At 39.1% G+C, this 144,179-nt stretch overlaps 3 protein-coding genes across 9 annotated transcripts in view; 1 reads left to right on the forward strand and 2 right to left on the reverse strand.

Annotated features, from left to right (window-relative positions):
* Nucleotides 1-3,648: 3,648 nt before the first annotated feature.
* Nucleotides 3,649-21,175, forward strand: rars1 (arginyl-tRNA synthetase 1). Its single transcript, XM_053478370.1, has 15 exons — nucleotides 3,649-3,806; nucleotides 4,670-4,801; nucleotides 6,837-7,022; nucleotides 7,352-7,460; nucleotides 7,548-7,648; nucleotides 7,771-7,892; nucleotides 9,471-9,591; nucleotides 11,557-11,686; nucleotides 13,204-13,308; nucleotides 15,156-15,334; nucleotides 15,440-15,549; nucleotides 15,663-15,768; nucleotides 17,448-17,620; nucleotides 19,189-19,436; nucleotides 20,980-21,175. The coding sequence occupies exons 1-15, from the start codon at nucleotides 3,762-3,764 to the stop codon at nucleotides 21,087-21,089; spliced, it is 1,977 nt and encodes a 658-aa protein (XP_053334345.1). The 5' UTR covers nucleotides 3,649-3,761; the 3' UTR covers nucleotides 21,090-21,175.
* Nucleotides 21,176-24,744: 3,569 nt separating this feature from the next.
* On the reverse strand, nucleotides 24,745-81,725 carry si:dkeyp-23e4.3 (rho GTPase-activating protein 7). Of its 2 annotated transcripts, none has more exons than XM_053478368.1 (14): nucleotides 81,217-81,725; nucleotides 39,232-39,303; nucleotides 39,045-39,126; nucleotides 38,901-38,964; nucleotides 37,541-38,796; nucleotides 37,282-37,455; nucleotides 32,056-32,215; nucleotides 31,709-31,907; nucleotides 31,394-31,607; nucleotides 29,033-29,147; nucleotides 26,941-27,156; nucleotides 26,637-26,851; nucleotides 26,181-26,354; nucleotides 24,745-25,408 (listed from the first exon to the last, which is right to left on the reverse strand). In XM_053478368.1, exons 1-14 carry the CDS (start codon nucleotides 81,335-81,337, stop codon nucleotides 25,309-25,311), a joined length of 3,162 nt encoding a protein of 1,053 aa, XP_053334343.1. In that variant the 5' UTR covers nucleotides 81,338-81,725; the 3' UTR covers nucleotides 24,745-25,308. The 2 variants fall into 2 exon arrangements, with proteins under 2 accessions (XP_053334343.1, XP_053334344.1); XM_053478369.1 differs by lacking the exon at nucleotides 81,217-81,725 and adding an exon at nucleotides 44,974-45,159.
* Nucleotides 81,726-138,827: 57,102 nt separating this feature from the next.
* sgcd (sarcoglycan, delta (dystrophin-associated glycoprotein)) overlaps nucleotides 138,828-144,179 on the reverse strand; it is a 222,985-nt gene continuing 217,633 nt past the window's right edge. For all 6 annotated transcript variants that reach the window (XM_053478375.1, XM_053478373.1, XM_053478371.1 and 3 more), the window contains exon 8: nucleotides 138,828-144,179. This exon is cut by the window's right edge and continues 77 nt beyond it. In XM_053478375.1, coding sequence (XP_053334350.1) covers nucleotides 144,083-144,179 — 97 coding nt within the window. In that variant the 3' untranslated portion in view covers nucleotides 138,828-144,082.

Below are 144,179 nucleotides of genomic sequence, written 5' to 3' on the forward strand. Positions count from 1 at the left end.
TGTACCTGTCACGCAGGTGTGATATTCGGATGTACCGATCCTGTGCAGGTGTTGTTACACGTGGTCTTCCACCGCGAGGATGATCAGCCGTCCTTCCCGTCTCCCTGTAGCGCCGTCTTAGGCGTCTCACGGTGCGGACATGGCGATTTATCGCCCTAGCCACATCAGCGGTCCTCATGCCTCCCTGCAGCATGCCTAATGCACGTTCACGCAGATGAGCAGGGACCCTGGGCATCTTTCTTTGGGTGTTTTTCACAGTCGGTAGACAAGTCTCTTTAGTGTCCTGCGTTTTTAGAACTGTGACCTTAAATGCCTACTTTCTGTAAGCTGTTAAGGTCTTAACGACCATTCCACAGGTGCATGTTAATTAATTGATTATGGTTAATTGAACATGCATGGCAAACATTGTTTAAACCCTTTACAATGAAGATCTGTAAAGTTCCTTGGATTTTTACAACATTATTGTTGAAATACACAGTCCTGAAAAAGGGACGTTTTTTGCTGAGTATGTATATATTAATTATACGGTATATATGCTGTATATACATAAACATATACATACTGTATACAAATATATACAAACATTGTAATGTACAGTATACCTGTGCAAACATTGTGCAGTGGATAGACATGACAAGAATTTAACATGCTTAAATAACATGATATGCATATAAAAATAAATAATAAAGATATTTTGTCAATACAGTAATGATACAGTATTTACAGAATAAATGTTATTAATAAGATAAGATAAATCATTATTATCTAATTCCAAGGGAAATTGCAGTTCTGCAACAGCTCAGGCAAAAGCACAGACTAAAAACATATACAAGTACTTTAGGGTGGGATGAAACCATAAAACAAATACAATAAAATAATATGTGATGAAAATACACAAAAGTACTATTTATTATATACTATTTAAAGTATATACAAATATACTATATAAACCAGGTACTACAGGATGGGGGGGCTTCCACTGTCGTATACACTGCTCAACAATAATTACACACTAATAAACGTTACTTAGAATCACAATCACAATCACTAAAAACATAGAACAGGGCTACTTATTTTCTCCATGACTTTTTTTCTTGTTGTTTCAGAGATCTAGAATTTAAACTTGATCAGCAAAGCACCATTAAGTTACCATTTTTTATTTCAGGGGCTTTGATAAGCTTACTGACGCCAGGAGAGACACAGTCACACACACAGACACATGTCTGAAAGGTCTGGATTTAATGGCTAAACGCCTGCCATCGACATCTGTTACTACAAAGAACATAAACCATTTTAACACGTTCTGGTGAAATCCTGCAGAACAAGGAGTGGAAGTTGTAGAGATGTCTGTCCGGAGACAAGCCAAGAGGTGTTCGAGAGAGAGAGAGAGAGAGAGAGAGAGAGAGAGAGAGAGAGAGAGAGACTTTTCAATTGAAAAAAAAACTTTATAAAAAACTTTTTAATTTGTTCTGACCATAGATTTCTTTTCTGGAATCTGGAATCAAGGTCTAATAACACCAATCCATCAAAGTGGAGATAAATTTGACTCTAATAAATACTGAGGCATTTGTGTGAACAGTCACCTGGGGTAGATCATGTGCAGTGTAATCAATGCCCGTCTTCCTTACCGAGCACAATGTCCTGAGTAAAAGTCAGATCGGAATTCTACCAAACCGCACAGATTATCACATTTACACCCCACACACCCTCAACCAGAGGAAAGACTCGTGTCTATCTCTCAGTCTATAAACTCTTGCTTTCTACAAGGAAATGTTTAACTGCTTCTCATTCCATTTAGTTAGTTAGATAGTTAGTTTATGTTGTATGTAGCACTTTGGTCCTGGAGGACGTTGTTTCGTTTCATCGTGTACTGAACAATATATGGATGAAATGACAATAAAAGCCTATTTGTGGGAAACACAAACTAAACTGCAGAGTAAGACGCACTGTTACTGTATCTGGCCCTAAGCACACAGTACAGCGTGGCAGACTATCTGAGCACGGTGACAGGCCCAAAGCTAAAAAACACCCTGACGAAGTACAGACTCGGCAAGCTGCATCTGGCCGTAGAGACAGGGCGATACAGACAAACAAACCTGCTGCCCCGAGAGAAGAGACTGTGCCAGCGGTGCACGCTCAGCAAAATAGAAACAAAGCTGCACTTCCTCACTAAATGCCAAAATATCACCACTGAATTCTTCACCAAATTCAATCAAAATCTTCCCTAACTTTAACTGCCTCGCCGACAAACTGCCCCACCTGCTGGGGGAGCACAGGGAGAGAGCACACTAGCAGAACAGTCTGCCACACCACACCACACCATACCATATCACATACACACATACACACACACACACAAACAAATACGCACTGATCACTGTTAATATTATTACTATTATTCTTATTATGCACATCTGTATATATGCTGTTTTTTATGAGTCACTTTGCCCGTGACAAAATGTCTGTACTCTTTTATTTTATATACATTCATTTATTGTTAGTGGCCAGACGGAAGCCACTCCCCAGTAAAAGGCACATGGCAGCCCGTCTGGAGTTTGCCAATAGTCACCTGAAGGAGAAGCAAAACTCTCAGGTCTAATGAGACTCTCGGGCCGCTCTACCATATAGGCCTGATTGGTGAATTTTGCAGAGATGGGTGTCCTTCTGGAAGGTTCTTATCTGTCCACAGAGGACCTCTGGAGCTCTGACAGAGTGACCATCAGGTTCTTGGTCACCTCCCTGACTAAGGCCCTTCTTCCCTGATCACTCAGTTTAGATGGCCGGCCAGCTCTAGTTAAACTTCTTCCACTTACGGATGATGGAGGCCACTGTGCTCATTGGGACCTTCAAAGCAGTAATCAGCATCTTCTCTTGAGGGACTATTGCAATCATCCTGAGCAGCTGCATCACTATCTGGTTTGGGAATTGAATCATCTTGGACCGCAAGACCCTACAGCAGATGGTGAGTTCAGCTGAGAAGATCATCGCAGTCTCTCCCCCCTCTATCGTGAACATCTCCACCACGTGCTGCATCCGCAAAACCACCAGCACTGTGTGACCAGATTCAGATTGTGTAACAGCTTCTTCCCACAAGCCATTAACACCAATGCGTACTCCAATCAGCACATTTGTTGTTTTGCACAATATTTACTGGTCGTGTCGTGTTCGTTACTCTTGCTTGCACATTTCCAAAAGTACACCTTTTGCTGTGTTTTTTTTTTTTTTTTTTTGACTTTTTGTATGGTTCTTAGCTAGTTTTGTTAATTTATGGTGGTAATTTGTTGTCTTAGCTAGCCAGCTAATTAGCTTTTTTTAAAAAAAAATTTTGTTTGGTTTTGTTATTTTGTTTTACACTTCTCTGCAACTTTAAAATAGTTTTTTCTTTTACATATTTTTTTAAAGAGAATTTTAATTCCTTGTATGTATTTTTTATACCTCCTTAGGTGCTCTGTAGGGTTGTTCTCTCAAGACATAAAAAAAGATCTGTGATATTTTTTTAAATTAAAAAACGATATATGGTTTTTATTAGTTATGTACATGTACAGTAAATAATAATACGTTTTTATCATTAAAACTTATCATAGCTGAAATTATTCTTTTATTTATTTATTTTTAATTGACTGAGGACTTTAGACTTGTCGGGTGTTTTCCCACAATCCCCTGCCTGAAGTGAAAGCGGTTTGAGCAAGCTATAGAGAAGCGAGCATTCAACAACTTTTACACTCTGTTCTAGCTTTAGATAAAGAACTGTTTTTTTGGATATGGGTGACCCTGTGGCAGAGTACACTACCCGGCTCCAAAACCAGGTCAGATTTCTTTTAAAGTCTTGCAGCATTTACATATATATATAACAAAAACACCCTGTGTACGGTGTATATGCATGTGTGTAATAGCGTGCAATAGTTTCTGATGTAACGCAGTTCAAATCCTAAACAACTTCCTCCTCCCTTACTGAGTGCACTACTCCTGAAGGAACTAGACGGAAACAGCGCGCGCTCTTCCGCACCATTTCTAGTGCCCTAATCTGTTATTTAAGATCGAGCCCTTTTTTTTAGCAACCAAAGCTAACAAAATCTTGAAACACGGTTCTCGTTAGCCTTAGAGTTCGGAGTATTAAATTGTTTAAAGGCATAAAGCTTTATAAGTTTTTCATCTAATGATGCCGCAATATTAATTATTTTTGTAAAATAGAAGGAAAAGTTGCTCGAGCTGTAAACGCTAATTGGCTGGTTAGCTTCAAAAAGAGTTCCGTACTAGAAAGTACGTAAGATTAGTGCTAAGCTGACGGAGGCTCCCTGTGAATACGTACTGTTTAGTGCGCTAGTAGGTAGTGCTAACGGCCAGCCAGTGTAGGGCTTAGTTAAAGAGGAGTATTTGTCTAAAATAAATGTGACACTGATTAAAACTAGTACTTTTATTATGATAAGTGGTTTATGGTAAAAATGTGTAATTGTAAATATTAGGAAATAAAACATAATTGGACAAAAGAGTCCAAAGTGAGTATACACACACACACACACACTGATTATCTGGGAATGAACTGAAAAAAAAAAAAAAATCAGTGTGTATTATTAAAAAAAATAAATACGTGAATATATATATATATATATATATATATAAACATTGCAATATATTAAATGTGTGTGTATATTGTTGCTCGTTGTGACAGGAGAAGGAGATCGAGTGTCTCCGGGCCGTGGTGGAGAGTCTGAAGAAAGAGACGGGGTTCACGTCGCCGGCGCTGGAGGAGCTCAGGGAGGAGAACACCAGGCTGAAATATCGTCTCAACATCCTCAAAAGGGTGAGAGCGTCTTAATCTCACATGCAGGCTGACAGAGTGGTGTGTTTCTGTATTATATAATAATACTAGGGCCGTTCAAGTCAAAGCGAGACTTTTGATTGTACAGAATAACAGAACACAGTCCTGAGCTGAGAGTAAAAACTCCCCTTATTTCTCTATTATAATCCCTTGATACACTAATGCACCTATACCAGTGTTTCACTAGAGCTTGGGCACCATTAAGGTAGAAAGTTTTCTCAGTACGCCGGAGTCATGATCGGACTGTCTGTCTGATTCCCATCCGAAATTATATTATTTAATTTAATATAAAATTAATCTATTCTCTCCAAGCACTATGACATCAGCACAGTGATGTCATAGTAACACCAAGACATTGCGAAAGGATTTTTCATATCTTAAATGGTTCAGCCTTAGTTACGCTAAAAACTTATTTTGGTAAGTACCTAATAACTTCCTGTGACATTGTATTGAGTGACATCACATTAAGTGACATCATAGTTAGATTTTTTTTTTTAAGTGTGCCGGCGCACACTTACTCTTCTCCCATAGAAATCATTGCGCAATCCTTTTATTATAACTCTAAAATATTGCAACGTTTCTCATCCCGCAGCTTTGAGAAAACCCTCACGTATGTTACATGTTATGGTGTGCTATCACTTTTGGCTGGGTGGCCTTTGGACGCTGCTCCCAAAACCCCCCAAAAAGTCCTATAGACTTAACATTGGGACCGGCCTCTGCTGTGACATCACGGCCGTGACTGTGATGCAACGGAAGGCTCCACCACGCACTGGATGGTGTCCAAGCACATCAGCAGTGACCCAGCCGTCATATACCCGTCGCATAGGCACGTCACTCTCTAGTTTTTTTTATTCTTCCCAGCATCCGGGGATTTTTGGAGGCCTTAACATAAAATTCCTCCTGTTCTATTACATCCTAATGGCATTGGTACTGTATGTTCCCTTTAAATCGTGAGCCCAGAGTGTCCACTGTCTTTCTGGTGATGGCACAGGTGATTGGGCCCGATCATCATTGATAGTGATGACAGTTTGCAAATATCTATCTCTCCATCCATCTATTAAAGTGTGTGTGTGTGTATATTTTTGCAGTTAGTCTAATTATTTTTTTTAACTTGCCATTAAATAATAAGCATAACATGTAATGTTTAATTTTAAAATTTTATTAAAATGTTTTCTCTTTTTACAAATAAAGATTATCTCACATAAAAAAATAAGATTGTCAGAAGTGAAGCCCCCCCCCCCCCCCCCCCCGCAAAAAAGACCATAAAATAAAATCGTGACATTTTACTGTAGAAATCGCAACTGCATTTCTCTTACAAAGGCTCATGTATCTTTCACTTATTTTAACATTAAATCTATATAGGAAGCAGCTTTTAAAAACTTTAAGTCTATTTCACTTGAATAAGTCTATAAATGCAAAAACGGCGCTAACGCGCTGGGAAGCAACATTGAAATACTATCTGTTAGCAGAATGGGGGTAATCTTGTCTCCCAGGCACTGACACACTCCAACACTAATCTTACTCTATGTTCACTGTGCACGCGTGTGTGTGTGTGTGTGGGTGTGTGTGCGCGCGTGCGCACTGTCGTAAGCCATTTCACTCCGATACAGCCCCATTTTATTAGGTGTTTCTTTAAGGAGTGACCACGTCTGGCGATCGGGTTCAGACATCTTTAGATAAAATCTCACGTTCCACCATGAGCTGGTAAAACTGGGGATAAAAGACTTTCACACTCCATGGAAGTCAATGTATTTACATAATCGATTACGTCGACGTGTCTGTGCAGCCCTAATCAGGTTCAGTCCTGATTCTTGAGCCATGAGAATATTGCTAAATAATTAAATACTGAATCCCATACCAACTAAAAATGTATCATATCCAGTGGGAGTGTAAGATTCACCTCCTCATTCTGCATTAGTGCATTTTATTCCTAAAAAAATGGCTATAAGTGATGCGACAGAACATGAACCCGTCCCCTTACGTATATCAATCAATTTGCTGTTCTATGCTTTTCCAGAGTATACAAGAGAACGGCTGCAGCAGCAAGAGCATGACCAACATCAACCAGAGACTTCAGGAGATCTTTGGGCGTGCCATCAGCGTGGCGTACCCCGACCTGGAGGACCCGCCGCTCTCCGTCGCGCCCAACCAGCAGCCCAAGTTTGGAGATTACCAGTGCAATAGTGCCATGGCCATGTCTCAGGTGAGTCAGTTGGCCAGAACCAGGTCCGAAACACTTGAGTCCAGGACCAGCAGGGGTGTAATACAGCTCGACAGCAATGTCACCGCAATCCAGAACTGCATATCTGTCCCTTAACAACACTGAAATGTAATATTCCTAATCAGCCTGTGCTACACAGATACGTGATTGATTAATTGGATAAGTCCATGAGCGAGTTCGTGTTCCCAACAAAGTGACCACACATACTGTATAGTGATAAGAGATTTATTTTTTTAAATAATTTTATTCTTGTATATCTTTCCACATAATAAGCGTGTCTGGTGTTCACTTGTTCCTCTTTCTTTTCCCAGATGATGAAGGGAAGAGGTTTGAAGGTCAGCCCCAGGGAGATCGCCGAGAAGATTACGCAAAACATTCCAGACAACGAACTCATCGAGAGAACGGAAATCGCCGGACCAGGTGGAGCCGGAACACCAGATACGGACCTTCTTAATTGCTCAAAGATAATAATGTCAGAGTTTTTAAAATGATGTTCTGGTGTCGCAGGTTTCATTAACATTCATCTCAAGAAGTCGTTCGTGTCCAAGCTGCTCACCAACCTGCTTCTGAGCGGCGTGCAGCCTCCGGCGCTCAACAAGAAAAAGAGGGTTAGAGAAAGATCTTCACTAAGCACTGATTTATAAGAATAAGTATTCACAACAAAAAAAAAACATTAAAGTGGCCCTGTTCCTTTATTATTTAAATAATTTTATCCATGTTTTGTTTTTAGGTAATTATCGACTTCTCTTCTCCAAACATCGCAAAGGAGATGCACGTCGGTCACTTGCGCTCCACCATCATCGGGGACAGCATGTGTCGTCTCTTCGAGTATTTAGGCCATGATGTCTTAAGGTCAGTCGGAGGTCAGCCACACCCCTTAGTCTCAGGGTTCAGGAGCTCGGAGGCAGACACGAGAGAGATCAAAAGAAAATCGGAGGATTAAATAGAAAAGTAGAGAGAGAGCTTCAGAGCTGAAAAGGTTCATTTTATGAAGCTTCATTCGTGGGCTCATTGTACTGCCATCTAGTGGACAAATTATGTGTAGCAGCTAGATCGAAGCATAATTAATGTGGATGTGCAGCTGCAGGTACTGTAACGTTGCATTCATCCCTGACAGTCGTGTGTGTGTGTGTGTGTGTGTGTGTGTGGTTTGAAAATCCACAGTTGAAGGAAATGTTTATGTACATAATCACCAACTCTGAATCTTTGAAAATTAACTGAAGATCTAGAATAGAATTTGAATACTTTTTTTTTCTTTATTATTTGATATTTTAACAGAATATATAAATCATCCAGTTAGTGTTGAGGAATACACAGTATTATATATATATATATATATATATATATATATATATATATATTTCAGTTATACGGAATACACAAATAAATAAATAAAACACAATGAAGAAAATTTATAGAGAAGGAAAAGAAAATAGAAAAAAAAAACTAGATTTAATAACACTAGAATTTATGAGAAAAGATGAGGTCAGGAATATAAACCAAAAGATTTTGTGTGCATTTTTTTCTTTAGCCTATATACACCGTCCTTCACAATTATTGGCACCCCTGTGTTCAAAATGTGTTCTTAGGCTTTTAATTATTTATTTTGCAAAAGCACAATCTTGTAGAAAAATCTAAAGGTGAGTTTAAAAAAAAATCCATAACAATTTTTTTAAAAATAAAATCACCTTTTGCACAATTATTGGCACTCCTAACAATTCTAATAAAAGAAATGAAACTAAAGCTTAAAAAAAATTGTTGTAGTTTTAAAAGATGATCAGAGTATCTAAAAACTTCTAATTAATAATTCATGACTTCCTGTTTCTCTGTGGTATAAATAAGATGTGACTCTACAGAGGCCTAGTTCTCTTATAATTGTGGCACGCTTGATTTTATGTAAAAAAATAAGAATAAAAATGTAAGATTTGTGGTTCTATTTGGTTTTAATAAAAAAATTATTTATTACAAGCCTAAGAACACATCTTAACCAGAAGTAACAATAATTTTGGTTACATTTACCTCTGTATTATATAAATCTGAATCCTAAATCTTGATTTATGAATTTAAAACCAAAAATCTCCAATGTAATGATTTAGTCACGTGATTCCGGCAAACGTGAGGCATTATCAATGGTCAGCGAGGTTTTATTTGGACACGCCCCCTACTGCTCGATACAAGCTTCTGTACCATCATTATAGAAAAGAAGAAAAACTTGGATTGAAAAAAAATTGATGTAAATTACGTCAAATGTAAAAGTCGACGCTTTTAAAGTCTTAGCATTCATACATGAAAAGAAAAGACCTTGTAATAATAGTAGTGCTGGTAATAATAATAATTATAATAATTATACAAGGGGCGTCCAGGTCAAAGCAGTTTTGAATTCTTGTCCTAAATTATGAGATTTTTATTTTAATTCTTTTTTAAACGCAGGTTAAACCATGTGGGCGATTGGGGCACGCAGTTCGGGATGCTCATCGCTCACTTACAGGACAAGTTCCCGAATTACCTGAGTGTTTCCCCGCCCATCGGAGACCTTCAGGCTTTTTACAAAGTAAGCCACGTTTATTTCAGTTGCCCTTACATTAACCTCTTTACACCTTTCTTGCACTCGACTGTGATTTTTATAAAAGCCGAATATGAAAAAGTCCAAATGTTTTCCACAAAGAGACGAGTTGTTAGATTTGACATTTCAGATGCGTCAGTTGATGTAAGGCTCTCTGCAGGCGTTCAGGGTGTTGATTGTCCTCATAAATTACCAGCAACATTCAGTCAGACACGTCTGAGAAGCGGTGATTTACAGCTTTAGCGAAGCAGTTAAGAAATAAAGTGCCTGGTATTATTGTTTTCTCTGGGAAATAAAATGTCAGCGGTGCGCTGCCCTGGAGAGGCCTTCAAATGAAATCACATGAAAATTAAAAAACAATCATTTAATTGGGGTTAATTAATCTCTGTAAGAGCTGCCATGGAGACATCAGGATATTTCATTATTTCCCCCCCAAACGGATCTCAGTAATAAAACCTAGAATTGAAAGCAGTTTAATTAACCAATATCACACTTGAGGTTGTGCAGTTTTACTGAATATCAGCACGCGAATACTGACGTTATCACAGCACGACCTTGAGTGTGATATCGCTTTTATACAACAGTTCCACAAACACCATTTATTATTAACAGATTATGAATTGTTTTTGTTTTATTTAAATATTTATTTTGCTCCGCCCACACATATCCTGGCGTGCCGGATGGAGCTAACTAACCCTGACTAGAGAAGCTGGCGATTGACGGTTAGCGAGTGAATTAGCAAATTAAATTAAAAGAAAAGCTAGTGCACTATAGTATCCTTGCTCCACATGCCAGTTAGTGCCCTTGATCAGGGGATAATAAGGGATTTATTTTTTGTGATTCAGCCTTTTGTTGGACGACCTTGGTTAGCTTTGTTGCTCGTGTTAGCCGCGAACAGAACAAGCATTAAGCAATCTTAATGATACTGGACCTGTAGAACCATGTTTCTGTATCAGCTTTGATGGAAGATTCAAGAACAACAGTGATGAAATGCAACGGCGCCAAACTCCAGACTGAATAAAAAACAAACAAACAAAAAAACCATCACAAATAGGAAAAAAAAACATAAGTATGTACAATGTATTGCATGTCTAGCTCTAGATACCCCCCCCCTCTTTTTTTTTTAAAGTAGCGTTCAAGTCTAGATGAAAATGTCTTTAATCACGTGACTTCTAAAGCTCCTGGATACACCAAAATTTTTAATTATAGGGATTTGATGCACCAGGGTGAATACCAGTCATGCTTACTGGTTTTATACTCATACTCAAGTTTTAGACGGGGGGAAAAAAACACGATTCTTTTGAGTAGCAATTTCTGTAGCACCACAGTGACCTCAAAATCTTTTTTTTTTTTTTCCATCTAGATAAGTTTTATATTTGAGGTGGTAAGGCATTGTTATTGTTATTTCTCTATAATAGATTAATCATAAATGGGTAGGCAGCACAGAATATTGTGCGGTACGAGTAATTAATGTTAGAATGAACAATTACGACAAAAGACACGACGTACTCGTAATTCTTTGCTCTGTAAAAATGTAACTTTTTTTAACGTAATTTAATTTAATTTAAAATTAATTTTATACTTTTTATATCTTTTAAGTTATTTTTTCATTGTTTAAATGCATAAAACTTATAGGTATAAAGCTTTAGTGTTATTTTTTTAAATTAAATTTATTTATTTTATTTTTTTAAATAACTTTTGTAATACAAATGGAATTGCCACACTGTGGGTATTGTGATAATATTGTATTGATCTGTCTCGTATCGGTACTATTTGTAAAAGTATTTAGAGTTATTGCTGAATGTCAACTCACAAGTCTATCGTATTATCCTGAATCCTGTTTCATATATTTTTTTAAGAAAATTGTTAGTGTTGCTGTAAATTATTATTTTTAAATTTTTTTTTTTTAAATGAACCATGCTAATGTAAATTCTCAAATCTTTTTACTCCCAGGAGTCTAAGAAGCGCTTCGATGAAGACGAGGAGTTTAAGAAGAGAGCGTATCAGTGCGTCGTCAGGCTGCAGAGCAAAGAGCCGGACTTCATCAAGGCTTGGAATCTGATCTGTGACGTGTCTCGGAAAGGTGTGTCCTCCAAAATAAAACACAAAAACAAAAAAACAAAAAACCTTCTCCTCAAAAATCATCCTTACTCCCCGAGATCTACGCTTGGCCACCAGGGGGCAGCGCTGCATCAGAGCTGAGCTGGTATCTGAACAGGCTTGATCTAAGAAGCCTGACTCTTGTTGTTGTTGTTGTTTCTTTTTTTCCTCTCTTTTCCCTGATTTAATGTCTGAGCAGTGTTTATCTAAACGGATGTTTGACCTAATACCGCGAGACATCTAATAGCCCCGTGGTGAGATTTATCATCTGCTCCGTCCACTGTGATGGATTACACCGCAGACCGCGAGCATATTGAAAGATGTTGCGTTTATTCATCTGTAGCAGGGAATGTAAACAGTGAATAATTTCGTTTCGTCGTTAGCACTACTCAGAAATCGAGCGCTACGACAAGCCATTAGTTGTTTTTTTTGTTTTTTTCTTTCTTTTTTCTCCGCTTTTAAGGAGAGAAAGCCAGTTTTCAAGTCCATTTCACACAAAGCTTCAGGGCATCAGGGTTGAAACTAATTACATGGAGGGATGAAAAATGGCTGCTCGGAGGCACAATGAACTCAGCACTTGTAGGTCTCTTTATTTTACTCAAGGTGCCACTAAAAGCTTATTGGCCCAGCTGGCTCGGCTTTATCCTCAACGAGTCCACATGCTCAAGTCTTGCAGGTGTGTTGCGTGCATTCGCAGGGAGACAGATATCCCAGAAATCCTTATGTTCATATTTTATAAGGTTATAAAGATAGTGGAGTTTTTTTTGTAGATGGAATAGATTTACAGGGATTTACAGCAAGATAAATTGACTTTATGGTAATGATGTGAAGGTGATATACAAGCTAAGCTCCTCATTGAATAAATTGATCTGGTTAAATAAAAAAAAAAAAAGAAAGACATGTAATGTGAGTCTGACTCGTACACATGTATGTAGTTCTGAGACTAAATGAATGGTTTGACCAGATGAATGGAAGTTCATATCGTATGTCTCCTTTTTTTTTTTTTTTTTTTTTAAAGAACTCCCTCAATTAATTTTCTTCAGTTTCTGCATTTCTACTCGATATACATATTTCCAAAGAGGGCGAAAAGAAAAAAACAGAAAGAGTCCATCCGGATCTGGATTATAGTTTCTGAGCTCTGAAGGGCAGAGCAGACCAAAGGCGTAATTCTATTTCTTGATTAAATCCTTGAAGATCTGGGATTTTGAGACAAACTCCGGTCTGTTAATGCTTTAATCAGACCGTGCACGCAAATCAAGACTTAAAAAAAAATAAAATAAATTTAAACGCCGTGAAGGTCAGCGGGTCCGTGTTTGCGCTCGTGTGCGCGCTGGTCCCTGGTGACGGTCTCAGATCCGGGCTGTAAATCTTGCTTTAGATTTCCCTAAAGTGCAGCTTGTGTAATTATAAGCGATACTCTGCCTTGCTTTGGGTTTGTTTTATATTTTTTTGTCTCTTTTTTGTTCTTCTTTCTCCTCATGTTTTCTGCGAATGAGACAGAGTTCCAGAGGGTCTACGACTGCCTGGGCATCCGTATTTTGGAGCGCGGGGAGTCGTACTACCAGGATATGATGACGGAAGTGGTGAAGGAGTTTGAGGATGAAGGTGAGTTGAGGGGGACTGCGTTACAGGTGACAATTATCAGATTTCACCTTTTTAATCTTCAGACATTCAGGCCTGTTTTATGACAAAGAAACTGCAGTCTTATCGGGGTGTGTGTTTTTTGGTTTCATATTATTAACATTAATATGTACTGAAAGCTTATTTCACCTGCTAGGTGTAAGAATAGGTGTAAATGTTTACCAACAAATGTAACATTTTAAACTTTTAAACAGATCTTAATTTATCGAAACTCTAATTTACTTTTTTTTTGTTCTTCCCTGTAAAAGAATTCTAAACAAACTTGTGATATAATTGTAGCCACCTGGGGGCGCTCTCTCACCTGTTAATCTGGAGTCTGAATCCGAACAGCATTTAGATTTGCTATTTCGATTTAGTTTTGTTTCACAACACATGCATGTCTTGTCTGAAAAGCATGCATGTCGAGAGGCATATGATGATGTACACACCTAAAACTGATATGGCTAAGCTATACCAAGCGGGGCGTAGAAATCCCCCAAAATGAGCCGCACAGGGGCAACACCAAGCCAGCAGTGCACAAGTTGACTTATCCAGAATGCATGGATGCAGTGCTATAGCTCGGACCTTTGGTTCACAAAGAAACGAAAACAAGAATATCTCACTCGCTGTTCTCCAGCGATATCCACTGTTGTTGTACTAATGAGAAAACCGATGCAGAAGCTGTTGGAGCAAGCAGTGGACTCACTAACTTACACTATTGAGTCACATGGAGTCCTTGGAGTCGTCCTTACTTACCCTCAAACACCCCTCCCTGCCAGCAGCAGAGCCTGGCAGCCGATGTCCTGGATGACGTCCCTCACCCGAATGCAATTGCTGTTTCGCGAGAAAGAAAAAACACCAAAGTTTAAAGGGTGTGATTTCAGACGGAGTAAACCCTGCTTAGGTGGAAATAAAACCCTTAAGCCCTTTCCAGATGAGATTAAACGTACATGGGGTAGTTTCCTGGGGTAGGTCCAGGAGCTCGTGTCTGACTTTGTTCCCATCGTCCTTTGAGAAAATTACAGGAGTCATTTTTTAAAATTTTTTATGCATTTATTTTAAACCTGGTCCGAATTGCACATGCCTGTGATTTTTCTCTGCAGTCGTTGCCTTACGTGTGTGTGTGTGTTTGTGTGTGTATCAGTGTGTCTCTCTCTCTCTCTGAGATATTAAACACTTCCTGAATCTTGTAACAGATACCGGATGCTTTAGAACAAAGCCTCAGGCTTACACTCTGTCCACACACACACACGCACAGACACACACAAATGCACATGCTTTTTGTAGTATGAAGAAGTAGAATAAAAAATAACATCAAAGTTGTCATTCTAATTAGTATTAATAATAAATAACGACTAATCACTTGGGAGTTCCTTTATACAGCTAATAACCACATGACTTAATTCCCTGAGTTTATAGAAAATCCCGCTGTCTAGAAACTCGCTCCTGCTCTGGATCTCGGTTTATTGCCGTCCAGATGCCAGAGTTTTATTGGCGAAACCTCGCAGACGTCCCGCTGACAAAAGGAATCGTTCCTATTAGGCCTTAAGTTGCCATAACGACAGCGGGAGTATCTCTCGCCTTTAACAGCATTGTAAAGGTAATAATGGAAGATCACATCTTAGTACTGAACGTGTTTACTTGGTGCTTGCGGATAGAATGGCCGTCTGGACAGCAGTAGCACGGGCTAACCGACTGCGAGTGTTAAAACCCGGCTCCGCCCAGTGCATTAGAGGAACCTTCTGAAGAGTCTGAAGTGCCGTAAATGTAGGCGTTAGTATGTCCATTAGGGGGCAGCGTTGTTTTAAGATCTCTCTGTGTGTCCCTTTCAGGCCTGGTGCAGATGGACGAGGGCAGGAAGATCGTATTCCCCCCTGATCAGACCATCCCTTTGACGGTGGTGAAGTCGGACGGCGGGTACACGTACGACACGTCGGACCTCGCCGCGATACGTCAGCGCCTCTTCGACGAGAAGGCTGACATCATCATATACGTCACAGACAGCGGACAGGTGCGTTAGAATTATGGCGCAGCAGGAAGGACACATGCTTGAATAAGTCTCGTCTTTGAATATGCACATTGTATACAATGTGTGTGTGTGATTGTGTGTTGACAGGCCATGCACTTCCAAGTGGTGTTTTCTGCGGCGAGACTGATCGGCTGGTACGACCCCAACGTCACGCGAGTGGAGCACGCAGGCTTTGGGGTGGTCCTGGGAGAGGACAAGTATGCACGCACGCACGCCTCCTGCCCATGTCCTGTCCGTTTTCAGAAGCTAGACATCTTATTGCTTTGCGTTGTGTTTCGTGTTTCTCTAACGCACCCGTCCTGTGGCGCAGGAAGAAATTTAAAACCCGCTCGGGAGACACGGTCAGGCTAATGGACTTGCTGGAAGAGGGTTTGAAGCGATCCATGGACAAGCTTAAAGAGAAAGAGAGAGATAAGGTGAGCACTTCAGGCACAAAGCAGAGGTGGAGAAAAACACAAGCACGCATGCACGCACCCACACACACACACACACACGCACAGGCTTATTCGTTCATCCTCTTTTCTGCTCCTTTCTATCCAGACTAAATTCCTCTCAGAGCGGCCGCACTTCACTGCTTAACCTTTTTTCCAGTGGTTTGGTCCAAACAATATCAAGGGGCAGCAAATGAGAGCGAAATGTCGACTTGCTGTGGAGCAATCGACTCCTGGAGACCTGCAGCGATTGCTCTAATAACCCCGTGAAACCTCTGGAAAGAAGTGATGATTTGAGGTGAAATCGCTCGTGTCGAGACGACGTATTCTGACAGGCTATTTAATGCTCAGATAATCTTATACATTCTCCTTTTGCCTCATTAGCTGCATCCTTTTTTTCTGCTTAATTACATTTGGCTTATATATAATTTATTTATTTTTTTGCTATACATTGCCCAGGCCCAATCTTGTCTGCGATGTCACAGATGTCACACATATCCCATTTAACACCCTGGAGTGAGAGCTAGCAGGTGTGTAATCGCACCATTCCCTCAAGCACAAGCAGTTAGAAGTGTGCGCGATGTGGCGGAAGCTAATTCCGGTCCTAATGCCTAATCACGGCATGTCACGTGCGCCGAACGTGCCCTCATCGAAGCTCCGCCTTCTCGTTCAGTCACCATCAGATCATGACAGAGTGATGATGTTAAAGTTACGAGACAGATCACACCATGCAGGAACTACACACGTCTGTATTAATAAAATAAACCAGAAAACTAGATTATCATGCTTTAAAGTTTTTTTTTTTTTTTGGCCTCCTTGACAAAAGTTCTTGCGTCTTCGTTCAGAGGAGACCTCTTTATTTTTTGTCTTGTCTTAAAAAGAAGCTTTTATACAGGGAGCACCTAGATGTATTTATTTAGTTACTGTAGTACTGACCCACCTTAGAGTTTAAAGGTCGGAGTATGTGGAACAAGGGGGGGATGAGGGCATGGCAGATTTTATGTGCGTTCTTGTATTAATTACGACAATGTTGTGTGCGTTCACACCTTAATTACATCTTTAAAGAAGTTGTAGTGGTGTTTGTGTGTGTTTAAATCGTAATTACAACATTGTTGTGGTGTTTGTGTGCGTACACATTTTATTTACAAAAATGTTGTGGTATTTGTGTGTTCACAATTACGACATTGTTGTGGTGTTTGTGCGCATTCACATCGTAATTACGACATTGTTGTGGTGTTTGTGTGCATTTACGTCGTAATTACGACATTGTTGTGGTGTTTTTGTGCGTACACATTGTATTTACAAAATTGTAAATGTGTCTTAATTGCGACATGGTTGTGGTGTTTGCTCGTTTATTTGTAGGTATGATTCTCGCGAGAGGACTCCCATTTCCCAGGATCTTGTACAGAGATCTGTGTGTCAGTGTTGAAATTTTTTCTTTGCCTAGTCTCGGTTATAAGTTTGTGAATGTTTATATATATATATTTTTTTCCTGTGTCCTTGAATCAAAAGTGAATTGTCTGCGAGATTCTTCACGATCTGAAGCGAGAGAGGAAACGCTTCCTCACATGACTGAGTACAAAAAAGTTATATTTTTTCATTCGGTGTTATTTTAGGAGCCGTGTGTTACCGTGCTGTAATGTGTTGTTTTGTGCACGTTGCAGGTTTTGACGCCGGAGGAGCTGATCAAGGCCCAGCGCGCCGTCGCCTTCGGCTGCATCAAGTACGCCGACTTGTCGCACAACCGCATCAATGACTACGTCTTCTCCTTCGACAAGATGCTCGACGACAGGGGCAACACCGCCGCTTACCTGCTCTACGCCTTCACACGCATCAGGTGAACATCTCTCTCTCTCTCTGTTACGCTCTCTCTCTCTCTCTCTCTCTCTCTCTCTCTCATTCTCAGGATGGAGGTTGCGCCGTAGACCAGTTTCAGATCAATACCTTTCACAAGGAAGAAGTGTGTGTGTGTTTGTGCTGAAGTGCGGCTGAATGTTGATACTGTGTAGATTGAACAGATACAGCTTTCACTTCTAAAACATCGAAAAAAATTAGTATTGGCACCCTCAATATGTTCCCATAGTATTAATACATTAGTGTATGAATGCAGTTATGCTAATTCATCGTTTCTAAAGATCCTCAAACCCTACGCCGCACCTTTTTGATCTTCTACTTAGTATCTAGTTCAAATATGTCCATTAAAATGTGTGCAGCTTTTATCTAGAGTGTAATGCGCAAGTGAGTGAAGATACAACTGTGTGCATATGTATTTTGTGCTCTTGGGTTTTTAATATTTGAGTGAGGACCAGATGATGGTATTTCCTTTTGGAAACATGGGAAACATTTCCTTGATCTTAAAAACACACATACACGTAGGAATATATATATATATATATATATATATATATATATATAAAAAAAGACATTTTAGTTGCTGAGGTTAGGACGTGCAGGAGGAATAACACTTTAGATAGAGCTGTTCATAATTCAAGAAACACACCTCACACAGTGTGTGTGTGTGTGTGTGTGTGCGCGCCTCTGATGAGCAGTTGGCCTCATGGCAGGAGTTCAGAGCTTTGAGTCTTCTCACCCTCCGAGTCCCAGCTCTCATCCCGCTCTGTTATTTTACTTTAGTTTGATCTACTCGGGTTTTGAACCCGTTCATTATCAGAGATTTAAAATATTAAAGAGAATAATAAAAATTATGAAAAACCTTAAATGCTTAAATGCTCTAATAAGTAATAGTAATTTTTTTTCATTACATTAGTTTAAGAAAGCGTTTAAACCTGAATGATTTCCCAACAGTTTAATTTCTCTTGGGAATATTCTAGAATGTGTAGTCTTGTGATTACGGCATTATAGTGTTAGTGGGTTCAGCTCGTAATTACGACATTGCTGTGACGTCAGTGTACGTTTAACTTGCAGTTGTGTTGTTTGTGCATACACTTCGTAAATATGTCACTGTTGTCGTTCATGTGCGTCCACTTCGTAATTGCGACTTTGTTACGATTTTCATGCGCATCCATCTTGTAAATATGACATTGTTGCGACGTTAGTTTGCATTCATCCGGTAATTACAACATTGTTTAACTCGGAATTGACACGTGTTTGTTTACCTCATAATTATGACATTTGTCATGTAAAAGATGTTTTTTCCCCTTCGCAGCTGTAACAAAGCTCGGACGTTAAGGCATTGGACCACGGTTCGGAAGGTCCCAGGTTCAAATCCCACAATCACCAAGTTGTTAATGCTCAGATGTATATAAAAAAGATAAATAAAATGTAATAATGACAGTGAAAAATATTTAGCGAAATAGCCCACACCTCTAATCGCCGTCTCTGTCCCGTCACGTCCCGCCACAGTGTCGCTCCACCTGTTTAGATCTCGGTTCTTCTCACCCGCAGGTCCATAGCCAGGCTGGCCAACATCGAAGAAGCGGCCCTGCGCAAAGCGGCCGAGACGTGTGAAATCGTCCTGGAGCACGAGAAGGAATGGAAACTGGGCAAGTGCATCCTGAGATTTCCCGAGATCCTGCAGAAGATCCTGGACGACCTGCTGCTTCACACGCTGTGCGACTACCTGTACGAGCTGGCCACCACCTTCACCGAGTTCTACGACAGCTGCTACTGCGTGGAGAAGGACCGACAGACGGGTGAGGCTCGCAGCACGGCCGTGCAAAAAACAAAAAAAACGCCAGGGTTAGGTGCTAAATACAGAGCAGATGGACTTGATAGGAGGTTTGGGCTTTAGAGCACTGACGTGGGGTTGCGTGTGATGAGGAACTTTACTCTGCACAGATGGAGGATTTTTTTTTTTTACTTATTAATACAGCAATGTTAAAAAAAAAAAAATAAAAAAAAAATATATATATAAACAATTTGGACCTGGTGTTACACTGCCCTCTGGTGTTTCCTTTGGTATTGCACCATGTGGACGCATAACAAGGACTAGCTATACATCAAAACGAGTGCATTTGTTTTAAGACATAAAAGCAAGTGTAACCCAGGCTATAGCTCCCAGAGTACTAGCTAAGGCACAAATTTGGAAGGATGTTGGCTAACTAGCTAGTGATCTTCAAGAAGAAACTGTACGTCTGCTAATGTCATTTTGCAAAAAGTCATTTTGAAACTTCAGTATATTATTAAACTAAGTGACACTGCCATTTAGGGTCGAACTCCATCTTTATCAGATCCGACAAACTATTTAGCGAGGTTGTTTTTCCTATTCGCTTCCGTAAAGTGCTCTACCGCTGAAGCAGCCTTATTACATGTAGTAAGTGATGTACGTTATGTTGCGTGGCGTTTATGGACATTTAGTTAGCGCAGTAGTGCGCAGATTTCTGTTGAACCTTTAGGAATTCTGAAAGTATCTATGTACAATGGCGCAGATGTATAGATAATATTAACTTTATAATCCTTTTACAATAATAAAGTTAGTGTGTAGTAGTAATAATAATAATAATATACTGCTTAAGAATCCAATTTGTAAAGCAAATCTTAAAAATGTTTTAAAAATAAACAGTCAGTTTTTTCATATTCACACAAACCATTACAATCAAAATACGATTTATAAATTAACTTTATTGTGATATATAATATATTTTTTTATTTATACGCCAGACTTTCAGTTCCATCTTCCTGAACTCCTCTAATTAGATTCTCATTAAGAGACATTGATGAAACTAGCTCCTTCTTGTTTTCGATAGCTCTTTTAATCCAGACGAATTTCGTAAAAAGAGATTAGAAGCACCAGCGAGCTGTGACTTGTAATGACTGGAGGGGAAAAAAAAGTTGCTTTGAAACTACACTGATTAGATCTTCTTTGTGAACTTCTTTGCGAAGATGTTAATTAATGTCGGAGTAAAGATTCAATGTTAATCTACTCCTCATATCGGTGTAGAGATTCCTGTTCAGAACATGGTGTAGCGGTCAGATTGTTGTCTCGCGCAGGTACGAGGATAACGATGAAATCATTCGCTGTAGTTACCAGTGCTGTACAGTAGATGGCAGTTGAGAGCTAGAATGCAACCCCTGCCTGCCTGGATCTGATCTATAAATCATCTTGTGTGTGTATATTTATTTATTCCTCGATTTGTTGAGCAGGTTAGAGAGTAATTATTTAGAAGCCTATGTAATGACGTTTCTGTGAGAATGTGGACGTGATGTGTTTTTCTTCCCCCTGTTCTGTCTCCCTAGGAGAGGTGGTGAAAGTGAACATGTGGAGGATGCTCCTGTGCGAGGCTACGGCTGCCGTCATGGCCAAAAGCTTCGACATCCTGGGCCTTACCCCGGTCCAGAGGATGTGAAGGACACCTCGAGCACACAACCTTTAATTAACCTCTCATTGAGTTTGTACCATAAACCAAATAAAATCCAAAAGGCTTTAACCTGGTTTGGTTTCACTGCTCATTTTTCTTGATATCGGTGTCGGAGTAAATATCCAGAGAGTGAGCGATGGACCTGTCGGAGCTGCCGTTCGGATCAGGTACAGGCACAGATCTTCTCGATCATCTCACGTGTTCCCGCGAAACACAGACACGACTCTGTCAGTAGCGGTGAAGATGCAGCGCTTGGTCTATGGGTCAAACAGTGCGTTAGATTATACAATGAACCCGACAGTCTTCGGTTTAAAACACTGATTTGCATTCGTGCCTAGAAAAATGCCAAATAATAAAGCAGGGTCCGATCAACATGCAAAACTGGAAGGATTTGTTAAGGTGTGTCGTTACATTACATCTTCTCTGCAACTCCGCCCCCCTTTTCTCTCCATGTCATATGATGCACCTTCACTCCCTCCAACATGTTTCAAGATTATTAATATGAATTCAAATAACTATTTTCTGCTTAGCTCATATCTGGGGGGAAAAGTTGATTGGTTTTGCTTTCTCTTTGTTACGTAAAAAAATACACCAATGTAAAAAAACTGATAATTGAATAAAAAAATCTAATTCATCTTGACCATATGCTAATTTTATTATGTGGGCTGTTTTTGTTTAGAGTAAGTGGGGTTTTAGCCCTGTCTAGGCAGGATTTTCAGTGTGATCTGGCAACCCAGCCAAATACAGAACATGTATTTCACACTGATGGTTTAACTACAACAAAGTGTCAAACATTTTACGGATAATGTTAACTGTGATGATGATAATGATGGTATCTTTTTCGCTCTCCCCAAATCTGTGATAAGGTGATCAGCAATGATTTAGGCCACTTCTGTACGTGCTCATAAATCACAAACAAGTCTGATGTTTTGCATTGCGACCTCATCTGGTTTTGATGCGACAAATCTGACTCGACGTAATTTTGTGCTAGGAAAGATGGCGGATAAGTAGCGGAAAAAGAGTGGGGTAACCAATCTCATTAATGTTTGGGGTGATGTTGCTGTATAAGAAAAAGTAGAGGGTGCAAATCTCAACTGTCTCAATCTCAGAGAAATTCTTTTAGAAAGAAACCGCCGGACTGAATACAACCACAGGAGTGCAGTATTAAAGGAACGCTGAAACTTTAGAAGCAAAATTAAAAGAAAATAAGATAGCAACCCGTATGAACAACCTAAAAAAAATAAAACTGATTATGACCATAAAAATTGGACGTGAGCTACTTCAGACGACTGAATTGTAAAACAGTTTTATGTCCCAGGTTCTGCAGGGAAGAAGCTCCTCACTTCACTTCCTTGTGGAAATGCTTCTTTTCTTGTCCTCTTTTTTTTTTTTTCCAAATTCTGGCTTTAAAAAATAACTTTAATCAAGATCAATTTAAAACGGTAAATTCAGAGCAGTCAAGACTCACTATTACGCAGAGCCATGAGATTTGAATCAGAACCACCCCAAACACAAGATGATTTCTGGTGACACACAGGACAATAATAGCGATGTGTATTTACACTCGGCTCTCTCTTTACTGTCTGCGTCTCGCCAAACATTCTTTCCTCATAATTCACTCCCCAATTACAAAATGCGCAGATGCAACCATCGAGCACGGCCGTGCTTATTTTTTCAGGAGAAAACGAGATCTACTGGTGCTTCACCTGGGAAAAAGTTCAGTTTTACAGCCCTACACTGTGCGTAGTAATAAACTGTACGAATAATGTAATATTAATGTAATATACTGTATACTGTATGAATAGAAATCATTTTTCATTCCTAATCAAGGACACTTTTTATTTTGTTTAGTGTACTAATGATCTTTGAATTAAATCTGAACAAATTGCGGATGATTAATGCCAAGTCTTGGCCTCATAATCAGCATGAAGATTAATTAGCCATATTTAATTTATTCCTAGAGCTTTTTTCATTATTCCTTAGACACCACCAGCACACTCGCTGATGCACGTGCGATCGAAATTATAGATATGAAAATTACACTAATAACGTTAATGGAGCTAAAGGTAAATACCTCGGGTCGGTCTGCCTTATCTTTATTATTAACTCCTTTGTCTTATTTAACATTTAACCAATAGTGTTTCTAAAGAGGTTTTTATTTATTTAACGTTTAACTTCGCATTTTAACATTGCTGATTGTTTTCAGACAGAACGATCGGTCGTCGTTTATCTCCTCTCCGCAAATGAGTCAATCGATCCATGACTGAATACGTAACTGAATCAATTTTATCCCCACCTCTGAACGTTCATGCTAACTATAAAGTGATTAAAATTCAGTGCAGACAATACAAATAATTATTTTTATTACATATAACAATTTTTATTGATTTACAAAAAAAATCAACATTTGATAGTGTGCATTTTGATCATACACACTACACTCTGTATGAAAATAACATCTTTCATACCACATTTTAATCCATGCATATATTCCAATCCAAAGAAAGAAAAACATTGAATGCACTTCAGTAGAGCTGATTAGCTTAAGAGCAGGTTAGCATCCTGTAACATAAAGAAAAAAGCAACAACAAAAAAAGCAGCTCAGTCGGTCCAAGTCGTCTTTGATGTGTTAGATATGTTTAAATAATCTCTTCTCTAATTTTAATACATTGTTTATATTAAATTATATTAAATCATCATAAAGATTTATTGCTTCAATAAAATAAATCGCACATCTTTAAATATGTACCAATACATAATCATATTGCAGCGCAAACCTGGCATGTAGTGAACATAAAGTAAAGTCCACTAGAACATCCCAGATCACATTCATGTCCTCTGTGCTGGAGGAGCAAGGCGTTGTCAGGAAAGCTCTCGGAAAGGCTTTAGAATAAATCCGCGAAGGTTAGTTACAGTTACTGACATGAATCAGGCTTATGCTTGCTCATGTACAGACGGAAATTAATTTCTAGATCTTTAGTGATCGTGGTGTAGCGTGCCCACCGCCTCAATTAACTCTACCGCGCTAGTATTCTTGCTTTGACCTAGTGGTCAAAATGGGAACTGCAGCTAGCATTAATAAATAGAGGTGCACTGGGGCAGGAATGATGCTGTTCCACGATCACTTTATTAACATTTATAAACATGTTTTAGTACAGGAGGAGCAGCGGATAATTGCAGGGTTGCCAGGATGTTAAAAATACACCAAGATCCTGTTTTATATCCAATATATATTTTTTAAAGTTCATTTGTGATGAATCCGTCCATTTGTGATAAAGAAGTGTATATAGTACGTTGTTCACAAAAACGTCCAAATCACATAGCGATCTATTTCACAGGATGTTGTGTACGTTACGCATGAGCGTAATCTGAATAAAATCAAATAAACTCCTTGCAAAGAATGGAGAAGTGTAAGTGCAGACAGTGTGACAGTGATGTAAAGCTGGGAAGGGAAAAGAGGAATCAGGAGCGATAATGTCTGTACATCAGAATGCAAAAAAAGAAAAGAAAAGAAAAACACTGCAGGAAAAAAAATGGTTTCTCTTTTTTCAATCCTAAAATTTGTTCGGGATTGTTGAAAGGTTTTGTTGTGCTTTTTGAGATGTTGCTAAAACCTGGCAACCCTTGTGAATAGAAAAGAGAGATAAAAAGAAAGGTAGGTCTAAAACCAGGTCTCTTCTCACTAAACCTTAAATATATTTCAAATCTCTTTATTCTGTTTCGTTGTGCTGTCTTGTGAAAAATAAACCCCTCTGTTGGAGGTAACACACACCCCGCGGTGTCTCCGCATCGAACGGCGTCGAGGCCGACTCCCGAGAGAAGTAGATTCTCACATTGTCACCCAGTCGTCCTTTTAATGCGTTTAAAAGCTGCAGGCGTCTGAGAAAACCTCTGCAGTCTGTTAGCTCGTGAAGCGGTCCTTCAAATAGGATGAGACATTTCATTACTCTGACACTCTTCCTTGTCAGTCTTGATAAGCCGAGCAGACCGACTGTCCTGGAACATCTCATTATCCGGTTGCTCTTCTTCGTCGACCGGAAGCGCTTCAGCATCGCGGATGCTCTGTGTGCGTCTCGTGCCGCCTGTGAAACACCTCCTGGAATCCTGTGCTGCGCTCATCATACAACTACATCTGTGTAATAAATATATTTGTCCTTTTTTTTTTTTAACTTTGTGCTGTAACTCCAAATCTCTCCTCTGTGTCCTTTCACAGCTTCGTCCTGGGTTTAAAAGAGTCTCTAATTGCCACCAGGGTGGATGAAATCAGGTGCCCGCCAACTCTATTGTGCCACTCCAGAGATCGGCCCCTGATAAAGAAGAAGAAGTAGAAGAAGAAGACAGTTATTTTCCAGAGCTCTTGTGAGATTTATGGGCCGTGAGAGCCTCGCACAAAGACTAGTTTACTTTCAATTTCCTCCTTAGCTAATGAGATCGGCCCCATTAGACTGGCAGACAACGTTAAGCAGACTTTAAAGGAACAAATAAACACGAGAAGCTGCCACTGGTCTAAATTAATGTCAACAAATCTTCTACTTACAACGTTTCCTATTGCTTTTTTTTTTACTTTCTTTTTTTTAAAGTAAGAGTGAGGAAAATGACAAGCCGAGCTGAATTCATCGAGACCGGAGATGAAGTTAATTAACGTGCAGCACGGGACCAGGCACTTTGCTTTGGCAGCAAACTGTAATATAGACTGCAATATAGAGGTAACTCTACTGTACAGTATGTAAAGTCTCTCCGCTCTTCCCTTACGCTTCCAAACCTGTCAGCTCGTAGGTACACGCCAGTCAAAACACCTAGCGCAATATTTTCAAATGATTGCATTACATGTTTTTTTTTATTCCATCTATCGTGACAGCACACCCCTGGAGCGCACCTCAATTTTCTCAACAACGTCTTTACATATTAAGTCCTTATGTTTCCCGGAGTGAACCTGCTGCTGGAGCTCGCGCTTCAAATGAGTTACGCAGGGAACAAATTAATCTCCCAAGAAAATGCACTCGAACATCCACCGGGATTTGTTCTCATCTTTGCCTGTCCTTAAAGTATTTTCTCCCCGTGTAGATCAGCGAAACTCACCTGGTGTCGGTGCGACAAAAGTGTGTGAGTCGAGACTTCCTCGGGCCCATCGCCTCCACCAGGAACATGCAGCACAGCACTCGGGCCGTGACCCCTCTGCTCGGGACGTCTGCGTGCTCGACTGAAGTGGCCGCTACGTACAGAGGCCCTGACGAAGGATCGGACTGCCACGCCCTGCGGGGACAAGATCGAATGAAATAGACATACAGTATGGTGTTAAGTTCCAGAATTAAACACTTTTTTTTCTCCCGTGTCAAATTGTGAGCAGGACAGTCGTCACAATCACTGGAATATCTTTACCAATTTTTGCCATATAAGCAAAGATACATTAACTTTTAAAAGACTATCAGGTCTTTTATCTCACTTGCTTATCATTTTTTGCGGTGTAATCTCAGACTAAAGCCATAACAGTCTTGACTGAGTCCCAGCAGTGAACCCCTGTCGCTGGCTCAGTACCTCAAAAGCAGATGTTGCAGTGGTGGTCGTGTGCCAACTGCCTGCAGGGTGAACTGGTAGATCTCAGAGTCCTTGTCCAGGGTCTCCACCTCTCTGTGCTGGAGCTCGCTCTGCCACTGACCGTGCTCTCTCAGGACACGTCGAAAAACATCGCTCTGAGGAGCGTCCACCTCCACGGTCCCCCTCCACAACGGCAACGGGTAACCGTCCTCCACCTGCAACGAGCGCACCCTGGTTACCATTCACCCTGTTCAGGCTGGATCACGACTTCACTTCACGTCTACCACACGTGGGCGGCGCTCACCTTTTTAAATGCCACGTCCACATGATCGGAGGTGGAGCAGCTGACCCAGCTTTTGTTTTTCTCCTTCGCCTCTTTCAAGAGCTGCTGGACGGAGATGTCTAGCCGGGCACGGTCTGATAGATCAGTCTCGTTTGTATTTAAAGCAGAGCCTCTGTCCGTGTTCAGGGCGTCTTCGTTAAAGGTGCTGGGATTCTTCTCGTTCCAGTAATGTGGCATCTGAATTAAAATGAGATTTAGTCTGATCAGTGAGGGATAACAAAAGTCTGTAGAAATATATATATATATATGCATGGCATTTATAAGACACTGGAGCCAGTAACTGATTATCTAATTTTCTAATTATCATCTCATTTACATTTAGAGCGTTTAGCAGTTGCTCACATGTAACGTCACTTCTACAAAAAGAATAAAGGACCAACAGAAAAACAACAAAAAGACTATTTATATTATTTATTATATGCATGTATATATACAGTAGTATACAGTATTACAGTTTTGGAACAGTAGAGTATTTACTAGTAAACGAATCGATCTGTTCGAAGGACAAGACGAAGGATTTTTTTTATCCTATAATACCTACCTTAACAAACAAGCGGATTTAAAGTTGAAACAAAAAAAAAAAAAACGAAATCCAGGAGCTTAACTAAATGTTTCAGTTGGGGCATATAACTATATATTAGTATAACTAATATCAAGCGATAAACACTTTGGGGAAGTTTTGAGTTAGCTTTAAACTTGAAAGTTACCCGTGTTAACTTAAAAAAAAAAAAAACATACAGTATGGGACCTTTAAAAAGTGTTGTTTTAGGTTGTTCTTGACTGGTAAAAATAATAAAACATTTGCCCTATTGGTATAGTTAGATTAGATTAGATTAGATGAGATGTGACTTCTTTGTGCAAACCAAATGTAAAAAGCCAAAGAAATTCACTTAGCATACAAACAGAAGTGCATAAATAAGAACTGAATATTTACAATAAATTAATTAGTGAGTTTGAATCCTAAGAACTGCATTCAGAGAGAGTACTTGTCGGAGTACAGCGTGCTCAGGGTGTAAGGGATTTGACTTTAGCCAACCATGTGCATCCATGAGGTCGTGCATTCAGAAGAGGGCGGATAGCGCTTTCCTCTGATGCACCGACTGGATTCATGTGTCTTCCCGGGTTGCATGACATCACCATCACCACCATCATCATCAAAGTGTGTGTAGTAAACACAGCTAACTTTTCCTTTTCTTACCGTATTCACCACATGGGTGCCAATAATTCCGAAGTTGCCTATTACAAACATTCTTTAATCAATAAACCACCAGAAAATATTTGCTCGTCTTGGATCTGCTCAGTTGAACACTGTATGCTTAATGTACACAGGCGTCAGCAGAACCACATTCCTGAAGCCCTAAATGTTATTAATGTACGTTTTACAGACGAATGAACGTAATATCAGTTTTTAATCTAAACTCCTTCCTAATAGAGCAGGGAAAAGTGAAGTGCTGGGGCTTAACGTTTTATCTGCATGATCAAGCCTTCATTATATTCATGCTTTATTAGCAAAATGCTAAATCTCTCATGCAAAATTAGAGATGCTGCGAATTCCTGGAACCTCCATTCTTTTATTTATTTATTTATTTATTATTATTATTATTATTTTTATGTTTATCTGGTTCACTTGGGATTGACTTGAGGATGTGATGGATTAGATCAAATTACTTCAATGGGGTGGTGGTTCATGTTGAGAAATCTATTTTAAAAAATAAATAAGCAACAACAACAACAAAAAAACAATAGAATGTAGCGCCCCCTATCTGTGTGCACGTAACATAACATAACATTTGTTGCAAGAAAAGTGACATCAAACAAAATGTTGCTTTAAATCTGAATCTGGTTCCACTTAAGGTTGTTACAATGTAGAGACTCATGTAGTCTCGGGGAGTTTTTCCTTGCTACCATTAAGGCTAAACTGATAAAACTGTTAGAGATCACAAAGAATCAATGCAATAATATGCGATATATACCCATCTGCAACTTGTAGAAACATGTCCTCTGTGTGAAAGATTAAAACTCAAACTAATTCGCTGGGAAAAGGGTGCAGTACCTGAAACAGTCGAGTGCATTCCGTCACCATATGTGCCAAGCCCTGAGTAGCAGCCAGGTTCTCACTCAGGTCCCTCTGGTCTGGTCTTCCCAAGCTGTGCTTCCTTTGGCCCGCCCTGCGTTCAGGAAGACGGGAAGTATTAAAACGATATCCCACAGATCATTCCCTGACCGCGCTTTGTGTAAATGCTATACATTTCCCGTTCTAGCTGCAATTGGTGTTTAGTTACAGAATTCTTCACTCTGACAAATTTCTTGAGCTCCACCCAAAACTCAGCAGGAAGACGGAGCTGGAATAGAGATCACACACTCGAACCTCCTGGATGTGTTTACTCTACAGAGCTCGGGCGTGACATCACGACAATCTCGTTTTCCTCTCTCAGCTCTTATCGCGGTCCGTCATCTCCAAACAGAGGATGTCACGGAGGAAGTGCGGACATGGAGAGTGTAATGTACAGTGCAGACGACTCCAGAATTATTGGCACCATTCGCATCCGGATTTTTAGATGGTCAATAATTAGATGCAGGATTGAAATAAATGGAATGAAAACAGGAAGTCGGGAAGGATTGTGTAGGAAATCTAAATATAGGAAAATTTAAACTTTTGCAATTTTTGGGACATTTTAAGCATTTAAGCTTTTTTTTATTTTATAAAAAAAAAATGCCAAATTATCTGCATTATAAAACCAGATTACAAATTAATAAAAATAAGAAAATGTAAAACTTATAAATAGGAAATTCGGTCTAAATATATTGTAAGGTGTAGTGTATCCTCATAATAAGAAACAGAAGAGTAAGTTTGAATAAATTCAAGATATTTTAACTTGCTAATGTTATTGTCCCCAAACATGTTAAATGCTACAGTAACATTTAGTGCCTAAGGTTTTCTATTTTTCTAAAGCGTTTAACAAACAAATTTAAAATCACAATTTTCGTGGAATTAAACTAATTAACCAGAAAGACATTTTTCATTTCTCTTGACGGTGCATGCTTGTGGATGCAAAAACATGACATCATAGCAAGTGAAATAGGTTTCTAACCCTATCTATAATTAGATATTATTTGGTTTGTTGTGAGTTTATTTCAACAAAAAAGTTTGGCTAAATTCAATAATATTTTACTTGCTAAGATGCTAACAATCATCTGCAGTGCAACAGTCGAACCGAGTCAAGTCAAGTCTAGTAGGCCTTTTTTATCACCGGGACATAACTACATACAAACAACATAAATGTAACTAAATAAATTAACAAAACTAACTAAAGACTAAAAACACCTAATTAGCTGTATCGTTACCACACGGTTTATTTGCCCTGATACGACCACAACCTCGGACTGAGTAATACTGAGAACCCAGCAAGTTTACAGGAGTGTTACCATGAAAACGTTTTGCTTAAACAGTTAATAGCTTTAGCTTAGCAGTTAGCTAGTTCCTTTGTAATGAGTTTAGCTAGCTGGCGTTGCACTGTGAGGTGGTTATCTTGGCACATTTTACACATTAAACTATCCATAACATACCAACTTCATTCATTCGACCATGAAAACTTAACTTAAGAGACAAGTTCCTGTTGGACATTTTTACTAGTTGCACTCTTTCTGTTGTTTTGAGTTAATTTTAAGTTTGTTTCCTCATGAATTTGCTCATAAAAACATTCATTTAAAAAATAATAATAATAATTTTATTTCTTGTAAATTTTCTTCTTTTTTGTTTGTATTGTAAAATAAAAATTAATTTTAACTCTTGAATTTTTAAAAAAATATTTTCGAGTTTTCCCCCCATAAAATTATGAGTTTACGTGTTTTAAACTTGTTTTTAAAAATTTCATGATTTTTCTTTTAAATTTTCTATTTTTTTTCCATAAAGTTTTAACCCAAAAAAGTATTTAAAAAAAAAATTTCTAGCAGATTTTTAAGTTATTTTTCTTGTAAATTTAGCAACTTAATCATGTTAATTCCCCATCCCACCTTGTGGCTAAAAATTTTTTTTTCTTACTTACAATGGCCTACTAATACACAGTCATACTGTTTGTGACTGAATCTGACAAAATCTATTTGGAAATGTCCAGGAAATAAATGAACTTCAAAAATCATTATTTCTTTAATTTATACTGTTTACACTTTTAAATATTCAGAGTCAAACTGTACACTAAATGTTTCACAAATACGATATAACGTCTTGTCGTGTTGCCCATGAGTCACTAACTGCCTTGTGTTACAGTTTGACTTGATCACAGACTTGATTGAGAAATTGATTTATTTAAATGGTTTTATTGTTACTGTGAAACTCAGGTAAGAGGTGATTACTTCCTAAAAACTTTTAAATTCAAAAAGTTTAAATATATAAATAAAAGGAAACATCACAGACCTGCTGCTGGTGCTCTCTCTCTTGAGGACGTTGAGGTGGAACAGAGACGGGGCCAAGCAAACAGCAATATTCGTCGGGGTCATCTGGTTTTCCTCCACGCAGGCCACCACTTGATGGAGGAAGAAGAGGAGGCACTGAAGAGCTTCTCGGTTCTCATCAGGCAGGAGGAAGATGGCAGCCTGGACCGCTGCAAACTGTTGATCCTTTGGGAAATCTGTGGTGGATGAAGGGATGACTCGGTGAAAGAAATTAGATTAAATATCTATAAGTATACTTTAGATAGATTATGGCAGGAGGTCCGAGGGGAATGCCTACACTGGTAGATGTGCAGGAAACTCTCGCACAGCTTGCCGGAGAAAACGGGTTCAGGTAGGTCTCTGAAGTATTGCTTTATCATGTCGGCCACGTCGAAGGCAGACTGGTCCTCGAAGGAGAAGCCGTCAGGGTCGGCCTCGATCATGTCCCTAAGATACTGAATCCGAGATTTGACCCCAGACTTCCGGAAAAGGCCAACCTGTTGAACATACACGATCAAACATGTATTAGTCTAATGATGATGAAGCTTCAATCATGACCCTAAAATATCCCGGTGCTCTTTTCTACTGAAATGTTTCTTCTTCTAGCATGGCCTTGATCTCTGGAGGAGGTGCTGAGGATCTCACCTGATCCAGACATTCAGTCTTAAGGTACTCCATTGCTCTGAGGATGCTTGGGGGCAGAGGTTTCCCTGACCGCTGAACACTCTGAAGCAAAGGTACACCAAACACCTTCCTGTTCTTCTGCTCCGAAGCTTTCATCTTCCTGTAGACTTTCGGGACTGTCCTGCCGTGGAAAACACATGAGGTTCAGCTGTTGCATATTGAACACGACTGTGGGCTAAAAAGAAATCTATCTGAATGTCAAGTGTTTTAGGATTGTATAGATAATGTCTTTGAAATGATATCGAGACGAAGTGCTTATGGGCCGCTTCTAAAGCTGCTGAGTGTTTTCCTTTGACGTTTCATTTGTCTGCTGGAGTGTGCTCTTCTCTACTTCTCCTCCTACTAGAGCATTTAAAGACGTGAGCAAACTGTTAGTAAAGAAAAGTGTTAAAGGTCCCGTATTTTCACAGTGCTTTGACAAGTTAACAGTCTCAGTGTGTGTGTGTCTGTGTGTGTAATAGGTAATGCTAGAGCTGAAATACGTCTCAGATAATGCATTATTTTATCTTTCAACTCCATCTGTTTTACTCCTCCTCCTAATGCACAGTTACAGTGTTTATGTAAATGAGCCACTGCTGAGCCACGCCCCTCCAGAGAACAGCCGAGCTGAACAACGAGCCAACAAGATGAGGTCACAATGGTGGATGGAACATGAAAATTGTGTACACACACACACACACATATACACACACACAGTGAAGACCTGCCTGAACATCGAAACATTGCTAAAACATAAATGGTGCATAATATGAGCCCTTTAAATAAATATAGATATGAATCCATGATGCACTTTTAAGTTAAGAATAATTGTCTGCAGCAAGGGAATACGAATTTATGCAGGGTATTAACTTTTAGATTCAAGGTCGTGTTGAAGGTACAAATAAAATCTGCATTGATTAACATGAACCCGAGTCTCTGAAAGCCACATTTACATTAAAGCTGTTTTTATTTTGGCGTAACTACTGGATCAGGGTCATGGAACTTTCAATTAGCCCACTAGTTTGGATATATTTCAGGAAATGAAAAATAAGTACCTAATGAAAAAAAAAATCAATAAAAAATAAATACAGAATATTTGGAGCACAAAATATGTGCAGATTGTGTCACTGAATAACAACCTAAATGGACTAGTGGTGCATCCATCCATCCATCCATCCATCCATACATCCATCCATCTATCCATGCATTACCCATACCCCATATCCTGGGTGTGGTCAGGGGGCCTGGAGCCTATCCCATGTATCTTAGGGCACAAGGCAGGTGATACCCTAATTTGGGTGCCAAACAATCCCATGGCACAAGTACACACACCCTCACACACCCATTCATACCCTACTCAAAGGTCAGTAACAGCCTACATCTCAACTGAAGCAGGCAGAACAATCATGGCTCTGGAAAAACTTTCTACCTCGATGGTGTCCAAGCTCTAGTGTCTAGAACCACTTGGATGAGTGCATTAGTGCAGCAGGCGATTATATAAAGAAATAAAGGGAGTTTTTACTCTCAGGACTGTGTCCTGTTATTCTGCACAATCAAAAGTCCCGCAATGACTTGAACGCTCCTTGTATATGAAACATCAGAACGGTTTAGTTGCCATGTCAAGTACTAAAAGCAATTTTTTTTTTTACGTGCCCAGCTTATTCACGTCAATCTGACTCCAAGGAGCACGTGAAGCTCCTCCTCCTGGAGGAAACCAGATCACCAGGAGGAAACCCACCAAGCACGGGGGAAACATGCTAACTCCATTACAACAAAACCGGATAAAATATTCGCACCCTAAAATGTGATGAAACATCTCAGTCCTTCATAGATGGACATTTTTAAAAAGATTCAATCAAATAAACCTCTAAAGCAGAAGAGCTCCTTCTAATACTGTCTGTCGGGATGAAACGTCAGGGCCATGTCTCCGAACCCAGAAACTAGCCAACCTCTTCCAACAGCGAGTTTAGCCATTCTCATCTAATGTGGTTTCCTTTGATATCAGAGCTAGCAAAGCTTTTCATTAGGCATTCATTTCCATTTCAGCCGAACGCTGTTTAGCATCAAACAAGGCATTTGAATTCAATTAAAAAGACGATATCAGTATCCTCCTTGTTCCATTAGCCCAGTGATGTTCCGCTACCGGGCGAAACACGTCACATACATCCCTCGACTTCCTGTGGCTTTGTAAACCGCAGCTGATATCGTTCTTTAGGAATGAAAAAAGGGGAAGAAGTCAGTGGACTGCAGCGGACAAGACTTATCTGAAATCAAGCATCATACACAAAATTGACCGTGCTGAATACGGAATACTGTGTGTGTGTGTGTGTGTGTGTGTGTGTGTTGGGTATGGGCTGGGGATTTAACAAGGTTATTTCTTTTGTACTTAGCCCGACGGTTGTTAAAACTAATAGACCATTACTTTCCCCTCAAAAAGTCAATTACACTGTCCTTTTTGCCTTAAGCTCTCAGTAGTACTCCAGTTTCCGCTCAGGAACTTATAATGTCGAATGTTTTATTATTCCCTCATTGTATTTCCATCCTTCTTAAATGCTCATGTTTACTTATCAAGCGCAAAAATGCTCAAGGTTACTGATGGATCGTGCTGAAACCTCATGCTGACTGAAAAGCGCCTGGTGTGCATTTAGACAGCCTGCATGGCCTTCACACTCTGCTTACACAAAGAACTACAACGGCAAGCTCTCTCTCTCTCTCTCTCTCTCTACAGAAAAGTGAAATCATAAAAGGAAAATGTTAAGCAGTAGATTTTTGATGTTGTAGAATGACACTGTTAACCATATACGTACTGTAGCTTCAAACAAGTTGTACAGTAAGGTTATCACACTCGTGTCACGATACCAAAATGTTCGTTTTGATACCAATACTATGGTCGCGGGGGGCCTGGAGCCTATCCCAGGAGACCTGGGGCATTGGGTAGGGTACACCCTGGACAGGGTATCAATCCATCGCAGGGCACACACACATTCAGAAGCTCATTCACACACTACAGGCAATTTGTGAACACAATTAGCCTAAACTGCATGTTTTTGGACTGTTAGGGGAAACCGGATTACCCGGAGGAAACCCATCAAACACAGGGAGAACATCACTCCATCGCGGTGGTTAGATTAAATGTCCGATGTACAGGATATCCGGGAAAAGGCATAAAGGCAAATGCGATGAATCTGGTACTGCTAAGAAACGCCAAGCAATGAAGATGAAGACGAAAGTGAAAATAATGGAGAGAATGGAGAGAATAATTCAGACGTTTTTTAACAACCATCGGCACCATTCTAACGAATGAAAGTTTTATACTGTGTATAGCCAAGTGTGTTAGTATTCTACTGCCTAGACAATGTTTGTTGGACATACGAACAAATTAGACTTACGAACAGGTTCTCTAAACGGAACTTGTTCGAATGTTGGGGACTTGCTGTATAAAAATATTATATTCTCCTGTATATTATGAAATGTAAATAAATCCTGCTTCCATACTGCTTTTGAATGCTTTAATGTGTTAGATATCCTGCACAGTACAAGACTTTAAAGAAGTAAAGACTCAACGAATTTTACACAGTTGTCCAGGTCATGCAATTTTTATAAAGCTTTGATGTTCAGCGTTTCGGAGAGATCGGCTTTAGCGGGTTTTAAAGGGAGAAACTATATTCAGTTGTATTTGATTCTCTGTAAGACTGAAAATTAAGTCCTTTAGTCCTTTTTTTGTGTTTATTTTCAAAGAAATCTCAAATGTGCAGTGAATGTCCCAATAAAAACCCAACTGCACCGAGCTATGCTCATCTTTTTTAATGGAAATATCTCCATATTTCAGGTGGGGTCGCCTCATTACTGTGACCATCTTTTCAAGGCTAGTCACTGATTAAAACGAAAATAGTGCTCCGCTCGCTCTACTGTTGCTTGTGATATATTAAAAAGATTCCCGCAGCTCTTATTACAAACACAGTCAGGGTTTATTTCCCGCTTAGCTCTACTATCTAGCGAAACTGTAAACTAACTCATCTGGTGTAAAGATTTGTAGAGCTAGCAGCGACCATGGGGCAGATGCAAAGCCGTTAGCAGAAACGCTCCACGCGTCAGGGGGTACGGAAATCCTGGACGTGAAAGAAAAATTAAAAAAAAAAAAAAAATCTGCATATGAACAACCTTATATACTGTGTACTTGTCAGCGTACAGTAGAAGAATATAATTCACCCTGAGTAAAGAGGAAGTGGTAGTGATATTTAAGTCTCAATAAATAATGGTGTTTGCAGGATTTATGAGTGATGTCTTTTATTGTCTGGTGTTATTAACTCTGATAATGTCTCCGACACACAATCTCTGCTAGCTCTGAAGGAAAATGCTCTGGCTGTCTTGAAAAGTAAAAGGAAGTGGAATTGTAGGTTGTGTGTGGAACCCGAAGCTTCACGTGCTACTTGGAGACAGGTTGACGTGAATGCGCTGAGCACTGTTAAAAAAAAAAGGTTGCTTTTAGTACTTGACATGGCAATACAACCGTTTTAATGGCACCTGCTCTGGTGATGTTTCCATATACCGTACAAGGGGCGTTCAAGTCAAAGCAGGACTTTTGACTGAGCAGAATAACAGGACGCACATCCTGAGAGTAAAGACTCCATTTATTTCTTTATATGATCCCCAGTAACACTAATGCACTCAGTGTTTCACTAGTGCTTGGACACCATCAAGGGGAAAAAGTTTTCTCAGTACACCGGACACATGATTGTTCTGCCTGCTTCAGGTTTGAAACGCTGGCCTCCCAGGAACTCCTTTAATGGCCCAAACATGTAGAAATGGCTCAGGACAGTATGGGGGACGTGGCAATAACAGCCAGGTTCCTGTAATGTGCAAATGGTGCTGGTGATGCGTCTCTTCTGCAAGTTGGCGACGTCAATTTTCAAAAATCAATTATGAGGCCAGGATTACCGTTCGCATGTTTTACTGCGGCTAAGTGTCTCATCACCGTACTATGCTTGAAGTCTTCTGTAAATGTCAATCGATTTTATGCCTTAATTCACCAGAAATTATCACAAGTCCCAGTTTGACATAAACGCTCATTGTTTATTAATTAATTAGCCTTTGAGAGTATAAATTAACCCCTCTTTACTTAATAAATTAACCTTTTGTAACATTAGTACATTTGTTTCTTAGCAGTTCCTTCACTCTTTTTCTTAGATATTACTCAAAACATCTTACCAGTTCCATCCTTGCTTGCTGAAAGGCGAGTACTTGTCCATCAGAACAGTCAATCTGAGCAGACTCAGTCTCTGCAGCATCGAAACGCAGGGAGCAAGCTGGGACTCGATGGCTTGGCTGTTGGGGTTAGGTGTTGAGAAGATCTGATCACTGCACCAGTAAAGTTTCTGAGCACTGAAACATATGAAAGCACTTTTGTTAACTACTGCAATGTAGAAGATCTGATCGCTTTTCAAAACATGCTGTTATTGTCTCTTACCAAACGGGCTGAAGTGTATGAGAACAAGCCTGTGAGAGCTCGTCGTAATTTGGCTTTTGGTCATTTTGATCTGTTTCACTCTGCTCTTTGATCTCAAGGTGGATGTCAGTCAGAGAAGAAGGGGAGGAAGAGTTGGAGTGGGAGAAGTCTGAGTCTCCGTCGTCAGGAAGTTTGTCTGTCCATGAAGTGACCAGTTGTTGTAGATCTGTAATACGTTCCATTATACTATCCAAAGCTGAAAAGACATCGTCATCTATAATTTGCATGTGATCTGGGACGTTGTCGTAAACGCTAACCCGATGGTCGTGCGCCGCCAGAGGACTGCATGGTGGTTCTTGATCGCTGGAGATACTGCTTTGAAATCTACGGCGATGGCATCCATGAAAACTTCCGGTCCTCCAGTTGACGGAGGTGTTGTCAAGGGGTGACAGCACAGTGTTGTGCAAAATGGTGGGAAAAGTGCCTGGCTTGTGACCGTGTGGAATCTCAAACACAGTGTTGCTGTTAGGGCTGCGTGGCACGGGATGCTCCTGGTCACTAATACAGGTTTGTTCTTGTGCCTGCGATTGACCGTTCTGTCTTTTGCAGTTACTGCGAACCTTGGTGACCGGACTGGGTGTACTGACTGCACTGCTGTTCTCTGAGGGACTGCTGCTTGAGGCATAAGGTGGTGCACAGGACACTGGGCTGCATGACTTGTCCAGGATGTTCATATGGTGGATCTCCCCAAGCTTGTCCTCCTGGAGTATAGGACTGCTTATGACTAACCGTGATTTTCCACTCTGAGCATGCGGCCATAGCGTTGACCCTCTAGGTCTCATCTTGTCCATTTTGCGAAGAAGGCTCTGCCTCTTCTTTAGAGGAGGCTTCTCTGGAAAGCGCTCTTCACTGCAGAGGTTATGAGGCTCCCCTGGAGATGGGGGTCCACTGAAGGAGGTGTCTGGGGACAGGTGTTTGTAGGTGGACGAGCATCTTGAGGAGCTTCGACTCGTCTCGGGATCTTCAGAAGTTTTGAGGGTGGCGGCACAGCCTTCGCTGTCTGCGCTGCTGGAGCTGTGCATGGAAAGGATCTCATGGTGCTCACTGCTGTCTGAGAGAGACGCCTCACAGCTTTCAGACCTCCTCAGACTGGAGACAGGGCTGTCCACAGACGGAAGAAAGTCCATACCGTCTGTACGTGTCCACAGCCTACTCTTTTGGTTGTAGGACCACTTAGGACTGATGGCGCAGGGTTCCACATCATCATCGACTTCACCCTAGGTTACAAGTGCACGTATGTTAGCGAGTCCAGGTTTAGGATATAGAAAACAGAGATGGTTTCATGGATTGTTCTTAACTAAAATTTTCTCCATAAACTCACTCGTCGTTTGAATCTGCTCAGCTCCAGCTTCATCTCCGCACACTTGTTTAAGGTATTCAGTCTCCTGGTTGTAAAAGAAGGGATGAATGTCTGGGAAACGGGTACTACACCATCGACCCACAATCGCATGAAAAACACACTCACCTGCAAAGAGAGTCTAATGTGTCACTGTCTAGGAATTCATGATCGCTCTTCGCCCAGTCTGTGTCAATAGGAATGTGGCAATCTGGAAAGTCAAACAGAATTACACGTAAAACATTGTTTGCTGTTAAAAGCGGGTGAGTGTTGTCACAATTAATTACAACGAACAATTTAGGAAATAAATGTTTACTTTTAAAAAGCTGCGCGTACTGAGGGAAGCCGGCTGCTCGGAGCCAATCGCAAGCCTCCTTCGCTTCAATTTCTGAAAAGAGAAACAAATAAAGTAAGTCTTGTTTTTTTTCTTTTGAGTGCTTTGTTTTCACCAAGCAAATTGGATTTGAACAAAAAAGAAATACGTCGAAAATGGAAAAACTGCAAACCAGAAAGTGTTAGTGTCAAGTAACCCAACAAACCGAACCTTTAATCACGTCTCTGATCAACACCAGACGAAAATAAATGAAAAATCTCACGTTATTTATAATCCCATGTCTTTGTTTTATTCGTTCTAGTTATTTTATAAATGTAAACAAAAATTAGCAAAAAATGTTTTATGGAAATTTTTTTATCTAATTACAAACCTGAAAATTAAAACCTTCTCATTTATTGTATTGAGTATACAAAAAGAGTTTGTAGTAATATTTAAAAAGCTAAAGCTAAAAATAAGCTGATCAGCATCTGACGCATACAGTAACATCTCATAACTTCCCTTTTACTTAACATTTTTATTTAATTCGTGGTGAAAGGTTTCAGTTTTCAAAGTGTACGTCCCACTTATTTGGAATATTTTGAGTTTCACATACTTTGTCTTAACACAGTAAACTGTCGCTTTGATTGGCTCTGTTGACTGACACATATGGCCACGCCCACCTCGAGGTACTGACATTTTGATTTTATTTATGGTGCAGATTTAACTTTAACCTGCAGTAACCTTATGGCTCAAACTTTGGGAAAGAGTGGGTCAGATAATAATAATAATAATAATACTAATAATAAAATACAGGGTAGATTTGTGTCAGAAGTACAAACAACTGGGAAGCGAAACTGGAAAAAAAAGGCAATTACTTTAATTTACTGTCTGTTTATTTCTATTTATTCAAATCTTTTTTTTTTACTTATATAAACAAATCTTATTCTCTAAACTCCTGTATCACCTGGCCGATGGTGATACGTGCTCTCAAGCTGCACGTTAGTCACACAAAACAAATAAACAACTCATTAACATCCATCAGCCCGGATTAAACAGACACGCCCACAGACGTCGGCGAGAGGTGACTCAATCTTAAAGGCATCTCATGACCTCATTGGTTCGCAGCCCCGATAAAAAAAAAAAAAACTATGTGACTGATGTCACTTGAAGCTCTTTCGATGGGATGAAAAAATAGGCAAAATAAAGATGCACATTTTTGTTGTTGTTTTGTTTTATTTGTCCGATTTGGATTTGGTTTGAGATTACTTGACGATGTTCGAGAAAGATGAAATTCTTCCGCTGAGCTAAAATGTGGATGAAATTAGATTTACAAAAGTTCTGGCTCATGAAATGTGAATTCTAGAATTTAAACAAACTAATAAAAGTCAGAGACAATAAAACATGTATGCGTCTCCAGTATACAGGGTCGAGGGGGGCTGGAGAGCCTATCCAGGGAGGCGGGGTACACCCTAATACATAACAGGACACACACACACACACACACACTACGAGCAATTTGGGAACGCCAATTAGCCTAATCTGCATGTTGTTGAACTTTGGGAGGAAACCGGAGGAAACCCATCAAGCATGGGAAAAACATGCAAACTCCATGCACACAGACCCCGAGGTGGGAATCGAACCCGGACTCTGGAGGTGCGAGGCCACAGTGCTGACCGCCTGTCAGCCATCATGCCGCCTGATTCTATAAGCATTATAGACTATTTTAGATATATTAGAACACACACACACACACACACACACACACACAGAAAAATCCACCTCGTGTTTCTTTTGAATCTCCCTTAGATTATTACTGTCGAGGCGACTCAGAACTATTTCCTCGATTCGTATTCCTCCCGCAGATTTTCGTGATGGACGTAGGAATGGCGAGGCAGCCCGATTCCTTGCCACATTACTCTCTTCATCTGTCAGCCGTTTCCTTTCACCTTTTCTGATTCTTTCCTAACAGAGCACAGCCAGGAACAGATGGTGGAAACAAATCCTTTCTCCACACTGGCTGGTGAGCCATAAAACCTCAGTGCCTGGGGCCGTTTCTGTCTTTCCCATAGGCGACTGGAGGGTCAAGGGAAGACAGCTGGACCAGGAGCTACACAGAGCAGATGGCTCTGAGATGTAAACAGTTTTTTTGGGGTTGTTTTTTTTTTTTTGCTTAGCTCTCGGTGTAGATCCAGGCTGGATGTGGTTGTTGTAGTGTCATCGAGCGGTCTTGTTTTTCTTCAACTGATCTGAGCAGCCTTTGAATGAAATGATGCGGTAAGTAAAGCATAGGGATGAAGTGCATGGGGGTGGGAAGCTATGAGGACACTGAAGTCATCACCAGTCATCGTCTGGATCATGGTGGAACCTCCTCTGGTGCCTCTCACGCTTTCAAGTGTGTTTTGAAATATTTATTATAAGAAGGGCGCTGTAGGTTTGACCGTAGATGTAACGGCTCCAGACTGGAAATTCTTCTTCAGATATACAGTATGTATCGCTCCTCTGTTGGTGGTTTATAAAAACAAACAAACTGTCCATCATGTTTTGAGTCAGAACTTTGTATACTAGCTGCAATGACATTTCTCGATGTACACTGGATTAGCTTCAGGCTACCGTGCATTTTTAATGTATGTTTTTTTTCAATAACCACTGAGTAAAAATGTGGCTGTTATCGTCTCTTTTCGGCAGAGTTAAAGATGTGTCGGTGGTCTCTCTCTCTCTCTCTCTCTCTCTCTCTCTCGCTTTGCTTTTTTCCCTGCAGATACACACAAAATGTCCGTATCCTGTTTAAGAGGTCAGCATGACAACCACACACGAATTATCCAACATTGCAGATAGAACATTTCCGAGGTTTGGAAGCCCAGCAGGTCAAAAATAAAGAGTGATGCTGACTCATCGCCCGGGAGGATGCTGTTGTAATTTAAAAAGTGGTTACATGTAAAACACAATGTACTGTATGATCCATGAGTCTTTATAAAGCTTTGTTTTAATCTCGTCTTTAATGAAGAAGTCTTGTTTTTGTCTTGAAACAACAAGGCGTATGGACACTTATGAAGACTCACAAAGACGTGTTGTTAGAAGATAAAGACTTATGCAGACCGTAGAAACATAAATGGATGTGGTCACTCTATCCAGGATCAGCGGGATGAAAAGTGAGTGACATTTTCAGAAGTCCTCATTTGGAAAGGAACATTTAAAGGAGTTCCTGGGAGGCCGGGGTTTCAGATGTGAATGAAAAATGCGGTTCAATCATGGCACCTGTGTTCTGTTATTCTGCACAATCAAAAGTCCTGCATTGACTTGAACAAAGAGGATGAATGTAAACTAAAATATTTCTCGATAATTATTGATAATGAATCAAACAGTGTAAGTGGAGCCAGACCGGTTAGTGTAAGAATAGAAGTTCAACAAAAAATTTTTAAATCGATGATGCAAACGTTTAGCATCATGTACGTGACATTTTAAACTTCTGATCTGCTCTCGAAACTTTTGCAATAAGACTAGAAACAAAAACTACAACTTCAGCCCTTGTCCCTGGAGAAAGACGTCCTCTGGCTGGTTCCTTTTGCGTGCAAACCGTAGGCGTGATGCTATCACACGACTCTTTTATACAGCCGCTTCCTTTTCTAAATACTCTGGGCGTCCCTACAGGATGTCATGCTTTTTTCGCTTTGTGGAAGCTGATAACAGATGTAGCATGCAATTGTACGCCTCCCAGTCGAGATTCCTTTAGCGTTTTAGAACGTTTACCAGTTTCTCAGTGGCCTGGGAGGGTCCTGGCTGACGGTGATACTGTACGTGCTCCCGAGCTGCACGCCCGCCACACAAAACAAATAAACAACTCATTAACATCCATCAGCCCGGGTGCAGCGGACACACCCACAGACAGAGGCGAGAGGTCACTTGATCTTGTAGGAATCTTATAGAAGTGGTGGTTCACAGCCCCGGAAAAAACAATTGTTTTTTGGTCAATTGATGAGATGAGAGAATACGCAAAATAAAGATGCAAGTTTTTTTTTTTTGTTTGGTGGTTTTTATATTCGATTGCTTTTTCAACTTGGATTTGGGTTGAGGTTATTGATGTTTGAGAGAGATTCTTGCAAGCTGAAATGTGGATGAAATGAAATTTACAAAAGTTCTGGCTCATGTATTGTAAATTCTGGAATTTAATCTAATTAATAAAAGCCACAGCAATAAAAAAAAAAAAAATCGGGAAATAACCAACAATCAGCCGCGAGTTTCCAGCAGCCGCTCCACATAAAGTTACAGAAACCTCAATATAATGCTTCGACTCCACAATAACAAAAGGTTGACCCCTTGTAAACTGATCATTGATCATTTATTTTTGTTTAAGACCCCTTCATGTATTTTTCAAATCATTACTAAGTTTATTGAAATTGTTAAAACTGGTCCTGAATGACATCTTGGAATTGAACACTACAGAGATTCCTGCAGAATTTTCCATTTGTCGTAAAATAAAGATGCAGATGTGTTTTTTTTTTTCTGGGCTTGTCCGATTTGCAACTTGAAATCATTTTTATTCTGAAATGAAGTTTTTAAGAATTCTGGCTTGTGAATTCTGGAATTAAATCAAATTAATAAAAGCCACAGCAATAAAAAAAAACAAAAAAAACAAACAGAAAATGACCAACCATCAGCGCACGTGTTTCCATTAGCTGCTTCAAAGTCACATAAACTTCAATGTAATGCTTAGACACCACAATAATGTAGGGTTAACCCCTAGTAACCCCTGATCGTCAGCTCACTAAATGTATTGCATTGGTCCTGATTGACGTCATAGAATCGAGCATTACAGAGATTCCTACAAAATTTCCCATTTATCAAGAGTCGCTACGTCTGTCACAATATATATCAAGAAGAACGCTCCGTGTGACGTCATAAAGATAAACAGCTTAGTTATAGCAGCAGCTCATCAGGTCCTTAATGGTGCGACGAATCCCCCTGACATGTCGCAGAGGGCTTCTGAGCTGTATAAATATCTACAGAACTTTCCAGCTGTTCTTTCTCTTCCCACGTCATGTACGATTTCGTCAGTGCCGAGACCGATCCGGGTGCAAACCAGGCGCCTTTAGCTCTCGCCAGCTCCGGTAGGTTGAGGAGCATTAGGTCATAGGTGTAATTGCTTGCATGCCCTGTTGATATGTCGTTGCTAACAACACTCAGTTGAACGAGCGCCAGTGGATGCGGGAGCTCCGGGGGCTCTCGTAGCCCTGAGAAAACAGCCTCACTGAGCTTGGAATGCTAATTTACAAAGAATATAATATGATAGAATCACAGCAGGAGGTCTGTGTTTACATCGTCTGGATTTGGATTATACACAGGGATTATTGTAGGTTCAGGTAACACAGTGGTGGATGAATTAACTGATGTCTGTTCCCCTAAATCCACTCATTTACTGTATGCATGATCATTCAACATGTTCGGAAGAAAAAAAAAAAAATTTTTAAGATGCCCACATTTTTAAAAATCTTATACATCATTTCATTATTTAAAGAACATTTACACTTATACCGTATACTCAGTGATATATATATAAGCTCAGATTTGACACATCACAACAATTCTTATGTGTCAATGCAATCCTTATTAAACTAATAATCTGTCTGCAATCTGTTCTGAAATATTTTCCAAGCATTTTTTAAAAACAGTATGCAAATATATATATATATATATATTAAATATCTATCAAAGTAAATGAAATGCTAATGTTAGTAATGTTTCACTTACTTGTAATCAACATAGCTGTAGAGTTTCCTCCAAAGTAAAGCCTTAGAAGTTAGGAATGAGTTACAGAAGTGGAATAAATTACATATAAATAATCAAGCATTACAAAAACAATTAAATTTAAAAAAAGAAAAAAGAAAACAGGATTTCCAGTTCACATGAAGGAGCTAGCTAGTTCTCCTTTCCAGAGCGATGATATCACTGGGACAGCATTTCCCTTTCAGCGGAATGAGCGCGAGTGACCGAGAGGGTGGTTCCCATGGTGCATCAAAGGCGAGGGTTAGAGTTAGAGTTGTGTTCAAGCTGAACCCAAACACATTTCGGGCATCCTGTGTTGCGTAGCTGACGTGCTGCAGTTCAGTGTACAGTACTGTATGTCTGGCTGGCAGGACTGGAATGCATCTGGACTATGTGTCACTTTAAGATATTTCATCATATAACTCTAGCTGTTCGGACAAGAGCGATGGCGTGTGTAGTGTGAAGGAAATGATTTGTATTAAGTTCTAACATGATGTCTTCACATCCAGACAGATCCTTCCTTGCAGTGCCTGTTACACTGTACAACCCACTCACTTATCCTGTACAGGGTCATGGGAGCCCTGCAGCCTTTCCCAGGGGACTCTGGGGACTACATGGGGTGCCAGTCCATCTCAGGACACACACACACTCACACTCACACTCACGAATGTCAATCTTCAAGTGTTTGGACTGTTAAAGGAAATCAACCAAACATGAGGTCCAACACATACAGGTGGGAATCGAACCCTCGACCCTGGTGGTGCGAGGACACAGTGCACCGACTGTACAACCCTTCTGTGCAAAAAACAACACTGTAACTCAGAATATCCCATATGTTACTAGTGCGTTCCCCTATATGGTGCTAGTTAGTATTTGTACAATGCTTACATTTATTTTAATGGATTTAGTACCAGTTTTATTATATGTGTAACACTTACTGTATATTTATATAATATCATACTACTGTATGAACTTGTACCACTAAACATATCAGTTTAACTGTTTTTAATTAAGTATAATTTCTGGCTTAAATATAAATATGTTAATACATATTTTTTCCCCCAGTGTATTAGTTCACAACTAAGATGGAAATATTGATGTGGTAATTATTATTATAATTAATCGCATGATTACATTTACAGTAAGACCCATAATTTTCAGTTAATGCCTATTTATTGCAAGATATTAAAATAAAAATTATATAAATGTCAGTTTAGTTATTTATTTATTTTTTAACATACAACAATATATCGTCACGCATGTTGTGCATCGTGGTATAATATTGTTGCCATATCGCCCGGCCCGTAGCCCGTGGTGGAGCTGCAGTAAGTAATTTTCCTGTCCTTCCCACACTGGGAAACGTTTCTCAGGCAGACGTCATTTTGAAGTTAACAACCTATTATTTCCAGATTGACAGATTTCATATGCCATCAGACATCCGCCAGACGCTCTAAGTGCCAAGTTGGCAGTTTGTACTAAAGTTTAAAATCAATCTCTGGTCTGCGCAGGGAGACGACAGGTCAACTTAAGCGACAAATATATCAAATATTGCTTAAGAAACCTTTTTAGAGGTTTATAAATGGATTGATAGAAGTCCTTTGTGCTTTTCTTCACTTCTCCTCGTGCCAAACTCCAGGCTTTTGATGTAATCAAACACCCTAGAGAGCCATTATAGCTAATGGGATATCAGGGACTGGATCCTAATGAAGCCCTGGAGTCGAAGACTATTAGCCGGGATGGGATTTGTCGATATCGATGTAGCGCCAGGGCATTTTCGCCCGTTCACCTCGTCAGCCCGTGAGGTGTTCACATGTGTGTGGGAAGTGTGCAGGACACACATCAATTCAAGTGGAATCGTCAGCGCGTGCATTCGTGTTAAAGCAAGTTCATAAACAGGATCTAGGGGTGCCATGGAGGTGACACACTTTCTTAGTCATGCCTCTTAGTCATGGAGTTCAAAACACACTAACACGAGTAAAAGCCCTGCTCTGGTAGTAATAATAACTCCTTTACAAGTAGAAGCAGTGAGCAAGAAAATGACTCGGATAAGAATAAGTCGTCTAATAATAGTTGTCATGACTGGTGGAAGGAATATTTTCAAAAACGCTCATATCAAAGATAACGCTAGCTGGCTAGATATCTTAGCCATTGCTATTGAGGTTTTAGTAGTTGCGATTTTTTTTCCTTTAGATAGCTAGCAAAGATTTAGAGCTACCTTATATATTATTCTGAGAGTTGTCTATTATTCTGAGAGTTGTCTGTAGCAGATTTGTGCTGCATTTGTATTACGGATTTTGTAATTTGTTCTTTATTGCCTTCAGAATTGGATTGGACAGGCTGGCCTTTGGTTCCCGCCGGTGTGGGTGAGTAAACTGCACTATAGCGCTTCTATTGGATTAGACTACGCTGGTCAGCTTTCACTCCCAATGGGCATCAGTAAGCCTTGGCCACCAATGACGCTGTTGCCAGTTCACTAGTTTTCCTTCCTTAGATCACTTTTGGTTGGTCCTGACCACTGGAGACCAGGAGCATCCCACAAGACCTGCAGTTTTGGAGTCGCTCTGACCCATCAGAATTTAGCCCTTCTCTCAGTCACTCAAATCCTTACACTTGCCCATTGTTTCTGCTTCCCACACATCAACTTCAGGAAAAAAGGTTCATTTGCTGCCTAATATATCCCACCCACTTCCAGACGCCATTGTAATGAGATATTGAAAATGCAGCTACTGTGAGAAGGGCCAGATTGTGATGGCTAGACTACTGAGTCAGAGCAACTCCAAAACTGCAGCTCTTGTGGGATGTTACCCACAGGACAGGACATACCAAAAGTTATCTAACGAAGCAAAACAATTGAACTGGCGACAGGGTCATAGGTGGCCAAAAATCACTGATGCACATGGGGAGTGAAGGCTGGCTCGTGTATTGCCGATCCGATTAAAGCAATGGTGTAGATCAAATTAAGGAAAAGGTTAATGCTGGTTCCAAGAGAAAGATGCATCACTGTTTTGGTGGCAAAGAGGGGGGGGGGGGGGGGGCCTACTCAATATTTGGCATGTAGTCATAATGTTAATGCTGATCAAGTGATTTTTCTCATATTAATAATATATAATTCAATCAAATTGACCAGAGATTAAGTTTGTTTCTGCTTAAATAGGATAAACGTAATGACACACAGAACAAATTCTGCAAGAATAATCTTGTGCGCTATTTTAGACCTGACAGTGTCTAGAAGAAAGAGGCAGGACAAACTCGACAGCGCAGAGCGAGCGGAAAACATGACAAGAGCACTGGCTCCATCATGTCCACCAGCGAGTCCCACCCCTACTGGGTGTAAAGTCATTTGGCTTGCAGGATGCATAGCATTCCTCCTACTAATGCTTCCTTTTTAACTCGAGTTTTGGCTTTGCAGCAGAAAGGAAAAACATATGAGATATGAGTTGGCCTAATTAGCGACCATTTTCAGTACATTATGACCTGATTATTCGTTTGTCAATTACGTAAATTTACAAACTGTGTGGCCAAGTGTTTCCGAAGGGTCAAATTAATGGTGTGGATCAAACAAAGAGAAGGAGATTGAGCTGAAAGGACTGGAATTGGGTTAAGAGTTATTCAAGACATTATTAAACCCTGGAAGGACAGAACTGAACCTATAACTTTACAGAGAAGATTTGATTAGAAAAATGAGCGTGATGGAAGATCACTTAAATACTTTGAGACGTTGCATGATAAAAAAAAAAAAAACTTTAGAAGAAATCAGAATAGTGAGAGTAAGAGGATTTCCGTAGACACACACAAAGTGATGAGAACTCACAGGATTGGGACTAAACAGCTGTGTGTCCATAAGAAAACCACTTGTTAGTGAGACTTAACAGCTTTAGTTTAAAGGCTAGGGAGCATAAAGGCCGGACTTTGGAGTGATGGAAAAAGGTCATGTGACCTGATGAGTCCAGACTGATCCTATACCAGAGTGATGGGCGTGTCAGGGTAAGAAGGGAAGGACTTGAAGCGATGCTCCCATCATGCATAGTGTCCACTGTACAAGCCTCTGGAGACAGTGTTATGATCTGGGGTTGATCAGTTACTCAGGTCTAGACTCAGTAACGTTATGGGGCAATAAAATGAAGTCAGCTGACCACCTGAATGTACTGAACCACCAGAGGATCACATCTATGGAGGGTTTCTTCTTCCCTGGTGTTATGGACAGAGTGTGAGAGAGCGTCCCTGGGAGCATGAGGAATCATTTACACACATGAACTGGACACCACAGTGTGTGCTGTAACCAAAGCTAAAGGCACTGGACCCAACCGCGCACACATACACACAAAGACTTAATCACATACTGTAAATGATGACTTAATCACGCAGCGATAATCAGTAATCTTGTTTAAAGCCAAATTGTTTTAAACGGTTTGAAAGCAATTTGAAACAGAAAAAAACCGTTCAAGTACAGGATGAACATTTTGTATCAGTGTATCTTTAGTCATTCTATTTTTGTGTCAAAAACAGAAACTTGAAAATTAAACATAAATTCTTATCTGATTGTTGCTTCAAAAATCCGGCCAGGAGAAATAAAAGCAAAAAAAAAAAAAAAAGTCATTTTTATTGTCAGAACTTGCTGATACACAAACCTGAAAATAGATTTGTGTATGTGTGTGTATGTGTTTGTTTTTGTTTCTTTGTAAATAAAAAGAAATCGAAATAGAGCGAATAACGGATTAAAAGCTTATTTATCTGGAACCTGTCGCCTCTTACTACAGAAACGATAACGCATTTATAGAAGTCCAGAAAGGCCACAAATTATTCTTTTTTTTTTAATCTCAAGATAAAAAAAAAAAGTTGTTTTCTCAACTTTCTGATACCACGAAGCGGTAGCATTCCGGCATGACATCGCCATCCTGTTATGTTCTGACCATTCATCAATAATTTCCTCCTATTTTTATGATTTTGATCACGGTTTGTCTCATGAGCTGCAAAGCATTTATGTGGATGGCATCTCTCAAACATCATGTGGTAACCATGGAGACGTCCGCGTCCCGCAGATTGGCTGAAAATGAAGCTTTGCAGATTCCTGAGTCACCGTCTCAAGTGACAGACGCTTATTTGAAAATCTTCTCACGCTGACAAAAATAAGGTCAAGTAGATAGAAGTACTTTATTGACCCTGAATTTTGGGCAAAATGAAGTCAAACTCAGTAAATAAGATGCAGAACTGAGATTTTTTATTATGTATGTCTAATCATGCGCTTTGTCATCATGAGAAAATAACATTGATTACTTTATTTATTCATTCTCTATACTGCAGTGCCACAGGAGGACTGGAGCTTATCCCAGGGTGTTTGGGGTATAAGGACGGGGTACACCATGGACCGTGGGGAATGCGAAGTAGCTTAATCTACATGTGTTTAGACCGTGGGAGGAAACCGGAGATCATGAAGGAAACCCACCAAGCACGGGAAGAACATGCAAACCCCTCACACACACGCAGGAATCGAACCCTCGACCCTGGAGGTATGAGGCCACAGTAATGCCTTAGAATTTAAACATATATTTTTTAAATAGCTCAGAAGAATCCACTGAGTAATATTTTAGGCAGCTGTATTTTCCCTTGTCGAGTGTAGAGATCTAAAAGACTTCCAGGCTGCAAACAGTGTAGCCCAGAGCTGTATGATTTAAAATGAGAAGAATCAATATTTCTCATTATTACTTACTTATTATTTTTTTTATATAGTTTTTGATTTCGGCATATCTTTCTGTAACAGAGTCAGAACTCGCCCTTTCAACGACATCTTCACATTTTATGCATTGTAGGACCAGAAACCAGTCTCAGAATATTGTCTGTCTGTCTGTCTGTCTGGCTGTAGGTCCGTCCAGACAGATTTTGTCACAACATCATGAAAAAATGCCTAGACAAAATCGAATATAACTTTGCCAGTCCTTGCTTTTTCTCTGAATCAGGATTTGCAAATAATCCAAAAACAAGATGAATCTAAAATACATATGCATAAAGATAATTGCAACTTGCAGTGGTGGGTAAAGTATACAAATCCTGAGTGAACGTAGAAATATCTCAAAAAAATATAGCAGACGACTCTGATCCAGATCCAGATTAGATCTGATTTGCCTCCAGCAGATCCCCATTACATCCACCGCGAATCTGGATCTCCGCGAGGCTCCTGCTATCTGGGACTCAAGTAAAAATTCTAAGTACTTTGTTTTCATTTCTATTTACAGTATGAGATAAGAGAAAAACATCAGACAAATATAGAAATATAAAATAGAAATTTTCTCTCTCCTTCCAGATTGTTAATGTTACTGCCTGAAACCACCTTCGCTTCTGATTTACAACACCTGCTACATGATTGGACTTTTCACGGAGGGAAGGCAAATCACACAATTACGTCTAGCAGTCAGCAGGTGGCGATATTACTTACTTCTTCAAATGCTACACACCACTCTGGGTATGTAACAAAGCCATGCAGAAATGTAGTGAAGTAGAAAGTACAGATATTTACTGTATTGTAGGATGTTGTAAAGTACAAGTAAAAAGTAGCCTCTAATAAAACCACTCAAGAAGTACAGATATGAGAAACAGAACTTAAGTACAGTGATAAAATTAATCTACTTAGATACCTTCTAGCTCCGGCCATCCCAGTTTTTTTTCTTTTAAAGATCATTTGAGGGGGTCATTTGGTTGTTTGTTTGGTCTGTTAACTCACTCACTATGAATCTCTCTCTCTCTCTCTCTCTCTCTCTCTCTCTCTCCCCTTTTCATGGACGAAAGCAATGCTTCACTGAGCGAACGCGGGACATTAAATAATGCACACAGTTAAAGCAGAGACAGATGTGGGCACCTGAAACGAATCCTGCTTCACCCACGTAATTGTATAAGCAGGACAGGAAGTAAAGCACCCTGCACTCTTCCGATTAAATCATCTGCCTCAGAGTTAAAAGATGTGAAGATGAAAATTCCAGAAACGTGTCGGTGTAGGTTTAGCGTTTCCGCCCCCCCACTGTACATTTGAGCTCCGTACGCATAAGGTTTTTTTTTTTATTCATAACATTACAGGGAGAAAGAAACGCTTAAAAAAGATTATTCTAATTTAATACTTATTCCAGATTTATTCCATCTTCCTGTTATAATGCTCTCCAATCTTCTGTGAAGGATTTCCACTAGATGTTGGAGCGTGTGGGTTGCGGGGATTTGAGTTCTTTCACACACTCTGCAAGAGCATTAAGTGAGCTCAGGCGCTCATGTTCCCATGTCGAGGAAGTTTCTGTTCATCCAGTCCATCCTATAGTTGACACTCGAGTTCTTCCACTCCAACACACTCCTAACACACCATGTCATCATGGAGCTAGCTTTGTGGATCTCACTGGATAAGGTTCGGTACAATAAAGGGAAAGTGTAATGCTACAGCACACAGGGACATTTATACGTCTGGGTGCTTCAAAGTTTGTGAGAAGAACCATGTGGTCAGGGGTGTACATACTTTTGACCAAGTATTGTACATATGAACATAGTCAAATTTGTCTAGAATTTAGACCAACAAATTTATGTTTAGACAATACAAGCTGGAAATGTTCCTATTCTATCGCCAAGTCATTTTTTCTTTTTAGAAATGATTGTTTAAAAGTTTGAATATGACTTAAACACATTAATTATATAAATAAAAGAGAGGTTTTGCCTGTACATTGGTCAGAACTCGCTCTTTTAGATGATATCTTTACATTTCATACATCAGAAACAGAATTTACTGAATCTCCTGCAGTCCTTAGATCTCTGCCTGAAATTTTTGTGTGACGACGAAAGAAAGACAACTTAGTGTAAACAAGGCGTGAGATCCTCAACCTTACTGAATGTGATTTCTTTGTATTAGGCCTTGTTCACACGGGCGTTAAGTTTTTGGATAAACGAATGCGCTCTGAACGTCCTAGATGTTTATGTTGTGTTTTGAAGTGGCGCTCGATTGACTTCTACACCGGCATTCGTTTGTCTCTGTCTAACGTCAGCCTGCAGCCCAAATTGTAGTTTGTGTGAAAGCCTGCCGCTACTGGGTTTACTCTCTGACTGCACAACGTCGGATTAAAGGAAGTTTTTTGTAGTTTATGAAGAAATGCCAAAATTTCCGCGTACGTTTTTCAACAAATAATTATTTTTATTTTGCCCTTTTCCGCATTTCCCTATGTATAGCATGTAGGATCATGGGATATATCCGGTCCTCCGAAGCGTAAAATGAACGCGAAGAAAATGCACTAGAAGCGGTTTCCTTGCGTTCGTTGGGTTTTGAACGCCAAGAAAAAGCTGCATGTAACGTTTTTTTTTAGGCCGTATAAACGTGGGAAAACACTCGCTGTTTGATCTGAGTTCATCGGACGCTCAAAACGCAAGAAAAACGCTCGATTTTACCGCCCGTGTGAACAAGGCCTTAATAAGTTAGACAGAGAGTTCTGCTGTACAGAAAGACACACAGACATGTACGTGGGCTTCAACATCAAATAATAATAATAATAATAATGATAATAATATCACTGATTAAAGATTAGCAGATTATTATTAGCTTTAATCATCTACAGTATAAAACAGAAATTATGTTAGCAAGATACTTTCACTTGCTAACATCATTTCTTTTGCACTGCACCGTTTGTGCCAACTTTTCCTCTGCGATATTGTGATCATATGGATTGTATTTAAGTTGTTTCACTTTGCAGTCATTCTGACGCCTGAAGTTGCACACATTGTACAAGTGTTGTAAACTGTGAAGACCTCTGCACTTGGCCCTGTGCTCTCCATTGTTTGCTTGAAGTTTTCAGCTCGACTGTTTATTTTATATAAAAAGCCGCCGGCGGGCCGTCTAGCCTGACCCTTTCCTCTGAGACAAAGCGAAGACGCCAGGTCAGGACGTCATCGGAGGTTAGTCTATGACAGCAGGATGAGAATCTGCCCAAGGGTGTGTTTTCCTGATGGAGTTATATTTGCCTGGTGTATTTTTTGCACTTCACTGGGTGAAAGTGAAAGAGTTTGTTCAAGCTTTCCTGTTGCTTAGGAGTCCTAACACAGCTTGCTGCATGAAAACACACACGTTCCAAGAACCACCATCCTCGCTTCCTTCCTCGTTTCCTTCCTTCCATCGCGCTGCTGCAACCCCAAACTACAGCGAAGTGGAGCTGATAACGTTAATGACGTTCCAGCTTTTTGCTCTCGTCCTTTGCAGAGGCCAGAAGAGAGGGGAAATTAAGAGTGGGAGACATATTAAACCGAACGCTATCGATATCAAGATAATCCTGATTGCTTGGGGGGCCCCGCCACCCTTTTGTTACTCTGCAGTGATGTGTAAGAGTTGTTCAGACCAAGACCTGCTAGCTCGTAGTAAGAAAGCAGAACGGAGAGCAGGGAGCTTCAAGCCTGAAGCCAGGAGGCCCAAATGAGATTTAATTAAGTGTGAACATGAATAGAAATTGCTGTCTGGCTTTTTTTTTTTCTTTTAGATCATTAGTGCCAGTGTGCACTGTCTGTGGCTTTTGCTGAATTTCATAAATTTGATGTTGAAAATAAATTCGTCAATTTTTATTTGTCATATAGCATAGGGGGGCTGAGGTATGAGGGTTCGAGTCTCGTCCCCAATACAGGCAACCTTAGGAGAGCTCCAAAAAGTGCTGTAAGAAAAAACCCACAGGATGGCACACAGTTCTGGGTTCTATTCCCACTTCTGTTTGCATGGAGTTTGCATGTTCTCCCTGTCCTTGGTGGGTTTCCTCCGGGTACTCCGGTTTCCTCCCACAGTGCAAAGACATGCAGATTAGGCTTATTGGCGTTCCCAAATGAATGAGTTTATGTGTGTGTGCCCTGAGATGGTCCAAGGTGTACTCCGCCTGGTGCCCCAAGTCTCCTGGGATAGGCTCCAGGCCCCACATGACCCTAAATACAGGATTAAGCGGGATAGACCATAAGAAAAACACTTATTTGGTCTCCATAGATAGATTTCAGTACGGAGAAGTGAATTTTTATGTAACACACCAGTTACAATTACATTAAGCCATAAATTTTACATAATTGGGGGCGTGGCCAATTTGAGTGACAGCTGAAATTGCTCGCTGGCGGCTCTACATGACTTTAGCTAACTCGCTAACTGGAAGCATTGTAGTTAAAGTGACCAAAAGAAGCGTAGGAGCAGACACGGAAAATTAACCTCAGCCACTTTAGCGTTATAGCTAAGCTAAAGCTAAGCTAGCTAGCTTGTCGTAACTGAGATACTGTACAGTAAGTAGACGTGTGTTGTAATCAACCCCCATGGCTCCACCCATTTGCCCATTTAGGGTATTGTTGGAGTCAATTTCCTGCCAAGATGGCGATGATCAGAGCTCCACAGTTGAGCATTTATTTAAAACGATCTTTAAAAAACCTCTGGGTGACGTCATAGAGGGGTTTGCCCAGCTCTCTATTTGTGGAGTTTGCATGTTCTCTCCATGCTTGATGGGTTTCCCCGTTGTAGCTTTTACACTTTTTTCCACATCTATACAGTAGTAACACATAATTAATTAATGTTAATTGGTATAATTAATTAGCAGACAATTACTTACAGACACCAATGCATGCAAAAATATTTTTTTTTCTGTATTTTCCTGTAAATTTATAAAATCGAGATGGCGTTAAGACACTTTCGGGAGGCATCATTAAGGTATCTAACTCATCCCAGCGATAAAGCCTTTGCAAAGCTGCAGTGTGAAGCATTAAGGCTGTGACGCTCCCACAGGATGGAGTGTTCCTGTTAGAAGATCCTCATTCCCACAATGTGTTCTGATCCTCAAATAAAAAAGAATATCACCTGTAATCCTGGCGTACACTGATGAAAAGGTTATATTGCTATACGATCTTGTCATGTTCTTGTTCTTTCCTTCCTCTCTGCTACAGCAAGTCTTAATAATAAAGCGTACACAAGATCTTCCCGAGCTTTACTGAACAAACACCAGGACATGCAGCCGTAGTCAACATAATGACCTGCTATGCTCTTTCGCTGTTTCTTGATTTTTCTCTGTTTTTTGCTATATATATTTTTTTTTTCTCTTTCCTATATTTATTTATTTATTTATTATTTTTTTTTCTTATTTTTTTCTGGACTTCTTTTCCACCAGAAAAGCTTATTACTGTAGCCGGCCATGTGATGTGGCTTTTCTGCTTTCTTATTTTAGGGTCGAAGAAAACTTCTTGGCCACATCAGTATTTAGAGTGCTGTAGATTTAAGATATATTTTGCAGAGTGTAATGGGCGTTCGAGTCAAAGCGGGACTTTTGATTATACAGAATAGCAGAACACAGTTCTGAGAGCAAAAACTCCATTTATTCCTCTTTATAATCCCCTGATACACTAATGCACTTTCCCGGTGTTTCACTATGCTTGGACACCATCAAGGTAGAACGTCAATACGCTGGAGCCTGTCTGATTCACGTCTAAAACGTTGGCCTCCCAGGAACTCCTTCACACATAAGGGAATGGCTTAAAGTGAGGTCAGGTCTGTACTGGGGGCGTTATATAGTTGTTTATTTTAGACATTTTTGTAGATTCTCTATATGAAGAATCCTGTCCTGACAAACTACTTCAGTTCAGATATTCTTAGACGTCTTGGGTCTGAAATAAAATGAAAAAAGTACAGTTCTATACGTCTCTGCCTATGGATTCAGACTTCTGTGTCACCCTGTAGTATATCGGGATTCTTTAATCCATCATGTCACCCCAAGCGTTTCTGAAGCGTTCTAAGAAGCCGGCCTGACTTGCATTAAAATGGAGCTGGAGTTAGTTTCAGAACTCTCAATATAACGGGTAAGTGTGGACCAAAACTATGGGATTGCATGACGTTTTTATGTAGGAACATCCCTGATAATGTCTCTGAGACAATACGCTTCACACGGACGTAAGAGGAGGGACACTGGCTGTGCTGAAATGCGTCAGGAGGCTGTCTGGAACAGAGGAGAGGAATGCTGGGAGAGGAGGACATCCAAACAATGTAGAAGCAGCTTTAACTGATCTCGCTCTATGTTCCATATACAAGGATCCGCCAGGGAACATCCCACAAGGGCTGCGGTTTTGGAGTTTCTCTGACCCTGTCGTCTAGCCATTATAGTTTATGGGAAAGGGGAGGGATATATTTGCCACGTATTTATTTTAGGGGGGGGGGGGGGGTAATTTGTCTCCAAATTCAGTCGTATCCAATTTCCACCCGTTACTAGGGGGCTCCCACATCACGGTCACTACTACCAATCAGAGTGTGTTTCCTCCAAACGACGTAATGCCAGCCTTGAGTGAGCTCACAGACGCCCATGATTGGCTGTAATACCGTGATTAATACCGTATCACGGCCATACAGCTCTCTCCAGGCCCCCGGCTGCGAGAGGCTACAGCATCACCGGGGAATCGAGGGGGAGGGGGGAGGGGGGTCTACTCAATATTAGGTGGGTGGTCATAATGTTATGGCTAATCGACATTTAGTTGCTTAATAATGTGTTAAATATAAAAAAAAACGTTAAACAGTGTACCTCATAGCACAAATATGATGCTGAGATTTTTCTCTCATCATCACACTGTACTGTATGTGTTGTACATGATTAGTTTAATATTATATATAAACAATTAGGGCTGCATTTCTCAGACTCCGCATTTAATTCAATATACAATAATTCAATTAAATTACACCCTTTATTGGTTGCACTTTCACTCCATCTGTTAACAGAACTGTTCAGAATTCCATAATGCTTCATCAGTAATAATTACATAACCCGGTTCATTAACCTTCGCAATATGAATGTACATATTATTGCACTGTAAGTGTTTAATACTGCAGTAGATAGAAATATTTTCTCCGCTCGTGTGCGTTCAGTTAAGAGATCCAAGTGATGCGTAAAAACCCATGCGTTTGCCCTTGAGCAGATTTCCCCCAACGAATACACCAAAAGTCTTTTTTTAAGTAGAAAAGAAATAATATTTAATACAAGAATAAAACCTTAATCGACGAATAAAACATGGTGGATTTTTTGCTCTTGCAAGTTTGAATCAATAAACACTGTGAGAGGGCAGAAAGGACATGCTAATGATTACATAACATGCTATAGGTGATGGTAATGAAAAAATTAAAGTTTGGCCTGGTTCATGAGGTTATAACAGCCAAACATTGTTTTGCAAATAATGATTTAAATCAGTTAATAATACACTAGCTGTTGTTAATCCTTAAAACACAAGCGACAACACAGCATAGGTCAATAAGGATAAAAATATATATACTGTACATACAGTATGCTTATATATTAGCCTTGCTGGTGCGTGTTAGCGGGGAGGCTCCTGACTTCAAACTGTATATTTGGGTTTTCAGATATGTCAGGTAGAATGAAAGCATAAGTCAGTATTTTTATTTTTTACATGTAAATTTTACCACTACTGGAATATGGGAATGATGTCACCAAAATGTAAAACCTTTGAAAAAATGAGCATATTGTTATAATTTCTCAGTCGTAAAAACAACCGAAAACAAACTTAAAAACATGTGATCTTGTGTATATGCATTATTTCTTTGCCAAAATTTTTTTGTTCGGTCATATTTGTATAGTCGGTTAAAATGAAGTAAAATTAGGTTTATTATGTTGCCTATTTTGTGCTGAAAAGAAAGGATATGTCACGCTATACTGCACAATCCTGAGCCCCGTATATGTTTATTTAAAAACAAATAATGACTAAAGTTCTCTGAGTTTTAAAGGTTCCACATAAATACTTATGTACGATAAACACTGGACAAATTCTGTTTTTTCCACTTTGTGATGAAAAAACGTCTTTAGGGTTTGGAGACAAAAAAAAAAATGTTAAAAGATGTTTTCTGGCACTCTACGTAATGGTTTCCTTAAATTCTGTATATAATCAAGGTGCTTACAAACATCTCATTAGTCCTTTTGATTCTGCGTGTAAGTACTTGGCACGTCCATTCCCTTGGCGTGGATCAGTCATACGAACCCGGGGTCTGGTATGGCGTGTCTTTGATGTTTATAGAGGACACATTCTTTAGGAGAGAAACTAACATGAGAGCTATTCACACAATGGGAGCGTTTAGAGACCTGACACTGGGCTGAGACCGTGCCTCAAATGTATCCTCAATTTTCTCTAAACATAATCGACATAATTGCATCGTCGCAGATCCCGGGACATCTCTTGCTATAATAGGTAGGAGTTAATGGTGGGATGATGATTTGTGAGGGAACGCTGGTGACACGCAGGAAGCGCCAGTCGAACCCTGTGATCTCGTGCAGTGATATTGCCTTTTATAGCCACTCGCCTGCAGAGGAAATCCTCGCCTAATTAACCAAGTCCTGCCCTAAGGCCCCTTAAGTTAGCACTTTCCGGTTCGGTCCCAAGGAGAACGCTAGACGCTGATGAGGAACAGATGGAATGTATGAAGTTAGAGGTCAAAGGATCGAGTGAGTATCCACTGAGAAGGGCATTAGGACACGGAGTGATGTTTGGATTCTTCCTTCTGCCTGTCCTTGTGTCTGACCTTCACACAGGACCTCATGTAAATCACTTTTCATTGTCCTAAATCTCCATGTGACCAGACGAAGCACTCCTCTTATAGACTTAAAATGATGGAAATTCAAGGAAACGTATTGTTGCTGATTGATAATCCTGTTTTGAAACGTTAATGGAGAACCACATTTAAGCTGTCAATGTTTTAATATACACTTTTTCCCCAGATACATTAACTCTTGGCGCAGTTCGTTTCCTCCTTCCTTTCTGGCGAACGTCCAAGTACGAACTTTACCGAAATGCAGCCGGGTCTAAATTCGGCAGATGATGAATGGCATGTTTCCGATATTTAACGCGTCTATAAGAGTTGGAGAGGCAGGATGGGGGCGTGTCTTGTTGCCTCTCGTTGTCACGATATTTGTTCAGATGTGCAGATGATTGTTTTGTCACGATCCCTCCGATGTCTCTGTTGTGTTTCCGCAGAAATTGTTTCTTACTCAAACTAATGTAGTTCACGCGGTAAAGTAAACAGAGAATAACCAGCCAGAATCCGTATATATATTCTTGGTAATTTATAGTTGGGTTTACCTGACATTGTTCCAACTACAACGATGATGTTAATTAGATGTTTTACTAATTAGAATTTAATATTGAATCTTTAGCTTGCTAATAAAGAATTACATAAAGTGGTGTTACAGAAGTCCATGTGCTCACTAGGTGAGGTTTTATTGCTGAGTGTATTGCTCTATTTTGCCCCCTAGTGGAATAAGAGAGACTTTTAAGTTCATTGACGATCCAAAACATGATACCAATTTATTTGATTGATTAGGACTGGATTTGAAGTTTTAGTTTTAGTCCTGTAACTTTTGACACCCTTTGTCTATCAGAAACATGGTGACATGGAAGCAGCTGAAAAACAACGGTTCATGTAAACGTCAACAAACTTGATAGGATCAGGGAACGAAAGCAGTTCCTCAATGTTCCTCAACACACACTGATGATATACTGTATGTTTTATTCCTTTTTTTTCAGTACATTGTGTCACTGTAACGGAACACATCAAGGTCCTTCCCCTTTTTATCTCCATTTTCTTTCGTTCGTTCCCTTTTCATCTTCGTTCTCTTCTTACACATACTAGACCTGATGGATCTGTAGATTGCGAATGAGGAAGACGGTCTAAAGTTGAGCCTTTATTGATAAAAATACGGCAATAAACATCAGAGATTGCAACACGACACCATTTTTCTGTATCCTGTCTCGTTGTTGTTGAATTTCTAACATGAGGCAGATGGATGTTTAGCCGTGCACTGGAGACTTTTGTTGTTGTTGGTTCGGTAGAAAAGAGCGCTGAAATGGTGAGGTGAGTGTTAAGGCATGTACATGAAATGTGATCTCCCTTTAAGCAATAAGCAGACATAAGCAATAAGCCTATTATGTCATAAGCAATATTTTTTGCGAGAGGTGACGAGGGTCCATCTGTGTGCTCTTTAATGTACAGAAGACTTTCTTTGCACGTCAAAAGAAAAACTGTAATTAAACTGTTCATTATTTGTGGTATTAAAATTCTAAGCAGTACAAACAGGCACTTCTGCTGTTTACTATGACAAAAGTATTTAAATCTGACTTTAATTACAACCTGAACATGCACCGTGCCGTACACTCAGAGCGTGACGCTACTGCTGCGACTAAACTGCAATCAAAATGTCTGCTGATGTCGTTTAGACAGACAGATCTGTTATTACTGGTGTCGGACACATTCATCCACATCTGTTACCTGAAAGCTTTTGCACAACCCACATCATCATCATCATCATCATCATCATCGTTATTATTATATCCAGGGTTGTTGTTTTGCACACCGCTGGGTTTGAAAATGCAACCCGAGCTTTGGGAATAAAGGTGATGTAATTGATGTGAAAGATGGAATTTATTATAAGCACGAAATTCTGCCAATCCAGACTATTATTACCGAAAACACGGTTTCTGAAATCTGATCTTTAAAATTTGGATTTCAGTCGCAATGAGCTTTAATGAAGTGAAATCTCTAGACAGTAGGAATCTTAGCCGGGTACATCCTGTACATTTTGGCGTCAGCAGTGGTTCGCTCAAGCAGCCTGACTGAAACACAGTGCCTCACTGAGCTCCTAAATAAAACCAGGTTTCCTCCAGAGCTCTCCAAAAATCTATTTTGTGCATTAATTGTGTGTTTTTCATTATTATTCTCAATAAACTAATCTTTATTATTATTACATTTTTTAAAAACCTTCATGGAAAACAAAGAACACACTGTGATGTAATTAGGCAATATCACACTGGAGGTTGTGCTGTTGTACTGAATATCAGCATGGCATAAGACAATTTACCGTGGTATATGTAAACATAGTGCATGTTGAAACTCTTACTATGTTATAACATGATACAGTTCTGCCTGTACTTTATCATACCAGTAGGATGTACTAACATATTTATTATAGTACAGTATGTACTAACATACCGTATCAGATGCCTGCTGAACTTTGGAAACTTCTGTGGTAGCTAATAAGTACCCTGGTATTCAGTTACACAGTAAAGTGGCACATTTACATCATTATACATCTGAGGGTTAAGGGCCTTGCTCGAGGATCCAACAGTGGGATTCGAACCTGGGACCATCCGAACCATGGACTAACACCTTAATCTCTAAACTACCCCAGCCCAAAGTACCCACCCCACTACTCTATAATGTTCTATAACACCTACCATGGCATATTATGGTATGTACTGTAGTTTACCATAGCAACCTTTTTCATGGGTTGCTATAATTTATATATAAAACATTACTTATTTCGCCCAGCAAGCCTACTTGTTTTTTTCCCCCTCTCCATATGTAAGTCTACACTCCAAACTTTTTTCATTAACTCGCATCAACTGATTGGCCACAATACATTAACGCCAGACACTACAGTCCATTAACTAGCGAAACACTGCGACTGAGGCTAATAAGAGAAGCATTAGCGTTAGCCAGTTGGAGCTGCTAGTGCTAAAGCTTGAGTTTGTCATGATCGAGGAGATGGAACCATTGGAAAAAGACATCATCATTATCATCATCATCATCATCATCATCATCATGTCGGGATGTTCGACTTCGAGTCTGGCTTTGATGAAAATGTCGCGCTGTGTATACAGTATACCGACAGTATGATATATATTCCATGAAACGCAGCAAACAGCAGACAGGTAAGCAAAATCCTGAACGACCCAGTGACTAAAATGTTCTGATGTGGCTTTTCTCAAAAATGTCAGAGTCAGAGGAGTGGCTTAGTCACGCGCTGGAGAGCTGCTGCTGGAAAAGCTGTCCAGTCTGTGATTCATGCTAGTGTTGTTATAATGCCATGTTATTATTATTGTCATCTGAGGATTAACTGAATCAACTAAAGACAGGCTTTCGATTGCACAATGCTTAAGCTAGCTTGTTTGTCATAAATTTCCAGAAAACATTCAGGAACTAATGACATACAGGACGAGAGATCATTTGTGCCATGACACCATTATGAAGTGCACGCAGCAGCCAAAGCACATAAAATCTAACCAGCATGTTATAAATAACATGGTACTAATGTATTAACCCTGATACTTTATACCCTGGTATAAATCAGTTTGCTAATCCTCATTTATACATTTTGCATTTCATTTGAATTTAACTCCATATATTTGTTATGGTATTTGGGCAGCGGTGGCTCAATTGGTCTAAGCTGTAGGGTACTGATTGGAAGGTCGAGGGTTCAAGCACCAGCAAGTTGCTACTGTTGAGCCGTTAACCAAAGCCCCTAACACTATCCGCTCCAGGGACACTGTATCCTGCCTGGCTGACCCTGTGTTGTGGCCCCAGCTTCCAAACTGGGATATGTGAAAAAAAGCATTACACTGTGTTGTAAGGTACATGTGACAAATAATAATCATAATAATTAGTGGCCAAAAATGAGAACTGCAACAAGCGATAATCACTATAAGCCCACTGGGGCAGGTACTTCAATTCTGCTTTTAGACTATCCTCTATATCCACCCAATACCACACGTTCTGTACGTGATCCTGTTCACATTACACTGGAGTGAACGGTACAGTATTAATCACCACCACTATGTAATATGAACTTCTCACTGAGATATAAACATGCAGTGCTGTGATATTACAGTATGTTGCAATTGCTGGTTATAAGACTGTGTAAGTTATTCTCAATTGCATTATTAAAAAAAAGGGCCCAATTAAGTGATATCTGTTTAGAACTTACATATCAGAACTCACATGTGACTGCTTTCCAACATAAACACAGATCCTGCATTTTAGTTTCTGTTTTAAATATTTGAAGTCTTTTTAATCTCATGTGATTTCAAGTGGAATTCTACTTATAATTAAAACTGTTTACTTTATATATCAAATATATGAGATGTTCTATCGTAACATAGGTTGACTTTTAAGAATTCATTGGATTTCCTTTTCAGGTCAGGGATGGAATACGATCGCAGCGCCCTCATATGACGTGTCTTGAAGTTGTTTACGATTTGTTAATTGTAAAAAAAAACTTTTTTTCATTCAGCCAGTAAGTACTGTACGTCCAAGACATAATAAACTGCTTTCAAATAGTCCCACACTGCTCCATGCTCAGAAACAGGAGTAGAAAAATCCAAGGTTTTATTTTATATCAAATAATCCGTTGAAAATATCCAATTGAATACAAAAAAGGCAAAGTGTATATTAAATAAATGTGTGTCTATGATGTGCAAAATATTTTCCATTTCCAGATACTGTATGCTGCTAAGACTGGAAAAGGAAACAATAGAACATACAGTAAAAACTAGCTAGCTCATGCTAAGTAGCGTTTCTCTATCCTACATTATGAGTGCATTAAAATACAGCAATATGGTGGAGCTTTCAGGTATTCTGGGTAATTAAGTTTAGACTTTGAGAACTTGAAAGAGATCAGACTTGTGAAAAAGGTGTTTAATGAAGACTTTGTGTTAGCTCAGACTTGACATTGTGTTGTCGAGGTTAAAGTGCTGGATTTATAAACTGGCTCTTGGTTATTAAAGGCGTATTGTTTTTATGGAAGATTGTTCCTTTCATGGATGTAAAAATTGCTACAGTTTGTGGCAAAAACAAACAAATGTCAAAAGATTTAAATTTTGGTCCCGTTGGTTATAGCTTGAAAATATTTGTACTGACATTTTTAAAAATAATGAAGTTACACGAGTTTTAGTCCTGACAAAACTGATTTATTAGCACCTATTGTTTAGACGGTAACTTAAGCAAAAAGTTGGATCAATTGTACCAAAACACAACTTCCTTGATATACAGTACACAATAACTCAATGAAATTTTCAGGAAGTAAAGGAAATTTAAAGAAAAGCAAAGTAAAATTAAGTAATAAATTTTTCAGAAGAATGAATGAATTTTCTGAAAGTTGACTAACAGTTCAAGACATTTCTACCCCTATATAAAAAGAATCTCCCGGAACATTTATGGTTCTTTATGCAAAGATAAACAGTGAGTTAGTAATTAATTATTTATTTCTCTCAGGTCCCATATCGTGTGCTCTGATGTGAATTCCCAAGATTGTTTTTTTGCAGAAGTATCTAAAACTTTGACATGTAAAACGTGGTTAGGATTTTAAATACATAATTACTTTTCTTTTGCTTCTCTGCAATGAGTCAGATTTGTTTTTCTTAAATAAAATACTACTGACTTTAACTTATTTCATGGAATCTAAAATTTGGAACACTAAACACACAACACGGATGATGGCGTTATCATTACGTCATGTTTATTCTAGAATTATAATTTATTTTTTTTACATAAAACAGCGAAAAACTCGCAGCAGGTTTAAACAACCACCTGGAGACATTGAGCGTGAGCAATTAGTGGGTCACTATCCTGTACCTATATTATATAGATAAAATGTTTCAATTACATTTATTACATATGTTTATTTAGTTATATTAAACCCTAAATAATCATTATGGTTAATGCTAGTCGTATACTGTTCCACCAACCTGATTATACAAAGCTCTGAAAATGAAACTGAATAACCGAAGCAATTACATTTAAAAAATAAAAATGGGGTGATTGTCATAATGTCTTTAGTACATCCAGTGCCTATTCACACACACGAGTCATTTAACAATAAATCCTGATAAGATGCAAAAAAAAAAAAGGAACAAAAGAATTGATTTTCTGACAGTTCTTTCAGGGACGACAGCTGAGACCGAGAGGACAGTTGGATCTGAACATTCGGTTCGAGTCACTGTATATTATTTTGTATAGCAAGAATGCAGAGTATAAATATTTCACTATTTTGGATGAGGTGAGTTCAGTTTGTTTTTTTATTAGATTAAAAAAAAATAATAATCCATACACAAAGAATTGCACCTATCGACTAGAAATGGCAGTAATCGGATACTAGCTAAATAAATACATTAATTTTAATTTTGGGTTAAAAAAAAAGGTGGATTGTACAGTATATTGAGAACAAACGTATTAGATTCTGCAACAAGGGCTTCACCTTCAGAGGCTTGGGCATTGGCTGGAAATTGAACCAATTACTGATCCACAATTAACTGCATTTAAAAAAAAAAATCATGATATGGACGTTTAGTTTTTTAAGCACAGAAGGCTGTGGTTTGTTAGAAGTAATATTCAGTAATTATAGTTGAGAGTTTTTGTAGAGGTTATCAATAATTTGGGTCAGGGATAGCTCTATGGTTTATGGTGCTGATCAGAAGGTGCCAGGGTCGAACCTCAGCATCAGTGTTGGACCCGTGAGCCAGGCTCTTCACCCTTGACTGCTCATATCGAATAAAGCTGGTAAACCAGCCCATGTAAGAAATGACGGCCATACAGTGTTTCCAGAGAGTTGAGTATCGTTGCCTAATGTCACTTAGTCAGTCCTTTTAACATGTTGTTGTTAGTATTTCGGCTGTTTCCGTAGCAACCGTGGACCGTTTGATCTGCACAACAACTTGGCACAGGGTTTAAACTGGATGCCCTTCCTGATGCAACCCTTACATTGGGACCGTGGCTGAGGTTTGGGAACTGAACCCAGGCCTTCTGCATGGAAGGCACAAAACCTACCACTGAGCCACTTATGCTCTGGCCAGTCCCTTTAGCATATTTCTTAAAAACCATGGCGCTCCCTGGTGGTGATGGCTATTACCATTAGCAAGAATCAGCCCTGTTTGCAAGATACAGTATCGCAGAATGGATGTCCTTTTTTCGACAGGAAATCTTGTGCATTCAAGTGAGAGAGAGAGAGTAAACAAATGGCAGAGAAAACCTCCTGGTTGCTTCATTTACTGATTAAACGCTTGCCTCATTGTCTTATTTCAATGGCGTTATTGATGGCCTGGTCAAGCTGTTTTTGGAGATCAGAAGAGCATGTAGAAGTTGAAACATTACCCCCCTCTTAAACTTTGCAGAGTGAGTCAATAGGCAGGTCAAGTGTGTCAGGAAAAGCCAATACCAGACAGAAGTTTGGAAGCATTACAAGGCATAGTCCTTTAAGTTGATTAATAGCAGCTCCTTTGATTTAGTTTTTTATTCCTTGGTATGGGTTGCTTGTGCCAGAAAGGAACGTTTGCTGCAGAAAACAATCCTTCTACCAAATTTTTTTTTTTTTTTTTTGGATTTGTATTTAGGTTCAAAGGAGCACGTTCGTGGCTAGAAACGCAACGAGCTCCCATTCCATGTCTATTCAGAATGCAGCTAAGATCATGTTTTATCCCCTTTTTCTTTTATAAAAAAAAAAAGGTAAATCAATTTGTTCCTTTTGGTCAAAAGAAGGATTAGAGAGTCAGAATACAGCTGAGACAAATAAAGGAAAAATGTCTTGAATGGGTGAATCGGTTATTAAACATTATTGGGCCTCTCATCTCTTATTCAGGCCTGCAGCCACGGTTTGGCAGGAGAGAGCGCTGCCACTGCCACATGATAGATTCGAGGACTAAACAGAGCCGACTGAAGTTTCAAGGTGAGGAGGCTTTTTATGAACTGGAGGATGGGAGCGGCTAACTCCATTGTGTTCGTGGTTTCCATTACAGCTAACACAGCTGCGTGGAAGCCTCATCCGTCACTGTGATGCGGAACAAACGGCCGATGGATGCAGGTAGAAACGCTCTTTTCATGGTGCTGGAAAACGTCGACTAAACCGTCAGGTTTCTGCTCAGCGCTTCCTCCTTTCTCATTTTATACAACTGTACATCCGTTTGTTTAACTTCTTTCGATCTTTTTCCAGGACGATCCGTGTTCCTCTGAGCACCGCTCATATTTCTTGACTTGGCTTTATGCACTCTCACGATGTGAGATGGACCTCACCTAGGCAAATAGAACACCGCTGTTATGAGCTTCTCCAGCTTTCTTTCTTTCTTAGCTCTAGTTCACACTTCATCAGGTTTCACACTGAGAAACTCCATTAGCAGTCTGAAGAAGCATGGCTTCCATCAGAGCCCCAAGACAACAGCTGAAGAATGCTAGCCTCGGGCACCTTTGCCAGGTCACTCCTGTTTGTAAACGCAACATCTTCCAGCTGTGCTGTTCACGGAGGAGTCTGTCTATGGCCTTAAGGTTAATCTACTTCATTATGTCCTGCCAGGATGCAGTCTTTTGTGCTTCTAAAGAGCTGTAGAGCTACCGAGAGGCCAACAATCGGTGGCTTTTGATTTCATTGAACAAAGCGAGAGAGAGAGAAAGTGAAAGAGAGAGAATGAGGAGAATCAGATGAATTACAAAAAGCTCCTCTGCCCTCTTTAGGAGAATGGAGGAGTAGTTAGTGAGCATCATTGCTAAAGCTGGAGCCTCCTGCTGATTTGTGGCAAATAAAAGAAGTTCATTAGCCTGCAGACCCCTACAGTATATTAGACTGTCTTTCCCAGGTGTTGGCCGAGGTCTGTACTGCTTTAATCCTCTCCTCCTGCACAGCATTTTGGGTAACGGGCCACATTAGGTTCATGCCGCGCTCAACTAAAGATCGTAACTCGTACCTCCGACTCGTACTTTTTTTCTTTTTTCTTTTACATGTCGTAGCTTAAGGTTAATTAACATGCAGATTTTTATTAGATGTTACATCTATAACACAGACTGTACTGATGTACTGCATCTGATGGGCTTGAATGCCCAGAGGTTGAAAATGATACAGATTTTTTTCTGAATCTCCTGTTTTAAAGTCGTGCTTTGTCAGGAGGTATCTGTTTAAATCTCTTTTGAATAAACTCGCAAAAGTATGCTCTGTAGTGTTTCAGCCAGGAAATGGAATGAACCTGTGTATCATCTCTACCCTAAGTAGGCCACTTTGAAAAATTCAAGCAGAGGAAGCAATCAGATAGGGGTTCATGTCAATCTGGAATTTCGGATAAAATTTCTGGTAAATGATGGAGTAAAAGTATAAATCCAGAGTATGGAGATAAAACATTCGAACAGTGCAAACATTAAAAAAAAAGGTCCGTATGTCCGTGACAGTCGTTCTTGTGAACATTCAGCGTCTTATCCTTGAAAATCAACAGATAACTTATTGCCACCTTCAATAAAGAAGAGTGTGTGGGAACTGTACACACAATCATCGCCACATCCCCCATAGAAGCCATTTCCACATGTTTGGGCTATTACAGGAGTTCCTGGGAGGCCAGTGTTTCAGACATGAATTCAGATAGATCATGGCGCACTAAGAGAACGTTCTACCTTGATGGTGTCCAAGCACTAAAAATATGTGCATTAAAATAGCAGGGAATTATTTATAGAGAAAAAATATTCAGAACAGTCTCTGTTTGAAGTAAATTATAAGATTTCAAGGATCCGGATTTCACATTTGGTGATCGAATTTAAAGCGACGTTATTGCGCTGAGGATCTTCTCAGCCTGGTCCTAGGAAAACCTGGTCTCTAAATCCTGATGTTCTAATGTAATTCATTTTCTAAACAGGTCTGAGTAGAGAAAAGGCCAAAATGTAAACTAAAAACACCTTTTTAGTTCTTAGTGTCTTAATACAGCCTCATTCGTCTGGCCATGATATCATCAGCTACCTCACATCTTCATGCTTACACAGGAGCTCCATTCATCTTGAACGAACTACACACTGGATCAGATATGTAAGGTGACCGTTTCCTCCCTGTTTACCTACAGCTTACTTTCCCTTCCCTGGACAGATTTACACCCCCTTCAGGCTTTTCATCTGCGTATTACCTTCTAGTCAGCGGTTTTATTTTCCCGCCACCCCTCCTGACCTGCTTACCCAGCACTACTGGGCCCTCGCATGACCCGAAACGGGAACGCTTTCTGGGCCGTCCGCGAATCCATCACCTCGCCGCCCTGAGGCTTTTTTATCTGAGAACGGCAGATACATGCATTTCATAAAGGAGAAGGAGAAAGGGAGATTGAGAAAGATGAGAGGGAACAAGACTACAGGGAGATGAAGAAGCTGAGAATCGATGGAGAACGAGGGAGGGCTGCAATAAGCAGTAGAGCGATAGGGCGAGGGAGGAGAGACAGAGATGGAGGGAGGTACTGTATGATGGTGCAGATAAGGCAGCAGAGAAGAGAGATGGAGGTAATAAATTGGACCGGGCAAAGGGAGTAGCGCAGCGAGTGTGGAGATGCAGAGACGTCAAGAAAATGAAGTGCATTATGGACCAAAGTGCAGGATTTTAATGAGGGTTAAATTGTGGAAGCTTTTAGGTGAGATTATGGAAATGATGCAGGTGTGCAATGTTAATTAAATACGTTTATATGCAAAAACACGTGAACTTGGTGTGTCTGCTGGGAGAACTGTCGCTTTCCGTCTTTAATAAAGTAGCCTAGGACTGGCTATATTTCCGTAAGCTTGCCTGTGTTCTTTGCTAACACTGCGTTAGACTAGCATTGATTCTTGTAGCTAACATTACTCGCTGGTTTACACCAAGTTGTCCTTCTTTGGTGCTCAGACAAATACACTCCCTGTTCGGTAATCGGAGAGTGAATCACAGATGAGAAATGGAAAAAGTAGATCAAAGGATAAAGATGAAGTTTTGTCTTAAAACCACTCCAGCGTGTTAAAATTCACTTATACCACTTCAGCGCTGTTATTTCGGCCAAAGTGAAAATATGAACTAATCCCAGTAAAAATATTAACTTTATCTTTTCTAATTAATATCTATTGGTGCAGGTGTTTGTTTACATTGAGACAGTAGCGCATTAGTAGTGTTGGGGGACGTTAGCTTTTAAAGTAACAAAATTAGTGTCATTAAAAGTAATCAGTTACATTACAGCGTTACTTTCTGATAAAAGTAACTAGTTAGAATACTTTTCCATTGCAGAAAATAAAAACTCCTTTGTAACTTTATAATTATTTTGCCATCATCACTCCACGAGGTTTGGCCCATAATCTGTTAACTACTAACACCCCTATCTTACCAACGCGGTTTCACGTGGCAGCCGTAAGTACGATTCATCATGATTCACCGCGAGTTTTGGCGCCGTGACTACATTTCCATCTTTCCGCGTGTCGGTTCTCGCGGACTTCGTGGAACATCGGGCGATCACTCGCGGCGGCTTACGGTGCCTAACATCGCTTCTCACCGCGAGTCAAACCGCATAGGTGAGATATCAGAGGAGGCGGGTTATTGAGGGCGGGGCTTGTAGGACGATTTTCACACACACACACACACACACAGACACACACACACACACAGTAACAGATTGACTGCTGTCTGGCTCACAGATTACATAAATTGTCCGAATAACAGATTACATTTTTGAAAATATAACTAAATATCTGAGTACTTAAATAGTGGACGTAACGCGTTAGATTACTCATTACATCAAAAAAAGTATTTCAAGTATGTTGTTCGTTGTAACGCGCTACACCCAACACTGCACATTAGTGGTTTATTTTAAAGTAGATTATTAAATCTGGCACGTAACTGTTCATAACATCGCTTTTACTCAAGATTTAGATTTCACTTATGGTGCAGATTAAACTTCAGGCAGAGATCTAAGGACTGCAGGAGATTCAGTAGATTCTGTCCACTGTTTTGTGTGATGATGTGACAAAAAATCTGGTTAGACAGACAGACCGGAAATTTCCTGAGACTCGGTTCTGATCCTCCAATGTATTAAATGTAAAGATATTATTGAAAGAGCGAGTTCTGACCGATGTACAGACAAAACCTTCGATTTAATTATATAGAATTTACTGAATATTTCACGTCTGATTAGCCCATTAGACACTATATAACACTAGCCATGCAGCAGCGGGCCTGTTAACAACACATGATCTCTCCAAGCTGAATAAATGGCGTAGCTACTTTAAAATGCAAGTCAGGTTTACACATACGTTTTCATGTGGAAAAAAAAACGTGACATTTAGTTAATTTCATCTGTTTAAAACATTTGTTTTGCATGCTTTACTACCGGAGTCACGACTTTCCCCCAGAGTACATTTTATGCCTGGATACTTCTATCTTTAATTAAGATTTTAACACATTATCTAAGATCAGAAACTGTTAGAGCACACAACAACTACACACACACACACACACACACACACACACACACACACTGTTCTAGGAAGAATAAAGAGTTATAAAGAACAGTTTGATGGACCTGCTTTTGTATTCTGCTCATTTCCAACTGAACAATAAATCTCAGTCGTTTGTCTCTAAAACCCTGAGAACAATAAGAGCGTATAAATCGACACACAGATGAAGTAGATGAGTTTGTTGTAGAACAGAAAGTTTGCTCTGCTCTGTTTACTATATTGGGGAGAAAAACATGTAATCTTCTGGTCGCTGATGAAGAATGAACTGGCGCCAAGTGTGTAAGTGTGTATCATTTCTTCATATTAAATGAAATGAAATGAAATGATGTAGGTTACATTAAAGAATTAACTGCAGGTTTTACTGCGACAGGCTGCAAAGTGCATAAAGATACAATTTAAAAACTGGTTGTTTATGTAACAGCCTCAGCAGCGACCTCATTTCCCCTCTCGTCTGTTCATCTGTCTGATCATCTGACATCATCTGATCTGATCTTTGTAAGCAAAATATGTAGAAATGGAGGCGAGGGGATATGTGTGGGTATAAACTGTATGTATATGTATATATAGTGTATATGTATGCAGTGTATATAGACAGTTGTGCATAATAGCTCATTTCTGTAAATCAGATCCTCCCGAGTACTTGATTAGGTCTTTGTTTCTGTCCTACTGTAATTACTGTTATACTGTTTACTTCTTTACTGTGTTATTATGTTGTTTAATGCTGCTCCAGAACTGCAATTTCCCTCGGGATTAATAAAGAACTATCTTATCTGATCTGATCTTATTTGATCCTATTTCCTGAGAACTGCACACGTGTCTGTGAAAAAATCTTTAACGCAATAAAAGATGGCGGGAAGCAGAAACTCAGATAGTTTTATGTCTCTTCTGAAAAAGGCAACTAATCATTGCACACAGGGCAAAATAATAATAATACTAATATTAATACTACTACTACTACTACTACTAATAATAATAATATAATAATTGTTAACCAATATTAATTAACTGGAAGTAGCTGCCATAATTTTAAAATGAGGCCAGAACCTTTAAACCCTGTAGGTATAAAATGTATCGTATTTAAATAGTACAATATGTAAGTATATTTTTAACAATTGAAAATGTTTTTAAAATACATAAACCGCTAACTAAATGCTAAATCATTTTTATTTAGCAGTCTCTGTCCACATGCCATGGGGTGATGTATACTCCCCACTCGGCCGTCGTTACAGTGGCCGTTTCTTACGGGCCAGGATTCAAGCTCGACACCTGATGGTATCCGAGCGGTTGGGGTAAAGGACCTTGTTCAAGGGCACAACGGTGGCAGCTTGGCGGTGCTGGGGCTCAAACTGGGGACCTTCTGTTCAGCAGTCCATCACCTTAACCACCGAGCTGCCCCACCCATGTATTATAGTGAATCTTTTTTTTTTTTTTTTACTATTTTTTTTTTTTATTTAACTATGCACCACAAGTTTTGAGATAATGGTGACCAAAAAATTTATAAAATTAAATTAAAAAATCATTCTTCCCAGCAGTGGTATGTCTAGTTAGTAACCTCGGGAACCAGTATAAGAACATATTTAATGATGGAAGCTTCAATGGACTTGTGTACATCACTCTGGATAAGAGCGTCTGTTAAAGGCCTAAATGTAAATGTTTAGGAAAGTAAATAAATAAATGTAATAATTTTTAGAGCAAATAAATCTTTTCCTCTAAAAAAAAACACTCTAAAAATCAATTCCAACCAGAGAGACAGATTGGGATTGCAGTTAGGACTCGTCAGCCGTCTCAGACCCTACACCCCTACGCTTTTCGAGTTGCAGAAGCAAACCTGATGTTACGAGATCCACGATCATCATGTTTCGGAACCCTGATTACTCACTGAACGGGAACATTTCCACCGATCACCGACTGACGAACTCCACTCAGGAGTCAGTGAGCCCATGAGATGACGCTCTGGAGGAGATCATCTGCTTGGAGAGTGCATCGAGTGTTATAAGTGGCACCATCAAGAAACACTTTCTAAAATGGAAAGACCACACTTTTGGCTATTTTATTTTCTTTCTTTAATATCACTGTGAACCCTTGACCAAGCGATTAGCGTCGGTTTCCATTAGGAAAATGACCAGATGGGTGAACTGAAACTTCAATAAAACGTCCCATATTACTGCAACGTTCTTTAGTTCTCCATAACTGTTTATAAAAATTACTACACGTATGGAAGCTTGCCAGGAAAATCCCGCGAGTCCTTTTAAGTGCTCGGTTGGCACGTGCAGAATGCTTATTATGAGTAAGTAGAAGAGCTTCTTTATAGCTCATTATTTCTTTTTCTTAAACTATATAAAAGATTATGGACCTTTACTTCGCACACACATGATGGTAATTGCTTGCAGGGCAGAAAATAAATAAATAAATAAATAAATAAATAAATAAATAAAGCTTTGCTTCTTGGTAACGGCATGTACACAGATCCACAGTCCTAATTTTCTGTGAGGCGGCTAATCTCCATGTAAGCCACCGAGTCGGAGCTGTTCTTTGATGTCACACGTGCTCGCTAAGGAGCCAGTATACGAGTCCCTGTATAGACTGTAGTAGTGGGGGACGGGGACGGGGACGGGGAGACGGGGCGTCACTCAAAGCACATTAAATACCTTGCAAAACGACAAAACCTGTCTTCTTTTCATTTCTGTTGATGCAAACCAGCATACACTACTTGACTCTGGAAAGGAAGTGATGCTTGAAAGAGATGGATTTCATTTTCCCGAGCACATCTTTAAGAGCCAGGGGTTTCTGCGCAAGTTGGAGCCGCTCATGGGTGAAGAGGTGCAGATGAATAGTTTCACATTCTTGAAGAGCAAACTCGATGCTATGTCACGAGCCATAAAAAAAACGGATAAACACGCTGATGAAGAATGCATGTGTTGTCGGGCCGAGCCAGCGAAGTCCCTGGAGTCCGTGTACAAAACTATTTTAGAAACATTTGTGTGTGTATTAGTGCTTTTCAGGATCAAACTGCCGATGCTGGAGCTTTGATGTGGATGTTAGCCCAATTAATCAAGCAAGCTAGCGTTAGCGATCCTAAAGTTATATTTTCAACAACTAAACAGGGTACAAACCCCACACTTACAAAAGTGACGGGTCAGATATAAAGCTCACGGGACGAGCAAACACCATGTTTATTAACATAAATGTCATGCAGTGTTTATTCCCTCATCCTCCAGAGATGTAACTGAATATACCAAAAGTTCCTGTTCGAAATTAACACAAATGAGAATAGCATTTCTTTTCATCTGCAGCAGCCGGACTCTAACACTCCCTTCCTGAGCTACGGAATCAACCACATTTTTATACAAATTTCTGCACCAAAAAAAAGAATTAGTATGCATTTATTTTTAGAGTCATGTCTTCGAATAGACTACATTCTGCACCGTGCACAAAGCAGTATCTCTGTAAAACAGCATCGACAAATAAATAAATCCTTAGTTTAATGATGCACTGATTTATAAACCAGACATCTGTATCGTTTTTTTTTTTTAGACTTGTTGCATCCAAACGCAGCTGCAGCTTTGGGAAATATCTAGTAGGTGGCGCTATAATACTTCTCATAGCGAGGATGATTGTGAATGCAAAAAAAAAGTCAGCTGTGTGAGAGTCTTTCACCATGTAAGAGGAAAATCAGCGACATGCAGTGTGTGAGACGTGGTCCTGACACGCCTCGAAAGGAGGGACGACAAGCAAGAATTTAGTATTTAGTTGTTCCTGAACTTTTTTGTATGCTGTTTAAAAAACTGCATTTATTTATAAAAATATATAATTCGAAGGGGGAACACGTTTAGGGGAAGTCCCAGTTTGACTTGAACACACAAACACACACACACACCAGGGCAGTGTTCCCTTAATTTTTTTGAGCAGTATATTTACATTTCGCAAAAATGTTTTAGTACTGAATTTTTCTTAATGAGTAAGTAGCTACAATGCACAAAAGGAGAAATAAACATTAAAAATAACAAACAAACAAACAAAACCATAATTACTAGTTATACATAACTTTAATCAGCAATATTAGTCCATATAAAAACATGGTTTAAGTCTGCGTCCCCAATTAACTCATGTTTAAACCTAGTAACTTTAGCGATTATAACAAAACCTTGTAGCTGATCCTGCGAGCATTCAGCGTTTAGAACCTGTTCTGCTGTTTCTGGAATGTAACAAACCTTAAAATCTCACAATAGAATATCATTAACTGCTTTTGTCATCCACTTCAAGCAACACTACCTTGATTTGTACCTTTGGATGTTGCAGTTTCGAAAGAGCATGATCACGCATGATTCGCCATTAAATTACGTTTAAAGAACTGAACTTAGTTGAAGTTTAAATGCTTGCCAGAAAGTTTCGTAGTGTGTGTTTGAGGCTGATGAGGAGCTCGAGTGATGTACCGTAGCTGAGGTTGAGTTTGTGCAGAAGGTGAAAAAAGTGAAAATGTTTTCCAAATTCCAGCTGTTTGTTGTAATTTGTAAATGAGGAAATAAATCCTTTCCCTCTCAGTGGTTTCTAGAGGTTATAGGGAAGGGGGTAGGGTTTGTAAACAACAACAACAACAACAACAACAACAACCAAACGAGCAAAAAAAAAACAAACCCACCAAAAATACAAATTTCCGGTCCAAACCACCGGTGAATTTCCACTTCAAATCCGGACAAGATATGGAGATAGAGAGAGAGAGAGAGAGAGAGAGAGAGAGATTTGCAGCACCATACAGATACATATAAAGGTTTTAATGTCAACTAAACCTGACACAACTTTAATTTTCACATTTATATGACACCTTTAACATTACAGCCACATATCGACTCGAGAAGATAATAATAAAAAAAAAAAAGAAAGAAAAGAGAAGCTGTTTGAACTGGCTTAGCCTTCAATCATGGGTCTCCAAGGCACAGCATTTACAAAGGCACTAGAGTGCAGTGTCCCTGAAAATGTGCTGATTAAGAAATTGATTTAATATCTTCGGGGCAGGATTGACAGCTGCTGTAGAAGTGCTGGACCAATCCATGCATAATGGAAGAACCTTCGGCTAAGGCCATTATGTAGGATAATCATCTTAGTGGGGGTGAAAATGAGCGAGTCGAGAGGAGGAAGCATTGTTGGAGATGATTTAAAATGAAGGAAATGAGGTATATTGAGGAAGGGAAGTCATAAACAGGAAGATAATTTGTTGGACCTTTCTGCTTTCTTCTGGAGGTCAGACTGTTTACGAGCTGCTAGCCGCTGGGTTTGTAGGAGTTGCACTTGGGCACAGCCGGATGCCATCGCTTAGTGGCCAGAAAGAATGTTATAGAAGTTCTCCAGTTTCAAAGAAAAGTGCTGGTGAATACCAGAGCCATCTAGGATTACTCGAGGGGGGGTGAAAGTACTAACTGGACTTGTGGTCGCAGTGCTGAAATTTTGTGTGATTTTGGTTAAGTCAAACGTCTGGACACGTGCTCCAACTCAATGGTCTATGAATTTATCTTTGAGTTCTGAGACCAGCCCTCGTATTTACTGTACACTTAAAACTATATGATTTTTACACGTGTATATCCTGAACAAATTAAGTATCCGTGTTTTTTTTTTTAGATTTTTTTAAATGTCCCATTTGAGAGTCATCAAATCTATTATTAATTAAATAAATGAAAAGTAATATCGTGCAAAGGTGAAAGGTAAAACTGTTAATAAGATTATCGAGGAAGCAACCAATAACCAGCTCTAACGGTGCTAGATTACAATAATTATGATAATGTATTCTTGCATGTACTCCTACACGTACTGAATGGTATCCATATGCAGTATAAAAATTCTGTCTAGTTTGAACCACGCAACACACTCTACAGTAAATGCTATTCGCCCTCTTCTGCACTCATGAGCTTAGAGAGACCCAGAATTTGCTAGTGTTTGACAGCGTATGATTGACAGCATATGATTGACCGCGTATGATTGACCGCGTATGATTAAAAGCGTAGAATTGATAGCATATGATTGACAGCGTATGCCCCTCCCACCCACACAGCACATCCAGATTTGCCCTCTTGCTATTAGAGCTGGTGATAGGTTGAAGCTGCATTTTTACTGAGTTGTTATTGTTGTGAAGTGAAAAATTCTACTTCCTGCGGGATCTTCATATTGTTCTACAATAACAAATAATCAAGTGTACAAACATGGCTGATGACAAAAAGCCAATCAGAATCCATCGACCGTACTGAGCCAAACTAAATAGGACGTTTTCTTTGTTTGTTTTTTTTGGGCATTTTGTGTAAGATTTTGTGAAGACGTAACACCATGGGTCCTAATAATGTTATCAAGGACGGTAGCAAGAAGAAAAGGGAGCCACTTTCAGTTTGTTTTCTAAAGCAGCCGGGGCCGAGAGGAATCATAAATTAAGGTTAGGTTTAAGGTTTAATGTCTATTTATTTCATATTTTCCTTCATTTACACAGCTTTTCTAAATGTTTTGATTGTTTTTATATGCACAAATATGATTATAGTGTTGGAAATTGGTAATATCTGTAATATTTTTGGGTGGCTGGAACGGATTACCTGCATTTACATTATTACCTATGGGACAATGCGTTTTACAAGACGACATTTCACCTTCATTTCACAAGGACTCACCTCCAGAACGGATTAAATCCGTATGCTGATCTACAGTAACTCCCATTCTTATATGAATTTAAAATTTCAATATCTGCAGTTATTTTTCCAGTCGTTTATTGTGTGTGTGTAGAATAAATGATGATTTAATCGATTATGCAATTTCTTCATTCGTTGTTGGTCTAAAGTGGATGAAATCTTTATTCTATTGCAGACTTTAGAAAAAAAAACTCTACTTGCACCTTCTGCAAATACTTGAATTTTGCAAGAGTATCACTGCTTCTTCTTTTGAGTGCATGAATAATTGTTGCAATACTGGACTGGAGTTTGGTGCATGAGATTGCCAGGAAAAAAAAAACGCATTGTACAAGATGTGGCATTTACATAATCAACAAGTTACAGAGCATTTCAGTGTTTATTAGATTACTGTAATACTTAAAACCTGCTTGAGACAAATCAGACTATAAACATTAATAAACGCAACTCAATCAAATCGAACCAAAACTTGCAACACAGAAAAATTGAATCGAATCAACACTCTGCCTCTGATTCACAGCAGAAGTGTGAAATGCAGAAGAAAATGAAAGACAAGTCCTTAAACAATTCTGCTTTACAGCGTGCTTACTTTTATAAAGCGCCGTAATAGTAACAATAATCACAGTAATATGGCTTTCAGTTTTCAGCCCCTAATAATAATAATAATAATGACTAAGAGAAATCATTCCAAGATTAACATCCTGAGAGCCGGATGACTTCTGAAGTTTGCACGGCTGTGAAATCAATGTGTCTAGCTTCACTATTCACGCTTGGTTATGATCCATCACTCTCTATATATCCATCTGAAGTGGTTCTGTGACGCTCAGGAGGATTTTATGTCTCAGGTGGAAAACGTCTTAACAAGCCACAAGCCTGAACTGCGATATTAAGCTCACTGATCGTCTTCTCGTCTTCTGCTCCCTGATAGCGGCGACAGCGTAGCGTGACTACACGATGAATTGCACAGATGTTAGGTATCAAAATCGTCATCCGTCCTTGATAAAACACTCTGCAAGCAGATATTCTGAACCGTTCCTGGCCGAGAGATGAGGGGGAGAAGGGCCGTGAATTATTATTATTTTTTGTTATTTTTTTTTCTTCTTTCTGAAATAGATCAGAGATCTTTGAGTTGTTGTTGTAGCCAAGAAAAATGTGAAACCTGACCCCGTTTCCTCCCCTCTTTTTCCTCCAGTTGTGTATGTTTCTTTTCTTTTTCTGTTAAGATTGCAACATCTGGGAAGGGTTTCTCACAGTAATCTCTCCAAGCTCAGGGGCCTGCTCTGCATCATAATAGCGCTCAGCCCATTTCTTTCCTCTGGCTAAAGCCCACCATTTACACACACACACACACACACACACACACACACACACATGGCTCTGGTGCATGAAATGAGGTAATGCTTACATGATGTGAGCGAACAACACAAACTGATCAGCCTTCTCGCAGAAGAAATAGTTAGGCCAGGATCACAAAACTGTCACGGAGAGAAAGCAGATAAGGCTCGGTTTCACACACCTCCCTCTCCCAGAACCAGATGTTTTCTCCAACTTTTTTGTTTTTCTTTCTTATTTTCCTTCCAAGAAACCCTTTTTTTTAAATTAATGAATTAATTTATTTTTTAAGTGTTGGCTCTTTTGCCAACATGTTGTCGAAAGCACCCTGGGCGGCGCATCAGCGTGCATGGCACCTCATTAGATTTTATTGATTTAGATTTAGTGTCCGATTTCACAACAAAGCCCTCCTCGCTTTTTACGGGTCTTCGGAGAGCTCTCGTGGGCCGTTCGAAGTTATTGCACATTTTCGACACACATCTTGAGCTCGGCTGTGTGTGTGTGTGTGTGTGTGTGTGTGAGACCGTATTTGTTATGACATCCTGGTCATCTCGGGTAAATATTAGGACAGTACCGCTATAAACACCAACCCGAAATAAGCGTGCGAGTCAGCGGAGAGAAGAGAGGCCGGGAGGACAGCGGGTTCTCTCGGACGTCCTGGCTCCCGACCCCTCTGGCCACTTCCTGAGGATTCTCAGAAGGCTTTGAGGTCGCAGATAATAGCCAGTTGAGCAATTGAGGCTTGTCTTGTTTCAGCAGGTTAATGTAGTCCGAAAGCCTGCAAATGTATGCACGTTGCAAATCCATCTATTCTTCTTCAGTGTCACCTTTTAAAGCCTAAAGATATAATGAGTTTCTAAAAAAAAATCCAAGCTTTTTTTTTTTTTTATAATAATAAAATTTGCTGATCAGCACAATCTATCAGGTCACAACTTAGGAAAGTTGGCAGAAGCCGTGATTTACTTTCAGAATTTGCACGGACAAGCATTACGCAGCAAATCTGACACCCAAGGTGATGATGCAACAAGCACAAATGATTAATTAGAACTTTTCACTATTACACCTTTTTTTCTTTAAATGTTTCATTTGAAGCACCGCAGTGAACTCGTCACATGCATTATTTTTACTGCACAAATACCATGAAGGTAAAGAAAAAACAAAAATGCAATTGATCTCATGACCATCATTGACAACGGCATGCTGTACCTGAGAGACGTTTCTCACGTGCGCTTCTCCAGAATATATCCCAAGCCTTATTGGTCGAGTCCTTCACATGCTCGCTGAAGGACCTCCGTAGTGGAGGTTTCACCTTGTGTGCCATATCCATGTGCTGCTCCGGAGAACCCTCGACGCTCCTTCCTCACGCCATCTGCTGAAGGATGGGACTGAGTTTAGGCAGCTGAGCGTACCAAGACCAGGAAAGTTTTCACCCGTGATGCAAAAAGTCTGCATGTAATTTGGCACACACTCTCTTCTAAGCATGTGTGTGTGTGTGTTTAAGAGTGAGAGAGAGAGAGAAAGAGAGAGAGAGAGTGTGTGTGAGAATGAGGGAGGGGGAGAAAGGGAAAATGTTTCCTCTTCACACACAAACTAGGGGTCAAAGTCGCCTGAAAAGGAAATATGATTCGAGCGGTAAAACCGCCGCTTCAGAGAGTGAGATGCTTCTCCATCTGTACAGCCATAATTAGCACACACACATGCACACACACACGCACATGCACATGCATGCATGCACACACTCGTCTGTCTAAAGAGTGCTGAGATAAATATTAAGGTTGAGACAGAGTGGGTCTGGGGAACTGGATAAATGACCGCGTGGTGTTTGGTCTCGTACATCTTCCTCTTTCCAAAGCAAAAAGCAGAAGTTTTCTTCTCTCTGACATTTAACGTGTTCGTCTTTTTTTTTTTCCGAAACATCAGTTCGGCTGCATGAACCCAGGCATGACTGTGTAGTCTGTACTCTGGATTTGTAATTTGTAATATCCAGTGTTTTTTAATATCCAGTGTAAAAAAACAAAAACAAAACAACCTGTGCCAAGCTTGTACAGTATGTGTGGATGGGACAGTCCGCCGTGGCGACCCCTTGCTGGGAGAAGCCGACAAAAACTCTGTATTTTAAATGATTTAACCTTGACAATTATGAGTTACAGTTTTAAGATTAAAAACGAAACAAAGCAGGAACTCCGTATACAAATCTAAAAAAGGTTGCAATATGAACAATACAGCCTTCAGGATTCCTGGAAACAATTAGCTGTTGTTTGTTGTTGGACAAATTTAGCCTCGCGTTTATTCAATCATAATCAACAATATGAACTTTTTTAGATACGATATACAGGTTTTATTAAATGTTTTACTGAAATAGTGTGTCTCGTCCTCCAGGGTCCGGGGTTCCCGCCTGTGTGTCTGTGTGTATGGAGTTTCATGTTTATGCACTGTAGTCCCTTGGTCCTGGAGAATAAATGGTAAAAATGAGGATAAAAGCCTCCTTGACTTGATTTGAAATGATAGTTTTTGAACATATTTAAAGTTCACAATGAAAATTTTTTTACAAGCTTTCCTTAAGTTTCCACTTAATAAACACTTACCACTAGCGATGGGTCGTTAATAATCGATTCGTTCTTTTTGAACGAGTCTTTAACGTGACTCAGAAGAACGAGTAGTCTCGGAGAGGGATCTGTTCATTTTTTTACTGGATGCGCAAAGCTTTGCAAAATCTCCATAGGTTATGTACAGGAAACAGAATTGAGTGGTTACCTTTGAGCCTTCTAGTCCGAGTGGTTCGGTCTTTTGTCACTTGACTCCCATAGATGCTATGAAGTGCAACAGATTCACAAGAATGAACGACTCGGACTAGAAGACTCACGAGAAGAACCGTTCAGTTCTGTTTCTTGTGTAATGCACTGCATAGAGTCTATAGGAGTCACTTGAATGACTCAGACCAGAAGATATGGGAGGTGAGCTGCTCATTCTGTTTATTATAATATATTCTTAGCGGTGTTGTAATATTTTCATTACTGAAACTATAATCAAAATTTGTGTATAAAGACATCTGTTTATTAGGGTCTGTTTACTAAAAATTAACATTTTATTTTATTTCTGATCAAACGAACGAAATGAACTAAATGACTAAAAAAAAAACATTTATTTTGATGAACGAGATTCAAAGAACCGAGTTAATAAAATAATTCAAACGTCCCATCACTACTCACTATCCATAAACCATTAAGTTTTAGTTTTCCAAATGTTGAGGTTAGTATACTTTTCAGGATGCTGCTTCCTCCAGCTACAGTATATCACTCACACACTCATTCACACACTACGGGCAATCTGGGAACGGCAATCAACCTAATCTGCATCTCTTTAGACTGTGGGAGGAAACCGGAGTAACGGAGGAAACCCACCAAGCATGGGGAGAACATGCAAACTCCATGCATACAGAGATGGGAATCGAACCCGGACCCTGGAGGTGCAAGGCGACAATTACATTTTATTTGTACAGTGCTTTTAATATTGATCATTGTAACAAAGCATGTTTGTGCAGAAAAACAAAACATTATGGAAATTTTTTTTATTGATCAGTTTGTTTCTGATGAGCAACAAGAAGAAACCTTGAGAGGCTTTAAGTTCAGTATAACAGAAGAGGTGTTTAAGGTAATATGGCGTCCAGGTCTTTATTGGAGAACTATAGAGCGACTGCAGTCACGAGACTTTAGAGGAAAAAACTGCCTTCATCAGCCGAATTTAAGATGGTCAGACTTTCATGCATGGACTGTATACTTCTTCATCTGTATCTCTGTTGTTCTCAGAACATTTCTGTCTGTATGTGTAGACAATACAGTATCTGTTCATTTCAAATCTAAACATTGATATTCACTTACGTCCCTTCTGCTATAATAAACATCCCGCACACAAAGCTCGAACTTCTGCAATAGATATTGTACAAAACTGAAGACACTGACACACATACCAGTAACTCAGACGCTGGGAGCCAATTCCCCCTAATGTTAAGCAATTTCCCATAATTCTACTGCATATTTTTCTTATTCCTTGACATACGGGAAATTTGAGCTTGGTGTGGGTTCATAACTGTTCTGCGTTCACCTTGACCCCTTTCTATTTTACAGTACAAAAAAAAAGTAAAAAGAAATAATCTTTGTTGGTTTGTTGGTCAGGAGTTTGTGATGTTCACAGTAAAACAGGCAGTTACACTGTACAATAAAAGCCTTATTTTCTTCTTTATAACCCTTTGATACTGATTGGGTTCTCTCGGGGAACTGCTTGTAGTGCCAGAATGTAAGTCATGTTAACAACCAGTGAGCTGTTCAGCAAAGCAAAAGTGTGGGAGTTACTCTCACATCAGCTTCATCAAAACTCACAACGAAGATCTTTGATTTGTAGGGCCCAAGCACTGTAATAGCACTATAACAGCCCTATGACATCACTATGACATCACATTGTGTGATGGGCCCTCTTGTTCTTCTAAGAATTTTCTTTTTTTCCAGCATCCAGGGCTTTTGGAGGTCCTCATCCCTGGCTTCACATAAAAGTCATGAAAATCAGCACACAGGTTGGAATCTGTTGTTATTAAGACGTCCTGGGTGTGGCACGGGGCCTTCACACAAGGTTGTGCTTCATAGATCATACGGTACATTTGGGTGACATATCAAAAAAGGATAAATAGTTGGTGCGCGTCTCGCTGGTGCATCTGTGACCAAGACAGTCACCTGACAGTCTTTGTGATGTATCAGAAGCCGTGGTATCCAGGGTAACGTCAGTGCACTGTACATGGCTGGGCTGCTATAGTCAAACCTTTGGTCACTCGTGCCAATGCCAAACATCGGTCTCAATGGTGCAAGCAGCAAAAATCTTGGGCTGGGTCACTGCCAAGGACTACAGAACCATTCTGGAGGACCATGTGCACCCAGTGCTTCAAACATTGTATCCTGAAGGCGGTGCCGTGTATCAAGATGATAATGCACATAATAATTTGATAACCATAAAAGTGTAGGTTGAACATCTCCCATGGCCTGCACAGTCACCAGCTCTAAATATTATTGAGCCACTTTGGAGTGTTTTGGAGGAACGAATCAGGAAATGTTTTCCTCCACCAGCATCACGTAGTGACCTGGTCACCATTCTGCAAGAAGATTGGCTCAAAATCGCTCTGGCCCCGGTGCAGGACTTGTATCTGTCATTCCCAAGATGAAATGATGCTGTATTGGCCCAACACCATACTAATGAATTATTGTGGTCTAAAACCAGCCGTTTCAGTTTCATTGTCCAACCCCTCTATAGCTCTAATTTAGACTATGTCCTAATTTTACCTGTTGGACGTGTGTGTGTGTGTGTGTGTGTGTGTGTACAGTAGTTAATTTGTGATTTGCTAAACATGAAGTTGGCCAGTTCCAACTTTATTAAACACAAATTTGTTGTCTCCTAAAAAAGTTTCTCGAAATCCAAGAACTCGGCCATTTTTGAATTTCAATAAACAGAATAAATTGGCCATTTTCAGTGTCTCAAAACACAGGAAGTTGGCCGTTTCGAGCTCCACTAAACGTAGGAAGTTGCCCATTTTGATTTGGCCTAAATTACGTAAATCTTATTTATGCAGTTAAATCTGAGTTGATCTTTATGCAGATTGTCTGATGTTTCTGATCTTCCAATCTGGAGTCAATCTTTATTTAAACCATGTACACTTTATGGCTTCATGCATTCACTTTAAATTAACATGCAACAATCTACTGTAGTGCATATTTACATTATCAGATGATGATTATGTACTTTATTATCTTTAAACAATTTAAACAATATTAAACCGAATACTATAACATATTAGCTGTGAAGCAAAATAATATAATATATATTTGCAGTCATAATGTCTTATTGTTCATAAATAATTGATTTTTTTTAAAGGGTCTGGGTCTCAGAGCCATAATGACTCTACTGTATACTGTACATAGAACACGGGGACCAAAGACATTAAAAAAAAAAAATGCAGTTGTTTTACATGAAAAATAAACTGCATGGTGGGGCATGAGCGTGACGCACTGAGATGTGATGCATTAGGTTTTATCACTTAACACAAGATTAATAAAACAGGAACACGATTGTCACCTGATGAAGTTGGAACAGACGGGATACGGCACGCACCAGGACTGTGTTTCAGTAGAGCATCAAGGAATATGCCAAATAAATCCCTGTGTGAGTCGTACAATAATAAATATGCCAAAATGTTTATGCATTTTGGATGGATGCCAGATAATATAAGAAACACAATCTGAACCATGAATCAACCTGTCTATATTAATACTGTTAACTGGTGTAGGAAATTAAATGCATTGAACTGAAAAGGAATAAAATATCAGGCTGATCAAAATTCCCGTCTAACTTACTTTATAAAATATTTTTTTTTTAAAAATGCATTTTTCTTATTGGTCAGTCCTGTTAAATGTCATAAGTTGACAGTTGACATGTGGGAAAAAAAATAAAAATGTAACTGTGGATGGCTGAATCATGGTACATTTCGTACAGAGGAGAGAGTTTTTATATGATGAGTAATCTTCCAAAAGTCCTGACCCAGATGTCCTGCTCAGACTGACGCAGATATACTGCAGGAGACTCACTCGTGGTGTGAACAGATCTTTAATACGCCTCTACGCCCCTAAAGACTCACTTGTTTATCAACTTCCTCATCAGTGGTGTGTCTCTTACTGGCAAGAATTAATTTGGCTGATAATGGCCTTGTTCTCCCGAGGCTTTCTCTCATTTATGTGAGAAAAGTGGAATGAAACATGATTGCAGGCAGTGGCTTCTCTCTCTCTCTCTCTCTCTCTCTCATCCTCTCTGTCTCTCTGTTTCTTTCTTTTTAATAAGTTAATATTAAACGGAGTTGTTTTGCACTCAACCTTCGAGAGGGCATAATTCATGGCATTTGTCATCTAAAATGTTAAATCGTTCTTACTAATTTATTACTTTTTTTCTTTGCTAATAATTCTGTTTATATTCACACCAAAATCATATATTTTAATTGCCATGTTAGCTATAAGAATTATTCATTTATTAATAATATTAATATGGCACACTGCCTGCGGTTAACACGACCACAGTTGTGTATCAGTTGTGGGTTGTGACCCAATGTTTGGGAACCAGTGTGTTTCTAGATTGTGCCCTGCAGTGGATTAGGTTTCCGCCTTGTTCCCCGAGTCCCCTGGGATAGTTTTCAGTTTTGAGCAGGATGAGCAATATGTGCATTCCCCTTCAGATTTTCCAGATTAGATGGTTGCAGAAACTCTCTCTCTCTCTCATTATATAAACTGAAACCTTGGATTTCGAGTAATGCGGTTTGCGAGTGTTGGTCCGCAAGACGACCAAAGATTTTTTTGGGGGGATTTTTCCCAGATTTTCTCCCTGAATTTAGTCGTATCCAATTCCTCCCCGTCACTAGGGGGCTCCCACATAAGGTTTCTACTACCACTCCGTCGGGTGGGCCGCAGACTATCACGTGTTTCTTCTGACCCACGTTACGCCACAGACCTCATCTTTTCGAACTGCTTGCTCACGCGTAACACACTCGGAGGAAAGCGCTTTCTGCTCCTTCTGCTTGTGTGAGCTCACAGACGCCCCTCATTGGCTGTAGAGCCGTCATTAATGTGGAGCCAAAAGTACCTCCCATCCCTCCCCTGTGAGAGAGCTCGGCTAATCAGCTCTCTCTAGTCCTCCGGCTGTGAGAGGTCACAGCATCACCCGGGAATCGGGATCTTTGGTTGATAGGGCGAGCACTTTACCACTGCGCCACTCGAAGGCACGACCAAAGATCTTTCAATAAATTTTGACTTGGAAAACGAACAAGTCTTGGTTTATGAGTACTGAGTTCCATGTATCACGCATGCGCTTCTTGTTTTGACGCAGAGCGTCACATAATCACAACTTAGCCAAATTTTTTTTCTTGCGCTGCAGAATTGTGGGTAATCATCTCCCCTGCTGGGTCTTAGTGCGCGTCTCTTACTGGTATAATCAACCTCCGTGCACGTGTGTACTGTTTACTATAACACTGTGACCATGTGTGTGTAAAACATATTTTATTTTGTGTCTGTGTGTACAGCGCACCTGTAAAACAAAAGCAAGTCTCATTAGAGGGATTAAAAATCCATTTTATCTCTCTGCTTAAGGCTTAGCCTGCTCTTTGCCTGCTGTGTGTGTTTGTGTGCATGCGCATAATTGGACACCATGCCTTTTACACACACACACACACACACACACACACACACACACACACACACACACACACACACAGACCCCTTTTATTTGCCTTCACAGTCACACAGACACACACACACGTTCTCTCTGCTCTACACAGAAACACTGCTCTGTCGCGATTCTTTTCAAAGGTAAAGTGCAGGTTAATATGTTTTATTTTTGCTTCACAGCAGTGATTCCGTTAGTTTGTCGCTCAATCAAGTCTCATTGGAGAGATTTCTTGTTTATTTGTATTTTTTTCTCGATAAAACAGTGTTTCTGTTGTGGGTGAAAAGAGTGGAAAAAGGGTAACTGTGTAAGACAAGAAGGGGGAGAGGGGAGCTTACTTTAGATTTAAACACACACACACACACACACACACACACGCACACATAAACAGAAACACTTATCTGTCAGGATTTATTTTTACTTTTTTAAAGGTAATGTGCAACGTACTTTATATTTTGTGTTAATCATTTTTATGTATTTATTTTTTAGAGCTGTGGAACGAATAATTTAAATTTCCATTATTTCTTATAAGAAAATTTAATTTGGTTTACGAGTGTTTTGGAATACGAGCCCACTTCCAGAACGTATTATGCTCGTAATCCAAGGTTCGACTGTATACTGATTATCCTGTTCATGACTGCAGGAGACCTGAAGGCACTCAGTGCACAAGACGGGTACACCCTGGACAGAACGCTAAATCCACCACAGGATATATTATAATCAAATAATGTTAAATTTAATGAAACTAATTTTATATAATTATAAAGTAGTTTTTGTATGTATATTTGTCTATCTAGATGTACTGTATATGTGTATGTATGTCTATCTATGCGTGAAAGTGCGCCCTCTTGTGTTGCACAAGTTAATAGCTACGGGAATGACAGAAAAACATGTTGTACAACAAACATTATTAAGTTAATAAATTTTTAAAGGGATGAATTCTTAACATTAATTAATCCAATAATAATTAATCATTTACATCCTTATGACATACACACTTTGTTCTTATATTAAGTAATCAAGTCAGCTATGCTAAGGTGAACAACACATCCGCTGTTAACATGGTATATAAAAAAATATGAGTCATAAGCTAGCTAAGTATATTAGCTAACTCTTCTTATTTCTTCCAGTTTATTAGCTCTCTAGCAAATATTCTTATTAAGCATTAACCCGAGTAAAACATTTAACACTCAAGTTAAGACGAGCATCACTGACCCACTTTATCTCCTTTTGCTGAAAATAAGGGTCTGGGGTTTTATCATTTAAACAATATATTTTGATTACTTCGATTAAAATGAACTAAAATCAAATAAACAGATGATATGTTTACTTTTAGTGTCAAAATCATTTGTAGCTCATAATTTGAGAGATGTATCTTGACTAGCTTTTTAATTCAAGCTAATTAGTATAGGGTTTTGGATAACTAATATTATTTTTATCGCAAATATTAATAGTTTTAAGATTATGTACCAGGGCAGAAAAACAACACTTACAGCGGAGTTGACTTCTCTATTTCTTAGTAACTAAACACACACGCAGATATCTGGACACTGTTGCGTTTTAGTTTTTTTTGTTTTTTTTTTCGATTGAAAAGTTTAGCCTTGATTTTATTTTATCTTTGAATATGAAACATTTTCAATAAAACAGCAAAACTAGGCAAGGCAATGATCTGTGCAAGAAGATGGGCAAAAAACAGTGGAGATGTTTCATTTAACTTCTGATTTGTGTGATTTACTGGACTGAGGATAGAAGATACATAAATAAATAATAAATAAATAAAAAACTAAACATACTTGTTATTTCTCAAGTTAAATGTAAACCTCTTATCCAAGATGTACTGCAGATATTTCAGGGTTTGTTTGTACCAATTAGTTTCATGTCAATAAGATGGAACACAAAGTACCCAAAGAAGAAGAAGAAGAAGAAGAAGTAGTCAGAACTTGAAGTTCCGCATTTTTCAGAGACTGATCATTCAAATAGCAAATGTGTAATGGCTAAGCATGCGTGGTGGAGGAGTAAGTGCTGACTGAGGCATTTCTCGATGCTGAAATCCGCTTAGACTGAGGAACTGTCTCCGTTAAGCTGGATGGAAGCAACGTTATTTTGTTTTTGAATGTGTGAGAAAAAAAATTCATTTAGATTAAGATAAACATGGATGGATAAAGTGAGGTCGATGGATAATTTTATATAAATTAATAGCATTATCACATCTGCAGAAATTCTTTATTTTGCATCCTGGCTTGTTAGAAAGCAGGTGTAAGAGCGCGGGCTCAGTTGTGGTACAGTCCTGCAGGGGCGGAAAGGGTTAAAGCTTCCTGAATGCTTGGTAGTCTTCGGTCGAAAACATTACATTTAAGTATTTGGAAGACGACCTTATCCAAAGTGACTTGCATTTTATCTTTCTTTTTTAATTAATTAATTATTTCTTTCTTTATTTTATTTTTTTTACATGTCAGCAACAGAAGTTTAAGGGCCTTGCTCAAGGGCCCAACAGTGGCAACTTGATGGTGCTGGGGTCTGAACCCAGGACCTTCTATCCATGGTCCGATGCTTTAACCACTGAGCCACACCATGTGAACTCATGACCTTCTGATCAGTAACCCCGACCCATGACTGCTGAGCCACCATTTCTCTTACAAATAATACAATTCAGGATTCTGAACATCCAGTTTTCTCCATCCAAAGTGGCTCTACTAATTGCAAAACGATTAAACCTATTGTTGGATTCTTCATCATCGGACAAACTGAAGACCCGCTCAGAGTGCTACGGTAGATGTGACCTTTTATTAAAAAGTGACCTTTTGTAGGAAATCTGTGATGACCGTGACCTTAGGAGGTTTCAGTGCCTCGACAGATCTTTAACCTTTTGTTAATTTCGTTTGTGGTTGAGGTCAGTCTGGTTGCTGGAGCAGCTTGCATTGGCATTAAAACACTGCCCTGGTATTTACCTGGTCAGAGGAGTCCAGATTGGTGCACTCCCACAGCAGGAACCCTAACACTTACTGAGTGTTGTAATACAGTTGTAACAATGTTGAGATGACGTTCACTATAAGGACAATGTTGTTTTTAAAAAAGCCCAATGACTTTTATGGTGGTGGGTTAATGTGTTAAGGTTCTGAGTTACTGATTGGACGGTCGGCGGTTCGAGCCCCGGTAGGGTGCTGCTGTTGGGCCCTTAAGCAAGGCCCTTAACTGGGTCGGCTCCAGGGGCGGCATAAATATGGCTGACCCTGCGCTCTGACCCCTGTCTACTAACAAAACTGGGATATGTGAAGAATAAAGAATTTCACTCTGCAGTTACTGTATGTGTACGTGAAAAATAAAAGCTGAATTTACTTATAAAATGATAACCTTTATTTGGACTGTTTATGCTGATTAATGTCCATTTGCATCCACATCCATGTTCCCTTAAGTTTGTGAGACGGACACAACAGCTTCCCACCACACAGCATGTGTACTGTATCTTGTAAATTACTCTACTGTAATGTGGCACTTGTTATTTCTGTATCTATGCGCATTTACTAGCATCAGCAGCATGCCCCCTAGTGGTGCTGTGGTATAAATGCAGTGACTAAAGTTCAAATTCTGCTCTGGCCATCGGTTTGGTATCACTCACTCACTCATCATCTATACTGCTTTATCCTATATTTAGGGTCGCGGGTGGCTTGGGGCCTATCCCAGGAGACTTAGGGCATGAGGCGGGGTACACGCTTGACAGGGTGACAATCCATCGCAGGACACACACTACAGGCAATTTGGGAACGGCAATTAGCCTAATCTGCAGGTCTTTGGACTGTGTCAGGAAACCGGAGTACCCTGGGGAACCCACCAAGCACCATGCACACAGAGAAGGGAATCAAACCTGGACCCTGGAGGTGCAGGGCGACGATAGTGCTAACCACTACACCACCGTGCCACACTTCTTTTTATTATTATTATTATTATTATTTTATAATTTTTTTACATTGTTTTTATGCATTGGATCAACATTATCCCATCACCATGTTGTCAACATTTTTAGAATAAATTTCACCAAAGTCATTCTAACATTCAAAAAGAACCAAATACCTACTGTATATTACCTAAACATCGGCAAATTATCATCACCACATTATTTGCCAATCAAAAGTTCCTGCTGGACCGTCACTTGCAATCCAAACAACCTGAAAATGAACTCATTTTCCAGACTAGTTTGTTGGATGTGCATCTAAGCTTTGTAGACGTTCTGTGTCGAATGAGCTTACCTTATTTGCAGTCGTCACAGACACTTCAGAAACACCTAATCTCCACGTAGAAAGAATCTCTACTTGTGATGAGTCAGCCTTAGAGCCAGTGACAGCTTGAGTCAATTGTTTTTCCCTTCTTGCTTTTTCTTTCTGGTGACTCGAGGCATTCTTTCAGTCACACTGATGAGCTGCAGAAGTCTCTGTGATTCAGAGTGTTTATGCCAAACCAAGGGAAGAGATGCAGGAGAAAAGTGTCAATCCTTACTTTCTTGGAGTAAATTAACGCCTATCAGGGAAAAGTTTGTAGGTGCAGAGAGAGAGAGAGTGAGAGAGAGAGAGAGCTTATTTAACTCTTTCCTCCCCTGTATATTCCTCACAATTTGGTCATCTGACCTACCACAACCTGACCTGCCCATCACATGACAGGTGTCCCCTAAGGTGTCTTTTTGAACTTCTGCTCATGTTGCATCACATGGCGTCCTCACACGCCTGGAGGAAAGTCCTAAGTGCCCACACAAGTTCATGCCATTAGCTAATGTTGCTCTGATAAACGATGGTATGCCATCCATCCTACTTGGACAGTGTGATTAATTTTTCCTGGATTTCCTGCTGGCACCAAAGTGGCGTCGCCTCGCACCTTCAGGGTCCGGGTTTGATTCCCACCTCGGAGTCTGTGTGCATGGAGTTTGCATGTTGTCTCCGTGCTTGGTGGGAGAGGGGATATCTCCCACAGTCCAAAGACATGCAGATCAGGCTAACTGGCATTTCCCAGATTGCCCGTAGTGTGCGATTGTTGTTGTTGATATAAATACAATGGTTCCTACACTACTAAAGAGCTTCCTAGATGGATGGATGGATGGTAGATGGTATTCGTAGCTGTGAAATTATTAGGTTTCGATCTCAATCATAGCAGAAATGTCTTTTGTATCAGAAACTTCAAGTACTCACCAGCTATAACTAAACAGATCAGGATCCATCCAGGAACAAGAACCAAACCTTCAGTATGGAGGACATGATCTGCATGATCTTGATATGTTGTTGATTGAAATGGTGATGTGTAGAGTAAGATCTTCCAATGTAGATCACCATGGTGTTTGGCCAGCGTCTTAACACATCACACACTAAAAGTGTGATAAATGGTACATTTATATTAATACATACATATGAATTACTGGAGACAGAGACTTGGGTAAAACCTGCATCTGCACCGTGCACCGTCGCGCCTCATCCTAGGGGTGTAACGGCAGGCACAGTCATGGATCGGTATGTTTTCGGCACAAAGAAGTAAAAAACCTAAATTTTCAATAATTATAAATTTAACTAAGTTTCAAATAGAATGAAAAAACGAATAATTTTCTCCATACGATATAAAATTAAGTGGAGCTTTCCTTTTTGTTATAGTATGAAGCCCCTAGATGGACAAAGGAGGAGAAAAAACGGCAGAAAAAATGTCATGCCAAAAACTTTTTTGCAAAACATAACTTGCTTTTTTTCTGCCGTTTTTCCCCTTTTCCCCTTAGAGACTCTGTAGTAGGTTTTCTCAGTTGAATATGAAAAAAGATACCGCTGATTATCAACGCGGGAATGAATGGCGCATTGTCCAAGTGCAAGTTGATCTTGGAGCTAAACTATTTGCTCTTGGTGAAAGCGCCATCTAGCGATCATTGTGTGTCAGCAGCAGCTTCCCATTCAAAACAATAGGCGGTCAAATGACCGCTGAACTGCGCTTTTAGTAGGTGACACTGGCGCGGCGCTTCTAGTGTTAACATATAAATTTTACAAACTTTTAAACTGAAAACTGGCCATGATTATTTAAACGCATAGCACACACCTTTGCTTCCTATATGATGCTTTACATACTGTATACATACATTGTTAAATCTAAAAATACTAATCTGAGTTAGCTACTTAGCATGTTGCTAAGACATCTAGTTCTCCGCTTCATCTGGTTGAACACACCGAGGTCTGCAATGACGTCATTCAAAACAGCGAACAGCTGCCTGTTTATCCTCCTGTATTTTGTTCTTTTCTTTGTAGATCTAAGGGCACTGTTTGTGAGCCTCACACGCTGTAGGGGGACTTTATTATTTTTTATTTATAGACATTTTTCGTGCATTTATTGGGGACCGGAACCACCAGAGATTTTTTTTATTTTGTTACAATTTTAAACAAACTTAGTAAACACTTTGTGTGAAAAGTTAAGAGCACACCACCTGTAGAATTATAGAGGAACTGCAACATTTTAGCATCTTAAATGTACAAGTATAAAGTAAAAATATATATACACAAAAGAAAACGCGGTACGTATCTCAGTATTTCTAAACGTATACAATCTCTATTTACATTTTTTTAAGCGCATGTCAGAACATTAATGCAAAATGCGACTAATGAAGCGTATCCAGTTAAATCTGGATGATATTCACTCGACATTGTCTCTCTCATACAGCTTTCTTTAATTGCAATAGTCTCCCGAGCAGTTAGAGCTAAAAAAGTAAAACACAGAGGTCATGGGTGTTCGGAAGCTTTAAGCACACACTAAGCAGCTCTCCTTCTAGTGAACAATCTCAATCAGTCCTGTTCTCGAAAACGTCTCAGCAAATCCACTAGAGCGGTGGATCTGATTAAAAAAAACGAAGAAGAAGGTTAGAATACAAAAGCTCTTCTAGACCATAATGGATACCTTCTGCCCTTATCACTTTAAACAGCCTTCGGTTATTAAGCACTGGATCCTTTTTTTTTTTTTAAAGGACTGTTTCCAAAACTTGTATCCAAGAGTGCAGCTGGAGAGTTGGTGTTCTCTTTCAGGGAGCCAATCTCTAATTAGCAGTGAATTACTTTTCTTCCAGTTCCTGCAAGAGTAAGAGGATCTACGGAGCTTCTGGGGGGATTCATTTACTGTACAGTATGTGTCCGATGCCTGCGTTTTGCTCGATGATTACAGTGATGATATCGTCAGCAAAAGCGATTCATTTCATCATCACTTCTCAGCTCTTGGTGCAAGAAACTGAAAAGCCATGGAAGTCTTATCTTAGCGACGTCAGGCGTTGCTTTCACTTTGGTACGTTTAAGTGACGTTGTGTTAGCCAAGCTAAAACTGGACTTTAAACAAACGTAAATATTTTAGTTTGACTGAAATCGTACTAAATTGAAGTCAGGTTAACGTGCTCAGATAATGTGTTTAAGAGTCCTGCATGTACTGTGTACCTCAGTTAAACACAGAAATTAGCCTAGGTGCTTTGCGTACGCTCCACAGGTCCCGGCCTGGGCTTTGACTCAGAAGACGGATGAAATGAGAAACAGATGAAAGAAGATGCAAACAATACGGCGATACAGTACAGTACGTGTTGTCTGTCTTTGGATAACACCATCACCACGAGGGACAGTGCGAGTCTCAGCAAATCTTAACGTAAACCTACTGATCGTGAGTGCTGAATTCTAGTGTTCTTCTACTGACTGGAAAGGATCTGATGAGGCTTCCATTTATTTTCACTAGTCTGTAAACATTATTGTGTAACACCAGCAGTATGAGAGAAGCTTTGGGCCGTGGCCAGAGCTACTCACAGTCTTAACAAGACTTAATCCTTAATGGGAAACATCACGTTCTCCCGATGCCGTGAAACAAATCCGATGTTAAGATCTCAAAACAAATTGTCAAAATGCATTCCAGGAGCAGCCGGGAACTCGGTGGGGACGCTCAGCCTGGAGACGTTTTGCCAACACCGCTTAGTTAGAGGATCTCGGAGAGGATCTTAGAATCCACAAGTTTCTCAAACATCCCAGATCTTTCTTCTTCGTAAGCAGAATCAGATTGTAGGTTGATGAAAAGCCAAATGCTAAAAATAAATCAAAACAGACAACAAGTGCTTCTAATTAAGGACCTTTCTAAAACTTGGTCCATCCACTCCTGGTGGTTTACTGATAAACTGCTCTCGAGCCGAGGCAGCGAGCGAGTTCATTAAAGGACACCAAGCTCTCCGGTTCCGTCCCTATCTTCATTTGATGGATGCGGCAGAGCATGTAGTAGATGGTCCTTTGTTTCATTTGAAGACAAAGGATGTGATGTAATGTCTTGTTTGTCTGGTATCTTTCTGCCATCTAGGAGTTTTAGGCTGCCTTTTTTGGGCTCAATCCTTCACATCCTTTCTCATCCAGTTGGGGTGTTTTTTTGTCAGTAGCGTTTGTCTTCTCATAAACTCTTCAGACATTTTCTTTCATCACTCTGATTCTTTTGTCTCTTTCTTTATTATGTTTTTTTTCTTTTCCGTGTACTGCTAAATTGAGTTTCTACAGCGATCAATCGATGGACTTGAACTATGATGTTCTGTCTCTCCAAGGCTTTCTAAAAATGAGCGAAGGAGCAAGTCTTCCTGTGTGAGGATTGCGGTGTAAACGTCGCTTCTGTTTTGCCCATCATTAGCGGCCATGTCGGTTTTGGTTTCAACCCAGGGACAGTATATTGGTTTACTGTGTTGTGAAAACTTTTATTCAACTAAAAAAGTACAATAATTTTAAGCCACCTTTCCTATGAAATCATGTTAAAGAGGCAACATTGCAATGTATCTAATACACAATTTGTACCAGTGTTTGGACAGAAAACACTAATGAAAACAATTATATAAACAAAACATTATTATAAATCAGCAGTTTCTCGCAAAACAACCAGCTATAAGTATGATTGAAAAAGCCAAACTCATTCCAGAACCACTGACAGCGATGTTTGTATATCAGTTTCATAAATGCTTATTTTTCGCGGACATCTGCTTTGATCAGATCCAAAGCATGTTACTTTTGGAGTCTTCTTGTGACCCGTCCATCACCAGGAGTGTCTCAATAATAATAACAACAACAACAACAACAATAATAATACATGGCCAGTATTTCTTTAATCCAATTGAAATTATTTTGATTAGGGTTTCCGATTTTGACGTCCACACGGGCGTTGATCCAATAAGATGTGTGTTTACAATCTCTCAGGTTTTAATCAGACCCAGAATCAGAGAATTAACTTTAATGTCATGAGCAAAGTGGTTCTGCTTACTGTGGAGTGTTTAATCAGCCATGAATATAAAAGATGATTTTTCCCCCCTAGGCTTCCCATCTTTCCCATTGGTTACTACAACTCAGTCGCGTCTATGATTGGTTAGATTCTGTACTACTGTACAGAAAGTCTGAATTAAGGACAGGTGAGATGAAGTCATTTGTTCTCTCAGAGTTTACCGATCAGGAACATAAGCAAAACTTCCCTCCTGGACATTTGTCATGCCACCTAATGTCACCCCCATGTGGTGCAAACATGCAGAAAATATCTATATTTATTCCTGCAAGAAATAACCGATCAGGTCAGGTTAAAAACACTTGCTGTTACATTCAGTGTTCATGTGTTGAGTCAATGTTTAATCTGGTCTACTGTAAATATCGCTCCACATCGCTGTGGCACTCGGATTGACTGGACTTTTGGACTTACAGGGTCCGTTTGTCCTTACAGTCATGATCTGATTCTTGGGAAAGTAATTACGCCAAAGTAATTTCTCTCTCTTCCAAATTGCAGTTTTCCATGGTTTCTTAATTCCATCTGATTTCTCAACCTTATCTTTCTTGTTGCTTGTGATGTTTTTTTATCCCTTCCTCTGTGCTTGCATGAGTAACCTCTGGCGCATGTCATTTTTCTGCTTTGGGACTTTCAAGCTTTTTTGGCTTCATGCCCTGCACACAAGCTTCCTTACTCAGACAGGCCTGCCTGCTCGACTGCAAACTAATCATTTAATGCATTCTATACTCAGAAATTCAGCAGAACCTGCTGTGGGTTTAAAATGTTAAGTTTAATTTCTAAATGATGCTGAAGTTCAGGTTTAAGAAGCCAAACTGGATCTTTATGATCAGACGCATTTGATGACCGGTGTGCTAATCTTTTGACATGATTGTAAACAGTAGGGTCAGTGTAGTTAGCCGGGACGTCAGAAATGCTAATAAGTGTCGAGGAGAAGTTGTACAACCAGATCTGCATTTAGTCCGGCTTGTATAAAGTGTTTGTTTACCGTGAAAGACAAATACGCGGGTAAAAACAGTTAGTTAACATCTTAGCAAGTAAAATAATCTTGAATTGAGCCAAACCTATCTGCAATTTCTGATAATAAGTTTACAATCAACAAGATATAAGATTATTATATTTTGCTAAAAGCTTTTTGCTAAAATTGCAAGCGTAAAAAATGTTTTTGTTTTACTGGAACTGGAACAGAGTGCCAGTCCATCGCTGGGCACACACATACACATACACTATGGGCACGCCAATTAGCTTAATCCACATGTCTTTGGACTGTGGAAGGAAACCGGAGTACCTGGAGGAAACACAAAAAGCACAAGGGAGAACATGAAAACTCCATCCACACAGAGACGGGAATCAAACCTGGACCCTGAAGGTGCATGGCGACGACACTAACCACTACTCCACCGTACCGCCTTCACTAGAGAAAATATAGAACAAATCAAACTGTAAAGCAAACCATATTTCTTTAAGAGAAACCTTTAGCACTCCTCTTATCGAGAGAAGAGAAAAAAGAAAGAAAAAGAAAGAGAGCGAGATCAACGAGGCATTTGTTTATTTCCTGATATCCTTGCTGAAGTTCCTGTTTTCAGTTCGGTCCTTGCCCCCGCATTAGAGAAGAACGTGCAGGCATCCTTTCAAGGCTTTTGTTCAATGATTATCTTAAAAAACGCAGACATCTGCTTTGATCAGATCCAAAGCATGTTACTTTTGGAGTCTTCTTGTGACCCGTCCATCACCAGGAGTGTTTCAGTAAAAGATCTTAGCAGCTGGTTTAGTGCTAGATTAAGTCTGAGTCACGCTACCTTGAGATGTCCTGACCAAGAATGCAAAGGAATTGGCGAAAAGTAACACACACACACACACACACACACACACTCTCGGGCAGTCTCATCTCATAATTTTCACTGAAAAGGTTCTCTGTGTATTGGCATGAGCAACACCATGGATTCCTTTCAGATCCATTTTCCATAACTGGTAATCTTGAACGCCGTGCCAGAAGTTCCTGGCTTCTGCCATGTGTCACTCGGAAAGCCCAGATCTTCTGCTCTGCGTCTTCATACCCAACACCCCCACCCCCACCCATTCCACCGTCCTGACGTCCACCCAGAGATGGTGCTTCTGCAAGCTGCTGCTCAAGCTCAGCCTGTGATACACACCTCTTCTTTTTTTTCTTCCCTGCTGTCTGAAATTAATTGCACTCCAAAACACTCTGAACGGCTACCATTTTAATTCCTCTGCCTCTCCGCTGGACAAACAGCTCCATCTCTGGATGACGCCTAAACCAACGTCTATCGTGTTACTTTCCACATTCGGTCGCGGTAACCAATAAAATCTAACCAGCAGAGGTGGGTGTTAACGAGTTACATTTACTCTGTTACATTTTCAAAAATCTTTATGTTGTGAAAAAAGTAAGATTAGGAAATTTGTTTCATATTGCTTAATTTGCTATTTTGTAAAGATATTTCCTTTTATATTATCATTCATTTTATTTTATTTATTTCATTAATTAAATTATTTGGAAAAGTCAGAATTCGTACAATATTTTATCATTTTGTTCTAAAAAAAATAAGAATAAATCAGACATTACGATGAAACAGTTACTCAGTACATGAGTAGTCTTTTCACCGAATACTTTTTACTTCTACTTGAGTTATATTATTTTAACGTACAGCTACTCTTACTTAAGTATGAGGTTTTTTGGCTTCTCTACCCACCTCTGATAACCAGAAACCAAAAGGAATGCAGTATAACCTTCATATATATATATATATATATATATATATATATATATATATATATATATAAAACCTTCATGTATATAGAGCTAATCCCTTAGGACCTTTAGCCTTTAGGATTAAACCCAGTGTAAATTAGCACGGAGTTAAGTTTTGTGCTTTGGACGGTAAACATACTTGTTTCAGTTTCATGAAGGTCATTGAGCTCCTATATTCAAATCAATTGAATTAAATTTTATTTCTATAGCGCTTTTAGCAATTTTCATTGCCGCAAAGCAGCTTTACATAGTCAAAAGAATTATTTAGGTTTGTATGAAATGTGAATTTGTATGAATCAAAATGGTCAGTTTGTCCCTGGTGAGCAAGCCGAGGGCGACAGTGGCAAGGAAAAACTCCCTGAGATGGTAAGAGGAAGAAACCTTGAGAGGAACCAGACTCAACAGGGAACCCATCCTCATTTGGGTGAAACAAAAAGCAGTAAATGATCTGCATTTAAACAGTGTGTAGGGTGGGAGGCAGTTCAGCTATAATAGCTGATGTTAATTGATGTTAATATGGAGTCCAGGTAGTTATTGAAGACCCAGGTAGACTTGTAAGAAGTTCCAGTCATGAACTATCGAACTGTCAAGTCCCCAGAGAAACAGTTGCCAACACCAGTCAAGGCCAGAACCATTTTCTAGGTAGAGAGAATCATCCCCAGACACCAGACGCATCCCAGAGAGACACACGGGGCATCCATGTGACGAGATCTTCAGCCAGAAGCGGGGCACCAGGATGGGTCAGACAGGTCCGGAGGGCAGAGGGAGTCTGGATCACTGGCAGCTCAGGAACGACATGTGTAGCTCGACAGAGAGAGAGAGAAAGAGTGAAAGGGGGGACAGGAGGAGAGAGGAAAAAGAAAGAGGGGGGGAAAGAGAAGAAGAGGAGAGATGGCAGTTAGGTATGGTCACAGTCACACAATGTATAATGTGAATGTATATTAACTGTAGCGTGCAAGCAGAGACTCCGGCAGAACTAACTATGACAGCATAACTAAAAGGGAGAGCCAGAAGGAAACACAAACATGAGGGCTTCCTGACATGTAAAGCAAACAATCACCTCACCGTCAGCAAACCTGAGTGATCAATGAGAGTGAGGAAGACAGCATCCAAACATACCAGTTCACCATAATACTCTACGTCCATGAGTCCCCCAGATCTGCTCCTTTACCTATGGCAAATCTATTTATAAAAATGCTTGGCTAAATAAATAGGTTTTTAGCCTGGACTTAAACACTGTGTCTGAGTCCCGAACACTATTTGGAAGACTATTCCATAACTTTGGGGCTTTGTAAGAAAAAGCTCTGCCTCCAGCTGTATTTTTCATAATACGCGGTACTGACAAGCAGCCTGCATCCTTTGATCGAAGTAGGCGTGGCGGATCGTAAGACACTAGCAGTTCGCTCAGGTACTGCGGCGCGAGACCATTTAATGCTTTATATGTCAAGAGTAGTATTTTAAAATCAATGCGAAATTTCACAGGGAGCCAATGGAGTGAAGATAAGATAGGGGTGATGTGCTCATATCTTCTGGTTCATATGAAGTGGCTCTGGCTGCACAGCAAAGGCTTCTAATGATTCAACCATCTTTATTCCCCCCACCAGCACCACCATCTCTGCCCAGCAGCTTTCCAAAATGACTGCATTGTCAGCAAGGTCTGTGGGGCATCGGCTATCACCTCTACCTGATTTCCTGGTTTCTACTGCATCAGCGGGGGCTTGGTTGATGCCCCAGGCCGGGGCGAGTTCCGATGATGCGGTCTACAACATATATATATATATATATATATATATATATATATATATATATATACACACAGTATATATATATATATATATATATATATATATATATATATTTTTTTTTTTATTTTTATTTTTTTTTTTCTTTCTTAAGATTACATTCTAGCCTCGCTTCAGTCTCGAAATGATGTAATAATCCTCAGTTATGCTTACACAGTGGCTTTAGTGACCATAGATTTTTGTTGAGGCAAGACAACATCAATAATAACGTAGCCTCCAGCAAAAGTCAAAAGGCTTTCTCTCTCGGCCTGTGCTTGAGGCCACTAAAGCTAGTGGATTTTTTTTTTTAGTTTCCCTGTAATAAACAGTTGAGAGTCAATAACTTTGTCATCTAGCATACAGTCTAGAGGTTTGAAGTCCTGAGCGATTTTAGACGTACCATTGAGCAACTCTGTTTCCTGAAGATCTAAAATTATTAACCCGGGTTGCAAGATTTCTGCAAAAAAACATAGGCCAGAAAAATTCATGCCTCATTTAGTTTCACTTCCTCAGCCTTTTTGTTAAAAACAAGGTCACCGTGGTTCACACGCATTTCCAACATACATGTGCACAATAATCTTTATAATTCCTAAATTTTGCAGTATATTGTACACTGTATACTGTCTGCACTTACTGTACACGGCCGATGTTCGCAGGAATTTGCTTAATTTAATTCTGTTTACTTGCTAAACAGTCCTGGTAGCCTTTGATATTATGAAATCCATTGATATTGAAACCACATATGTTTTGGGTTTCCCATGTGCCACAAGGGTGGCTCTGTCTCCGCGGGCCCTTTGGCGATGTCCCGTGGTGTCTGGCACTGTGACGTTTCTTTCAGGGCTGTGACCAAAGGTGCATGTTGGCCCCTCCATACTGTAGATCAACTGAATTGAAATCTGAGGAATTGAGAAGCTGGATCAACAAGCGTGAACTCTTTGCCTGTTAAGCCCCATACATGGCAGACTACTGTATGTGTGTTTCTGATACATTTTCTTTTTTTTCAGCAATTTTATGCTGCATTGCTTTTTTTGTAGAATAGACAGGCTGGCCCTTTGGTCCCCGCAGGCATAAAAGCGGATCATGTCACCAGTATAAAATATATATTTTAAAGCTAGAGTTAAGGTTTTGGGTGATCAGTATATTGTATATGGTGAGGCTCTGTTGTATGTAAATAAAAGACTGAATAAAGATGTCTATAGACATTTACATTATTAAGGCTGGCCAGTCCATAAAATATTTACGTTTCTGTTTTAATCCACTTTTGGCCCCACTTAATCCAGCTCCCATATATTTCTCTGTTTTTGGTCTATGTTAATCCTGATATCAGACATTTCTCCCACCACATCCTCAAAAAACCTTTTAAAATCCCAAAGATATAAAGAACCACTTTCATGCTGAAAATGAGAAGTTTAGTGAAGGGAAAAAACACAACCTGCTGACTTGGGCCATAATGTAGTGTGACGTCTGAACTGGGGACATGTGTGACATAAAGAAAGAACTCAATAAGAATAAACAGTAAATTATACATAAACACGCCCATTGCTTTAAGTCCCAGACTGTGGCTTTAGCTTAACTTTTTGTGAGGCTGTTCATGTCTTCTTAAGGAAAAACAAATCACATTTTCATTAGCTTTTTAACTGAGTTACACGGGCAGATTCTCATTCACATGCCTGGCCACATTTCCCATTTCAGGGGGAAAAAAAACTTGCAGGAACCTATAGCACTTCCCTGTGATGTATTAGGTCCCCAAGGGCATGTAGTATGAAAGAAGACATGATTTGAAAGAAGGGCAAAAAAGGACTTTAAGAAAGAGAAAGACATCATATTTCAATGCACATCTTAAATAATATGGGCATGAAAGTGCCTGAGCTCCAAAAGTAGATTGGCCGTATTTACATGCTTTTCTTTATGAATAATAAGCAGTATTTGCAGCTGGCACGATGTTGGCAGGACGACCTTCTGGGTGTGTGCCCGCCTCTGCTAATTCAAACCTGCCAAATAAGCAGCAATATTACAAGACGTTAAGTGTGAAATCAACCATCAGCGTTTTCGGGTGGACTTAATTAAGTGATTGCTGGTCTACACTCATGTGATTAGAGATGCTCAGTGTTGATGATATTTTATTTCTTGAGATCAAATTTACACATAACACCCATGTCTTTTTTTTAATGTCTGAAATCTGGCGTCTGTGAAGCATAGCTGGGGGGAGGGGTTAAATTTTTTTTTGTTTTTCAGTAGCTAAAATCACTACTCATTATTATTATTATTATAATAATAATTATTATTAAATGTATATTCATCACCGAGTTCTTTTGTTGCCGTTGTGTCCACCACTGATAAGGTTCCTGCAGCTAGGCTAGATTAGTCTTGGATCGTCTTCTAGCAGTCGGTCACATTACTTTTTTGCCAATCGCCCTTTTGAGTTTTGGAATTCATGGCACAGCAAGGGTAACGGTTTGCTTCTTAACTGATGGGACAGTCCAATCATGTGACATGGTGAAAATTAATATCTGCTCCCTGCAGACTTTCCATAGGTGTTCCACAAGGCTCAGTGCTTTGTCCCTTTCTGTTTTCCCTGTAGATATCTTAATTTCTTTATGATGACATATCATCACTCACATGTTCCTCTGTGGACCTCAGCGTCTCAGTGTTGTAGATATCTTGTTCTGAAAAAATCTAAAAAAAGACATCCTTGGAGATGCATGTCAAGCTCTTGTAATCTCCTTGCTCAACTCTCTGATTTCAGGATATGCCACTGCACACAACTTTGTGGTAATCAAGGACAACTATCCTTCTCTCTAAACCATCTCGGTTCTCAGAAGGATCCATGAAAGTTTCTATCATCACAAGCCATTTAAGTGCTTGTTTAGTCCTCCATCATTTTGAGAAGCCAAGTACTTAAGCACAAGACAGGTCTTTGGTCATTGTGACTCAGACAAAGAATCCCAGTAAGTGAGCTGTTCAGACATATAGAGAATGTTCATCCCAATGTCTAGAAAAAAGTCTGGATGGATTCCCTCCTTGTTCCCTGAGAGATGAAGAGGACCAGCCAAATATTGGTAGAAGATTGTAGGGAGCATGGTGCATCTCAGGCCTTGCAGGTCTGCCTCTGCACACCATCCAGTCTCTGCAACTCATCCAGAATGTTTTTGTGTTTTTAAGCTTCCCAAGTGCTCAGAGACAAACCCATAGCCATGCTCCCTTTCCTGGCTTCCTGTTGCCATCTGCATTTTTTAACCCACCTTTGTAACAACTCTTTCTGCACCAAGCTCCTTCCAAGCCTCCAACACAGCTTGATTAGATTCTAACATCTTTCAATATACAATCAGACCTTGCTATCAAGACTCCTCTTTGATCAGGTACCCAGGTTCTTCTTTGATCACTCCACAACCTTCAGTAAGATTTCTGACTCACTAAAGACCAACCACTTCACCAAGATCTTTGCTTATCTAAATCCTTGTCTTGTACTGTATTTTCTTTCACATTGCACACATAAAGAGAATGTGCTCTGGATAATGGGAGCTGGCTGCAGATGTAAGATGTAAATGTAAGCCTGTGCTTGAATGGCGCATAAAATGAATCTGTACTGATAGCGTCTTTGTGTATATATCTTATTAAATAAAAAATATTTCTGTTTCGTGTAACCTAATGCAAAGCAGTTTCACAAGTGAGCCAGTCAACCTCAATTCAGGCAGACATTGCAGCAGATGGCGACATGAACGAGCAAATGGTTGGGCTAGGCGAGTGTTTGCTCTCGTACAAAGAAGGAAAACAAGCTAATTAATGAAGAGCCGAGACCTCTTGAGATGCTTATGAAGCAGAGCTTTAATGGGGAACTGCTCATAAATCTGTAATGCCATGAACATGTCGAAATTCACCGAGGTTCACTGGATTAGCAGGGACATACCCTCAGGCTTGGCCTGAGACCAACTCGACGATGACTTCCAGACAGGAACATCTTTATACTGAACGTACGTCTGTGCTTCGAGTATGCAGCGTCTGTTACGGAGAAATTCTATAAATCTATTTTTGTTGTACAGAGAGCTTTCACTTGAGACCTAAGCAGGAAGGTATGTTATATATTTCCATGGTGCTTTGTAAATAAATGGCTCTTTTTGACACATGCACCAAGAAGTTAATATTGCTAACACTTGTCATTACATGGTGAAGTGTAAATCAGGCAATTATCACAAAATCTTAACACATATTTCACCTTCTGAAGCGGAAAAGTGGAGACTACGGGCATTCCTGTGTTATTATTTACGGTGCTTACAGGCGGTTATTAGTCAAATACTCCACACTAGTTACAACCTGACAATAGTGAAAAATAACACATGGAGAGGGAGTTCTGGCAAAGCAGAGGATATTTTTAGTGCACAAGATTAATGCTAAAATAAGCCTCAGAGTGGGCTAAACAAAGGATTACCAAGTATGATTCGGGGTTAATTACTTCTTCTTCTTTGTTTTTCAGCTGTTCCCTTTCAGGGGTCACCACAGCGAATTATCTGCCTTCATCTAACCCTATCCTCTGCATCCTCTTCTATCACACCAACTAACTTCATGTCCTCTCTCACTGCATCCATAAGTCTCCTCTTTGGTCCTCCACTAGACCTCCTGCCTGGCAGTTCCAACCTCAGCATCCTTCTACCGATATATTCACCATCTCATTCGGGGGTTAATTACAAACTTATTAATTATTTTGTTTTATTCTTTATAGTAGAGGTGTAACCTGAACTTAAACAATTACATAGCCAGGTTAGAGCCACTGACTTAATTGAGGTGGCAAATTGTTTTAGAATAATACAAAATAATATTAGAAATCATTAGTAATGGCCCCCTATATGTGTACAACCTGCTTAAGGAGTGGGGACCCAGCAAAAGATTTAATAAGTCACACCTTCAAACAACACTTGTTTGTCTGAACAGTTATAATACATAATACAAAGTAGTATGAAGTTAGCTATAACATTACGGATTCACTATACCTAGCTAACAGTAGCAAATACCAAACGGAAGTATTACGTGTTACTGGCCGCCTCAAAAATAACAAATGCCATTAAATTATTGTAAAAACGTCTAAATCATTTTAAATTGAAATTGTTAATAATTACATATGTAACAACCTGAAAATGAGGTAATGTGTGGTATAATTATATCCATGCCGATATGCAGTACAATTGTAAATGCAATATTTCTATTATCCAACAATTTTATAATAAACCATTTTTTAAACTGACATTTTAGATAAAATATGATCCAATAAAATTTGTTTTTGCCAATGGGTAACCTCAGGTTATAAAAATCTCGTGTAATATGTGTAAAGCACCAAATTTCATTGGACATGCCACGTGTTTCAACGACAATGAAAGATATTCTATTCTATTCTATTCTATTCTTTATAAGTACAGTGAAAAAAATGCGTTCCTACAGTAAAATATCAACTGGGGGCGGGCTCCAAAAGTGAGTCAATAACCATAGATGGTTATGTTAAAATGTCAAAATTTGCAACAGAAATAAACATGTTAAACCCCTGGTACAAAAAAACCTAATTTTGGTCTCTTTGTGAAACTCATCAGGTAAGATTATATTAATCCATGATATTATAGATAATTAGGGGCGTGGCCGATTTGAGTGACAGGTCAGTGACAGGTGTCAAACCCCACTAGCTGTGTGCTACGCCTCACTTTAGACTACCAGTTAACTGGAATCATTATAATTTAACTAACCAAAAGAAATATGTAAGTTCAGTTTATTCGCTAATTTATGGATTAACCGGGGTTTAGGAGGAGTCAGTTCCTGCCGAGATGGCAACGACTAAAGCGCTCACAGTGAAGTAAGCTATTAAACAATCTATGGCTTAGAAATTGCTCCTGAAGACACCACAGTCTCCGATAGCATAGCAAGCTAGTGAAAAACGGTTTGTTTCTTTTAAAGGTGCTTCTGGTGAAGTTAACTTCCCTTCTTACTGTAAATTTCGTCTGATGAAGTCGCTAACGCTACATGGTAGGACAGTCGCTAAAACTGTTCTATAAAGAGCTAGCTTTTCTGTTATAAACAGCTTTGTTGCTTTACACTGAAATACCCACTGCGTTTATGAGGCCTGCGGTGAGCAGCACAATATTGCTATTCAGCGACTCCCAGGCAAGAATGTAACCTATGTAATGTTCCAAATGCCAGATGGGGTTTCATGTAAGTTAATAAAAAATAAAAAATAGCTTTATGACTCAGCAAGGATTCTGATCACATCAGGTGTTGTAATTATGTTTCAGCCGTATTCAAACAAGCCTTTCATTTCAGGAAGTCTCTGGCGTTGGGATGAAACTTGCCGCAGCTCAGCATGAGTTAATTTCATCATCAGTCACACAAGCCCTCTAGTGGCACTTCTTTTAGTGATATTACATTTTTTTTTAGGAAAAACATGTAGGAAAAGTGCTTTCTGTCAGCTGTATAGTTATGGATAGTGGATAGTCATGAATGAAAGCAGAGAGTGGAAATGTATTGTGTTCTTGATAAAGTCTCATTAAATCTGCAGTTCATCATTTTTAGCAGTGTTAATAGATCTGTGGCGTATTTCAAAGATAGCATAGATTGAAAAATAACGCAATAACGCATGACCTAAATCTGCATAGTTTCTTACTGTTTGTATTTTATTTCAAGGCTAAAAAAAAGAAAGCTGTTCAACTTTTCAAAAGCATTTAAAAGGTATAATTCACAATGACTACGTTTTTTTACTTAATCAGACAAATAACCTGGAGAATATGTTATAAAATAATCAAATACCTAATGGTTAAATGCATGAGATCTATGCAAATTTACTGTTTGGAAAAACTGCTTACAGGACAAATCATTTGCGTTTCCCTGCGTTCCCCCACCATACTATTTCGTTAGACATGCCCCCTTCACGTGCAGGATCTCAGCAATGTAATCCGGGATGAGTTGATTGTCCTTAAACTGTTCGAGGGAAAGCGATTAGCCTTAACTGATTTAAGTAATCAACAGTAGAAAGAAAATGTTTAAGAAGTATCAACTTAAACACCAAATGGTCAGGACTTAATATTTTAAGTCACACTTACTCTCATTCATTCTCTATAGATCTAAAAGAGGACTGGAGAGGATTATCTCAGGACAGGGCAAACAAAAATATATAATCAGTAACAAACTACGAGTAAGTTGGAAATGCCCATTAGCCAATTTGCGAGTTTTATAGACCTTCGGAGGAAACCAGAGGAGGAAACCCACCAAGCACAAGGAGAACATAGACTCTATACAGACACATATCAATGGTGGGAATTGAACCCCTGACCACTAAACACCATTTTACTTCTAATTGATGTCAATTACAATAATAATAATAATAATAATAATAATAATAATGAAATTAAATATAAAAAAGATTTATAATAAAATAATTAGGATAGGAAAATGCCAGGTTTGATTAATCACACAATGCAGTACATTTTTTCCCTTTTTTTTTCTTTTAACAAAGCAAATAAATATTGTTGATAATGCTCTTTAAGGACAATCGTTACAAAACATAAAAACAGATTTCAAAAATAAGCTATGAACAGTGAGAACTGGTTTTCATCGAATTCTCAAAATGTTTTTTTTTGCCTCATTTATTACTCAAATTTGAGTTTTAGCGAGCAACTATTTTGGGTATATTTGGCTGTGGGTTCATTTAGTTCTATAATAGCAGGGATAATTTTATTTATTCATTTATTTTCATCCACAATGTCAAAGCAATGCAATTTAAACCAAAATACAAACTGAGACGCATCTTACAATATAAATATATAAAAATATATTTATAATATGTAAATAAAATGTGTTGAGTCACGGGGCCCATGTCCCAGTAGAGCATTTTTTCCAAGGAGAAGGTAAACTGTAGAAAAGATCAAATTTACTCTGTGAAAATAAGAAAAAGTTGCAACTTTCTCAACGATCTCCAGCGAACAAGGCCGATCACAATCTGCAAAAGTGCTGCAGGACTGTGTAAGGGTACAATTTGACACGTTTACGTTTGTTAAATCTACAAAAACAAGTTTATCTAGTGACTGCCTCTAATACTCAGTGTTTTTCTCAGTGATAATTACTCAAACTGTTTGCACCAAAACCCCACCCCTCTTTAAAAAACCAAACTCTTTTAGGTTAACAGCGAGATTGAAATCAGTAAGCGTCCCGACCCAGCCGCATCATTCTCTTTAACGACAAGGCCACACTTCACAGCCTCGATATTTTGTTTCCAAAATGACAACCTGCTCCTTTCCAGAGCAGTTTTATTAGGCAGCACCCGAGAATCCATTCGAGAATCGTTCTTGATATACTGAGATGAGTTTTCAGCTGCAATAGGACCGATACACTTCACGTAAAATGTTTAATCCTTTTTTCTCTCGCTTAAATCTAATCTGAAGTGAACGCTTACTGAGAAGAAGCCGTCTAATTGAATTATGTGCTTCGTACTGTGCATACTTCCACAATCTCTTTATCTTAAAAAAAAGTTTACTCTAGAGCATTAGAGCTTCTGAGTATTAACTAAACATGCAAATGAGAAGAAAAGAAAATCCATAAAGATAACTTAAAACTTATAACGTGTAATGCTGTTTTGTGTGTAACGTCATGATGTCTGTCTGCCATGGCTCCGCCCACTTGTGAAAGATAAAAAGAGCGTTACATCCTGGACGTCAGTGCCGAAACCCACAAACGAACCCAGTCACAGAAGCACTTTCAGCAAGAAGAGACATCTGATAACATTGTGTCTTCTTAAACAACTTCTTTTGTCTCTACAGTGATCACTTCTAAGTCGCCACCTCTGAACCGTCCGCGTTGTTTTGTTTACGGCTACCGCAAGCTACAAATATAACTAGTGTCTAACACCAGGCTGAATCCCTAATCCCTTTCTAACCCCTAATCAAGGGCACTACTTGGTGTGTGGAACAAGGGACTGTACCCCTACAGTACATAGCGCACTAGCCTTCCATTATATAACACAATTTACAGTTAGTTAGCTATTAATTAGAACACTTGAAATGTCAGTATTAGTTATCATTACCTGCACATAAACCACGGCGTATCTCACTGCATCATCTCATCTGCATTGCAACAGAAGCATCGAATGAGATAACGCTAGCAAATGGCAATGAATCCAGGAGGAATCATACAACTGTACAGAGTCACGAATCAATGTTCTCAAAATTAATATCCTTATTACCTTTCTAATTAATTTTCACACACTTGATTAAGTTACGAAGGTCCATCATGACATACTGCATATGAAAATAATCATGTGGTTGCATAATGTAGATTAATGGTTCTTGCATGGTTGTCACGTTTCTGCAATGGGGGAAAAATCTACAAAGTGAATGCGTTTCCAATAATAGCATGTTGTGTTCTTCATATAATTTACCAATTTGCCTGGGTGTATATATATTTTTTATTTATTACTAAAACACGAATTATGTCGGAGTTAACTCAGAGTTTCTGCTTACATTATAATAGTTATAAATGTTTTTTATGAGGTTAACAAGACAAACAAAAACAACTTACTAAAGATACTACGAAGGAGACTTCTTATAAATATTAATTAAACATTCCCTAACAGAACGCTTTATTAAATAACAGAATGTGTTTTTAATTAGTTTTAAGTTATACGGTCATTGATGCGATTTCCTGCCAATAAGCTGTTGCTATAGGAACAAAACGAATTACACTATAAACCTGTGATGTATAAAACAGGCAGCACTTCTAGAATCATCAAATTTTTTATATTTTATCTAATTGTTTGAGTAGTTACTGATATGCAAGCTTTAGTCACTCGATTCGATTCTTCATCCACGTGGCATCGTGTAAAAGCACTTTCACTTTATTACATTTGTTCCTTCGTAAAAGCACATTCCACACATATCCATGCTGTAGCAAATAGTCTGAATTTGGATTTCATACAACTTCTGCTTGTATGATTAGATTAAATTGAGACTCTTAACTAAGCAGTGACACGCTGTACAGTCATCCAATGTTCAGTTTTAGCATCTCATTGTTTTTCAGTGTCTTAAGCTATCATTAACCATGGTTGCCAGAGTTTCCTCATAGACACAATGGCTGTGCTTATACTTAAGTTTGCAGAAACGTGTTTGATGTAATTCCCTGCCAAGCCTGTCATTAACTGCTCTATTGACTGCTTATCCTCCAATGATAATGTTAAGAGAGACAGAGAGAGAGAGAGAGAGAGAGAGAGAGATGGGGCAGCGTGATTCCCACCCCAATGGGCTTAAGTTATCATCGCTTGTTACACTTCCCATTTTTGACTTTTTATGTTTGTGAATATGTTTTTTAAATAGCAATAGTCCCCTGAAGGAATGCAAATTGCATTTAGACGTGAATGAGGACTGATAGTGATAGAGCACATCTTTTAGGTTGGTTACCCATGTGATTAAACAATATTCTTTCAATTTTTCTATTCTTCTAATGAAGACTGAGACAGCCGAGATCTGAATGCAGCCAAGGTACAGCAGCATTTCCGAGGACATCTAGAGCCCTCTGTAGCTCGATTTAGAATCTAGATCCTGGAGTATAATGAGATAATAGGGACTAAGACTCCTTTTCAAGCTGTATTTATTTAGGAATTAAGCTATTTGTATTGCAAACAGAGAACTGCCTTAAATGTCTAAATCCAGGCATTTAGGATGAACCGAGCACCTACACCTGGGATTAATTGAATCCAAATGTCATCATAATTTACTGCGAAGACACTTTAAATGAACACGGTCTGGTTTGAATGCTAGGCATTGAATGAAAAAGACTCCAATAAAGTTTGTGCAGAAATTAGATCTTCTGCTTAAATTAACACCAAAATGGCTCCATTTGCCTTTAATTCATTTCTCTTTAGTATTTTACTCCAGGCTGGAGAGAGTTCCACGTCTCTCACTTACCCCTTCCATCACAGGCAAGTTCGAGTTTGAGCCCAGGATCAAACTAAATGAAATAAAAATGATCAAATTTATACAAGTTTTGTGCGATGCAAGGTCTTCCATCTACTGTATCCAAAATTACAGTGTGTATGAAATCTTAAAGCTTGATCATTTTTAATGGGCAAAATGGTCAAAAGTGTAAGAGTTTTTTTTTAAATACATGATTATTTATTTAATTTAATTTAATTTTAAACTAAGTTAGTTATTTGCATCCTAAACAAAAATTGTTATGACTACTTACAAATACAGGCCATGAAACACCAAGTTAAGGATCTGCGTTCTTATCAGGGCTTCTCCTCTTATATACAGTAAGCGGAATATATCCATATAATCTGTATTTATGCTGTTATGCTGCATAATGTTATAATATATATTATAACACTATGCAGCATAACACCATAAATACAGATTATATGGATATATTCCGCTATGTGGAATATATATGGAAACACGCCTTAAGAGAACCAAAAGATTGTGATTTGACATACAGCTGACTTATGGCAGGTAGTAACATTATACATATATATATATATATAGTATAATGTAAATACAGTATAACGTTATTACATGCCATAAGTCAGCTGTATGTCAAATCCCAATCTTTTGGTTCTCTTAAGGCGTGTTTCCAAGTTTCCATTCCTGTCGTGAGCACCCGCGTCACCAAATGGTCACTGATTTCCTCACTTTTGTTCGTAATAGAACAGAAATGATCAAGGATGTTTTAGTACCATATACAGTAATACCAATACGTGTTGATTTGATTTACAGCAATTCTATAAGCATCACGATTTATTAAATATCCTAATTTAATATTAATATTATTTTTCAGATTTTGTTACCATTCTAAACAAACTTAGCAAATAATTCCCTCCTATGATACAGAATGTTGTTCTGCAGGCCAGTAGTAAACAGTTTAGGGAATTTCACCAATTTGATTATATATACTTAAAAAAAAAAAAAAAAGTCAATAGTTTTAAGTAAAAAAAAATATTTTTTGGACTGAGTGTGGCAAAACATGATTTGCAACAACAACAACAACAAAAGAAACTGCAATACTTTTCTGAATTGAGTTTTTTTCCCCAATCTCTAGTTCTTATAATATATATGAAGCTTAAGAAAAATAACATTATGGTCCATCTTTGGGGGTAATGTTAATTGTAAAAAACAACTGCCTATTTAAAATCCTTTAACTCAAGCAGATTTGTGCCGGCAACACAGCATAATGTAGGTCAATGATAAAAAAAAAAAAAAAAAAAAATTATATATATATATTCGTTTCTTTTTTTGCTGAGTATATATATATGTTTGTGTGTGTTTATATGGAAGTCTTGCAGGTGTGTGTTAACGAGAAGGCTTCTGACTTCTGTGGTTTAGGATATGTCAGTTAGCATTCCTGCTATAATGTGTCCTTTTTACTGCTACGAATATAGGAATGACGAGCGCTCAGAAAGAGCATATTATTATTATTATTATTATTATTATTATTATTATTAATAAATATTTTTCTTTTTTAGAAACAAGCAAAAACAACCATAAAAACACGTGTGTATCTGTGCTATATTTTTGCCTATGTGACCCATTTTTTTATGTTTTGCTCAGTCATGTTTGTATAGTTGGTTAAAATTAACTAAAATTCTGCTCATCATGTTGCCTATTTTGTGGTAGAAAAATGGATCTGTTACTCTATACTACACAATCCTACAGTAGGTCAACAGTATATACTGTATGTGTATAAAAAAAATGCAAAACAAATAGTGGATGAAATGCTTTGAACTTTAAAGGCTACAGTATGAAAGAATTATGTGGATGGATTTAAAAAAAAAATATGGACATCTGACCTGTTACTTGATAGAAGATGACAATAGCAAAGAAAACACTTTTTTCATGTATTAATCATTACAAATGCCTGCGAATGTTGGCGAAATGATGAGATTATGCTCCGAAATGAACGTTTGATCAGACAGTACTGTTTGTACTACGAGCCTTTGCATAATTTGTCTCTGTGCACATGCACACAAACATAATGTCATATTAAACTGACGCGCCATTGATAAAGCAATAAAAGCTGCATCACGTTATTGGCAAACTGTCACTTAGCGAGTAACGGGCGCTTTCATGATCCCCTGCTGTGATACGGGGAAGATAATTACGGCTGCTTTGCATTTGTGCTGAACAAAACACCCAGTAACCTTGTTGTGCTGATTTATGGCCTGGAAACCATCTCCACGTCTTAATATCGGCTTATGGGACGCCATGGGAGGCTCTTGTGTATAAAGTGTGTTGTAAATTTTAGAACTAATGGCTACAGTGTGACGTCCTGGATTTAGCGCTGTGGGATGAGAATATTGTGTCTTAATGTGTGTCTCTGGAAAGATGAAAAAAAAAAAAAAAACCCTAGTTAAGTGGTGTGTCACATAACAGAGGGCGGAGGAGCTTCACTTTATCGGGTCATCGTCCTTCAAAGCTTCTTGGCAACATCGCCATTTTTATTGCACACACATCGCGTTAGCAATGACCCGGTCAGGGTGTGTGTGTTATGCAATCAAAGCTCACGTTAGTCCCTGTAGACTACATCCAAAAGATAAAAGATATAAACAGATTATTAGCAAGTGCTTCTGCTGGAATTGAATTCTGCCCCCTAATGGTTAGAAGGCTTTAATCAAGCATTAATGCAATCAGAAAACGTGCGAATGTTCTGTCTGCTCTACACGAAGGCGAACGCTTTCACGCCGATGCGAACAAGTGCGAACAAAAGGTGCTTGTGCACCATTTTCCTGAATAAGCACATAAATCTGGAGTCCGCAAACTGTTTAAGAAGAAACGTCTTTCCAGCTGACGTCTCTTTTCCGTCAGAATAATAATTCGTCTCCCAGCAGGGGGGTGGGGGTGCGGAAAAATGAAAAGAAGCATGAAAAGCATTTGTACGGCTGCCATTTTGTAATACAGAGCTTGTGTGTGAGTCACCGCCCCTTGAGTACTTTTCCAGGACTGATGCAGGAATAATAATAATGCTCATGCTCTTCCAGATTCATCTCTAATTACTGCTGCTAATTGAGATGTTAATTCATCCTTTGTTTTTATTTTTATTTCGTTTTTTCCTTTTTTTTCCCTCTCAGCTGGTGCTGCGCTGTTCCGATCCAGAGACTAACGAGGATGTAGATCTGGGTTTGAGGATGTTTTTGTGTGTGTGTGTGTGTGTGTGTTGTTTTTGATATGTCACAGCTTGAACATAGATTTGAATAATAAAAAAAATGCGGCCCGGCATAGACGAGCGAAGAATTTTGAAGAGCTGGATAAAAATAAATAAATAAATTGGGAACAAAATACATTCATATTCAGAATAGATTATACCCATTATTAGGACCATATTTGTTAGAGACTAATATGGTCCTTGAACATGGGTTTTTTTCAAAAACATGTGTCAGTAATTAGCAGGACTTGTTTACATTTTAAAGGGGACCTATTATGCAGACATCCCCTTTTTAGACATTCAGATGGGTCTCCAGTGTATGTGTGTGTGTGTGTGTGTGTGTACAGACAAAGAGCTTGAGGAAAAACAACTGCTTTTTGTCCTTTTTAAAAGTTTTTTTCTCCCGAGTTTAAACACAGTTTCAAATTCCCCCTATTGTGACCTCATATAAGAAAGACCAGCCCCTCCTCAGGCTTGTTGCTCAGGAGCAAGAGGGGTGTGGCTCAGCAGTAGCTCATTTCCATAGACACAGAAATGATGCAGCACACACACTTTGGTGGGGTTCTACCACCCGTGTTTATTTGTTAATGAAATAGTAAAATATAATAATAATAATAATAATAATAATAATAATATTGTATAGTAAGAACATAGTGGTAGTTTTAATTTTGCTTCAGCCGAGGAGATTAGTTTTGCTGATTTTGCTTAAGATTTTAAAAAGAAAATGACAAATACAATTAAGAAAGTATTTGTAAAATTTTAATAATTCAGTTTTTAACTGAAAAAAACCCCAAACAAATTAAAATTTGTCAAATATTTAGCAGCGATGTCTGAGACAATTGGAACCGATGAGTCCTTTTGGCCCAATTTATTTATCCGCGATCTTCAGTTTTAAATATTTAAATTTGGATCTGACACCTACTCAGGTAACCGAGCTAAATTAGTGCGAGTCAGATATTTTGTTACTTTGATGCTCACTAGTGATGTTGTGTTACAGTAAATACTGTAGGAAAGATAACAGCATTTAGCATGAAGTGGAATTAGCGAACAAAACCAGCAAGCGGCTGAAAAACTCAATAGCATTCGGCTGAGTTAGCTCACCAGATCTTTATATACAGTACGCTTATAATTAAACTTTGGCACAGGTTTTACTCTACTTGGGAGCGGGTTGGGGTTTGGGCGTTGTGTGGGAATTGAACCCGTGCCTTCTGCATGGTAGCAGAGAAAACCTGCCTCAGACATAGACGAGGACAAAATTTATTTGTAATTTGTACTTTTAAAGGTCAGTGTGTTTGGAAATCTTTCCACCAGCACCACTTTATCTTCCAGTAATGAGAACGATGAGAGTAATGCAAATGCAAAGCGCATACCTCTTAGGAGACTAATACTGTATATTATAAACATGTCAAGATCTCAAAGATCACCAGATTCATTTCTTATAGCCGCTTTCTCTTGGTCAATTTAGCAAATTGCAAATCTGTGTATTGATCTGAACACATACTGTATCGGATATCGGCTTCATTCTACACAAGTGTACAGAATTTCCTAAAGATAATGAACTTCAGAATCAGAAAGAGCTTTATTGCCAAGTACAGAAGCTTCCAGAGACGACAACAACAACACACACACACACACACACACACAAAGAAATACAATGAAATGGTTCAAAATGTGGGGAAGGAAATATCTGCAGTAATGCGCAGTATTGCACATATTAATATTGCACATATTTGTATTGCACAGTGGGGAGAATATTAAACTGTTCATGATGTAGATTGCCGGAGGTGGGGTGGATGAGGGGGGGCTATGGGGCAAAGAAACGGTTTTTGTGTCTGGCTGTCCTGGTGCTCTGTAGCGCCAACCAGATGCAAGAGAATCAATAAAGAGACTCAGTATTTTGGCAGTTCAAAGCATGCGTCCATCCCTCCGTCTGTCCAGTCATTGCGAATAATGCTTGGCTTTAATAACCTATGACGTCACGCCTCTGTCATTGACATATGTGAAAGTTACTGTATGTTGCTGAGGAATGCAACCTTCCTGCAATCTACAGACACACACACAAATTAATTAAACTCAATTTAATTTAACTTTATTTATATAGCGCTTTTAACAATGGTCATTGTCATAAAGCAGCTTTACACAATAAAAAAAACTGGAAAATGTGTATGAAATGTAAGAAAATATGGATGAATCTAAATCATCAGATTGGGTCAATTTTGAAAAACTCCTATTTCTTTGCACTTTGTAAGGAAACCCGTCAAGCAGGAGCAAAACACGCAAAATCTATTCAAACCAAATTTCAAACCCCCCAACCCTGAGAAGTGAAAATGCCAACCATTGAGCCAAATAACTACATAAACACCTTCGCCACAAATATTGCATCAGCAGTGTAGATGCTTCATAAATTTATTTATTAATGGAAATCCAAATGGAACGCAAGTACCACTTATTCCGGGCTGGGACAGTTTTGTTTATTCTCCACAATCCAGCAAGATCTCAGCAAGAACTCTCTCAAATCGATGACAGATGAGCTCTGAAGTGTCTGGTGCTAATGTCTCTTTTGGGAAATAGTTCTGGAACTGCCCCAGGAGGCCCCGGGAGATATTCACACACACACGCACGCACACACACACACACACAGCTATTTTTGCTCATTTCTTCTTCTTCTTGTTGTGGTGGAATCTCACTTCCAGCTAAAAAAACATGTCTAAATGGAAAAAGGACTGCGGAGTAAAAGAGTCAGATTGGTGCTTAATTAAAAGTGGACGAAGCCGGCCAAAAATGTACTCAAGTAAAAGTCAAAGCTATTAAAAAATAACCTAATGACATTAAGTTATTGTCTATTTTTTAAATGTGAAAAATACTTTAATTACGTATCGACCACCATTGATTTTTGCATAAAGGTTTATTTTATGCCTGAACATATTCAGTATCCAGTCTCCCTGCTGTATTGCGTGACTAATCTAAAACCTAGCTTAACCTGGGCTTAGCAAAGAAACCATGCTAACATAGTTAAACATAGCCAGTTAATTTAGGCTAGTCAGGGATATACTGTATACTGTACTGTACTTATTCATGTTATTAAATGGAGTTTATGTCTCCTTGGGACATAATTCTGTTTTTTTTAACTTCTTTAAACATTTAACCGAAGTAGCTATGTGGCTAGCGTTGGTGCTAACTACACTGTGTAGCATTAAAGCAGACAAAGAATTAGTGCGCTTCTTCATACTTTTCTATGTTGATCAACTCGACCGGGCGCTAAACTAAGCTTATACTAATTATGTATAGAATTCTTAGTTGTACAAGTACTACTTAACTACAAATACAGTCAAAATAGTACATAAACAGGAGGTGATATCAAAAAGGTTTGAGACACATTTTTGTGTTTATAACACATCAACAGATGGCAGCACAAGGTTGCATGCACAGTCACAAGGAGAACCGACCTTCATAAGTCAGTGGGCCAAAAGACATCGTCCTGTGTACATCGGGATCCGTGCAACTGATGCTATTCTGACCACGTGTGTTACCACGTCTGCTATTTCATTATGGAGAGCAAGCTAGAACAAAGAGAGAACTGAAGGATAATGAGAGATCAGGAAGACCTTCAACAACCTCCATCCCCGAAAATGTGGAAATCGTTTGGCAATTTGTGAATGGTGATCGTCAAAGAACAATACAGATTGTTGCTGTTTTCGTTGTGTCATACGGCACAGTCTAGTCAATCATCACATGTAACTTAAATATGCACCACGTTGCTGCCATGTTCGTCCAAAGGTCGCTGATCCAGGAACAGAAGGAACATTGCGTAAAGTCTGACAAGAACTCCTCCAGCGTGCCGTGGATGACCGTCCTTCATGTCCAGGATCATTAACTTGTATCGGTACGACCTTGCAACGAAGTGGAAGAGCCCGTCAAGCCCGTCATTTCCATTAGCGAAAAAAGGTGAGGCAGATCCACAGCTCGATCAAGTGCATGCGCACCAAGAATTCGTCCCCAGGGGCCGGACCGCCAATAGCTAATTTTACTGCCAGGTTTTAAGGCGTCTGAGAGAGGATGCATGGCAAAAAACTGAGCTTGTAAACAGAGCTAATCTCAAAAATTTATTTGTTACAACTTATACTGTAAACAATTGCAAATAACCAAGTATTTTCACCTGATCACAAAAAAAAACAAGTCTGGTGGCCAGTGAGAGCAGTTTAGATTCAGGAGGAAATTAGAGATGAGCAAACGCTCTTAATGATGTAAATAAGGATAACAGGATGGAGGGGGAAACTGGCCCCAAACAGAGGTGAAACCCAGTTACAGATGGCAATGTGGATTATTGGTTAGCACTGTTGCCTCACACCTCCAGGGTTTGGGGTTCGTATCTCGGCTCTCCTCTGTGTGTGCGTGGAGTTTCTCCCCCTGCTCTGGGTCCTTCAACAGTCCAAAAACATGCAGCATTTGGGATAATCAGTGTTTCCAGATTGCATGTAGTGTATGATATTTATAAAGTATCAAGTTAGGTAGTATATCTAGCAAAATCAACCAAGTAACATTTTTATAATCCCAATTACTAATTAGTACTGTAATAGTTACATGGTTTGTTTTTAGCATTTGTAGTTTCTTGGACACAAACTATTTGGTCATTTAAGGATATTTAAAGTATTGCTAAATTATAAATTATTCTATAGTCTATATATATATTTAAACGACAACCTAAGAAGTCTCAGGATCTGAGGAATTTGGAAGCAACACCATGAAATCTTCCTCAAACTGTTTCTGAACAATGCGTGCAGTGTGTTATTATCGTGCTGATGGAGGCCACTGATATCAGGGAACACTGTGTGCATGTACTTGGTCTGTAACAGTGTTAAGGTACGTGGTACGTGTCAAAGTAACTTCCGCATGGAGTGCAGGACCCGAAGTTTTTCAACAGAACATTGCCCAAAGCATCACACTGCCTCCATCAGCTCGCCTTCTTCCCACTGTGCATCCCGGTGCCATCTCTTCCCCAAAGGAAAGCAACACACACACTTGGCTGTTCACAAAATGTAAAAGAACACAGGCCACGTTTGTCCACTGTAAAAGAGGCCACCTTTGTCCACTGCTCCAAGGTCCAAGGTTCTGATGCTCATGTGCCTATTGTAGGAGCGTGTGGTGGAGGATACGGGTCAGCATGGCATCCTGAGCGCTCCACCTTCATGCAGACTCCTTTCTGTTAGAACCAGAATTCACTTTTTCTTGTGCTAAAGTATTTTACCAAGATGCTAACACAAAATAGTTCTAAATACAAAACATAATATATATTAAAAGAAAAAACACACACATTGATGAAAGCGGTCAGAGAAAAACATTCAAACTGGTTAGAATGTAAATAACCGCTTTTTAGAAAAATATCAGCACTCCAAAGGAAAAAAGCCACAAAAGCACATCAGGAGGAGCTGGACAGATAAATGTTGCATATGAATAAGAAAAAAATCAGAACATAAACACATTTATTCAGTTATTTGTGGAAGTAATACACACTTGAGAATCGACTGCTGTGATGACGAGGTTTGCAATGCATTAATTAGCTTTAATTTTTCCACCACCCACACAAACGTTTTATAACTCCAGTGGCGGACATCTGGAACATGTGGCGTGCCAGCAAGTCCTTTCTGTTCTCTGTGTTAAATGCAGTGGCTGGAATTTTCATGAGGAGGTGTTTTAATATTTTAAATTATTATTTAATATCTCGTTTGGACTCATCACAACCTGTTTAATATCTTGTCTATATATATATATAAAACTATGCAGCCAGTTTACAATATTTCGTTATGGTGCAATTAGTTTATAAATCAGTGCAATTAGTGTATAGATGCACTATATTATTTATGCCAGTTTTTACTTAAATATCATGACCCCCTGTACTGGTCCTCTGAGACTCAGTAAGATCATTAACTGTAAGATCTAACACGCTATTAGTTTTTAAACACACTGTAATAACTATATATTTATTTACGATTTGTGCAAGGTTACATAATTCATTTCGATTTAGATACTCCGTATGTGTCACGGTCATGGATAATAAGTACATTGTCGATAAATGAGAATTCATATCTGTCATTTGCATTAAAAAGAGCCACCTGTTAAAGCGATTGCATAATTTATGATCTTTCTGTAATGCTAATTGAGCGGGGTCAGCGGGTCAGAGCTGATCTTTATTGTGAACATCTTTACATGCCAATGAAGTTCTATCAAGGAAAAGCAGTTCCTAGTAATTACCAAGAATATTAAATGAAAAGGTTGAAAAGGAAAACGAATTGGTTTAGTACGCGTTAATAGCATGATATAAAAAAAGTAAAATATGGTGCGAGATAACAAGCAGGGTGAATTTAATTGAAGTGGGAGGTAATTAATATGTCTATTTGATGTTTTCCTGGAAATGTAGCAAGGACTAATTATTATCTAGAACAGGTTTGCCCAACCAGTTCAGCACACAGACCCAAAAAAAAAAAAAAAAACCTTAATACACACACCATTGCAAAGAGCCAAAGTCTACTTTACACATACTGTAGCACTAATAGTTTTTTTTAGGTCTTTAAATTTTTTTTGTGAGTAGTCTTTGTTTTCCCACAATGCTTTTTTGGGGGTGGGGGCATTTTATTCAATTCCCACCCATCATTAGGGCACTCCCACATTAAGACCACAAACTATCAACTGCAGTGCTCGGCCTATCAGCTTTTTCCAGACCCCCGTCTGCGAGAGGCTACAGCATCACCTGGGATTCAAACTTGGGAACTTTGGATGATAGGGAGAGAAACTGTGCCGTTTACGGGCCGGCAGTCCTTTTTAAGTCTGGCTCATACTCAGTTGTGACCACTCAAAGCATCTCTTTCATAGAAGAGGACGACGTTTTGAAGAACTACGTGACTGGTTAAATGTTCTGCTAAGTTCTTTATTCAGCTTTATCCTTGAATTTAGCTCAAAAAGTCCATAAGTGACATTAAATGAACATCCAGGTGCAGTCATGTGACAATCTGTGTACATTAAGTCCCCTACATACGAACATTCAAGTTACAAACTTTCAAAGATGCGCTCAGAAGTTAGATCACTTGTCCTAGTATCCTATTACCTAGACAATGTATGTTGAACAAGACCTAGTTTAGGGGACTTACTGGGGACTTACAAGTAGGGAACTTACTGTATTAGTGTGCTCGTGATGTAATTTGTCTAAAATGGTGTGTCTGGGTAGCACATGTGACATAACTCTATGATTATAAATAGCTTCTTTTCTTTTGTTACTATTTAAAAATTGCATTATTTTACTAACCTCTCATTTTATATTTACCTGTTCTGACTGCATTTATCATATAAATTGAAAATCGTTGTGACGTGTGTCATGCAGGGCTTTTAACCCTAAAACAACCATGTGACATTTTTTTAAATGTGTTCTGTTTGGTCTGTGTTATGCCCCCATAATGTCTCTTAAAGAAAAACTGGTCTGGACTCTTACAGGTTAAATCTGTCATCCTCAGATAGTTCAATCACCTCCAGCTGGGACGCTGCATCATCTGTCACTAAAGGGGTTTTTAAACAGTTCGATTCAGCAGTGAATGGGTTGATGAGGAATGTGATCTGAAGCCAGTTTTGCTTTAAAGTTCTGAGTCTGTCCTCAAAACTTTGCTGCAGATATTTAATCAGCGCTCCATAACATTCGGTTCTCCCCTTCTGTGACTCTCGAATTGCCTTGAACTAGGAGGAGGAACGTGTGAGCGTCTCTTTTGAAGATATAAAGAGTTTGAGTTTGTTAATAAATGTAAAAACACTTTGCACCCGGTCAGGCAGCAGAGTATAAACTTCACTTGAATATCCAACCATAAGGATGCAAGTATACACAGCAGTGCATAACGTTTATGCAAATACTGAAATCAACGCCATTATGTGGAGACTTGGTGGTGGAATGAGGAAGTCCAGGAGTGTATACAGGGACAGAGGCTAGCTAAAAAGAAGTGGGAAACTGAGAGGACTGAAGAGAGTAGACAGGAGTACAGGGAGATGCAGAGTAAGGTGAAGGTAGAGGTGGCAAAGGCCAAACAAAGAGCATATGAGGACTTGTATGCTAGGTTAGACAGTAAGGAGGGAGAGGGGGATCTGTACAGGTTGGCAAGGCAGAGAGATAGAGATGGGAAGGATGTGCAGCAGGTCAGAGTGATTAAAGATAGAGATGGAAATGTACTGACAGATGCCAGGAGGGTGATGGGAAGATGGAAGGAGTACTTTAAGGAGTTGATGAATGAGGAAAACAAAAGAGAACAAAGAGTAGAAGAGGTGACTGTTGTGGAACAGGAAGTAGCAAATATTAGTAGAAGTGAGGTGAGAAGGGCGTTGAAGAGGATGAAGAGTGGAAAGGCTGTTGGTCCTGATGACATACCTGTGGAGGTATGGAAGTGCTTAGGAGAGGTGGCAGTAGAGTTTTTGACAAGTTTGTTTAACAAGATCTTGGAGAGTGAGAGGATTCCAGAGGAATGGAGGAGAAGTGTATTGGTGCCAATTTTTAAGAACAAGGGAGATGTGCAAAGTTGTGGGAATTATAGAGGTATAAAGCTAATGAGCCAGACAATTAAGCTGTGGGAAAGAGTAGTGGAAGCTAGGTTAAGGGCAGAGGTGAGCATTTGTGAGCAGCAATATGGCAATCATGCCTGGAAAGAGTACATCAGATGCAGTATTTGCTTTGAGGATGCTGGCGGAGAAGTACAGAGAAGGTAACAGGAAGTTGCATTGTGTCTTTTTAGATTTAGAGAAAGCGTATGACAGGGTGCCAAGAGAGGAGCTGTGGTATTGTATGAGAAGGTCTGGAGTGGCAGAGAAGTATGTTAGAGTAGTGCAGGACATGTATGAGAGCTGTAGGACAGTGGTAAGATGTGCTGTAGGTGTGACAGAAGAGTTCAAGGTGGAGGTGGGTCTGCATCAAGGATCGGCTCTAAGCCCCTTTTTGTTTGCTCTGGTGATGGACAGGATGACAGATGAGGTAAGACAGGAGTCCCCATGGACTATGATGTTTGCAGATGACATTGTGCTTTGTAGCGAGAGCAGGGAACAGGTGGAGGAAAATTTCGAGAGGTGGAGGTATGCTCTGAAAAGCAGAGGAATGAAGGTTAGCCGCAGCAAGACAGAATACATGTGTATACCCAGGAGGATAGGTGAGGCTACAAGAAGCAGAGGTAAAGAAGGTGCAGGATTTTAAGTACTTAGGGTCAACGGTCCAGAGCAACGGAGAGTGTTCAAAGGAGGTGAAGAGGCGGGTACAGGCAGGTTGGAATGGGTGGAGAAAAGTGTCAGGTGTGTTGTGCGATAAAAGAGTATCAGCAAGTATCAGTTTAAAAAAGCTTTTCTCAGATTAAATATCCTTGTAACAATGCTAGAAATATCTATATAATGAAGTCTCCCCGGTCATGACAGAACCACTAAGTCCGCCCAAGTCCCACTGCACATTCCATATTCCATTGTATATATTGTTATATTTTAGTGCAATTGTCTAGGAACCTCTGTAGTTCAACTAGGGACTAGATGGACTACAATGGCCAATAGTGTCCACTGTATTTATTCCCATTATATGACAGTAGTAGGACCTCGGGCCAACATTTATACGTGCATAATTGATGTTTAAATTTAAACCTAAAAAATATATTCTTGTGTAGGTTTTGGGGACCTCATATGTACCTTAGAGCATTACACCCAGTCCAGCGAGAGGTAACAGCATCACCCAGAAATCAAACCCACGATCTCCAGATGATAGGGCGAGCACTTTACCACAGCGCCACTTGGAGGCCCAGGCTTCCATTTTTTTCCAATAAATCCCACCTTATGCATTATTCAGTCTCATCTCTGATTGGTTAGATGTTTTACCTTGGATGAAATGCGACACAATCTAAGCTCCGTCCTCAGCCAGAGATCCGGTGGGCAAAAGGAGAAGGACAGGTGGGAAAGAGTCGTTTGTTCTCAAAGATTTTTCCCATCAGGAATGAAACCTTGTCACATAAGCTAATGTTACCTCCCCATGGAGCAAATGTACGGGAAGAATATATTTATTTAAAAAAGACAGAAAGGTTTTGACTTGAAGGTCAGATCAAATATTTACACGGCTAATATTTGCCTGATGAACAGATTATCAAAGGTTTACACAAATCCTCTCCCTCTTATTAAAGTATGTCTCCTACAGTACATCAAAAAATTCGAGTTACGAACTTTCGAAGAAACAAACGTTCAATCTCAGAAGTTAGATCACATGTTCCGCGTGCATTGTCACATATGTGCAGCGTGCATCGCAGGATGTCTGAAATCAAGCGTAAAAGCAGCGGTTCTCGGAACGGATCTCGTTCTTATGTTTGGGAATTACTGTACAGTATAAAATAAATTCTCATTACACCAGATTCTTCTTCAGTTTCTTTTGATGCAGTCACATGATGAAGTTTTATACTTACAGTACTGGGCAATTTTCTGTTATTAGGGTCGGCATACAGTAAACGCACCTAGTGAGTACAAGTGGTTTAACCTGGGTAAGCAGGGTGGATGTGTTTGTGATGACCAGGGACAGGAGACCTGCAAACACCCGCAGCCTTTCTGTGAGCCTGAAAGGACTTTTAATTAAAATAGTTGTCCCAGCAAGACGAACCGTAAGCAGCATCCGTGTTCCAGGGCATGACACCGGGTCAGGGATGTGAATCAGTCCTGTGGCTGCACAGCTTGACCTACATGCATCATCTGTGTAGCATACGCAAAGAGAGGCTTTTCAGGAACGTTCTTCATCCGTTTTTACCCCTTTCTGCTTGATAATGACAGTTTCAGAGTCGGACACTGACATTTTTCCCCACTTGTGTTTTCATCAGGACTGTCTGATCTGCTCTTCCACTTTTTTATTTCCTCATTTATCACCTCAACACTAATAAACTTCTTTAGCCAACATTATCTGTATTAATTTTTTTGGCACAGCATAACCCCCCTGTCTACCTGGTCATTTTTGCAGATTTAATGATCTGCTTAGTATCAGAAAGGAAAAAAAAACGACACTCAAAGTGCTGTTAGAAATTTACTGAAGATGAATGAAATGAAAAAGGGATTAAATCATTATGATAATACCTACAGGTCTAGTCTAAGGTCTGGTGAAAGCCCCTTCTCTTTTATCATACCCTCTGACACCTTTTCAAATGCCTTGTGCTTCTTATCTTTCATTTTAGATGAGCGGATATTCTAAAGATAAAATTTTTGCATCTCGCGTTTATATACAAATAAAAAAGAAAATGTATATTAACATTTAAAAAGGCAAGAGTACACAATCAGTCAAGTTAATGTATCATAAAATAACAAACTTCATACTAGATAGATTAGCAGGAGATGTTTGTGACAGAAGCTATAATTGCTATAGTCATAAAGAGAAAGCTCAAAATTATTTAGGGAAAAACTTTTTTGTTTATTCTGAAACTCTGTATAAAAAGTGTTTATAAAATAAATGTACTGGTGTATGCAGCTAAAAGATCTGATCTTATCTTTTAAATCAGGTAACGCTTAAATTGAAAATTTTGTATTTGGTATACCTCAATAGCATGATATCTATTACACAGTATATAACTGTACACATCATCTTAAATACGTTTAAAATGTCCATTTAGATATTCAGACCAAAAATTAATAGATGTAAATAGGTAGTTTAGTGTTAAAAGATAAAGTTAATAGAGAGTATGAAATATGCATGTATAGTACTTTTTTTTTTTTTTTGCACATGGTGCTCCTGAGATACCAGTGACGCTGACCCTTTCTGCCCTTCTGACCTGCCTAATTCCATCGTGATGCCAAACAAACAAAAATTCCCATAATATTCCCTAAAGCTCCCCAAAAAATGTCCCTTAAAGGTCATAGCGGAGGGCTTGCTTTACATCACCCAGGCCTTTTTGGGAGATTTTACTCGAACATTCATAAAATCTTTGGAGGACTGAATGAGAACGTTTGGAAAATTTTCTGTCTTTTTTATTAGAACCAAAAACCTATATAGTAAAAGATCGTCCTGTGTTATTATTATTATTATTATTGTAATAATTTTTGTCTGTTTCCTCTTTTTTGGGGGGGTTGAAGGTTTCTAGAAGGTTGACTGAATTCAATTTAATTAAATTTTATTTGTATAAGGCAGACCTCCCTCTGAACCGTAACTTCATGTTTGAGCCTTTGTTTGTATTTTGGCATGAGAAAGATTGCGGCATGGTCAGATTTCCCAAACGGGGGACGAGATTAGCAATCAGTTATTAGTATATTATACTATAAATATACTAATACTATAATATACTATACTACATAAATATTAGTATAGTAGAAGTGAGGTGTCCTTTATCCAGTGTCCTTTCGCCCCTGGTGGGGCAGATGATGTGTTGATAGAAGTTTGGCGATGCATGTTTGAGGTTGGCTTTGTTAAAGTCCCAGTGTTGTGTCTGGTGCTGTGTGAGTGCCTCATGCAGCTCGCACAAGGCAGTGTCTGTGTCCGCTTGGGGTGGAATGTAAACGGCGCTAATTATGACCGATGTAAACTTCCGAGGAAGGTAAAAAGGATGACATTTGATGGACAGTAGTTCCAGGTTGGGAGTGCAGGAGCATGTAAGAGGAACAACGCTCGCGCTGTTGCACCAGCCGTTGTTTACCATTAAACACACGTCGCCTACCCTTGACTTCCCGAGTCCTGTGTCCTGTCCATGCATCGAACCGAGAAGAACTTGGCTGGCTGGATGGCGTGGTCCAGCACTGCAGGGTTTAGCCATGTCTCGGTGAAGCAGAGGAGATTGAAACTCCTTTTGTAGAATAACTCCTACTCCATTTCTTTTCCTATTCACACCATGGTAAAATGGACAAAGGCCAACCCTGAGGTGCCTGAGGCATCCAGAGAAGGACCAGCTCCAGCTGGATTCTGCCTTATGATGGTTGGAGCTACAAATCCTGCTCCTGTGCTCCCAGTGATCCAGATCCCATCTGCCCTCTGCACCTACTAATTTAAATAACTTCTGTTATATTGAACTATCACCTGCATAACACACATGATGTTATATAATTTCTATCCACATCACACAAATGAGGATGGGTTCCCTGATTGATTCTGGTTCCTCTCAAGGTTTCTTTTATTTATTTTATTTTTGTGAAGCTGCTTTGAGACAATGACCATTGTTAAAAGCGCTTTATAAATAAAATTGAATTGAATTGAATATTACATAAAAATCCAGGATTATTTTTGTTATTTTCAATCAAAGTGGAGAGATAAAATGATCTAGCATCACTGAGAGCTTTTTTTATAGTTCAGGATGCTCTCCTTCCATGCTATTTGGGATACTAGCAATTTAATTTGACGCCATTTGTGTTCTAATTTCCGAGCTGTCTGTTTTAAAGTGCGTGTGTGGTCGTTATACCAGGGAGCGAGTTTCTTATCTCTAATCATTTTCCTTTTAACTGGAGTTATGTTATAACAAAATGTTGCCACTAAATATTCAGTCGCCGGATTCAGTTCTTTGGAGTCAGATGGCGATCCAATCAAAGTTGGCAACTCTGGGAGATTACTGGTAAAGCTCTGTGTGGTAGTTGATGTGCATGTATGTTTAATGTGGTAGCGCGACGCTGTGCGTACATTATTACTATAACACACTTCAATTGATCAAACAGTGATCTGAGATAACTTCAGACTGTGGAATTGTGGTTATATTTCTTATACTTAATTCGAAGGATAATATTAAATCGAAAGTGTGACCTGCTTTATGAGTGGGTCCTACTACACACTGATTTACTCCTACTGAATCCAGTATGGACATATGCTGTTCTCAGAGGGTCTTCTGCATTCTCAAAATGAATATTGAAGTTTTCAGCGATTAATGCTTTGTCTACGGAGATGACAAGGTTTTAGAGGAAATCTGCAAATTCACAAAGTAATTCAGTGTACGGCCTGGAGGTCTTCAAATGATGATTAGTGGGATCGACTAAGCCTCATATTTGTAGCTACATTTGTTCTGTTACTAAACGGAGCTTCAAATTCATTAAATTTGAGCCTGTGTTTTTGTCTCATTCTCTTTAATCCAGGTTTCTGTTAAACATAATATTCTGTATCAAACTCCTGGTCTGTGATAATTTCATTAACAATAACTGCTTTAGATGCGAGAGATCTAATATTTAACAGTCCTAGCTTCAGATCAGAGGTGCTGGCTGTCTTTACAGTGTGTTTTGATTTTTTTTTTCTCTACAGTATATTAATTACATTACTAAAACAGACTTTCTGGGTCTTTCTACATTTTTGTTCGGGGAACAGACACAGTCTCAATATAGTGAACCCTTAGTGACGACTCTATGCCTCTAGCAGACGGTTGGTTTAGCCTGTCTGTCTGCTCCCTGGCCTGGGCTCTGGATTGTCACCGATTAACTAGGCCTTTTCTAAGACTATGAGCCATACTACAGGAAATGAGAGCAGCACCTTCCCGAGTGGGATGGACACCGTCCCGCCTTAACAGGCCAGCTTTGCCCTCAAACGTCTTCCAATTGTCTATGAACCCCACATTATTTTCAGAGCACCACCTGGACATCCAGCGGTTCAGCGACCATAACCTGCAGTAAGCTATGTCGCCACGTCGCATTGGGATGGGACCAGAGCATACTACTTGAATGCATTGATACAGACAATAAATCTACTATAATGCACATCAGCAGTAACAGGGGAGCTTCAGATAAAATAAAATCTTGTCAAAACATATACTATGACAGATTTAATGTTATGTTATAAAGTTGATTTTACTGATTATAGTTTTTTGTTTAAATCTGATTATACTGGAGCCAAACTAGAACCTTAAGACACCTCTAAACATTAATATGGTCCTAATAAATTCACACAGAGATAGTTATAAAAGCCCTATTAATGTCCTGTTTGAGTTCGCAGCACATGGACACCACTTACTGCTGAGGATGGATGCGTGTGGTCTGCTTACAGATTCTTACTACCGTGGCTGGTTCCAACTTAGAAACTGCCATGTAACTGCCATTGAACGTCTTGTATCCAAGTCTGGACTCATGCACAACAAGTGGACTTCATGTTCACTACAACACCGTTATACAATTGCACATTTGACTTTACATTTGACATTTGAGTTGCAGTTAAGATAAGATAAGATAAGATAAGATAAGATAAGATAAGAAAGGTCTTTATTAATCCACAAGAAAAAAAAATACTTATCGGAATGCCGGGGGTTCGAGTCTCAGTACTGCCAAGTTGCCACAGGTGAGCTCTTGATCAAAACCCTTAACCCTGTCAGCTCCAGGGGGCGCTTTATCCTGAGGTATCCTGTGCTTTGACCAGAACTTCCTAACTGGCATACTGTGTTTGAAAAAATCATTTCACTCTGCTGTAAGGTATGTAATGCTGTAATGCTTCCTCTTAAGGTTTCTTCCTCATCAACTCAAAGTTTTTCCCTTCACCATCATTACCTTTGGCTTCCTTTTTTAAATTAATTTATTTTTTATTTATTTTAATAGGCTCGGCTTAGGGACAGGGTTATTGAACACCAGAGGACAAGCAGCTTTAGGATCCTAGTAGAAATCGACAAATCAGATTTTATTTAATATATTTATATGTCATTTATGACCTTTACTTAATTAGCTTAGGTTACAGAAATCAGAGCTCATACAACTTCAAAACTTTTAGTGCATTTACAGTATAGTAGAATGAAAGTGCAATAGAAGTGTATTCATAATGGTTTGAGTTCAAATTAATATTTTAGCAAGGTTAAGTGTGAGTTATAGTATTATTCTTGCACATCATATACAGTTTATTTCCAGAGTTTTTATTCCTGTACAGATATTGAGTTGGAAAAAATATATATAAAAAACCCATGTTTTTATTCGTCTCCAGTATGTTTAGTACCAGTCAAAAGTTTGGACACACCTTCTAATGCAATGTTGTTTTTTAGTGACTTATTTTCTACATTCTATAACAAAACTGGATTTCTTATTAGAACTATGACATAAGACATACAGCATTATAATTAAGTAACAACAACAGCAACAGTTGTCATTTTAAAACATGAAGGTCTGGAACAGTTCTTGAAAAAAGAACAGTATTTGCAAAACCTATCAAGCTCCATGATGAAACTGTCTCTCATGAAGACCTTCCCAGGGGGTGGTATGATTTAAAGAAACAGAGCAACAGAACACAGCATGGATAAAAGAATTATGATGCTTATAGTGCTAATAATAATAATAATAATAATAATAAAAATAATAATAATAATAATAATGAACAGATAATGAAAACATCTAGAACATGGAGATGGCATACACATGTAGCCAACAATTTATGTCTCACCGATTTTTGTTTGTTTGGAATCTTACAACAACGCATAATTTTAAATTTACTGTATAGCTATAAACTACTGTTCTGGAATATTTACAGTAATTTTTTTTTTTTTTTGGTACCAGCTAACTAACAACCCCTACGTCCCCTTTAAAAACTATAATAATAGAAATTCACGTAAATGTCATCTCAGTTAGCAAAGAAGGGTGATGCTAATCGCTAAGATGCTAATCGATGTCATGATGCAGCGCTCTGTCCGCTATATAAAACGCAAAACCCCAAAGGCTCCTTTGGAATCCGCGGGTCTGGGCGCATATTGAAGTTCGATGCGATTTACACCGTAGTCTTTATTAGTGGAAGCATGCTCGATTACGTTTCTGCGAGTTAAAACAACTCTGGAGTTAGTCGTTGCTCTTTCAGGTGCACTGGATGAGTGAATTTGAAAGAGTTATGACAGGACTCGTAGTCATGCGAATAATTAATGTTATCATTTCCTTCAAGGATGCGAGCTGCTTTGCGCTGGATCTTAATGAAGCGTGTAGAGCGCTGACCGTGATTATGCCGTCCTGTCATGCATGAGTAATGTGCATTTATTCAATTCTTTTTTTGTGAGGTTAAGCTAACTGCAAAGCCATGACAACACTGACAAGGTGAGGATGGCATGCTACGTATTGTGTAGTCATGTATAAAAATGTACAATGATTTTCATTTTCTTTTTGACATTAATTGCTTTAATTCTTTTTTTAATTTAAAGTCAAGTAGGAAATGGAATGATTGCAGGCAGGAACTGAAACTGTATAAAAGAAAACGAAAACAAATCCTATTTTTTGAGGGCATAAGTGCACACATATTACAGTCGTGTAGTGGTTAGCACGGTCGCCTTGCACCTCTGTTGTTCCGGTTTGATTCCCGCATTGCGGTCTGTGTGTGCATGGTGTGCTTGGTGTGTTTTCTCCGGTTTCCTCCCACAGTCCAAAGACATGCAGATTAGGCTAATTGGCGTTCCCAAATTTCTCTGTAGTGCGTGAATGTGCATGGAAATGTTCAAAGATCCTACAATGCTCGTAAAAATGGAAAAAAAAAGAATGGGTGGCTTACTGCAAATGCTGCTTGTAAGTGCTTTAGGCCTGGCGGGAACCGGACCTGGTCAAGACTGGGTGGCCGACAGTCCCAACTCCTGAGCACAGCGGGGAGAAACCTCGCAAAGGCCTGCTCATAGAGCTTTGCCTTCCCGAAACCTAGCGGTGGCGGTGTTCACGGTTTTCCCAAAAAGGCGGGAAGGTGTGATGGGGGCATCAAGGAGGAAGACGCGATCCTCGTTCTTGATGTCCGTGTGGTTAGGCGACAGCTGTCTCTCTGTGGCGACCATGGCAGCCATAGAACGGCCGATAGCAGAGGTCGTCTGCTTGGTAGCACGGAGAAATTATCTGTGGTTCGGCGTAGTTACGCAAACTCACAGCGGCATCGACAGACCCACCAGTGCTCAGATTTCTGAGTAGGTCAGCCTGGTATGCCTGCAAAGCCATTGTGTGCAGGGCAGCACCAACCTGACCCGCTGCCGGAAAAAACCTTTCCCACCAACAAAGATGTTAGTCTACATGGCTTGGTAGGGAGTGTGGATTTTTTCAGGGAAGAGAGAAAGCCCGCAAGCGTCTCTTTAATTTGGTGCATCATAATAAAAAAAAACGCACTTTTCGCATCAACGATATTTGAGCAAATCAATGTCGATAGCACAAAAAATGGGATGAATACGGCTTATTTTATGAAAGAGTTAACTCATCATGAAAGTTGCCAAGAAGGGAATGGACCATCGTTGAGGCCCCTTCGGCCGAAAAACCTGTCTTCTAACTTTGAGCATTTGGGGTATCTTATTATTTATTGATTTATTTACGGCGATTTGAGGAGTACGTGTTAGGCCGCGCGTGTTACCACCCATAACAACAACTAGTACGTTGCTTTTGGAAGCGAGAGAGAAAGTGTTTCCCCCCTTCACAAGAAGGAGACTTCCCTTGAAAAGTGGACGGTAAAAGGCTCACGATCCGGCGAGAGAAAGGGACGATTCCGTCTCGTGCGCTTCCGCCAGATTTGCATGCGTGTTGTAAACGACGGTGAGCCGAGCCTTACCTGCTCCATAAAGCCAGAGGATAGCGTGCTCTTCCCCCAAACACTGAAAACAGAAAGCGTGGAGATCGCCCTCAGCGAGATATTCTTTTACACGGATAAACGGACTCGTGTCTAACTCTGCCATCTTTCTGGTGAGTAAGAAAACACTTCCTATTTTCGCTTTCTTTTGAAAAAGTGCTTGCACACACACACATACAACAATGCAGTCCTGAAGACAAAAAGAGCTGAGGATGTTTCTGGTTCATGCCTATTTATAACCTCGAGGTGCACCTAATCAAATGATGTCACCTGACCGAGGTTATATATGCCAAAATCTTTGGGGTGTTTGACACACATGCTTCAACAACCGGTCACGTGGAGAGCATTCCCAGAGCGTTTTCACGCAGCATCGGGTGTAGCTTTTGAAAGGGAACAGTATTTGGTGGAATAATAACCCTGATGTGAAGTTACAGCTTTCATATCTTTTGTTTCTCCACCAGTTTTTCACATTGCTGTTGGGTAACTTTATACCACTCTTTTTGCGAAAAAGCAAACATTGACAACAAAAGTTTTCTCTTTTCATTTTTTTAGAGCTGTATAATACGTAAACCCAGCAGAATATTTTTATTGTAATAATGTTGCAGCAACGTTAAATTATCGACACTGAACCATCGTTAATCTTTAATCTTTGATTCATTTCTTTTAAGCTCATTTTGGTCTGATGAGATGTGCGTTTACATGTTTATGGCATTTAATCAGAATATACTGTAACTTGTGCATAGTGGTTCTGCTCGCTGTGGGCAGCATTTATCTGCTGAAAATACAACAGAAGTAGTATTTGTAACTGAATAGAATTTCAAAATTTTTAAACTGAAAATTCGTCCAGATTGGGCCGGATCCCAGCTTGGGTCCCAGCTGTTTCACTGATGTACTCAGACTAACACCAGCCACCGCTGACACTGTACACAGGAGTCTGTGCTTAGGGTAAATTAGATGTTGTCTCAAGGTGTTGTAGCCCAAAGCCGACCCTGAACCGTGATCCACAGCCGCTGTGAACCGCGAGAGATGTCTGATTAGAAACCATTTACTAAAAACTCACCTAATGGTGCCCCGACATGGGGCAAACACTCATAGAGAGCATATATTTATTTCAGCAAGAGATAAACGATCAGATCAAACGCTTACACAGTAAATATTTAACTGATGGACGAATTATCAAATTTTATTCAGTTACTAAATATTATCAATGTAAACACTTTATCTGATCGATTCTCTTTTGTTGGACCCATCATAAAACTTACACTGATTTTGATGCAAGGTTTTGGTCACGAATCATAGCTAAATAATAAATATAGAGATAATGATTTACAGTAATACTAAAACTTGAAGAATACTAAAAGCAAGGAACTTCTGTCCACCCATCCGAAATTAAAGCAATGTTTAAATAAAATATTTAAAAAATATTATTCGTTATTATTTTATACAACATTGTTATTGTTATTGTTTTAAGTGCTATATGTCCATGAAGGGTATACTTTTAAACATCTTTTTTAATAACAAAACTAATATATAGCAATTTTTTCCATTCACTGTTGTTTAAGGAAATAAGACACTGACCTTCTGCTTTTGAAACATAGTGAATTATTATTATTATTATTATTATTATTATTATTATTTGGATGGAATGTCTGTGCATATATAATAGGCCACAGTATGAGTTCTACTAGATGTTATTTGGCCTCTTTTTTTATATCTGATTGGACAGCACACTGAAGCTCTACAACCCTGGTTATCACAATGTGCATGAGAGTTTGAGTAAGTGAAAAAAAATACCAATTTGTTTGTGTGTGTGAAAATATAATTTGTACGCATGCAAAAATAAAAAACTCAGGAATGGGCCAAAATATATCTCCATATACAGTAGTGCCACTAAGAATTAAGTTCACTCCAGTAGTTCAAACCCATCCATTACACCACTTTGAAGAGCAGCAGATGGCATTCCAAGCGGCAATTAAAGTTTCACTTCTACCAACTTTGCAACTACTGGAATTTCTTTCTGGTTCAATAAAGCATCTGTCTTTCTATTGAGTTCCAGTTCTGCTGGTCGTTTTACAGTTGGCCAAAAAACATCTAACTGGAGACGTCTAGGTGCTTTTTTTCAAAATGTAAATAATATTAGGCATAGCACAAAGATTGAATTCCTTGTTCGCTTCTTCTCTTTAAATTTATAAACAGTTGTGATGCAAAACAACTAGGTGCCACCTGCTGTATCGGAGAGTCAAAATACACAGTTGTACTGGATTACAAAAGAATAATAATAATATTTACTAGTGAATCAGTGGGTAGGAGGAGCAATTGTTTCCGGGCAGGGTACAAATCATTTACATTTAGGCATTTGGCAGAAGCTCTTATCCAGAGCGACTTACATTTTTTAAATCTCATTACACATCTGAGCAGTTGAGGGTTAAGGGTCTTGCTCAAGGACCCAACAGCGGCAACTTGGTGGTTGTGGGGTTTGAACCTGGGATCTTTCGAACCGTAGTCCAATGCCTTAACCACTGAGCTACACCTACCCCTAGCATCAATCGTGCCCAGTGTGAAAGCAGCCTAAGTTGTTCAGTTATTGAGTTTTTAACCCCTTTTCTCCGGTAAGGCACAAAACGAACTGTCCTTCCCAGCATGCTCTTTCAAAGTTACCTAAATTCTAATAACATGACACACCTGTCTCCAATCTCCCATAGAAGTATCAAGGACGCTCAGGAACTATGAGTCTTCACGAAGTATACGCTCTCGTGAGTTCTCTACTAGACCATACTGTACCAAGCCTTTGATTTTTGTTGTAAGTGTTTTTTTTTACTCTTTGGATTCCATGTGTATGAACTTTGCTTTGACCTCTTGACCACGTGTTCGCTTGCTCTCGTCTAATCTTTTCACCGTAGCTTGTGATGTGTCCTTGCATTTGAATTATCCATATTAGATTTTTCGTATTTCAATAAATACTTTGTTTTACCTGCACTTGTGTCCTCCTGTCCACGTGCACCAGTGTCCTAAAGCTCTAAATGTCTTTACTTTACCATGCTACTTTTGTTGTGTTTTTTTTCATGTGTTCTGACTGTAGATCTAAATCTGAAGGTGCGGAAAAATAAGAAAGATGTGACAATAAATGGATCAGTCGCCCTGTGCGTCGTCTGACAGTAGTCTGACAATCTTGTCATGTTTCTCTCCCTTTCTGTGGGGTCTGTGAATGTTGAACAAAAACAAGGCTGAAGTTTCAGGCCTGCACTTTCTATAAGTTGTCCATGTCACTCACAACAATGTCAAAAACAAAAAGTGACACAATTGCTAACCACAGAGCCTTTAGTCGAGCATGTAAAACCATAGTGATGTAACGTATGAGCGTGGGTCAAACTAAAACCCGCCCAATAAAGGGTGTAGTTCTTCATTCAACGAGGCTACATGCTTTGGTTTTGTAATTTGTTATTTTCAGATTTCACCCTTAGAGCGGCGCCTCTGTATACAAATTTATTCCATTCCTAAGGCGTGTTCATATATCGTATTGTGAAACGCCTTGTCCCATAGGAAATAATGCAAATGCAGATAATCCGTTCCACCCACCCAAAAATATTACCAATATTACCAATTACAGTACCAAATTAACACCATAATCATATTTTACATATAAACGCATCATCAGAACATAAAAAAAAAGTCATGTAAATAAATTAAAATATGAAATAAATAGACATCAAACATCACTTGGCAAATTTCTTGCAAAATTTCAGTTCTTAAGGCCAGAAGTCAGATGCCGAGGTCCCGTTATATTTCTTATATTCAAATGTTTTATGAAGTGCTTCATTTTCACTAACCCTGACCCTCTGTCGTGTACCTTTTCCTTCATTTTCACTTCACTTTTTGTTGAAATAGGTTTATTGATACAGTTTCGATTGCAACTCGGTTCATAAATACAAACTGTACACAAAGTATAATAAATTTCGTACAGACAGCGGACAGAATTCTTCACATTAATAAATGCTCTCTACATTTTGCATAGAATGTGCCAGGATCCTTTGTTTCTTTTCTTTTTTTTTTGTGTTAACATTAAAATAAAACCAAATCAACAATGTGGGGGAAATAAATCAAATAAATCAATCAACAATTCAAGATGAGATTTCAGTTTTCACAAAAAATGGGCCAAACCAGTTTAATATATGTTTCAGAGGGGACATTATGAACATCAGCGGATCCGACCAAGTAACAAACTCCAGAATTTAACTTGTAACACGTGTGAAAAATAAATTTATTATAACACTAATATTAAATTATGTCTGTGTTGAATAACCACGTGATAAAAAAAAAGACATTTTTAAGGAGGGAACTTCTTCAGATGCTAAAAACTGTAAGTAAAGAAAAAGAAAAACACAATGAATAAGTAATGAAAGAACTTAATCATGCTAAATGCATTCATGACCACTCCGAATCTTTCTCCTCAATCAGTTACTTTGTCTTAATTAAAAAAATAATGAAGGAAAATTAAAGTCCTGCTTATCAAACGACTTCTCATTAACAACATAAGCAACCGTGTTAGCAAAGAGGAAAAGAGAAAGAAGAAGAAGAAAAAGCTAATCTTCCACACATGATTAAAATTATTGAAAAATGGGACCCGCCTGCTTCCAGTTTGCTACGATTTGGATTTTATCTCATGCAGCGGGATTGCTTTTTTTTTCCTTTTTTTTTCTTTCTTTCTTTTTTTTATTGCAGCAATGCAGTAATCAAACACAAACACACAAACGACCTCACACACACCCTAGACACACCACATTACCACGTTTTTCATTACCCCTGAAAATGAAAAGTAAATGAATTGTTTTCCTGTTTGTCTTCGCTCCCTAAAGAGTCCTGTGTTTCTGTACGTCTCGCCTCCTAAACGACTCGGGTGAAGCCGATCGCTCGGGGCTTCGGCGCTGTGCATAACTCCGTAATAATAATAATAACTGCCAGGCTTTATTTCTGTTATATTTACTCAGCACATGAGCGGACGATCATAATTACACCAGGCGCGTTATGTTCCTTTGAAGATCTGCAATGCAAGAAGTACTTAAGTCTCAAAAACAACACTACTGAACTTTCATGGGTCACGATAATTACGGATTGATTTTTGTACCGGGAGCGTGTTAATGTTCACTGGGACTCCAAAGAGCTGAAAATTCACTTTTTACCCCATATTGGACATTTACATGGGTATCAAATGTGTGTATGCAAACACAATATGAGAAAGCAAGAAACATCTCTTACATCTTTTTTTTTTGTCTATAAATGTGCATCAATATTTTTCACCTGTATGACCTTATTCTAGGCAACAACGAAAAATAATTAAAGAATGAGGCCAAATCACTTTGGCCCCTCCTCTGGTTTGGCTCCTGGGCCCGGTCCCATTTCCTGTATTCTGATTGGTTAGAAAACGTGCACATCCACCAAAGTGCATGTGGGACAGGAGCTCATTGTCATTTAAAGTTTCAGCCGCAGTGCGTTTGAAAGGTCGTGAAACAGAGAATTTATGCCCCAAATAAAAGGAAATCAAACTCATCATCAATCAGTAATTCTTCATATCAGATGGGAAATTTTAAACACAATTACCAGCATTAATATTTTTCTATTGCTGCATTAAAGAAAGGACTTTGCTTTCCTGTACTTGTGTGTGTGTGTGTGTTTTTCTCATGCATGCAATGCTGTCCAAGCTTCATGGTTGACATTTTTACAGAAAGTCACATGATACATTATGGCATTTTGATTGGACAATTATAGACCTGAGTTCTTTTTGCCGAATCATTATGGACCTGGTGATATTTCTTGGGCTAAATGTTTGTAAATCCCACGAAGCCCGCACAGCAATACGCAAGACACATGACTCGAGCTTTTCTTCTGCAAAACACTTTATATCACTTTATGCTCTGGACAATGTGGATTATAATTTTGTAACTTTTTTTTTTTATGAGACTTAATTACTTTCCGCATGTAGATCTTTATTTAGTTGGTTATTATTATTATTATTATTATTATTATTATTATTATTATTATATAAATAATAATAATAATAATAATAATAATAATACTCATTTATTATTTTTTAATTTTTGAGTAAATTGCCTCTTTCAGAATTGGAAACTCGGTGTGACTTGCTATGACACACCTAAATGCAAAATCTTTGATCCTGAAATGCCAATAAACGATGTAAAAATATTACCAATTGTTAATTGGTGTGTTAATTAAAAAAGGCAGTCATCAAAATAAACATCAAAATAAAATGAAGCAATCATAAATTCATTAATATTGAGAAAGAAAAATAATTTAAAATGTAAAAAATAATTAGATTATTTTACCTGCTTTGTAAATAATATTACATTTAAAAAAAAACTTTTTAAAATAGTATTCTCTAAATAATCATCATCATCAAATTACACACAATCCTGTCTTATATATTCTGGAGAAAGTTAGACATGTATCGATGAGAGGATTAAAATTCAAATCATATTACAATATCGTAAAGAAAAGTGTAAGTTATTTTTTCCCCTTTAGCCAGGTGCTTTATTAAACATTATTGTAATTAAGTATTTTTGCAACATAATTGAATATAAACTAATAATTGATCAAATTAAACAAGAACTAAGAAAAAAAAAAAAAACTACACCATGAAAACTTGCAGAGTGGTTTCGATTAAAACTTTGCAACCCACCTGACCAGCACTACCGACAAGCATTCAAAATTAGTTATAATAAATCATTTCAAAAAGGAAATAAAGAATTAAAACCAAACAGTAAGGCCTTGATTTACTAAAAGGATGTCTCTACACTTGATAATGTATTAAACGTTTAACCTGGAAAGCTGATTTACTGAGATCCCGAGTGGAGTGAATATACAGTACAGCGATTCTTTCTTCATACTTTTGGAACGGCGATTATGTGCGCGGTATGAATCGTTTTTAAATTTGTAGAAGCCTGTTCTTGCTTTTTGGGGACAAAACTGTACAATTGACTAAATGACGATAATAATAATTAGAATGTTGATCTAAATTATGCCTTAGTAGAAAAACCTGAAATGTTCTGTAATTATTACTCAAGCACGCAGCAGTGATTTCTCCGAATATAAGCATCATTCCTGAATGTAAGATGCTAACTGTATTTCAGCAGAGTTTTTATTTAGAGGAACTTTACAATAATGTACGCAGAAAACTAATCCACCCCCTATAATTTTATTATCATGATGTACGCACCAATATTTGTTGCCATGACAATGATTAGTTGTTTTCCTTCTTTTAAGGTTTTTTTTTTTTTTTTTGATATTTAAGGAAATTATAATTAGGTTTGAATAAATTCAAGAATATTTCATTTAAGATGTTAAGATCTTTAGCAGTGCAGATCAGAATGGATGTGTCTTTAGACCTAGAAGTCAAATTTACAAAGCAGTTCCTGATTTTTAACAGAGGAGACCGGATTGTTGGACAAAACCAGAGTCATTACTACGTTGTCATTGTGTCCTGCGGAACACGCGCAGTGTTTTTCTTCAAGGAGTGATGGTTTGATGAATTGGTTCCAGTATTGACAATAAATTCTCTGAACGTGACACAGACACCCTGATAACCTGTTGCATGCCACCATAAACGGTGTAATAACTTTATAGACGCAGCAACAACACAATGACATCGCAGTGACGTCTCGGTCAGAACGATATCCCATCTTTCCCGTCTGTGTTGTGGTTGTTGTCCCTAAGGGGTGTCGGTTACACCGTTAACTGGTCAATGCCATCGTTAATTTGTCCTAATTAAGTTCTTCAGGGCTTTGTCGGTTTCTACTGCGTTTACGCATTATTTTGATGACGTAAGTCCACATCTTCCACATGCAGTTTATAAATATTATATGTTTATTGTGGCTCTTAGTAAATAAAGGCCTGAAAGTAAATATTGCAACAAAATGATATAAGAATAAAAATAATTAAATAAACAATTAATATTTCCCCTTCCAATCTGAGCTCACACACACACACACACAAACACACACACACACATGCCCATGTGACACACGGATGAGCATGATAAACAATTTAGTGGATCCTTAGAGCAGGAAGCTGCACATTGTATGCATTAGAGCTGCAACAACCGGCAAGATCACACTGTAAGATACCGAAAGTTGTTCAGGCCCCTCTCTCTCTCTCTCTCCCTCTCTCCCTCTCTCCCTCTCTCTCTCTCTCCCTCTCTCTCTTTTTGTTTTTGGTTCACCTTCCTGGTTTGTTTATTGGTGTTATCATAAAAGATCAAGAGTAGAATAAAATACATAAAACCTAGTGGTAGAACCTTTTCATTTCCCCAACACACACACACACACACACACACACACACACACACACACATCTAATAATAAATGCAAAGGCCGAATTTTTTCTATTGAATGTATAATGATTAGTTAATTAATTTATTTATTTAAAAAAAAAAAGAAGAAATTCTTAATACTTTGCCAATTAGGAGAATTTACAGAAGGGGAAATCTGGCAATTTAGAAATAAGAATAAAATAAAAATGAGCATTTTTCTTTTTAGAGAAATATAATCTTGTAAAGAAGTAAAGCCTCAGTAATCAGACGTAGTTGGCGTCATTGTCTGTTGAATCCTTTGCATTCTTTTAGTTTATTTTTTTTTTCTTGTACTGAAAAATAAAAATCAGGGGAACAAAAAAATGAAATGAACCCCAAAATCCAGTTTTTTTTTTTCATTTGTTTTTTTCTTTTTAAAGTAAAAGGTCAGTGAGATGTGCTTCTTCTTTCCACGAGTGCATTGAGCTAAGGCACAGGCACTGTTCTCCTCTTTGAACAGAGAGCGTGCATCAGGTCAGTCCCGGTGCAAGCACAGTTTTTGATTTTGTTAATTCTCAAATTCTTTATTTATTTTTCGGGGAGGGAAGAAAGGATGGGAAGGATTGTGGGAATGAAGGACGCCATCACCGGTCCAGAGTGTCCCGTTTCACGTTTCAGAATCGATGTTCCTCGACTGGACGATATTGCAATTGAAGAAAAACGAGGAGCAAAAAATAACAAGCATGAAGTGACCTCAAAACTAAAAACACGGTATGTTTCTTTATATCTGGATGAAAAAATCCACTTCATTCACTTACTCAAGAATGAAAAACTGAATGCACGATGCGAGAGCGCACGTTGGTGATGCTTTTCTGCTGTTTGTTTGTTTTTTGTGTTTTGGGCGCTAAAGGAGGCGACGCGACTCTTTACAGAACGTCGTTGTGATCTTCATATAAACAAATCTGCAGTTTTTGGGGGTAAAATGATCAACCTGTGTGTGTGTGTGTTTGTGTGTGTGTGGGTGTATGCAGGTGTGTGTAGCTTTGTGGGCGTATGTGTGCGTACTGTATGACTTTATAGAGTGTTTAGAGGCAGACGTTGTTGCTGATCTGGCAGGTGGACGCTGTTCCTGCTTGTGATAAGAAGAGCTTCCCGTTGGGACAGACGCACACCTCGAACACA

The sequence above is a fragment of the Clarias gariepinus genome, chromosome 19 (assembly GCF_024256425.1).
Source record: "Clarias gariepinus isolate MV-2021 ecotype Netherlands chromosome 19, CGAR_prim_01v2, whole genome shotgun sequence".
In the NCBI taxonomy this organism is placed as follows: domain Eukaryota; kingdom Metazoa; phylum Chordata; class Actinopteri; order Siluriformes; family Clariidae; genus Clarias; species Clarias gariepinus.

Excerpts from the sequence above, each read along its gene's own strand:
- rars1 (XM_053478370.1), top strand. The coding sequence starts at position 3,762 with ATGGGTGACCCTGTGGCAGAGTACACTACCCGGCTCCAAAACCAG. Across the intron at positions 15,335-15,439 it reads ACGTCACAGACAGCGGACAG|GCCATGCACTTCCAAGTGGT; the intron begins GTGCGTTAGAAT and ends GTGTGTTGACAG. Across the intron at positions 15,769-17,447 it reads AAGAGAAAGAGAGAGATAAG|GTTTTGACGCCGGAGGAGCT; the intron begins GTGAGCACTTCA and ends TGCACGTTGCAG.
- si:dkeyp-23e4.3 (XM_053478368.1), bottom strand. The coding sequence starts at position 81,337 with ATGGATATGGCACACAAGGTGAAACCTCCACTACGGAGGTCCTTCAGC. Across the intron at positions 39,304-81,216 it reads ACGTGAGAAACGTCTCTCAG|AAATTGAAGCGAAGGAGGCT; the intron begins GTACAGCATGCC and ends TTCTCTTTTCAG. Across the intron at positions 38,965-39,044 it reads ACATTAGACTCTCTTTGCAG|GAGACTGAATACCTTAAACA; the intron begins GTGAGTGTGTTT and ends TTTTACAACCAG.